Here is a 144179-nt window from a genome sequence, read left to right as displayed (position 1 = left end):
TTTAATTGCGATTTAAGATGTTTTCGTAGTTGGTTTATTAGCAAAAAGCGTACGCCACGCTCTCTAGAATACCTATTTCTTTATTACCCACGAGGGGCTAAACACAGAGAGGACAAACAAGGACAGACAAACGGATTAAGTCGATTACATCGACCCCATTGCGTAACTGGTACTTAATTTATCGACCCCGAAAGGATGAAAGGCAAAGTCGACCTCGGCGGAATTTGAACTCACAACGTAACGCAGACGAAATACCTATTTCTTTATTACCCACAAGGGGCTAAACACAGAGGGGACAAACAAGAACAGACATAGGTATTAAGTCGATTAAATCGACCCCGAAAGGATGAAAGGCAAAGTCGACCTCGGCGGAATTCGAACTCACAACGTAACGCAGACGAAATACCGCTGAGCATTTCGCCCGGCGTGCTAACGTTTCTGCCAACTCGTCGCTCTCTAGAATACCATTGTCATGTTATCATAAAAATAGCCGTGTTTGGTACAATATATTTACAGCCGTTAAAGCGGTGAGCTGGCAGAGTCGTTACCATGCTGGAAAAATTGCTTTGCGACATTTCTTCCGACCTTACATTCTGAATTTAAATATTGCCGAAGTCGACCCGGCCTTCCATCAATTCGAGGTCGCTAAAATAATTACCAGTCGAATACTGGAGTCAATGTCATCGATTTACTCCCTTCCCCGAAATTGCTGGCCTTGTGTCAGAATTTGAAATCAATATATTTACAACCATTCCACACAAAATGTATCCACCTCAAACTTTAGAACGGCTGCTCTTATTTCAATAATAATAACAATAATAAGTGTTTCAAATTAAAGTACAAGGCCAGCAATTTTAAGAGTAGTGGTTAAACGGTTAATCGACCTCAGTACTTTGATTTGTACTTTATCGTCTTCTGGAAGATTTAAGGTAAAGCTGACCTCGACAGGATTTGAACTCAGAATGCAAAAAGCTCGAACAAATAACTATTCTACCAATCCACCACTCTCAATAAGGTTCCCTGATTATAGAAAAAGGTCAGAAACTTTGAGAGGAGGGGCAAGTAAAATGTTTGAAGTAACTTCAAATACGATCTCTGAGGATCTCTTAGGGCGGCTTCGCTTTTAAAAAATTGATAAAACTGCAGCTCCAGGATCGGAAAACACTTCCTGTTAGATTAGTCACTGACGCTCTATAAAACTCAAGGAGAATATATATCATATTGGAGAACTGGTCAAGTATCTGGGACAAGTGTGGCTGTTACACACAAGCACATCTTACACTGCATTCAAAATAAAATCAATTGATTGATTGGTGAAGACTTATGACTAATGGTTGATGAATGCGACACCACCATCAGTACCCTCACCTTCCCAATCGTTTTACCAAACTACAACACTTTAATACTCTCGCAAATGCTATCACTGGAGGAAGACTTTAATGTACTCAGCACTCATTGATTGAAGACAAAAGAAATCGCATCATCACATCCCAATTAAATCCTCGTCACATTATACACCAGCGATTCACAACAGGAGTCCATATGACCCTTAAGTGTTCATATAAATATTTTGTTCTTAAAATTTATGTGCAATAAACTGATTATAATTCTATGATATACAAAATACTTTAACCTTTTTAATACAATTCTTAATTATATTTAATTATAAAAATATTATAGGATTTTTAAAGCATCAAATGGCTATGGGACCCATCCGAGTGAAGGAGAGATCAAAGGGGTCCATAGGTAAAAAAAAAAAATATTGAGAACTACTGTTCTAAGCAATCTACATTTTGTGTAGTAAACTTAATCCGTCGTCCGGTTTTAAAACACCACTACCTATTTCTTTATTACCCACAAGGGGTTAAACACAGAGGGGACAAACAAGGACAGACATAGGTATTAAGTCGATTATATCGACCCCAGTGCGTAACTGGTACTTAATTTATCGACCTCGAAAGGATGAAAGGCAAAGTCGACCTCGGCGGAATTTGAACTCAAAACGTAACGGCAGACGAAATACCGCTAAGCATTTCGCCCGGCACGCTAACGTTTCTGCCAGCTCGCCGCCTTAAAACACCACTACCTGACACCTTGAGAGCCATTAGCGGAGCCCAGTCCATTGCTGGTATTCGGCTCAAGTCTTAGATATGAAGTTACATTCCTCCTTTCCTCTCAGAAACATCAAGGCCCCCTGCGAATGTTCGTGACACTGCTTTCTCTCCTGGCTTAAAGACTTTAAAAAATACACCAACAAGCAAATATAACCCATTAAACCAGCTACACCAACTCTTCTCCAGATATTACATTTTGTTCTATACATCTATCAGGTCATCCCATAAGTTCTGTCCGATCTTACCTTTTTTTAAATTGAATGAAATTTAATAGTATTTTAGAACATCTAATGCAATTTAAAATTATTTTTATGCATTTGTGTACATTTAAACTAATTAAATATTATTTTATAGAGTAATAGAATAAAAATTTCTTTGATTAATACCCTTCTAACATGGAAGTATCCAAAGAGCGTTTGAGGCACATAATGCTTTATAAGTACAAAAAAGGAAACTCTGCAACCGAAGCGACTCGAAACATACACTCAGTTTATGGGAAAGAATGCTTGAATGAAAGAACTTGCAGAAGATGGTTTGCTCAACCACAACCGAGAAGGGAACTTCATGGGGAAAAGGTTCTTCTCTCTGTCTGGTGGGACTTCAAAAGAGTAATTCACTTTGAATTGTTACCACCTAATACAACAATCAATGCTCAAGTCTACTGTCAGCAATTAGAGTGTTTGAAACAAGCTTTGAAGAAAACAAGACCCGCTTTAGTGAATCGAAAAGGAGTGATGTTTCATCAGGACAATGCGCGACCCCACACTGCAAAGATCTCATCACAGAAGATCGAAGAGCTTGGTTGGGAAAAAATTTCTCTTCCACCTTATTCTCCCGACCTTGCTCCTTCCAACTACCATTTGTTTCGTAGTTTACAGAATCATTTGGGGGACATAACTTTCGCAAGCCAGGAGGAAGTCGAAACTGACAATTCAGAGTTCTTCGCTTTGAAACCAAAAGAGTTTTACATTGATGGGATTAAAAAGCTTGTAAATAGATGGAAGGAAGTCATAGATAGTCATGGAAAGTACATTGATGATTAAATTTCAATTAAATATAATATTTGATCACTTATTTTCTTTATTCAAAATTCGGACAAAACTTACGTTATGACTTGATAACTACGATAAGCACCAGGTAAATGACTTTTCAACAATCATCGGAGTACGTACGAATTATTACAGAATACTCTGTCATCAATGAAGAGAGCAGTAACAGTTTTACAAACTTCACAAAAGCACAATAAAGTGAGTTCCAACAAAGATAAATAAAATAATTTTAACTGGAGACATGCGAAAAAGTGTTGAAAGAGATATATGTGTATAGGATCATATTTAATACTTTTGTGTACAACCGGACGCGAAAAGATCATTCGCTGTGGAAACAGTCTCGAGGTGAGAAAACATTCTCTCCATAGAATGCTAAATATCATTGTAAACACATATTTCGTTCGTTGCTTCGTGCCCCTCTAATTAATTAATTCCAGTTTGACCAATCTTTGCGCACGTAGGTAAATCTAATATTTGCTGGTGTTATACATGTGTATGATTGTTCTTCAGGGCTGTGGAATTTGTAACTGATGAAGCGTAACCACACAAAAAACACATGCATCCTACGATCCGATGACGTCAATCCTAACTCGATGACGTAATTTCACACACCTTGTCTATAAAGAGGGCTTTCTCCCGAGACTATTTTTGCAGCGAAAGGTCTTCCCACACCCGAGTGTAGACGAACATGTTTAATAAGATTGTACACATATCGAATAACAGTTTTGTTTTTTTTTCAGAATTCAACACAATCTTTAATATAGATATTGCCGGATATATTTAACAAATCAGTTATAGATACATCTAAGAAAAAATCCCATGAAACAACCCAACAACCTTAGCCAACCTTATAAAAGCCACAGAGTCACCTTCAAGCATGGTACACCAACAACATACACTGCCGAAATAAACCTCAGAATAAGAAGTAACAAAAGTAACAAAAAAAAATTGAATCTAATATAATCACCCACCCCCACAAAAACGACATACAGAAAAATACTATATAAGGCAACAACAATACTACAGTCACATCACATCGCGTGTTACAATAAAAAAATTATACATATATTGCAACAGTAAACAAATAACTTTATCGGACATTTCTTGAAAATCAGCCAACAATAACATAGATAAGGCATGGGCACAAAACAAATAAAACGCACCTCCATCTATACCATGAGTTTGATTCCCTCCTTTCGCCAGGCATCTAAAAAGCTATAAACATAAATGTCTCAGGAGCAGATAAAAACTACAGCCATACAGCTAAAAGGCTTGGGGCCTTAAGGAATTCCTGCTTTCACCAATATCAGCTACTTCTTCCAGCGTTTTCGATTTCCATAACTAGACCCTGGCGAAATTATAATTCTAAAGCCTAACAAAAAACTCCGGTGAACTAACATCACACAGGCCCACCATCGAGACCTATTACTCAGGCCCGTCACCCTCAAAAGTTACAGAAAAGCTACATCTTAACACCACTAATTCCCTCTTCTTCTCCTCTCTCTCTCTCTGCCTCTCTCTTTCTCTGCGCCTCTCTCTCTCTCTCCAAATCAAAAGGTAAATACAGACCACTATACTAAACCAACATACCATACACAACCTAAAACAGCAAACATCAAAACCTAATAGAGAAAACAGCAAAAGCCATCACACACATAGCTTTAACGACCATCGACACCATCATAGCTTTTGATTCCATTCATTGCTACTCATTCACACAAAAATATTCAAATAAAAATGTGTTATGGTCGAAACAATGTGAAAAGAAATACAAAAGTGAAGACTGAACAACTGTTGAAGCCTTTGGGGCTAGGACTTCTTCATCAGGACAGGTGGAGAAAAGGGAGATGGAATAAGGCTATTGACGTTGCTCAGATATTTTGGAGAAGGTAGTGACATTCGCCGACCAATGTTATTATAATAGCCAGTCTGCTTGTTGTTTAATGTTGTATAAACCTTATTAATTACGATAGCGAAGAATCACCTCCACAAAATTAACGCCTACGGAATCCTTGTTTCTTTCTTATTAGCAGCACCAAAGACCAGCAAGTGCAATAAACCGTGATACTCAAAACATAAATATACTAGACATACAGAAGACAAAAGTACTTGGAATTATATAGATCACCCCCACAATATACACAAAACACATAGAAGACTTAATAAAGAAAGAGAAGCGACGCAGAAAAATACTTAAAACAATTACTGGAAGCACATTTGGTAGGGAAGAAAAATAGGGACAATAGCAATGGTGTAGAAACAATACATTAGATCAATTATGGATCGTATCTATCTTAGTTGCTACCCCTAATCTCTCCACAATAAGCTACAAAGTACTCAAAACAGCGGAATATATATTGGGAGTATATATATATATATATATATATATATATATATATATATATATATATACCCACACACAAAATAGCTTCACCCAGATGCACTACCACAGCAACATGTGCGTAAAAATGTAAACACTACAATATTACTACATGGAAACTGCAAACGTGAGTAAAATTTTAATTACATATACAGTACATCCATATTTATACATGACCTCTATATATGCACACACTGCAGGATAGCGATGCAATACTACTTAAAAAGTGAACCTAGAAGAAGGGGCTATAGAAAACAGATTTTAACATTTCGGGTAGAGAGGGGTACGTTTAAAGTGACTGAGCAGAGACTAGTAGATCATGCTAATGCTATTACGAGAAGAAAGTGGATGACAGAATTGGAGGTGGGAAGGATCACATGAGAACTGGGAAAGAAAGACCAGGCAGTAGGAAAGACAAACAACATAAGAGATACAGCTCAAACTAAAGAAAAACCTAAAGGAAAAAATACTGATAGCTCTACCAATAAGGAAGAGACAACTGGCATCAGTGATTTAAGTGATTTAAGTGAGGAAGATCAGAAGATTTTAGATGAGTAGCACGAAGTAATGAATAAAGACGAAAAAGATTGCAAGCATTAAAAGGTACCAACAAGGAAGCTGCTACATATGACTGGGAAAATAGATTCTGTTATCAGTAGGATATATATACTAAAAAGATCTGAGACACTAACTTATTGATCTATTCGGGAAGGGTAGTAGTTACTAGGAGATTAGATATTCTATAAGGAAAGATTAGAAAAGAGCAAATGTGGGAAAGGAGATTACAAAATAAAGTGAAGACTTTAAGGCAAGATCTGAGTAGAATAGAAGCCTGGAAATTGAACAAGTTAGGAAACAGAAGATTTAAGTCTTCTCTTGAAAAGAAATTCTTAGTCAAAGACAAAGGATTTGGGAGAGTCATAAAAGAGTTGAAGCAGTGTATCATAGCAGTACCAGGTAAGCTTTCCAGATATCAGAAAAGAGTAGATCAGAATAGATTATTTGAGACAGACCAGAGGAGATTTTACAACCAAATAAATAGTAGAGAAGAAAGTACTGAAGATAAGATACCTAATGCAAAAGAAGTTAGAAAGTTCAGGAGTAATATTTGGGATAAGCCAGTCAATCATAATGAAGATGCAGTATAGTTAAAGAAAGTGAAGAAAAAAGTAGTGTGGGAGAAGCAGCCAGATCTTAGTCTAACAAGTGCATTAATGAGTAAAGTCTTAGGGAAAATGCCGAACTGAAAGGGCTCTGGACGAGATTTAGTTCAAGGGTACTGGCTAGAAATTCAATGATTTACATGGGAGACTAAGGGAACAACTTCAAGATTGCCTTAATGGAGGAATAATACCAGATTAGATGACCGGAGGGAGAACAGTACTCCTTATGACAGATAAAAGCAAGGGTAATACAGCTAGCAATTATAGACCAATCACTTGCTTACCATTAGCATGGAAGCTGTTAGCAGGAATGTTTCAGAAAGCATTTACGAGCACCTTGAAAACCAGAATTTACTATCAGAAGAACAGAAAGGTTGCTGGAAGAAGGCAAGAGGAACGCAAGATCTATTATACATTGACAAAGCAATTCTAAATGAGGTAAAAGCTAGAAAGAAAAGTCTAACAATAGCATGAAATGATTATAAGAATGCCTATGATATGATCCCACACTCATGGATAAGTGAATGTTTGAGTATATTCAATACAGCAGACAACATAAGAGAATTAATTAGCTTTAGCATGAAGAAATGGAAAGTAGATCTATATTCAGGTGACACAGTCTTAGGAAAGGTTAATATTAAGAGAGGAATTTTCCAAGGAGACTCGTTATCACCTTTAATATTTGCTTTATGTTTGATCCCCCTCAGTTTAGTATCAAGGAAGACTAAGGCAGGATATCAGTTCAGAAATAGTAAGGGAAAAATTAACCATTTGCCCTACATGGATGATCTGAAGCTTTTTAGTAAGAATGAAAAAGGGATAGATTCCTTAATACAGACTGTAAGACTCTTCAGCAAAGATATAGGCATGGAATTTGGCATAGATAAGTGTACAACATTAGTCATGAGAAGGGTACAGATAGTCAACAGCGAAGGCATCCAATTACAAAATGGTCAGATATTAAAATCATTGAAAGGAGGCGAGAGTTATAAGTATCTGGGAATATTAGAATCTGATAGAGTACTAACTACAGAAATGAAAACGAAAATTGAGAAGGAGTACATCAGAAGGGTGAGGAAGCTGATGAAATCAAAGCTAAATGATCGAAATCTAGTGAAAGCTGCAAACACTTGGGCAGTATCTTTACTTAGATACTCAGCTACTTTTGTAGATTGGACCAAAACTGAATTACGAAGAACTAGGAAAGAATTCAATGTAATGTAAACGGAAAACTCCACCCAAGGGCAGGAGTAAAATGATCATGCTTACCTAGAAAGGAAGGTGAAAGAAGGTTAATATTAATGGAAGACTACGTGGAGTTAGCTAAAGTAGATATGGACTCCTATGTAGGTAATAGTGAATAAAGTTTATGAAAAGTTGCTATAGTCACAGCAAGACATAAGGAAACAAAAACACCAAACGAAGTTAAAAACCAGAAAAAAGAACAGAAATTATCCGACTGGCAGGAGAAATAGTTGTGAGACATGGTTATGGCTGCAGAAGGGAAATCTGAAGAGATAGATAAAATGTTTGTTAGTAGCTGCACAAGCTCAAGCATTAAGGACGAATTGGATAAAAGCCAAGGTGGAAAAAAACAAAGTAGATTCCCAATGAAGATTATGCAGATCAAAATATGAGTGCGTTACTCATATAGTAAGTGAATGTATCATGCTGGCACAGAAAGAATACAAGAAAATATATGACAAACTAGGGAGAGTAATCTACTGGGAACTTTGTAGAAAGCTAGGATTTGAACATACTGATAAATGGTATGAACGTCAACCTAAGTAAAGTACTAGAAAGTAAGAACTATAAGATGTTGTGGGACTTTAACATTCAGACTGACAGAGTAACCGAAACTAGAAAGCCTGATTTGGTTGTAGTAGATAAAGAGAATGGAAAGTGCCAGATAATTGGCTTACAAATGGTAAAAAAACCAATATGAGAGGTATAGAAAAAGTAGCAAAGTACCAGGACCTAGCCATTGAGCTACAGAGACTATAGAAAGTGCGGGTTAAATGTATCCCAGTAGTTGTAGGTGCATTGGCAACTATTCCTAAAGATCTGAACAGATGGATAGGAGAAATAGCATAAGACCCAGTTTAGTACAGCTGCAGAAAGTGGTGTTATTAGAGACAGCTAGGATACATAGACGGCTTCTTGACATCTGAGGTTACTTGTTGTAGCCCGGTGTTAGGATTTTTTTTTCTTTTCCGACAGGCTGATCTGTTGTTTGTATAATAATAATAATAATAATAATAATAATAATAATAATAATAATAATAATGATGATGATGATGATGATGATGATGATGATGATGATGATGATGATGATGATAATAATAATAATGATGATGATGATGATGATGATGATGATGATGATGATGATGATGATGATGATGATAATCCTTTCTACTATAGGCACAAGGCCTCAAATTTGGGAGGAGGGTTCCAGTCGATTAGATCGACCCCAGTACGCAACTGGTACTTAATTTATCGACATGGATGAAAGGCAATGTCGGCCTCTCGGAATTTGAATTCCGAACGTAGCAACGGGCGAAATACCACTAAGCATTTCGTCCAGCACTCCAACGATTCTGCCACCTCGACTTGATATATAATAACAACAACAACAACAACAACAATGCTTTCTACTATATGCACAAGGCTTGGAATTTTGTGGGAGTTAGCTAGTCGGTTACATCGACCCCAGTGATTAACTTTATCAGTGAGGTAGAACTTGTAATAACAATGGGTACTGTCTTTTTCAGATTAGATAAATAAAAGTGAGAAAAGCATATCTAACCACCTTGCAAATACATAACAAGATTGTTGGCAAGGAATTAGTTGCAGGTTATAGAATGGAGGTTCATTTATCGTTGTATCTATGCAATAACGACGAAAGGCCGAATGACGACAAAGATGAGCTCATTATTGAAGTAATTACGGCAATTAATTGTAGTTGTTCCATTTAACTACACAGGTAGAATTTTAGCATTATAACAATAACCGTACATTATACGCTCTGGCTTTTCTCGTTCCCACCATCACCACCACCACCACCACCACCACCACCACCACCGCCGCCGCCGCCGCCGCCACCGCCGCCACCACCACCACCGCCACCACCACCACCACCGCTGCCACCGCCGTCATTAACAGCAGCAGCTACATCTAAAATAGCTAATTTAAAGTGAAACTAGTGAAATTGAAATGATAGCCGGAGAAATAGATTTTATAGAAATAACCTTTTGTTCTTCAAAGATTTTCACTTTCTCTATAGCACCAGGCAGTAAAATCAGAATACTGCATGCAGCTGCTACTGCAACTACTTCTAATAATAATTTAAAATCTTGGTGCAAGGCCAGCCATTTTGTGGGAGGTTGTAAGTCGATTATATCAACCCCAATGTTCAACTGGTACTTATTTTATCGACCCCGAAAGGATGAAAGGGAAAGTCGACTTTAGCCGAATTTGAACTCAGAATAAAAAGATAGATGAAATACCGCAAAAAGAAGAAGAAGAAGAAGAAGAAGAAGAAGAAGAAGAAGAAAGAAGAAGAAGAAGAAGAAGAAGAAGAAGAAGAAGAAGAAGAAGAAGACAATACAAATAACTACAGTGGCTGTAAATGGAGCAAAAAGAGAAAATAACAAAAGAATATAAATAAAAATATGGGAATAGCAACAGAAATCTTCAATAATGAGGAAAAGTCGTCTTGTCACCCATAGATACTGCATAACTCTGATCAGCAAGGCCCCCTAAAGCACTGCCTCTCTCCTTTCTCTCATCTACTGCAGTGGAACAATATTTCCTCTCCACCTTCACACCTTCTCCAGATGAAACTTATAAAAGTCAATGAAGGTTTAACAGAAGAGCAAAGCGTCTGTTTACAATCCTTTCAGTCACGTCCACTATACAACTTCTTTCGCCATACCCTCAACAGTCAGAAGACTTTCTGCTCAGAGCAGGGAAAAGAAGAATGCGGAGCGATCCTCATAATGAACTTAACTGATTGCCGGATTCGATCTACACCTGGTAACAACTGTTCGACAAAACTTCACAGCTCAATAGTACTCGGACACAGCAAAGTGCGTACGAAACGGTTCTGTCTCCAGATGCATCTCAACTAACAACATTTCCGTATCTGAAGTTTGTTCCGAACCGGCAATGCCCCGTGGTAGTACTGCTAAATTGTATTTAAGGAAAATGTCCATAGTTCTTTGAGCGAAAGTCTACTGGAACAGTCTGGCTATTTCGTTCTTGTCATTTAGCGTTTCCTCGAGAAAGTCATCGCCCTTCTTCACCACTAGTCTTTATAGAAAGTCAAAATAAAATTTCACCACCAGCATTACCTAGTAGAGTGTTGTTGTGAGCACCTGACAACATTCCAGATGCCTTGCACACAGTCTCGGTGTTCGTTTGACCGAAAACTGCAGCTCGAGTAAAAAGATGAGCTGCGGGTAAGCTCGTCTAACAAAGAGCGACTATACTTGTTCACTGTCAAGAAATATTTGAGGGTGTTACAGCCTCAGCGCATAAATAGTGGTGGCGGTGGACGGATCACTTGGTCAGTAGAACGCATCCTTTTCACAAGAAATAAATGAGCTTTTGCTCTAATCTGGCGAGACGAAAACTGGAATAAGACACGATGGTCAGGTGTTAAAGCATAACTGAGGCGATGTACGCATTTGCCATCTTTGTACTATCTTTCAAAGATAAATCTCTCTCAGCCAGTACGTATCAACCTGGAAGTCCGAACCGAACCAGAACCCACGTAACTTTTTTTTTTTTTACTGGCCCTCTGTGTAGCACCCTAGGGCGCTGTCCGACGACATGGACCTGCCTCTACAGGTGGCGAGCTGCAAACCGACCAATTTGTCCGAGTTAATTTTGACTCCTGTCAATGACTTCACAAAGTGTCGTGTACTTCAATTTTCATATTCGTCACCAGACCAGACAATAACAAAACCTCGTCGTCGTCGTCGTCCTCCTCCTCCTCCTCATCATCATTATCATCATCAACAACAACAACAACAACATCAACAACAACGACAGCAACAGCAGCAGTAGCAGCAGCAACAACAACAATAGCCAAACTGTGTCGTTTCTATTTGAGGCAATAGTAAGTAATCATACAATTCAATTTTTTTTTGGTCGTTCTCTTACAAAACTGTGTTATCGTAAACTCTTGGAAATGAGAAGTAGACTTATGGCTTCTCTCAAATTAGAAAAAATCTTCCGAGAAGGAAGTGTACGGCTTGTGTGGCAATGTATCCATTTAATTTTGCTTGAGTTTATACTGTGCAAATTATTATAATGAAAAACAAATAGCATAACATCGCAGAGGAAGCATTTGGCTCGAAACTGCTTAGGTTGTATGATCGCTCGTTCATAAAATTTGAAAATGACCTTGCAAATGTCAACGACTAAATAAATATTTAAGCGATGGAAGAGAGAAAGAAATAAAGAGAAAAAAAACAGATGATGTCTAAAGATATTATTTTCTACTCTAGGCACAAGGCCCGAAATTTTGGCTGGCGGGGTGACCCCAGTACGCAACTTGTGCTTAATTTATCGACCCCGAAAGGATGTAAGGCAAAGTCGACCTCGGTGGAATTTGAACTCAGAACGTAAAGACAGACGAAACACCTATTTCTTTACTACCCACAAGGGTCTAAACACAGAGAGGACAAACAAGGACAGACAAACGGATTAAGTCGATTATATCGACCCCAGTGCGTAACTGGTACTTATTTAATCGACCCCGAAAGGATGAAAGGCAAAGTGGACCTCGGCGGAATTTGAACTCAGAACGTAGCGGCAGACGAAATACCGCTAAGCATTTCACCCGTCGTGCTAACGTTTCTGCCAGCTCGCCGCCTTATGATGTCTAAAGATAGCCTTTTCTATTCTAGGCACAAGGCCCGAAATTTTTGGGGGGGGAGGCCAGTCGATTAGATCGACCCCAGTACACAACTGGTACTTAATTTATCGACCTCGAAAGGATAAAAGGCAAAATCGACCTCGGTAGAATTTGAAGTCGGAACGCAAAGACAGGCGTGCTAACATTTCTGTCGGCTCGCCGCCTTATAATGTCTAAAGATATTGTTAGTCCAATGGTGATCAATGAAGTCAATGACTTCAGTTATATAGAACTTCAACAGGGCACACATCCATGCAAGGGGAGCAGAGGCTCACATCTGCCTCCGCCTATGGTACACTTTTCGTGTACCTGAAGTGGAGGAAGATGTGGTATTTCATTGTCGCTAATGTTTGGTACCTCAACTTCTGCAATGAGAAGTCCGCTGTTTGTGGGTCTAAGAAGTTTCAGCCATCAGTCGTTGACGCATTAAAACGTCGATATAGTATACAAACCACCAGACCAGAGAGGGAGAGGGCGGAGATACAGACAGACATACAAGCAGACAGACAGTCAAAGAGGAGAAGAGAGAGGGAGAGTGATCCCAGTACAAGAATGATACTTTATTTATCGACCCGCCCACCAAGAGAATGAAAGGCAAAGTTGACCGGTGAAATTTGAATTCAGATCGCAAAAAATCGGAACGATTAAACAGACATTTGTATTTGAAGGTACTCTATCTTATCTCACCCAGGTAAAATGAAAGGCGAAGGTGACCTCGAGAGGATTAGAACTCAGAGTGTAAAGGGGTCAAAATTGAATACTGCAACGCATTCTATCTTACACTCTAACGCTTCTGCTAATACACCCTCATCCGTTAACTATTGTTCAATCTGTTCATCACTGGTTTCCACTCATTAGAAGACACTCGCCAAGGGTGGGGGTGGATATTCTTGTACGGAATTATTCTATCGTGGAATAAGATGGCGAGCTGGCAGAATAGTTAGCACGCTGGACGAAATGCTTAGTGGTATTTTGTCTGTCTTTAAGTTCTGAGTTCAAATTCCGTTGTGGTCGACTTTGCCTTTCATCCTTTCGGGGTAGATAATTTAAATATCAGTGGGGTAGTGGAATGACTGAATACTGGGGTCGATTGACTAGCCCCCTCCCATCAAATTTCAGGCCTTGTGCCCTTAGCAGAAAGGATTATTTTATCATGGAATATATTTTTGCACCCATTGAACTAACAGTGCTGCAACCCACATACTGAGAATTGTCCTATATAGTGTTCTGCTAGTTCTGTTAATTCCACAAAACTTTGTAGTGAATCTTACATGCATGAAGTGGATTCGATTCACCATAGCCAAATTTAAATTAACGCTGCAACAGAAATGTTCCCATGGTGGAACAATGGTTTTTCTCTGACAGCAGTTTTACATTTTCCAGATGCCTTTAGCTCGGCCGAAATAATGTCTTCACCACTTGACTCTTTCTAACCTCTTCTACTTCACCAAAAGCTAGACCACCAACTAAATCTATTGTTCTCAGTGATATATCTATCCTTCTGGATCTTTAGAATTGGTGACCCTGACGTGATCCAATTGTAACGGTAGAAATTGGTTTGGTAAACATTATTATGAAATGTTGGTGGAGGCAGTGGCAACGATAACAAGTTTGTTGTTATTATTGCATGTTGTAAGATGTGAAAGATGATCAACTAAGTGATTTTTGTTTGGGATATGCTTGCTTATATAAAGATCTAGAAGGATAGATATATCATTGAGAACAATAGATTTAGTTGGTGGTCTAGCTTTTGGTGAAGTAGAAGAGGTTAGAAAGGGTCAAGTGGTGAAGACATTATTTCGGCCGAGCTAAAGGCATCTGGAAAATGTAAAACTGCTGTCAGAGAAAAACCATTGTTCCACCATGGGAACATTTCTGTTGCAGCGTTAATTTAAATTTGGCTATGGTGGATCGAATCCACTTCATGCATGCAAGATTCACTACACCTTATTATTTCATGCATGTTTCTCCTGGTAGCAGTTAACCCATTTTAACTCAGGTTAACCCTGTCGAAATTTTGAAGATAGTTATATGAATAGGAATAAGAAACATACGGAAGCGTTCAGTTGACCACTGTTGCAGTAAATAAACCAAATACAATGGTTTGCGTTCAATTAACCTTTATTGCAGTAAACAAACCAAATACAACTGTCCTCAAACGAGGACAGTGGGTTAAAATGGATTGATACCAGACTTCAAGAAAGTGGCGCGCTAGTAGAGTCGTTATCACGCTGGACAAAATGCTTAGCAGCATTTCGTTCGTCTTCACTTTTGAGTTCCAATTCTGCCGAGGTCGACTTTGCCTTTCATTCTTTCGGAGTCGATAAAATAAGTAACAGTTGCGTACTACGTTCGATATAATCGACTTACTTCCCACCACCGAAATTGCTGCCCCTGTGTTAAAATTTGAAACCAATAACAGGCTACATAGATTTATGTACTTTTCACGGATGTGTAACATTTACCTTTGACATTAAACAGGCACGAAGAATAAATATATAAAAATAAAAGAGGATTTACTCACAACATCCCATAATTCAATGCTTTTAATCGTACGTACTTTCCGTGACATGATAACATAATATGGGTTATTATTGTCCGGAAATTGAACAAAGATAAAGATGCTCACCGCAGCTGTATCTGTCTGTCTATCTGTCTGTCTGTCTGTCTGTCTCTTTTTCTCTCAGTCTTCTCTCTGTCCACACATACACATATATGCATCCATGCGCGCGTATATATATACTCACACATATGCATACATACATACATATATATATAATATATATATATATATATATATATATATATATATATATGTACACATACATATATATATATGTGTGTGTGTATGTGCGTGTGCACAAACACACATATATGTATGTATATATGCGTATGTATATGCATGTGCGCGCACACATACTGCTTTACTCCTAAAATTTTCCGATGTACAATTCTTCACTGTTTTTTTTTTTGTTTTTTTTTAAAGCTCTTTTGAATTTATCTGTTTTCATACATTGTCGACTGTTAGCAGCATTTCTTCTGGCTCCTTGCATTCCGAGTTCAAATACCACTGATGCCGATTTTCTCTTTCGTCGATGGAATAGATACCAGTTAAGTACTGGTGTCGATGCAATCAACAACTCCTCACCGAAATTACTAGCCTTGTCTCAAAATATGAAATCAGTATTTTGGAGGAAGACAAAGGCGGCGAGTTGGCAGAACCGTTACTTTGCCGGGAAAAGTGCTTAGCAGTATTTCATTCAGCTGTCAATTTACTCGACTAAAATCCTTTAAAGCGATACCCCAGTATGGGGGCGGTTCAGTTGAAAAAAATGGAAGGTCTTTACGCTCTAGGTTCAAATCCCACCAGGGCCAATTCTTTCTTTTTATTCCTCTGAGATCGATACAAGTGAGATTTGAGAGAACTCGTGTTCAGATTCCGTCGAAGTCGACTTTGCCTTTCATCCCCCGGGATCGATAAAATAAGTACCAGTGAAGTACTGTGTCGATCAGATTTCAACCTTGTGTCTGTCGTAGAAAGGCTCGATTCCATATTTTATCTGAAGATAAAGGTAGCGAGTTGGCAGAACCGTTACCATGTTGGGAAAAGCAATTTTTAGCGGCATTTCTTCCGGTTTCACGTTCTGATTTCAGGTTCCAGTAATTGAACCAATTAAAACATGGAAGGTCTTTACGCTTTAGGTTCAAATGCCGCCAGGGTCAATTCTTTCTTTTTATTCCTTTGAGATACAAAGTGAAATTTGAGAGAGAACTGGATTACAACGACCTCAGTACTTGACTTGTCTTTTATTTTGCATTACATTGCTGGCCTTTTATCCAAATCTGACACAATTATTACCGTTACTGAACCAGAAACACGTGTTTACGATCATCCTCTTATCTCCAGATAATAAACCTGTCCTCTTCATTAATGGCATGTCAACTTTGGAGGATCCTTGAGTCTCGAGATTATCTCCCTTATTAAACGCAGTTCTCCTTAATTTCCATTTGATAATTAAGACATCTAGAGATGTAGATAATTTTAATAAATCAAGAATTTATTATGTTCTGTAGTATTTGATATACCTGTCAGTAAACCATTGATTATGCTGTTCAAATACAAGTCTCTGGTCACTCAGAATTATTTCTGTTGGATCATTCTTGTTTGGATTATTCATATTACCAAGGCCATGACTTTGTTTTACACCTTTTTGTATAAGCTTAAGTCCTTTCCCTACTGGATATAAGGTGATACAACTGTCGTGCTGTTGATGTTGAACCAAAAATATGCGTCCACGACTCGTCTTCTTATCACCAGACAATAATTCTGTCCTTTTTCATAACGGCATGTCAAATTTGGCGGATTCTTCATTTTTAGTTGATCGCCCCTTCTCAAGTAGGGCTGATCATAATTACCATTTGATAATTAAGACACACCCTCTGGAAACGTAGATAATTTTGTAGTGATCCTATAACGGTGCGCGCGCGCGCACCGTCCATTTTCTATTTCGCGCGTGTGGTGTTGGTGCCTTCACCAAGAGAGAGGAAGGGCCCTCTCGCGCATGCGCGAAGCACCGGAAGAAGAACCCTATTGCCTACGTAGCAGTTAGCGAGGCAAGGGGGTCGTAGAACGTTTGACCACTAGCAGCAGTCAGCGGGGACTTGGGACGGCAGCGACGGACGTATATTTTCTAGCTGTCCAGCTCTGATAGCAGTCGGCCGAAGGTTTTCACCAAATGTTGCCGACCACATTCATCTTCCCTGTTCCGGACGCCATCTTTAACCCGTTCTGTTTTAGCTGCTAAACATTGTAAATATTACAATCGATTAACTTTCAGCCTTGCGCGCCCAGAACCAAGGACATCAGATAACCACTTATTGTTACTGTTACAACATCAGAGAATAAAGTAGTATATATATCTTTTACGTCTGCGTCTTGTTGTTTCTGACTGGTAGAATTCTGGATTATTAAAGCAACGGCTAGTGATTGCTTTCTTGTACCCCGAAAGTACAAGAGAAGATATATTCGCTCTCACTAAGTTCGTTACAGTGGTGACCCCGACGTGATTCTGGTCTAAAACCAGAGATCACTTAACAAAAAAAAAATCCAGTTTTTCTGCGAAGTCGGAACACGATTTAACTCTACGCAGTCATCATCTTTCGATGATTTGTTTCCGGCCACCACAAACAGTTGTAGAAGGAGCCTCTTTCTTATTCTACAGCAATGATGACGGGCGCCATCATATATTCGATGCCTTTTCTCCACCTTCGTCATCGCCATCGTCGTCTTTCTACTTCACGTCGTCGTTATCTTCGTCGCCATCATCACTAAGAACGATGTTGTCTCAAGTCCACTACAGTCGCCTTTCAACACCGTCGACCAAGATGTACATAGCAACTCGCGGAACTTTAGCGTGCACGCTGTATGTGCATATGCACACCAAGGAAAAACAGCACCGTCTATCTACGATATTCTTCTGTTCCAGTTAACATGTCACATCATCGAAGCTACAACCGCTACACATTGTGTTCAACCGGCATCTGCATTTTTGTGATTTCAACATTTCTGTTACAGAACGAACTGCTATTGTGCATCAGGCTATTACAGACTGGTAAATTAACCATTGTCTGAGATAGCCATGAGAGACATTTTTCTATGCGCTGTATTATTTTTTTGCTCGCATTCACCTTGTATGTATTTTTGTCGCACACACGTATACACACATAAATGCTATCTCTCTCACATACATACGTCACACATGCTTTTCTCGCTTGTTTGTTCCATGCTAAATTTGCCTTTTGTGGACACACCTCATTTCTATAGACCCTAGGGGTCACGTATACATAGAGAGGGTTGTTTGTCCATTATAACGCGCCGGCATGCCATACCTTTGTTCCTGTACGAACGAGGCATATGATCGCTCAACCACTGGCATGTTCATTTGCTGTCTTTCGGTCTGGCAAGCACTATTGCATTTCATGCACCTTTTGCTCCGCACGTGTGCTTGCCTTGTTTTTTGCAACACGTTTGCAGTAGCTTAGTTTTTCCCGACTCATAGGACGTCGGATGTTCACATGCGCTGCGCCATGGTTAGGCGTAATTATTTTTCCCTGTTAGACCACTGTTGGTCACGTAAATAAAAGAAAATTATCTGTGTCGCGCATCACACTAGCATGTTTGCACTTTTGCCTTTTGTGTTACTAGCGATCTATCTGTCAGTTCCATTTCCTCTCCTGCAGCAATTGATTTAACTGCTATTTCGCAGGATCAACTACCTTTAGAGAAGTTGGATTTAATTTCACCTAGGTTCATTAACTGTGAGTTTTGCTTTCCTTCCGCTGGTCAGCGGAAGGCTTTATACTTTGTGACGTATACACTTTCATGCATGCACTCTTGATTTTTGCTCATTGAGTATTTTTTCTCTTTTTCCTTTAGTAAATTTCTTGTGTATGTTATAAATTTTGCCATCTTATTATATTGTGTGCTATTTGGTTATCGGGTGTCCACCTTGAGTTTTAAAGTCACTACAAAGGATTTTGTGTCGTGCTACGCACTGGAGGGGAGCCTTGTAGTGATCCTATAACGGTGCGCGCGCGCGCACCGTCCATTTTCTATTTCGCGCGTGTGGTGTTGGTGCCTTCACCAAGAGAGAGGAAGGGCCCTCTCGCGCGTGCGCGAAGCACCGGAAGAAGAACCCTATTGCCTACGTAGCAGTTAGCGAGGCAAGGGGGTCGTAGAACGTTTGACCACTAGCAGCAGTCAGCGGGGACTTGGGACAGCAGCGACGGACGTATATTTTCTAGCTGTCCAGCTCTGATAGCAGTCGGCCGAAGGTTTTCACCAAATTGTTGCCGACCACATTCATCTTCCCTGTTCCGGACGCCATCTTTAACCCGTTCTGTTTTAGCTGCTAAACATTGTAAATATTACAATCGATTAACTTTCAGCCTTGCGCGCCCAGAACCAAGGACATCAGATAACCACTTATTGTTACTGTTACAACATCAGAGAATAAAGTAGTATATATATCTTTTACGTCTGCGTCTTGTTGTTTCTGACTGGTAGAATTCTGGATTATTAAAGCAACGGCTAGTGATTGCTTTCTTGTACCCCGAAAGTACAAGAGAAGATATATTCGCTCTCACTAAGTTCGTTACAATTTTAATAAATTGAGAATTTATGTTTTATAATTTTCGATACAACTGTATTTGTCTATAGTGTTCAAACACTACTTACGATTGGGTTATTTCTTATAGCTCGCTTTGTTTAAACAATATAAACTTTTCTTTATTGCATTCGCAGGTGATTGCCTAGCATAAGCTGAAAGCAAAAACATTGTCAGATAATACTCTTGTTTGTGACAGTCATTTGGTATTGTTTGTCTGTCTGCCGCAAAAATAGGATTGGTATTAGTTGACATATTCTAAGCTGATACCATAAAGAGATTTCAGAACTAACACTCATGAATCAAAAGATGAATTGAAATCAAACTATTCCCTTGAGAACCACTACTCTTAAAGAAATGTCAGTAAACCATTGATTCTCTGCAAGTATCGAATCAAAAAACAAACAAAACTTTTTATAAATTGTATTTATCCAATTCTACTGAAACTGAATATTCTGCGTAGTCAAAGGGGACTTTTGAAGAGATTGAACGAAATGGATATCTTATCGGGTTATTAACATGCATTGCATTATAATATCATTTGGCAAAAGACTATCCTATCTGCCTGATTTAACTTCCTAGACGTTAAGTATAGGAGTTCTTTTGAAGGAGTAGCTTTCTAGCTATGGGAGATATGAGAGCTTTCTATCTCTGTTGTTTCCTCTCTCTCTCTCTCTTTATATATATATATATATATATATATATATATATTTGTGATTTAAGACTACCATTGATTTCATGTAAAAAATAAGTAGGAAAATATCCTAGTGCTTTAAAATTTTCCAAGCCGATCACATGGAGAAAAATGCTCGCCTCCATTTTGGAAAATACAAACTCATTTAATTCGCGGAGACTCGAGTGAATTCTCGTGAATAAAACAATGAATCAAGGGACTTTACTTTTGTCTTTTAGGCAAACTGTTGTGTGGTCAATTTGTAATATTTTGTTTTTGTTCTGGGTGTGGTGTACTTAGACTTGTGCTCTAAGGTGGTTTGTCATTAGGGAACATTTCTTCTGTGCGTGAAGTTTGTGTGCTATGTGTGTTTAGATTTCACGTTCAGGAAAGGGTTATCTTGGTGGGATTACCCTCGCAGATGGTGGCTCTTTCAAGTGTTTGAGCGTAAAGTGTTGTTTGTGTATGCAGGGAGAGGTCTCATCCCTAATATTTATGATGTTATCTGTTGATTGCATAACGTTTAAATTCTTCAGTAAAACAGAGATTACATTTGGTACCCTGTCCTCTGTATTTTTTGGCCTTAGCAATAATTTTCCATTCTTCTTGTGGGTTGCTTATTTTACCTTCTTTCAATATCCATATCATATTTTACAGGGATGTAGCATGCTTTTATTGGCGCTGAATAACGCCAGGTGTTGTGTTTATCTCTCCTTGAACAAGTTGCCCATCATTCCGATATGCATATTTGTTACATTGTTGGGAGACATTGCAACTGTAGATCCCCAAACTACTATCCTCTAAATAACAACTATCTCGAGAAAGAACTCGTACACAAGGCCAAGATCATGGACCCCCATTGTAATGTCAGATTGACACTACAATTGTTTCCGTAGACGGACGATATTAATTATTCAATATCTCATAGAATGTTATGCAATTCATTTAATGTTGTGTAATACATGCCATAATATATGGACATATGTAACGACATTCCTAAGTCAAGATTTCTCAACGGAGTGAGAGTGTAGTATTGTGGCAGTTGACTTTCTGCCAAATGTTGAGAGACTAATGTAGGAAAATAGGACAGGAATTAGTGTCTTGCTGTAGAGGATCTATGTGGCTACCACCAGCAGGAAAGGGAGAAAGGAATGGTGGAGATGAAGTATCGGGGCATACCCTCAAGGTGTACAAGAAAATGGATAGCGAGAGAATAGGGCAGAAAAATCGAGGATGGCTTGGTGGGCAGGTAGGTGGGATGAGGTAAAGTGTGGAGAAGACAGGAGTCACACACACACACACACACACACACGACATTGTCTTGAGGAAAAGATTTATTTTAAAAATCAAGACTTCCAAATATCAACACATTTCATCTAATTTCCATAGCATCTTCAACATGAAGAGCAAATCTTCCATTCGAACAAAACATTAGCTAATCACAGTTAATGTCCCTAAAGAAGACTGATAACCATTCTTCATGGTTTGATGAATTCAGGCAAATTAATTTTTTTTAAAGGAGACTCAATGAAGTACCTGAATCAAAGAATTAACTCATAAACCAGTATTTTCCTGCTAAACTGCTGTTTCCCCATCTTTTCAACAAATCACATTTTCAAAGTTGTTTGCAACAAAGAAAAATAAATATTCTATCTTTTACTTGTTTCAGTCATTGGATTGCAGCCATGCTGGAGCACTGCTTTGAACAGTTTTAGTCAAACAAATTGACCCCAATACTTATACTCTCAGTCTCATTTGGCAAAATGCTAAGTTATAAACAAGTGTTGGTTTGTTTATATCCCCATAACTTAGTAGTTTGACAAAAGAGACCTATAATATAAGTACTAGGGTTAAAAAATACGTACTGGGGGTCAATTTGTTTGACTAAAACTGTTCAAAGCAGTGCTCCAGCATGTAAGATATTTCCTCCATAATTGCTTGAAACATGCATTAAATACACTCAAATTATCAACACATTAGGTTTTATTTACATTATCTACATTCGACAGATATTTGGTGTATGGCGTAGTGGTTAAGAGTGCGGGCTACTATCGCCAAGATTCCTAGTTCGATTCCAAGCAGTGACCGGAATAACAATAATAATAATAACATCGAAAAATACCTTAGGAATGAGAACCCAGGTTCAAAATTTCCCCAAGACACCTGAAGAAAGCTGGAGGGTATATCAGCCAAAACGTTGTGTTAACAACAAACAAGATGACAAATGTCCCTCGAATGTAAATAATGTACATAATTCCTCATCTCTTAAATATAGAACTACATTTGGTTTTGTCTTTATTCAGCATGGCCACATGAAAAAAAAGAATATATATATATATATATATATATATATATATTTAGGAGTGGCTGTGTGGTAAGAAGCTTGCTTCCCAACCACATGGTTCCAGATTCAGCTCGACTGTGTGGTACCTTGGGCAAATGTCTTCTATAGCCTTAGGCCGACGAAAGCCTTGTGAGTGGATTTGGAAGACGGAAACTGAAAGAAGCCCATTGTGTATATATATGTATATATGTATACATTTGCATGTGTGTTTGTCCCACCACTTTTGCTTGACAACCGATGTTGGTATGTTTACGTACCCATAACATAGCGGCTCAGTAAAAGAGGCAAAAGAATAAGTAATAGGCTTACAAAGAATAAGTCCCGAGGTTGATTTGTTTGACTAAATCTGCAGCCAAATGACTGAAACAAGATAATATATATATATATAACGTGATCAACTAGACTATCAGATGTTATACATCGCTGGTCACAATGCACTTCACATTATTTTAGCTTTCGAATGATGCTGCCCAGCTGGCTAAGTGAGCAGGCCAACATTCCCTCTGATTGGGAGGCTGGTCTGTTGCAAGGACACCCTATTTACACCTGAGTGGACTGGGGCAATGTGAAATGAAGGGTTTTGCTCAAGAACACATGCTGGCCAGTTTGAGAATCAAACCCATGATGTAGCAATCATGGGAGCAACACCCTAATCACTAGGCCACATACACATGCATGCATACATAATGATGGGCTTCCATGCAGTTTCTGTTTACCAAATTCACTCACAAGGCACTGCTTAAGCCAGGGCCATAGCAGAAGGTGCTTGCCCAAAGACCCACACACTGGGACCAGACACAAGATAATCTAATTGCAAAATGAACTTAACCATACAACCATACCAAACAAATAAATAATCCTTTCTACCAAAGGCACAAGGCCTGGAATTTTGGGGGAGGGGTCTAGTTGATTACATCTACCCCGGTTTTATCAACATTAAAAGGATGACGAGGAAAGTTGACCCCAGCAGAATTTGAACTCAGAACGTGACAATTGACGAAATACTGCTAAGCAATTTGCCCAGTCTGCTAACAATTCTGCCAGTCCACCACCTTCCCAAATAAATAAACAATCCTTTCTACTATAGGCACAAAGCCTGAAATTTGGGAGAAGGGGGATAGTTGATTATATCGACCCCAGCACTAAACTAGTACTTAATTTATTGACCTCGAAAGGACGAAAGGCAAAGTTGACCTCGGTGGAATTTGAACTTGGAATGTAGCGACAGGTGAAATACTGTTAAGCATTTTGTCCAGCATTCCAACGATTCTGCCAGCTCACCGCTTTAAACATTTGGATGAAAAGCATAAATTCTTTTCTACTCTAGGCACAAGGCCCAAAATTTTAGGGGAGGGGACCAGTCAATTAGACTGACTCCAGTACACAATTGGTACTTAATTTATTGACTCTGAAAGGTGAAAGGCAAAGTCGACCTCAGTGGAATTTGAGCTCAGAATGTAAAGACAGACGAAATACCGCTGAGCATTTCGTTTGGCATGCTAACATTTCTGCCAGCTCGCTGCTTTCAAATAAATAAATAATGAAAGAGTCAACACAACTATTTGACAGACATATAAAACTGTATTCAATAAATCGTCACCATCAACATATACAATAAACAATGTTAGTAGGTTTAAAAGTCAACAATAACAAAAGTACTTCATAACAATTTTAATTCTTGCAATAATTAATGAACACAACAAATTAGAAAACTAAATTATGAATATTAAATAGAAATTTTTAAAAAAACACAATGTGTAATGATGATAATAACTGTTTCTAACATAGGCATGAGGTCACAAATTTTGTAGGGGTGGAATTGGTCAATTTAAATGTCTCCAAGACCCTGAAGGGATAAAGGGAAAAGTTGACTTTGGTGTAATTTCAACTCAGAGTATAATGAACTGGAATTAAGCATTTCATCCAACACTAATAAATCTGGCAAATCAACTGCTTTCAATAATAATAATAATGGTTTCAAATTTTGCCACAGGGGCAGCAATTTTGGGGGAGGGGATGAGTTTTGTCCAGCACGCTAACGATTCCACCAACTCACTGTCTGAATAATTATCCTTTCTACTATAGGCACAAAGCCCGAAATTTTGCAGGAGGGTCTAGTCGATTAGATTGACCCCAGTATGCAATTGGTACTCATTTTATTGACCCTAGTGGAATTTGAACTCAGAATATAAAGATGGGCGAAATACCGCTAAGCATTTCATCCAGTGTACAACCATTCTGTCAGCTCACTGCCTTAATAATAATAATAATAATCCTTTCTACTATAAGCCTGAAATTTGGGCAGAGGGGCCAACCAATTACATTGATCCCAGTGTTCAACTGGCACTGATTTCATTGACCCTGAAAGAATGAAAGGCAAAGTTGACCTCAGTGCAATTTGAACTCAGAACAGAGATGGACAAAATGCTGCTAAGCATTTTTTGTCCAGCATGCTAATGATTCTGCCAGTTTACTGCCATAATAATCTATTCTATTATAGGCACAAGACTTAAAATTTTGGGGGACAAGGGTCATCGATTTCATTGATCCCCGATGCTTTATGGGTATTTGATTTATTGATCCCTGTAAAGATGAAAGTAAAGTCAACCTTGGTGGAATTTGGACCGTAATGCTGCTAAGTATTATGCCATGCATGTTAACGGTTCTGTTAGCTCACTGACTTGCTTACTTACTTAATAAAGATTTCAGGTTTTGGCACAAGACCAGCAATTATGGGGGAAGTTGTAAGTCGATCACATCAACCCCAGTGCATAACTGGTACTTATTTTACTGACCCTGAAAAGATGAAGGGCAATGTCAACCTGAGCAGAATTTGAACCCAGAACATAAAGACACACAAAATGCTGCTGAGCATTTTGCCCTGCATGTTAACGATTCTGCCAGCTCATTACCTTAACTATAATCATTTCTGATTTAGGCACAAGACCAGTAAATTTAATGGGATGGGTTAGCTGATATTTTCATCTCCAGTATTTCATCAACCCTCAGGATGTAGGGATTGAAAGCAAAGTTGATCTTGGTGGAATTTGAACTTAGAATGTAAAGAGTTGGAGCAAATACTGCAATACTGCAAGTTATTTTGTCTGATGCTCTAGCAATTCTCCCAGTTCACTGCCTCTGGTTTCTGATTTATGCACAAGGCCAGCAATTTTTAGGGAGTGGGGACACTTGGTAGTATAAGCCCCAGTATTTGACTGGTGCATTATTTCATTGACCCTGGGAGGATGAAAAGCAATGTTGACGTTGGCAGGATTTGAACTTAGAATGTATTGGAAGAAATCCACAAAGCAGTTTTTTTCTTTTTTCTTGGTGTTCTAATGACTGCCAATTTGCTGCCTTCAATAACAATGGAAAAAGAAACCCCAAAATAATAATAATAATGATGGTTTCAAATTTTGGCACAAGGCCAGAAATTTGGGGTGAGGGGCAAGTTGATTGCATTGACCCCCGTTACACAGTAGGTATTTATTTTATTGATCCCCCAAAATGAAGAAAAACAAAGTTGACTTCAGCAGAATTTGAACTCAGGATGAAATGCTGTTAAGCAATTTATAAGGTGTGCTAATGATTCTCCCAGCTCACTGCCATAATAATAATAACAATAATGATATCTTCAGCAGTAAAATATATGTATTGATAGAATGAACCCATCGATCTGCAAGCGTGGTATAAAAACAAAAAACTGTCAACAGCCATATCACTTTTGTCTTCCATGAATGTAAACTTTGATATGTAATAATAATACATGCAAGGAAATAAACTGCATAAATTAATTTAGGTGAGCAAGCAGTTTGAAAGTCTGTCAACCAGATTATATATTTGTCATCCCCATCCCCTATCCCTCACACACCCCTTTCATTTTGGTCCGGAAGTTTCATTCGTGATAAATATATACAGATAGAGTTTGCCATTTATTCCAGAACAAAACAAACTTGTTCATCCTAGCCACATTTACAACCCATTTTGTTTTCCATTTTTTTATCTTATTTTAGAAGAGAAAATATATATATATGTGTGTATATATAAATATATATCTATCATTAGAAGTCTTGGCCCCTTATTGTAACACAGACATTATCCCAACATACCCAGAAGTTCTAAACAATGTTGATAGAACTTAATAAGTTAACAAACTAGTTTGAAAAATAAAAATCAAAATAAATACAAAATCAACTACATACAACAATCATACATCACAATACATTATATATATATATATATATATATATATAATATATATATGCATGCATATATGTTTCATTGGATGGTACCAAATTTCCTAGGAGCACAACAGATGTAGTTTCTATTTCAAGGCAGCTTTATTCACACATGGATACCATTTTCTTTGCAGTACTCGTCACAACATGTGCACTAAGATCACAGCAGTCAAGGCACAACACTCAACACCTCCACTGCTACTAATATAGTCCTTTTAAGTTCACTGATGATGTAGAGCTTCCAAAGTAAGGTACTTGAAGGCTTCATCATAAAGGTTCAGCAAAATACTGAATTTTGGGGTCTTCCAACTCTCTCTTACACTGGATCAGCTTCAATTCCATATTTGCTGCCGAGTCTGAACGCCCCTGTGCGGTTTTAGCTGAAAAAGAACAGATGACGATATCAACAATAATACTAATAATGATGATTTCATATTTTGGCATAATGTCAGGAATTTCAGGGGAGGGGGTAAGTTGATTACATCAACCCCAGCACTCAACTGGTACTTATTCTATTGACCCCAAAAGGGTAGATGAAAAGCAAAGATGAGCTCAGCAGAATTTGGACTCAGAACGTAAAGATAGATGAAATGGCACTAAGCATTTCGCCTGGTGCAGTAATGATTCTGCCAGCTTCGCTACCTTAAATTATAATAGTTACAGCCTCAAGGTGATGTTTATATTGTTGTTGCTGTTATTGAGGCAAAACATATAACAGTTCTTTAGGACTTCCTTGTACATGCAAACAGAACCATTAAAGGTAATAAACCGGATATTGCCGAAAAAGACTAAAATAATAAAGTCTGTTTATTGGATGATATGAGTAAAAAGCACCATCTGAATGTGGTCGATGCCAGTGCCTCCCAGCTGGCTCCCATGCCGGTGACACGTAAAAAGCACCATCCAAATATGGTCGATGAGAGTGCCCCACCAACTGGCTCCCATACTAGTGGCATGTAAAAAGCACCATCCAAATGTGGTTGATACCAGTAACTCCTGACTGGCTCCTGTACCGGTGGTACCTAAAAAACACCATCTGAATGTAGTTGATTCCAGTGCTCCCTGATTGGCTCCCATGCTGGTGGCACATGAAAAGCACCCACTACACTCTCAGAGTGGTTGACATTAAGGAAGGGCATCCAGGTGCAGAAACATTGCCAGATCAGAATGGAACCTGATTCAGCCTCCTGGCTTGCAAGTCCTCAGTCAAACCGCCCTAACCCATGGAAAGCGAATGATGATGATGATGATGATGATGATGATTCCTTGTGATCATAATATTGTGGTTAGGGAATTTGATAAGCTCAGAAAATATTAAAATTTGCTCATTGAGATTGAAAAAATGTGGCATCTCAAGGCAGTTACAATACCAGTGATTGTACAAGCATTAGGAATGATCAAAAATAGAATTGAAAAGTATTTGAGAATGAACTGGAAGAAATTCTACTAAGCATCTTGTTCAGAGCATCAATGATTCTGATAATTGCGTCGACCCCGAAACTATGAAAAGCAAAGTCAACTTTGACAGCATTTGAACTCAATACAAGTGAAAGGCCACAAAACGTTTTGTTTGGCCTGCTTGCCACTGTCCCCACCCTCAGTAACAATCCTTTGTTCTGGATACACAAGGCCTCAATTTTGTGGGGAGGGGACTGTTCAATTACATCGACCCCTGTGTTTCACTGGTACTTAACAACAACAACAACATCAAAAAATACCTTAAGAATGAGAACCCTGGTTTGAAATTTCTCCAAGACACCTGATGAAGGCTGTAAGGTATAACAGCCGAAATGTGTTAACAACAAACAAGATGAGCACAAATATCCATCAATTGTAAATAATGTACATAATTCCTCATCTCTTAAATATAGAACTGTATTAATTTATCAACCCTGAAAGGATGAAAGGCAAAGTAGACCTTGTTGGAATTTGAACTCAGAATGTAGCGACAGGCAAAATACTGTTAAGCATTTCGTCCAGCGTGCTAATGATTCTGCCAGCTCATCACAAAACCACCAGCTTTTTGGTGGTGGCGGTGGTAGGGTAAGTTGATAACATCAACCTCAGTGCTTAATCAGTACTTATTTTATCAACCCCAAGAAGATGAAAAGGTGAAATTTGACTTCAGCAGTATTTGAACGTAGACTGTCCAGCCAGAAATAATGCTGCAAAAGCATTTTGCATGGCATGCTAATGATTCTGCCAGCTCTTTCTGATTTTAGCACAAAGCCTACAATTTGAGGGGGAGGGAATTAGTTGATTATATTAACCCCAGTATTTGGCTGATATAGCATACATAACACACAAATGAATAAGAATTTGAACCAGAGAAAGCCTGAATGAACAAGAAAGAAATGAAGCTGTTCAAATTAACAGCATCATGCCTAAAGAATATGGTTTCAAATTTTAATAAAAAAATTATAATCACAATATACAAACAGTTATAAAAGTTAATTGCCTGAATTTTGTAAATTGCCAACGCCTGATTAAATGCCTTCTGGTATTTTCAGGACACCAATGTGTGATTCAATTGTTATTTCTAGCATTACCAGCTCGAGCGGCTAGTAAACATGTTTTATGTCCTGGAAATACATCCACAATAAGGTCAGGGTGACTTTAGCTGGAATACCATTTAAGTGTTTAAATGTCAACCCAAACAAACCAGATATCTTTTACTAGAATATATAGATTACAGTGTCACGTCAGCTTAACCTCAACAAGAGGTGTCTGGACTTAATAATAATAATTATCCTTTCTATTATAAGCACATGGCCTGAAATTTGGGGGAGGGGGATAGTCAATTACATCAACCCTAGTACTCAACTGGTACTTAATTTATCAACCCCAAAAGGATGAAAGGTAAGGTCGGCCTCAGTGGAATTTGAACTTAGAATGTAAAGATGGAGAAAATGCCATTGAGCACTTTGTCCAGCCTGTTAATGACTGTCAGCTTGCTGCCTAATATAAAATAATAATAATAATAATAATAATAATAATAATAATAATAATATTCATAAAGATTGTTGTAACTCTTCACAAAGGTATATAGACAATAAGAAGAGTGCAATGCTATTTGTGTTAGAGTGTTAATGTACCTGTGACACGTAAAAAGCACCATTCGAGTGAGGTCAATGCTAGCGCCACCTGACTGGTCCCATGCCAGTGGAACATAAAAAGCACCATTCAAGCATGATTGATGCCAGTGCTGCCTGACTGGTCCTGTGCTGGTGACATGTAAAAAGCACCATTCGAGTTTGGTTGATGCCAGTGCTGCCTGACTGGCTCCCATGCTGGTGGCAAGTAAAAAGCACCATTCAAGGGTGGTCAATGCCAGTACCACCAGACTGGCCCTCGTGCCAGTGACACGTAAAAAGCATCCACTACACTCTTGGATTGTTTGGCATTAGGAAGGGCATCCAGCTGTAGAAACTTTGCCAGATCAGATTGAGGCCTGGTGCAGCCTTCTGGCTTTCCAGCCCTCAGTCAGACCATCCAACCCATGCCAGCACGGAAAGCAGACCTTAAACAATAATGATGATGATGATGCTTATTTAATGGTTCGAATGATATTGTGATAGATCATCTGTCTTCTTCAAGTTCAAAACATAAAATGAAAAGCAACTGTAGATACACAGAAATTCAAAATAAGAGGAAATCCTGCATTATTGTTCAAACTGCTAAATAAACAATCTATTACAAATCACATTGGGCACTTCTTATTGTCTGATGATGATTTTAAATGTTTGCACAAAGCTAAAATGATGATGATAATAATAATAATAATAATAATGATAATAAAATTCGATGACTGGCACCCATACCAGTGGAGTGCTAAGAGCACCATCCTAGCGTGATCGCTGCCAGAGCAGCTGACTGGCTTCCGTGCTGGTGACACATAAAAACTACCATTCAAATGGGATCATTACCAGCATCGCCTTACTGGCACTTGTGCCGCTGACACATGAAAAACATTCGAGCGAGGTTGTTACCAGTGCCGCTGGATGGCTCCTGTGCAGGTGGCATGTAAAAAACACCACTTGAGTGTAGCTGTTGCCAGTACCACCTGACTGGCCCTCGTGCTGGTGGCATGTAAAAGCACCCACTACACTCTCAGAGTGGTTGGCGTTAGGAAACGCATCCAGCTGTAGAAACTCTACTGGATCAGATTGGAGCCTGGTGCAGCCATCTGGTTCGCCAGTCCTCAGTCAAATCGTCCAAAGCATGCTAGCATGGAAAGCAGATGTTAAACGATGATAATGATGATGATGATGTTTAAAATTTTGCCATAAGGGCAGCAATTTTTGTGGAGAAAGGATGGGTTGATTACATCGACCCCAGTGTTTAACTGGTACGTATTTTATCAACGTCAGAAAGATGTAAGGTAAAGTCAAACTTAGTGGAATTTGAACTCAGAATGTAGCTAGTGCCCCGTGCAAGGCACCTAGTATGCTCTGTAAAGTGGTTGGCATTAGGAGGGTCATCCAGCCATAGAAATCATATCAAAACAATCAAAGCCTGTCAAACCCATGCCAGTATTGGAAGGTGAATGCGAAATGATGATGATGATATATTATCATCATCATCAACATTTAGCATCAATGTTCCAGGAGTGGGACGGATGATTTGACAAGATCCAATGGCTCCAAGAACTGCTTTGTTCTCCAGTGCTTTAGCATGCTTTTTACAGCTGAATGCCCTTCCTAACGTTAACCAATTTGCAACATGTAATGGGTGCTTTTGTCATGCCACAGAGAGGCTTCCATTCTGTTTCCAACTACCAATTTCATTCACAAAGAATTGGTTGACTCAGGGGAAAGTAGAAGACACTTGTCTAAGTTGCCATACAGTGAGATTGAACTTAAGACCATGCCATTGCAATATGAACTTCTTAACCACATGACCATGCATGTATCTAGATCAGTGGTTCCCAACCTTTTCACTACCGAGGACCCTTTTTATTTAAATGAGTTTTCCTATGGATCCCTTTTAATATCCTAGAATTGGTAGTATATCATAATATTGCCAGCTGTCTGGTAATTCTAAGGGTGAATGAGCTCTATTTTGTACTCTAATACATTCTTAAAGGAATACACCTCAACACACACACACAACTGGCTCCCATGCCAGTGGCATGTAAAAAGCACCATTCAAGTGTGGTTGATGCCAGTATTGCCTGACTGGCCCTCATACCAGTGGCACATAAAAAGCACCCACTACACTCTCAGGGTGGTTGGCGTTAAGGGCATCCAGCTGTAGAAACCTTACCAGATCAGATTGGAGCCTGGTACAGTCTTCTGGCTTGCCAGTCCTCAGTCAAACCGTCCAACCCATGCCAGCATGGAAAGTAGATATTAAGTGACGACGATGATGATGATATATATATATATGAAATTTTGAATTTAGTTTACAGACCCCCAGTACTACTTTTGCAGACTACCAGGGGTCTGCTGACCACAGGTTGGGAACCACCAATTTAGATGCATCTAATTTAATTAAAAATTAAGAAAAAATATATATAATTTAAGGAAAGATTAAAAATGATGTATTCATAGTCTCACTAAAGGGGGAACCTTGTTCTCTTAGTTATTCCTGATAAGGACAGCTTAATGAAAGAAGTTAGAATCAGTGAAACTCACATGCTGCTGCAATTGTTTTCTGAATGACAAACTGTATCACTGACACTGTTTTCTCAAGAGCAGTCTAAAACAATAAATAAATAAATAAATGAATAAATAAATAAAGGAATGAATATATTGAAAATGTAAAAATAAACGAGGAAAAAGAAGAAACAAAAAAAAACAATCCCCTAAAAACAAAAGTGTGCTAATTTATTTGTTAGCAGTTATATCATACTTTGCAAAGATCCCCTCTCTAACTCTTTAGGTGTCATGTCTATAGGCTTCCTTGATACCTGTAACCACCCAGGGTAAGAGATGACCTGAAAGCAGTGGTGACTAAGGAGTAACTCCATTTTCCCTATGAGCTCCTGAATGTCCAAGCTGGAGCCTCATCAATAGTTGTAGTTTGTCTTTGCTGAGGTCGATTGCCAAAATATTCAGGATCGTAATATGGATTATTTTTAATAGGCACACATCTGAACCAAAAGATCGCTCAATGAAAGTGATCCCTTAACCTCCTTGTTGTTATATTTCTGTTGAAACAGCCCTACTTTCATAGTAAATATTCATCATCATTTAGTGTTTGTTTTCCAAGGTGGCATTGGTGAGACGGTTTGACTGGAATAGGTAAGCCAGATAACAGCATCAAGTTCCAGTCTGATTCTGGTATGGTTCCTACAGCTGGATGCCTTTTCAAATGCCAACTACTCCAAGAGTGTAATGGGTGCCTTTTACATGCAGCTGGTACAAGTGCTTTTATGTGCTACCAGCATCAGCCACAACTACGATTTCACTTGACTCAATGAGTCTTTTCAAGCATGGCATATCACCAAAGGTTTTGGTCACTTGTCGTTGCTTCCATGAGGCCCAACATTTGAAGATCCTGTTTCAGCAATAGTCCCATGTCTTCCTGGGTCTATCCCTTCCACAGAGACCGGCACTTCTTCACGCAACTGTTGTCATCCATATCCATCACATGGCCATATCAGTGCAGTTGTCTCTCTTGGCAATTTGATGCGTATGGATTCGAAATTTGGCACAAGGCCGGCAATTTTGTGGGAGGGGATAAGTTGAAAACATTGACTCCAGTGCTCAACTGGTACTTATGTTATTGACCTTGAAAGGATTGCAGACAAAGTCAACCTCGGCAGAATTTGAACTCAGAACATAAGATCAGAAGATCAGAAGAGATGCTGCGAAACATTTTTTTAATGCATTAATGATTCAGCTAGCTCACCATCCTCACAATAATAATAAGAATAAAAATGATGATGATAAATAAAAATATACAGAGTGGCTGTGTGGTAAGTACCTTGCTTACCAACCACATGGCTCTGGGTTCAGTCCCACTGTGAGGTAACCTGTTTTAGTGTGTTTACATCCTTGTAACTCAGCAGTCCAACAAAAGAGATTGATAGAATAAGTACCAGGCTTAAAATGATTACATACTGGGGTTGATTTGTTCAAGTAAAATTCTTCAAGGCAGTGCCCCAGCATGACCAGTCTAATGACTGAAACAAGTAAAAGAATATAAGAAATACAATAATGCAAACCGAACTGATTGAAGTAACACTATTTACTTTTAAATTCTTGTCTTTATGTAACCAGATTAAGATGGTTGCAGAGAAGAGGTCACCAGTTCCAACAAAAATGGCATCAATATGTGGAAATTCAATTTTGTAGCGTTCAACACCAGTTTCTGGAAAAAAGAAAAGAATATAATTAGTTCCTGGTAATAATACATTTATAACATTAATAACAAATACTTTTTAACATTAGCATAAGGCTTTAAATGTTGTAGACGCCACAGTATATTACAGGTAGTTTTTGTTTCTTAGCCTGTCTTTGAAGAGCAGCTTCTGGAAATTTTCATTAGTTTCTAGTTATACACCACTAACAACAATGATTTCAAATTTTGGCACAAGACCAGCAATTTTGGAGAGGTGCTCAACTTGTAGTTATTTTATCAATCTTGGAAGGATGAAAGGTGAAGTCAACCTTGATGGAATTTGAACTTGGAATGTAAAGACAGATGAAATGTTGTTGAGTATTTTTCCCAAAATGTTAACAATTTTGCCACTTTGCTGCCAAGAATAAGAACAACAAATTATCAATGCAACAATTTTTAACTAGCACAAATCTTACAGGAGTCACAGTATATTACTGGTACTTTATATTTCATTGGCTTGCTTCCAAAGAGATAAAGTACACTGGGTAAAGTAGTTAATGTCAGGAAGGGCATCCAGTCATAAAAAATATGGCATAATAGACATTGGTACACAGCTCATCAGACCCAGTCAAACTGACCAACCCATGCCAAGATGAAAGCTGCACATTAAATGATTATGATGATACAGATACACACAAATATGAGACAAAAAGGCTATGCAGGAGACTCGACGAAGTTACTCGATCTGCTAGAAATAACAACCAAATTTCCTTTTATTATCTTTGAAATGAAAAGCAACACTCAGGATTGTAGTCCTGGATGCACCATGATTATAAAAATAAACAAAAAAAAAAAGAAACAGATAAGATAGTCATGGCTGAGACATCTCTGAAAATCTATAAACGCAAATGTGGCTAAGAAGTTTCCTTCTCAATCACATGGTTGTGGGTTCAGTCCCACTGTGTGATACTTTGGGCAAGTGTCTTCTTGTATAGTCTTGGTCCAACCACAATCATGTGAATGGATTTGGTAGATGGCAACTGAAAGAAGCTAAGAGAGAGAGAGAGAGAGTGTGTGTGTGTGTTCCCTCTCCATGCTTAACAACTGGTGTTTGGTTTGTTTACATCCAAGTAATTTAGCAGTTCTGCAAAACAGACCAACCAGAATAAGAGCCAAGCTTGAAAAAAAAAAAAGTACTGGGTTTAATTCATTCAGTTAATAACTCTTCAAAGCAGTGCCCCAGCATGGTCTAGTCTGATGACTAAAACAAATAAAAGATAAAAAATATGATACAAATGTAATCGTAATTTCAGCTTATTCTTCTAATGTAATTCTAGTGGTGACCTTTTACAAAAGAGTTGGAGAAATGCAAGACGACAGCTGTCTAATATGCTTATGTCTGAGACACTTGTATGGCAGACTAAATTATTTATGGTGTGTGTGTGTGTGTGTGTGTGTATATACACACACACACACACACACACACATGTTCATGTACTTCAGCCCTTTTCTGGCTTCAAGTAGCGGCTGGTTCAATTCTGACATTTTGTCTCTAAGGTTGTTGATGAAATAGCTATGAGCCACATTGCTACTCAAACTGTTACAAACAATGGCTAAAACCCTCATTAAATCACATCCTACCATCTTAAATGGAAAAAAAAAATTTAAGGGTGAGAAGGGAAGGTACATTTGATAATGTAATCCATGAAAAATAATAGGATGCTTCAGTCTGCATGATTGAAGCTTGCCTAGGGCTAGATAACAACAGTAAATACAGACAAACTGAATAAATTGCTTCCTTTCCTGTCCAAAAACACCCCAGAAAAATTTGATATTTTATCCCAAGAATATTTACCATGTATTTTTATTTATTACTTTGTGTGTGTGTGTGTGTGTGTGTGTGTGTGTGTGTGGTGGTTAAGACATTTTCTTTCCATGTCGTTTTGAGTTCAATCCCATAGTATAGCCCTTTGAATAAGTGTCTTCTGCTATAGCCTCCAGTTTGGGTGTTAAAGTAACATTTAAACCAATGGTTTCCAATTGTGGTCTATGTAAGATTTTGTTAAAATTTATCTACAATACACAAAATATTTCAACACCATTTTATACAATTTTTTAAACATTGAATGGCAAAAAGGGTCCATCTGAATAAAACAAGAACCAAAAGGGTCCACAAGAAAAAAAAAAAAACAGTTCAGAACCACTGATCTAAATTAACAAATGACAGAATGCAAACATTGATGCAAACATTGAAAAGTGGACATAAGAATGAGGATGATTTTGTTATTGCTACAACCTATGAGTCATGTGCTCTTCCTACCCATTCTCAGAGACTATGAAATATTCTTTTCTACTCTAGGCACAAAGCCCAAAATTTTGGGCGAGGAAGCCAGTCGATTAGATCGAACTTGGTATGCAACTAGTACTTAATTTACTAACCCCGAAAAGAGGAAAGGCAAAGTTGACTTCGGTGGGATTTGAACTCTGAAAGTAAAGACAGACGAAATACCGTTAAGCATTTCGCCTGGTGTGCTAACATTTCTGCCAGCTCACCGCCTTGTGTCTCAAGAGACACAGCATAAAAGTAATAAAAATTGTCCTTCCTTCTCTAAGCTGTAAATAAAAATAATGTTAAGTCAAGAGTGCATAATACCACAATGAGAGTTTCTCTATTAGGATCATTCATTCCTAATTGTTTGTTTAGTGAGTTTGTTAACTTGTGTACAAAATATCAAGTCCTGAGAGTTAACAAAGAAGTGTCTATGAGTTACTTGACCTCAAATCATACCTTTGTGTATATGTATGTAAATAAAAATGAACAAAAGGATAGGCAGAGGAGGAGGAGACACTGCTGCTGTTGAGAATTCAGTGTGGATGGGTGCAAGTTGATCGCATTCCGAAAATTCTTTTACATGGCCAACCGGTAGAGGGATTCCACAGTAAAAAAAAAAAAAAAAAAAGGACTTATCCTAGGGTATAAGGATAAGTTGAAACAATCATTAAAATTTCTACAACTTAATATAACATCTTGGTAAAGTTATTGCCAAGATCAGAGAAACAGAACAATGAAAGATTATCCTGCAATCAATAGACACATTTATTCAATCTCAGGCATAATCAAAATCCTCATTGTCCCGATTATGACTTCATAGTAAAATCCATCCAGGGACCCAAATTATATTCATGCATCCATCACAAATAGATGTAGCTCCTATTACTTTTAATTGTTTTTTTTTTTTAATTCTTTCCTTCAAATACTCATACATCAAAATCAACGGGAGACCATCATTATTATCATTATGGTTAAGGTAGTGAACTGGCAGAATATTTAGCACAAAGGTCAAAATATTTAGTAGTATTTCTGGTTCTTTATGTTCTGAATTTTAATTCTACCAAGGTCAACTTTACCTCTCATCCTTCCAGGTTCCAGGGTCAATAAAAAGAAAATGCCAGTTAAGAACTGGGGTTGATGTAATCAATTAAGACCCTCCCTGTAAAATTGCTGGCCCTGTACCAAAATATTGTGAAACCATTATTACAACTACAACACTGTGTATCCTAGTTTTTAGAATAGGCATTCTTTATTCCTGAATGTCGTAAGGGACAACTAAAAGGGGTTAGTATCATGAAGGACATCCAGGTGTAGAATACTGAAGTGACGAAAAAATCTTATCATCATCATCGTTTAACATCCGTTTTCCATGCTGGCATGGATTAGATGGTTTGACTGAGGACTGGCAAGTCAGCAAGCTGTGCCCGGTTCCAATCTGATCTAGCAATGTTTTTACAGCTGGATGCCCTTCCTAATGCCAACCATTCTGAGAGTGTAGTGGATGCTTTTTACATGCCACCAGCACAAGAGCCAGTCAGGCAGGCCAGGCATTGATCATGTTCAGATCTTCTTGGTCTAAACCAGAATAAAAAAATTAGACGTGAAAATGGTGATGATTTACTGGTTTTAGTCACTGGAATCCTGCAAGGCTGGGGCACTGCTTTCAAAACCATCTGGGACTTGCAATAAGCACCATTCATGCCTGGGTTGTTGCCAGTTCCACGTGACTGGCTCCCCATGCCGGTGGCACGTAAAAAGCACCATACAAACGTGGTTGATGCCAGCACCCCACTGACTAGCTCTTGTGCTGGTAGCATGTAAAAAGCACCATCTGAATATGGCCGATGCCAGTGCCGCCTGACTGGCTCCCATGATGCCAGTGGCACATAAAAAGCATCTACTACACTCTTGGAGTGGTTGGCATTAGGAAGGGCATCCTGCTGGAGAAACCTTGCCAGATCAGATTGGAGCCTGGTGCAATCTACCTCAATGTCATAGCAACTGCCCTCACACCATCTCTCCGTCTTGCCTGGTTTTGGGCATCCTCTTTTTTCAAACCAACCTTCCTAATCTCCTCCTCCACCTGTCCCCTCCACCTGTCCCCTCCACCTTTTCTTCACTCTACCTTGCTTTCGCGCTCCATTTACCACAAATGCAATCACCCTTCTCAGAACATGCTCTTCATCCCTACTCAACACATCCCCATACCAACCATTTCACCGATTCCTCAAACCCCAGCATTCCCATCAAATCCCCAGTCCTCCTCTTATCAAACAGCTTCACCCCTCCTGATGATATATATATATATATATATATATATATATATATGCACACACACACATACAGAGAGAGAGAGAGAGAGAGAGAGAGGGAGAGAGAGTTTCTTTTAAGTCAGATCAAATATGAATCTGTAGAATACTGAAATGTTTAAGCTTAACTTTTGATGGATAGCAAATAAAATGACAGGACAAAAGATTGACAAATGTCACAGACTGTAAGTCTCTGTAACAAGATTAAAAAAAAAACAGGTTTTAAATATCATTGATGATAGGAATGGTTTATATAAAACGGTTTTAGTTGAAGATCACAAAAGCTTTTTATCATTGATTAATAATGCTACTTCTACTTTTTCCTCTTCACACATCTATTCCTAGTCAGCATTTTAATGCTCTATGCATTAAATGTTAACAGTTAATTACTTAATTTCATGAATGTTTGAAAGCATCGGAAAGGCAAATCTTCTCAATCATTTGTGTGTTTCTATGTTTTCTCAGTGTCTCTTGACAGCCTCCAAATTCTCTTGAAAGTTTCAACACTCGGTGGCCTGTAAATTTCCCTCTCTGTCCTTCATCCTGTTGGTGTCCATTTTATTAGTACTTTTGCAAACCAGTTATTTGGCTACCATAGGAGAGGACCAGTCAATCCCCATTCTTTGTTTAATTACTAATCTCATGGCCTTTAAGATAATACTTTTCTTAAAACTTCATTAACATCAGCCTATACTGGTGCCACATTAAAAAGGCCACCCATGTCGGCACTACATTAAAAAGGGCACCCCTGCTAGCCCCCTTAGAAAAGCACTAGTGTTGGCACCACATAAAAAAGCACAAAGAACACTCTGTAAAGTGGTTGACCTTAGGAAGGGTATCAAGCTGTAGAAACCAAGCCAAAACAGACTACAGAACCTGGTGCAGCTCCTGGCCATGCCAGTTCCTGTCAAACTACCCAACCCTTGCCAGCATGGAAAATGGATGTTAAATGATGATGACGTTCATCATCATTTTAACATGTACTTTTCCATACTCATATAGGTCAGATGGGAGTAAGTTGGGAGAGAATTTATGGCCAGATGACCCTGCCATCAAATTTCACTTGTTTGCCCAAACAAGAAACAGCTCAGACATGTTTACATGAAGTGCTGGAAACAAATGACACCGTGTGAATGAGCCTCTTGTTTACAAAGTTTGTTCAACTTAACAAGAACCCTGGACATACTTTTGTAGTGGACTGCAAGCAAACACCACCACTAACAAAGCTATATTTTACAACCAGCAAGCACACAAAAGAAAGTATGAACTCACATCAGCACAAACACACACACACACATGATGAGCTTCTTTCAGCTGCCATCTACTAAATCTACAAGGATTTGATTGGACAGGGGACTACAAATGAAGATACTTGCTCAAAATCCTATAAATATGAATTTTATTGGATTATATATTTCAGACATGCGTTTGTAATCACACCTGATTCAGTTCATCTTTGACAAAAAGCAGGCCAGCTATCACCCTAATTTAATCCAGTATATTACTGGTAGCTATTTTATGAAATCAACAATTGAGATGTAAACCAAGATTTGAACTTAGAGTGACAGGGATTAGAACAATTATCATTACTATTTGCACTAACCCATTGCCCCTGTCTTCATCTACAAAATCATCATAGAAACTTTGAAATTGCTGCCACCATGTCAAAGTATACATAATGGGTGTAAGTTAGAGACCAACCTGTGTATCTGCTGGCTATGCATACAAGGGTATTGGTTCCTTTACCAAGTGTGCTGCTTGACATTATGACAGTTTGCACTCCTAATTTGTGAATACATTCTATAGCTTTAATGGAATCTGTTAGGTTATTAATCTTTATTCCTGTAAGACACCTAAAAAAAAAAAGCAAAAGAAAAAAAATGTTAGTAGAGAACAATATCAGAGCATACAATATGCTTGTGTATACATATGCAAAATGTGTATGCAAAAATATGCTCATGAAAATATTCTGGGAAAATGCGTGTGTGGTAACGTGCATAAAAATGTTGGTGACTGTGCTAGCAATTGCATATGGATGAGTGCATGCAACTGAGTGGTAGTATTGTGTACCTGGGAGTGACAGCACCTGCTGCCATGTACTTATAAGCGGCTGTGCCAGCTTGCATGCACTGGAAACAACTGCACCAGCCCTTCCCATTGCCAGCTCTCGACTGTTTGTTTCGAAGCAAGGTAATAATTCCCAACTATCATATGACAAACAGCTCAGACATGATTTTTACAGTTGGCTGCAAACAAAGAACACCGACTGCATTGATAGCAAGGATGTTGTTTACAGTTAGTGAACACATGTGAAAATGAGAGGGGGAATGCAAACTGACTCATACAACACACACACACACACATATATATATATATATATAGGACGACTGCACCGGTATGGTCATGTGATGCATATGGACAAGGACAACTGTGTAAAGAAGTGCCGATCTCTGTGGAGGGAACCCATGGTATACGTAGACCCAGGAAGACATGGGATGAGGTGGTGAACATGATCTTTGAAGTTTGAGCTTCACAGGGGCAATGACTGGTAACCGAGACCTTTGGCGATGTGCTGTGCTTGAGAGAACCCTGGTGGCATGTAAAGAACATTTTTTGAACCATGGAGGCAAAGTGGCTGAGTTCCTTTCAAGCATTGGACCACACAGAGGCAAAGTGGCTGAGTTCCGCTCGAGTGTTGGGCCACATGGAGGTGAGGTGGTCGAGTCCCTTTCAAGTGTTGGGTCTCATGGAGGCAATGATCAAGACCTTTGGCATTATGTCATGCTTGAGAAGAAGACCCATCAAGCTGAGCAATATCACATTCATTGCAGACACCAGTGTCATGCAAATTGGTGTCTGTGCCGGTGGCACGTAAACACATCCTGGTGTCACATAAAAGCACCCATTACACTCTTGGAGTGGTTGGCATTAAGAAGGGCATCCAGCTGTAGAAAACCATGCCAAATGAGATTGGAGTTTGGTGCAGCCTTCCAGCTCAGTCAAACCATTTAACTCATACCAGCATGGACAATGGACGTTAAGTGATGATGGTGATGATATACATGCACACATACACTACACGATGCACCAGTTCACTCACAAGACAATAGTCATCCTGTGGCTATAGTACAGAATGCCAGCAGATAACATATATTCAGCGGGACGGAACTACTAACCACAAGGTTCCAAAACAAACTCCTTAACTACATACCCATATCTGTGCCATTAATTAAATATAAACAACATAAATAGTCAATAAATATACATGTTGTATAATTAAATCCATGCATAATGCATAAACAAGTTACTTACTCAGCTTCGAATTGGTTAGGGACTGTAATATCAGAAAGTGGTACAAGTATATCTCGGTAGACAGGGAGCAGTTCTTCAGGAACATACTAAATGAAAAAAAAAAAAATTATATACATGTGTGCTGATGTGTACACATAAATACATATACATTATTAATATACTCTTCCCCAAGGCAGTGATCTGGCAGAAATGTTAGCATGCTGGGTGAAATGCTTAGTGGTATTTCATCTGTCTTTACATTCTGATTTCAATTTCCACCGAGGTCAACTTTGCCATTCATCCTTTCGGGGTCGATAAATTAAGTACTAGTTGTGTACCGGGGTTAATCTAATTGACTGACTCCCTCCCACAAAATTTCAAGCTTTGTGCCTAGAGTAGAAAAGAATATTCTCTTTCCCATATTATATTAACTTAGTCATATATAGTAAATAAGAATTAATTTGCTTGTTTTATAATAATTCTATCCATTTTCCCTACCTGGATTCCCAAGTGCAACCAACTAATACTATGGATATGATCCAACTGTTTCCTGCTGGTTGGCTTGGCTTGAAGAATTTGTTTTGTGATTCTTTCCGGCAACATTCTAATCACATGTAAATAGCAGCAGAGTTGTGACCTCTCAATGTAGAGAAATAGCAGCTAAATTTGGAGAGATTCCCTGATCTCTGAGCTATGTATCCTGTTAGTAGTGTTACTCCAGATCCTTCAGAGTAATCCCATTTCAGTAACTTATATGAAATTGTACTCTTTGTCGTCACCCAATGTTCCAGATTATAGGTGAGGATAGGAAGGAAAATGGAATTGAAAAAAGCAAGTTTGGCATTTTTACCAGCCTCTCCTCTTCTGAGGATTTAATGTTAGAGCTGGTGCACTACTCTGCTGCTACTTGCGATTCTAGCATCCAATTTAGCCTCATACTCATACTCATCACTCATTAATATGGCCCCAAGATACTTAAACATCTCTGCTTGCCTCAGTGATGTTCCATTAACGTGCACTGGGAAAACTTTCCTGAGTGGACCACTGTCTTGATCTGTGCACACTTACTTTCATGCTTGCCTTACAACACTCAGCAGTGAATCCATTCAGTGCATGTAGGCAATCACTGTCTAATAACCAAGTGTTTAAAATAGACAGTGCTCCAGCATGGCCTTAATCGTGTTGACTAAAAGTAATTAAAATAATACGATATCAAAGTTTATAAATATATTTAATGAAATGAATGGAAAAGAAAACAATGTAAGAACTTACCATTTCTCCATTATCACCCATGACAGGATCACACACTGCAAAACATTAAGGAACAAGTATTATATTTTGATTTAACCTGTCCATTTTCCCATTCTAGTTTGGGATGGAAAAATATATATTACTGGGAGGTATTATTTTACAGATGCATGGATGCTCTTTCTCTCACTAACTTACCTGTTCAAGTAAGGGATTTTCTTTATTCATTCCACTTGATTTTGAAAGCACAGAACCAGATGAAGATTGTTGGCAGGGAAATGACAACAAACGTCATTGATTTAGCTCAATGCTTTGATGTACAAAATGATGTAAATATTCATGAACGCATATACACACAGATACGGCTGTAGATGCAGGTGTGGCAACATGGTTTAGAAGTTTGCTTCCTAACCAGAGGATTTTGAATTCAGTCCCACAGTGTGCCACTTAGGGAAAGTGTCTTCTATTATAGCTCTTGTTGGACCAAAAGCTTTGTAGGTAGACTTGGAAACTAAAAGAAGCCCATCAGGTGTGCGTGCGTATTTTAACCTTGAACTCAAAACACAAGGAGTTGGAAGAAATATTGCTAAGCATTTTGTCCAATATGCTAATGATTCAGTCAGCTTACTACATGAATAATAATAAAAATAAGATAGAGAATAGGAAACCAGACCGTGTTAATTGAGAAAGAAAGCAAACGATGCTGAATCATAGATATAGTGTACCCAGCTGACAAGGTATGCGATAAGGAAGAAAGAAAAGGCGATGGATATGACAGATTAGCTTGGGAGGTTAGGCAGTTGTGATTGTGAGTAAAAATCTCAAGAAGTACATAGAAGAAATAGGGGCTGCAATAAGGGTGGAGCACTTGCAGAAAACAGCACTGTTTGGAACCATTCAAATACTCTGGATGGTGCTCGAAAAATAAGGGGTGCTACCTTAGTTTACTGGTGAACAGCTGACACCATAGTATATCTGCAGTGTTAGAAGCTGTGCAAAGACAATAAAATAATAATAATAATCCTTTCTCCAAAAGACAGAAAGCCTAAAATTTTGTTCATTACTCCATTACTCATCTGGTACTTATTTTATCAACCCTAGGGCTCAGCTGACACTATTTCATCAACCCTGATGGGCTGAAAGGCAATGTCAACCATGGTGGAATTTGAACTGATATTGTAAAAACTGACAAAATGCTGTGAAGCATTTTGCCTGCTGTGCTAATGACTCTACCAGCTTGCCACTTTAATAGTAGTAATTATAGTTTTTGGACAATGTCAGCAATTTTAAGGGAATGGGATTAGTCAATTACACTGACACCAGTACTTGACTGGTCCTTTATTCTATCAATCCCAGAGGTGGTGGGGATGAAAGAGTAAGTTGATCTCAGTAGGACTTGAACTCAGAATGTGAAGTCCAAGAATAAATACTGCAAGACAATTTTTCCAGCACTCTAATGATTCCTCCAGTTTGAATAATAAAGGTTTATTTAGATACAAGGCCAACAATTTTAGAGTGAAAGGGTCTGTTGATACCATTATGCCTTTTGACTAGCACTGGTGCTGTATTCTTATTGGCCCCCTGGAGGGATGAAAAGCAAAGATGACCTCAGCAGGATTTGAAATCAGAATGTCAAGTCCAGGAACAAATACTGCAAATCAGTGACTCCACCAGTTTAAAGAACAATGGTATCTTATTTAGATACAAGAACAGCAGTTTTGAGGGAAGGGGCTAGTTGATACCATCACCTCATCTACTACTTACCAAACACTGGCACTTTATTCTTTTCAGACCTCTGGAGGGATGAAAGGTAAAAATGCCCTTAGGAGGATTTGAAATCAAAAAATAAAAAGCCGAAAGAAATACAGCAATGCATTTTCTCCAATGTTCTAATGGTTCTATCCATCCATTATCCTGCCTCTCAATCTTTTTTTCTTCCCCCACTAACATAAACAAAAAGCCTGAAGTATCTTAGATTGTAGTAAGATGGAGAAAAGAAATTCACTGTTTAGCATTAAATCAAAATAGTTTTCCTCCAACAAAAAGCAGTTTCATGCAACTTGTTTTCTGTAAGTCATTCACATAAATATACATACGTATACATTAGAACCATTCAATAAACAGATGGACACACACACACACACATATACATGAATAGGTTTACTCTTCAAATAATTTACTATGCTAACATTACATGAAAGAGGAAAAGTGAGCTTATTGTGGTTCGTTCATTTTCATACAGCTGGATGGCATTTCTAGCAATTAAACATCAAAAATGAAACATAGCTAAGGCAAATAGAGTTATGTACCTTGCACACAACTACAAATCGAACAGGAGACTACACTGGACTTGCCATGCTAGGTATAACATCCAGATCTCACCCTAACATACAGGGTGGCCCAAAAGTAGGTTTACAGTTATCACGTTGGCACTTTAAATTTCTTTTAAAACATTTTATTACATTTAAATTTCTATCTTAAAAAGTGGGAAGAGAGCTTGACAAGATTACCTAAATTAGCATAATTTTTTTTTTATATTTAAGATCTAAACTGTTAATATATGAATGCAGAAGAGATAGTTGAATAACTGTAAACCTACTTTTGGGCCGACCTGTATATACCTACATGCATATACATGAATACATTATCATTTAATGTCCAGCTCTCATGCTGGATGGTCTGACAGGATCCAACAGATCTGATGACTGCATTGTGTTCTAGTCTCTGTTTTGACATGATTTCTATGACAAGATGCTCTTCCTAATGCCAATTGCTTTACAGAGTGTACCAAGCACTTTTTGTGACACCAGCATTACTAGGGAGGCCACCAAACCGTTTGCAAGACTAAGATCCCCTTTGACTGAGTTGGACTACAGCAGAGGAAGTCAGCTGCATGCTATGAGGTGAGGGGTTCAAGTTAGAAAGATAAGTGCCAGAACAGAACAGATTTCATGCTGTAGGAAACCTACAAGGCCAGTCACATTATAGAAAAGAAAGCGGGAGTAAACAGGAAGAGGCTAGAATGACAGATTGTCGGTGAAATGCCAGGGTGGCATAGGTTGGATAGTTTGTCATGGAGTTGGCCAACTTATGGTTGGATGCTCTTCCTATTGCCAACCACTATATAGCATGAGCTGAGTGCTTATAAGAACCCATTTTAGAATTGGATGGTCACAGTTGGAGCATCTTTGATCATAGATCTGCTTCAACTATTCAACTAAACTAAGCTGGAATTAAACAACAACAACAGTTCATTAATTTCAGTCTTGATTCACTGCTGTACTATATTTAAGAGATGAGGAATTATGTACATTATTACATTTGAAGGATATTTGTCCTCATCTTGTTTGTTAACACAACGTTTGGGCTGATATACCCTCCAGCCTTCTTCAGGTGTCTTGGGGAAAATTCGAACCTGGGTTCTCATTCCAAAGGTATTTTTCGATGTTATTATTATTATTTTTATTATTGTTCAGGTCACTGCTTGGAATCGAACTTGGAATCTTGGGTTTAGAAGCCTGCACTTTTAACCACTATGCCATATGCCTGTGGGCAATTATGGAGTGAATTTTAGGGCTATTAAATCTAATATTTTTCTATCCTTCCTTAATACTGGTTCCCATATGCTGCTCATATCTGCACTCGGTCTGCTTAGGAGGTTGTTGTGTCCTAGCTATGTGCTGCTTCTTTTAGTTTTCGTATTTTCCAGTGGTGTTCTCTGTCTATTATTTTAACTTCATCCCACAGGGGGAGGTGGTCTCCATTTTTCCATACATGATCAGCTATACCTGATTTATCAATATCTCCTCGTGTCACAGCTTTGCGATGTTTGTCTACCCTTATTTTGAGGGGGCGGCATGTTTCGCCTTTGTATCACCAACCACAGCTGCATGGGATGATTACATGCAATCTTTGGCCATATTCTCTTCTATTGTTGGTTTTACTTGAAGGAGATATTTGTGAAGTGCTGTATTACTCTTGAATACTATCCTGATGTCATATGGGCTGTATATCTTTTGTATCTTTTCAGAGAGGCCTTTCACATAGGATAGACAGACTGTGGACAGTTTATTAGCCTCATCCTCTCTCTTCTTCATAATTTGAGTGGATAGTATACTTTTGGGGTAGCTGTTGCTTAACAGATCATTTCTTCGTGGTGTGTATCACGATCACTACTTATATTATTTGCACAATGTTTTAAGCACTGAGCAATCCTTCTCTTTACACTGTATGGAAGGTGGGAATTGAAGTTGGGGCATTGTCCAGTAAAGGTTGGCTTGCGGTACATGGATGTCCTGAATCCATACTTGGTGCATGTTATTAATACATCCAGGAATGCCAGCTGATTGTTTTTTTCCTTTTCCATTGTGAACCATATGGATGGCTTTATTGAGTTCACATGATCTCACAGCACTTGGACATCTTCCTAGTGGGGCCAGAGTATAAAGGTGTCATCAACATATCGTAGCCATCATGTTGGTTTTAGTGGTATTGATCCTAAAGCCAAATTCTCAAAGTATTCCGTGTATATATTGGCTATTAACAGTGATAATGTCGAACCCATAGCCAAACCCTCTTCTTGTTGATATATATCAGTGTCCATACTGAAGTGGGTAGTTTCTACACAGAAGGTCAACATTTCCATCAAGTATCTTATTGGTATACTAGTGCATCCTTTTAGATGGGTGTCTGTCACTAGTTTTTCCTGTATCAACGTTGGGACTTTGGCGAACAGGCTTATCACATCTAGATTCACCATTTGGTTAGATTCAATGGGAGTATCCTTGATCAATTCTGTGAAGTGGGTGGAATTCTTTATGTATGATGTTGACTTTCCTGCTAATGGACTGATTATATCCACAAGGAAGCGGCTCAGTAGATGACATGCTGAACCTCTACAGCTCACTATAGTTCTTAATGGAATACCATCCTTGTGAATCTTAGGGAGATTGTACATGTGTGGTAGTTTACTGTAAGTGTTGAGTCAGTTGTCTGTACTTCATTGGTGTAAAGTGATCCTTGTTCTTGATCAAGATCTGTGACAACTTCCTCTCTGTTTTCAGAGTTGGGACTTTCTTTTCTTTTCTGTTGGTGCTGTTATTGATAGCCAGCATCAAAGAACATCTTGTTGCCTTCTGTTGGTTTATTTACAATTCCCTGCACTAATCTCCTGCTCTCTCATGTTTATTCTTGAAGAACAGGTCCTAAGTAATTGTCAGGCTGGATGACTGATTCACTTGACATCAGTGCATGTCCATCAATGGTGGGCCTAAGTGAAACATGTCTAAGGACCAACCCCAAGGCACTTGACTGAATTCTGCTGTTTAACCCATAACTAGGATCCAGGTCAGAGCAGACATGGGAATAATGGTGAATCAGGGTAAGTCCGTACTTATAACTGCGCTTCTGAAGTAGTAATTCAACTAAGGTTGCAATTTAATGCTAAATTGATCACATCTGTTTTAAGATGAAGTTCTGTTGTTAATATCATTTTTGAAGGACCATCCAAGAAAGAAGAAGTGCATTTTATTTATTTACTAGCTGGCCCTGTACCGTCAAAAATGACGGCTAATTGTAGTATTTTTATATATAAACATGGATGGTAAATCAAATTAATATACTTGTGAATGTTATGTAATGGTTGTCTTTTGAGGTGTGACATCGATCATCATTCATTACTGAAAGAACACTGGTTCACACATACAAACATTCACACACTCCCTTGTACATGCACACACATACACACATATACTCACACAGAGTTAAAACGCTGTTTGATATTTCTTTTCAGTGTTGAATGTTCACCATCCCACTTCCATTGCACACACACACATTCACATACTTTCCTTTTACATACACACACATATACTCACATATAGTTGAAACACTCCCACTACCACTTTGCCGTCACCCCTTCCTTCCTTATTCATCTATCACCCTTTCCTTTCTCATTCATATGTTGTGACAGAGAAAAACACAAGAGCATTATTATAGTAGATGTTATCCGGCTTAACTCTGTCATTCAACATTTAGAAATACAATGAATGGAGGTTTAAGTTTTATTCTATACATGAAATTGTAACAAGCTGCATGTTATTCTCTCAAACCGACAACCCTCACCCAGTTTCAGTAGAGCAACCATGAAGATAAAACTATTTATATCGTTTTTTTTTAAAGCAAGGATAAAAATATTTAATCTGTAAGCATTGAAAACTGGATACAAAATATTTTTTTTTAAATGGCAATTAATAGGACACACACCCTCTTTTTATAGGTTTTCAATTCAGCAAAAAAGTTAATTAGCATGAACTTAGAGACCTTCCATTGTTGGGCAGGTGTTTTTATATTATCATATCTTCAGCTGGGACTTAAAGAAGAAACAAATGAAAAGAGAAAACAGAGTCTTACAATATATTGTGTTAGGATTTTCTTGTTTCATTTCTCGTATTGCTTCACCCACTTTTTCCAGAAAAGATTTTGAGGCCATGTAACCTGTATATAACATACCAAGTAGAAAATAATAAACCATAAAGAAATGTAAGGGATAAGAAAAAAAAATGAAAGAAAAGGCTAAGTAAAACAGGTTTTATCAACTCCCATGTCTAAATTAATTCCAGAAATGACATAGAATAGACAAAGGTAAATGGTCAGGTAGAGTTTAAATACAGTAGCAGACGCTTTATAATGCAATATTTGTGAATCAAGACAGTCACCAAAATAAAACTAAATAAAACGATTATAAATTACTAAAGAACTTAAATAAAATATTAACAGCTCCAATTTATAGCATTTATATACTGAGAAATGTTAAAATCAAGTGATGCCTTGTCTAAAGGTGAAAAATGTCTTGCACAGGGCCTATCCTACCCTCTAAGAAGTGTATGCATTTGCCCAAAAGGAAGATATAGTCTACATCATTGGATGTAAATGACGTTGCAGGAGTTAGTTACATTAGGGTTTTCCTTCTCCTAGGGAGATATCTAAAAGACTAAGGACCTCGCAATCCCGGTTGTTGGATGGTCATTGACCCTGAGTTCATCCACTCTTTGACATATATATATGTATGTATGTATGTATAGGCATGGCTTTGTAGTTAAAAGTTTTGTTTTGGAACCATGTACTTTGAGGTTCTGTCCCACAGTATAGTGCCTTGGGCAAGTGTTCGCTTATAACCTTGGGCCAACCAAAGTCTTATGAGTGGATTTGGTGAGAGAGAGTGTGAGTGAGTACATGAATGTGTGCATGTATGTAATTGTCTTGATACAGTGTGATAACTGTAAACGAGTGTCATTGTCATAAAAGCAGTGTCATTTGTTTCCAATCTTCCACGAAAGTATGTTCATCCAAGGGGAAATATTAACTTGCTTGAATACAAGAGAGAGTTGGTGATAGGAAGAGCATTTGGCCCAATGAATTTTATCTGACCCAGGCAGGTCTGGAAAAGTGGACATTAAAATGATATTGTTGTTGTTTATATATATTTGCCAAGAAGGAAGCAAGTGAGCATGATTCTTTACAGAGCTTCCAACAAGTGGTGTTGTTTATTTCCAATCTTTTGCGAAAACATGTTTGGCCATGAGGAAAGAATACCTTACTTAGAAATAGATGAAGATTGGTGACAGGAAGGGCATCTGGCCATAGAAAATCTCTCTCAACAAATTCCATCTGATTGATGCATGCATGGAAAAGCAGAGTTACAACAAGCATGTGATGTCAAGACAAGGAGATACAAACACAAACACAATTTCCCTCACACACAAACATATATAAATATATCGAAGGACTTCTTTCAGTTTCTGTCAGTCAAATCTTCTTACAAGGTGTTGGCCGGTCTGAGGCTATAGCAGAAGACGCCCACCGATTGTGTCACCCAATGGGACAGAAACAGAAACCATGTGGTTGGGAAACAAATTTCTTAACCACACAATGATGTCTTTATATACAAGCATGTGTGTGTGTGTGTGTGTGTGTGTGTGTGTGTGTGTGTGTGCATGCATACACACAAATAGATATAGACAAAATTAAAATAGGTATACATTGGATACAAAAAACATGACTAACCAGTTAGTGTAGATAGATTCTTAGCAATTAAAAAAAAAAACAGCCCCCCAAAAGACAGGTTTTCTAAGGGCACATACAATGCATAAAATGATATCAGATCAATCCCAGATTGACTATATTTGTGACATTAATACATAAAGAAGTAAATGATAGAAGTTAAGAAAACAACAACAAAAACAAAACTAGAATAGAAAGCTTGATATGTAAAATAGCATAGTAAGCCAATGACATGAAACTGTCAGTGAAGACACATAAATAAGAACTCGTGCCAGTGCAACATAATAAACATGTATTTTATGAAGTGTTAACCAGAAGCATTGAATTTAGACATTCAGGTACATTTTAATTGAAAAAAAACCTCTCTCATAACGTAAAATTTTATTATCAAATATAGACAATTTTAGTATTTGAAAGAAAGATTTCATTGCATTTTTTTAGTTTCTGACACTCTTTAATGACAGAGGTAATGTGGATTTCATTCAGAAAATATAAAAAAAGAATATAAACAATAAGTCAACCTTAGTACTGAGAAATTTCAACGGTCAACCTGAACCATAAAACAGTAACTATACAGAGGAATAAAAATTGTTGAACAAAAAGAAATTCACTCATTCATTTAAGCACAGCTTTGATGTGATTGAGGGAGGTATTTCAGGCATGATTTTTATAGTCAGAAGCTTTTCCTGTTGTCAAACATAACCAACTTTTCAAGTAAGGGATTTTTCATTGTTTTTGTGACCCTGCTGGTACTGGTGCCACATAAAAAGGCACCTGTTCTGGCTCCATGTAAAAAGGCACCTGTTCTGGTGCCATGTAAAAAGGCACCTGTTCTGGTCCCACGTAAAAAAATCATCTGTTCAGACACCTTGTTTTAAATAAAGCACCTATGCCGGTATCATGTAAAAGGCACCCAGTATATTCTGTAAAGTGGTTGGCAGTCAGAAAGGCATTGCACCCGTAGAAACCATGTCAAAACACGCTTGGTGTAACCCTCTGGCTTGCTAGCTCCTGCCAAACTATCTGACCCAAGTCAGTATGGAAAGCAATGTTAAATGATGATGATGAGGAATTCAGAAGTTCAGGACTAGAACACAGCAAATATCAACAAATGTCACCAGTTTCAGTTAAGTCACAAATAAGGATGTCACCGTTCATAATTGTAGCTTGGTGTAGATTGTAAACATTTAAATTCCTTTACTGGACATTGGCTAGCCTGGGGGCTATCGTATAAGACACTTGCCAAAGGTGCTTTACAGTGGGATTGAACCTGAAGCCATATGGATGAGAATCAAACATCTTAACTACACATCCAATGTCTGAGTTACAAAAAGATATATTTAACACACACACAATTGGGGGGGGGGGAAGAACACATCAAATATCAGACTTCCTTAATCTATAATACATATAAAATGAGTGACAACTATATAGTGAACTTATAATGAGAAATAATTTATAACATATATAGTTTATTCATAATATGTCCATATTGGTGATGTGATAATAGAATTGGTTAAAACATACAGTGGCAACATTGTCGCCACACACATTGAACTGATAATTTACAATGTTCCACCAATCCTACAGTAAGGACCTGTTACACCATCAAACATGTTTACAACTAAATGGACTGAACCAGTGTTTTTTATCATTATTATTATTTTACTATTACTAATAATAAGGTGGTAAGCTGGCAGAACAGCATGTTGGGAAAATGCTTAGCAGCATTCCTTCTGGTTTTTAATACTTAGATGTCAATTTTGTTGTCCATCCTTTTCAGGTTAATAAATAAGTACCAGTTGAGCACTGGGGTTGATGTAATTGACTAGCTCCCTCTCACAAGATTTCATGTCTTGTGCATATAGTAATAAGAATTATTATTATTACTTTCCAAAGGTGGTGAGCTGGCAGAATCGTTAGCACGCTGGGTGAAATGCTTAATGGCATTCCGTCTACTGCTACAGTCTGAGTTCAAATTCCACTGAGGTCGACTTTGCCTTTCATCCTTTCAGGGTCAATAAAATAAGTACCAGTTGAACACTGGGGTCAATGTAATCAACTTCATCCCTTCCCCAAAATTGCTGCCCTTGTGGCAAAATTTGAAACCATTATTATTATTTTCAAGGTGTAACTGCTTTGTCTGCTGTTCTCTCTATTTGTTATTTCTCTACTCGTACATCTTGCTTGAAGCATCATCTGATTCTACATTCCCTCTGCAATTACTAGCTTCCCCCTTTTTTGTTCACCTCCCACCTTAGGTTTCTCTCATGCTGTCACTTTACCCCTTCACTTCAGTTATTTACCCACGTAATTACAGGCCTAGTAGCAATATCACTGCTACTCAACTCTTTACGCTTAGTTGAAAGCATGTATGGCTAAGAAATTTGCTTTCCAACCATGTGGTCTTGAGTTCTGTCCCACTGCACAATATTTAGAGCAAGTCCTTTGTACTATAGCCCTGGGCCAACTAAAGTCTTATGAGTGGATATGGTAGACAGAAAATAAAACCTGTGTGTGTGTGTGTACTCCTTGTAAATGAGCCTCACCATCATATAAGTGAGATCATTAATTTCTAGTCTTAAAAAATGTCTGGCCATGAGAATATTTTTTTGCTGGGAAACAGGAAGGGCACCCAGTAGTAGAAAGTCTGTTAGAATAAATTCTGTCTGACCCATACAACCATGGCAAAGTGGACGTTAAATAATGATGAGGATCAAGATGTCCCCTTACAACAATTAAACTATTATTTTCAAGGTGTTACTGCTTTGTCTGTTGTTCTCTCTGTTTGTTATTTCTCTACTTTTACCTCTTACTTGAAGTATCATCTGATTCTACATTCCCTCTGCAACACAGACCAACACCAGTTTCTTCAGACTCCAGAATTCACTCCATCCAAGCCAGCTAGAGTTATGTACCTTGGTTTGGCAAGCCATAGCACAGCACTGGGCTCCAATTGTATTTTGGTATGGCTTCTAAGCCAAGATGCCCTTCCAAATGCCAACCACCTTACAGAGTGTACTGGGTACTTTTTACATGGGACCAACACTAGCACTTTATATGTGGCACCAGCCTCAATGAGCTTGCAAGACAAGGATCTCATATATATATATATATATATATATATATATATGAAAATAGTAATGCAATACGAGAGTATTGCTTTCCAGTAAAGCAATTTTTAAACCTTTTTAACTGGTTGAAATCCTTCATCCTCAGCCGAAAGGAGGTAGTCACAGTTCTAGGACAGCACTCTACACCATATGAGATGTCATCGGGTGTACCACAGGGATCTGTCCTTGGTCCCCTCTTGTTTGTGGCATACATTAACGACATAGATGCCAATTTAAAGAATGCCACAGTATTGAAATATGCAGACGACATCAAGCTGTACCTTGAAATCAAGAGGACAGATCCTGATGTCTACAACTCTTTCCTGCAATCAGACCTAGACACAATGCAGCAATGGATCACAGACTGGCAACTGAAACTGGCTGTGGACAAGTGTACCACCATGCATTTTGGGAGAAAAAACCCTGCGTTCACATACTCCCTCCACAACACTGATATCAAGAAATCCTCTTGCGAGCGTGACCTAGGCATCACTGTCAGCAGTGATTTGCGTTGGTCAAAGCATATCTCTAAGATTGTCAGGAAGGCCGAGGGTGTCTTGGCATCACTCAGCAGGTCTTTTGTTAGCCGCTCTCCAGCCATCTATTTAAAACTGTATACAGCTATGGTACGACCACACTTGGAATTCGCATCATCAGTTTGGAACCCCTATCTTGCACAGAACATTGACCTCCTGGAATCTGTCCAGAGACGTGCAACCAAACGCATACCCTCCATCAGACACCTACCATATTCTGAGCGCCTTGTTTCCCTGGGCATGGATTCACTGAAGCTCCGGCATTTGGCGACGGACTTGGTAAACACCCACAAAGTTATCAACCACCTCACCAACAACAACACTGAACACCTTTTTGATCTCCATGTGTCTAACACACGTGGACATGCCTACAAAGTCAGAAAACATACAGCTCCCATGACTTTCGGAAACATTTTTTCACGCTCAGAGTTGCTGAAGCATGGAATAAACTGCCTGTGTCAGTTGTTGACTGCCATGACACTGCATCTTTTAAGGCCTCATGCTTTCCGAAATCCGCCGAAACTACACCTGATTATATATACACTTTAGATGAGTTGTAGTGCACCTGAGCACTGTACACAATTATTATTATTATTATTATTATTATTATAGCCCGTAAGGGTAAAATTATACATATAAAAGTAAATAAATGGCACAACGAAGCACCGATATTTACTGGAAAATAGCGAACGTAATAAATACGACGCTAATTTATAGCTTCACTGCGTATGTACTAGTAAAGACGCGTGTGTGCAACAAACATGAAAAAATGTTTGTTGCACACACGCATCTTTACTAGTACATACGCAGTGAAGCTATACATTAGCGTCGTATTTATTACGTTCGCTATTTTCCAGTAAGTATCGGTGCTTCGTTGTGCCATTTATTTACTTTTATATGTATATATATATATATATATATAAATTTCTGAGATTTATTTTTGTTTCAATTTAAATATTTTGTACTACCAACTTCAACTTTTGTGCCTTTCTTCTGAACATGCTTTTGATTTGTCCAGTCTGTTTCCAGAGATTCTATCTCAGGTTAGCAAAGACAAAACCAAAAATTCAAAAATTTTCACAAACTGTTAGAAAGAACATAATTGCTGAAAGATAATGAGTCACATAATGGCTCATAAGCCCTGAGGGGATGGGAGTTTTTGAGTCTGTGCTAAGCCCTGGTTTTATAAATATATATAAGCAAAAGAGAGAATTTATATATGGATAAGGCACACACACACATATACATGTATGATAGATAACATTCCCAGGTGCTTTCAACAGATGAGCATGCTAGGATTATTGTTGAATTAAGTGAATTACTCACATTCACAACAAAAGAATCTTTGAAATGTATTTGAACCAAAAACATTCCAGTAGGTAATCCAACATTAAAATAGAACAGAGTCACCAGTCCAAATAGCTAGAGAATGGTGACTTGATCATTGACACATCATAGCTGTACAGGAAGCCTGTTCACCTTGGTATTGTCTGACCCACTCCTGTAAACAATTCAACTTTCATTCTTTAATATGCAATAAAAATTTTAGGAAAATTTGCTTTTGTTTTAGATTTACACTTACCTGTCAGAATGAAAGAGAAACTGTTTAATTTGTTCAGCTTGAGCCCTTCATATAACTCGTCAATCTCTTTAGCACCAAGTACTTGACCCTTGAAATATTGATAACCTGTAGAAATTAAGGAAATAGACGTGTGTGTTTATAACAAAGCAGCACTAGAACAGCTCTTTCACCTTTTACTCAGGCTAGCTGAAGTGATAAATCCATACATATCGGTCAGTTTTTCATAGGTCACAAAAATATTTTAAGCAGCAATATGTTACTTTCTGACCAGCCAAAACAAATGACTACATTAAATATATTATATATGGACGGTTTGACTGAAGACTGGCAAGCCAGAAGGCTGCACCAGGCTCCAATCCGATCTAGCAAAGTTTCTACAGCTGGGTGCTCTTCCTAATGCCAACCACTCTGAGAGTGTAGTGAGTGCCTTTTATGTGTCGCAGGCACAAGGGCCAGTCAGGTGGTACTGGCATCAACCATGCTTCAATGGTACTTTTTACAAGCAATCGGCACGGGAGCCAGTCAGGTGGCACTGGCAATGACCACACTCGAATGGTGCATTTTAAGTGCCACCAGCATGGGACCAGTCAGCTGGCACTGGCATCGACCACGCTCGAATAGTGCTTTTTATGTGCCACTCAGGCAGTACTGTCATCGACCACTAGAATATTTGTTGTTATCCATGAATGATATTAGTCAGATCAATGCCAGCATGGAAAAGTGAATATCAAAATAATGATATGACCTACCTGTATGATTTGAGAGTTGAACAGAGTTAATGGCACTTGTCTCAAATCCATGGAGCTGATGTAGGGAAAAGAAACAAAAGTGATTTCAGTAAGTAACAAATACGTTAACATCAAACATAATAGTCAATGATAACTTTATTTTCAATGAATCATAACTATGAAATCTGAACTTTACCAATGGAATAAAAAATGGTTTGAAATTTTAACACAAGGCCAGCAGGTTTGAGGGAAGGACAAAATTGATTAAAATAATCCCAGCACTCAACTAGTTATCTTATTGACCCTGAAAGGACAAAATGCAGAGTCAATCTCAGTGGAATTTGAACTCAGAATATAAAGACAGAGGAAATACTGTTAAGCATTTCACCTGGCATGCTAATAATTCCTTTCTACTCTAGGCACAAGGCCCAAAATTTGGGGGGACAGGGTAGGGTGGGGGCAGTCACTTAGATTGGCTCCAGTACGCAACTGGTACTTAATATTTATTGACCCTGAAAGGATGAAAGGCAAAGTCAACCTCAGCGGAATTTGAACTTGGAATGTAGCGCCAGACGAAATACCGCCAAGCATTTTGCCCGGTGTGCTAATGATTCTGCCAGCTTGCTGCCTTCAATGGAATAAAATTTGATAAAGTAAATTAATTCTTCTCTGAAATACATTAATCAAGTGATAATATGAGCTGGCAGAAAATGCTTAGTGGTATTATTTCTGGTATTCTACATTCTGAGTTCAAATCCCATGGAAGTTGACTTTGCCTTTCATTACTTTAGGGTTGATGAAATAAAACACCAGTCAACTATTTGGGTTGAATGTAATTGACTTGCCCCCTCTTCTTGAAATTGTAGACTTTGAACCCTGCAATGAACTGGGGTCCCATTCACTTATATGCCATAGATACTGGAGAACCAACCCTATGAATTCTAAGAGCTTGGAAGAAGAAAAAAAATTTAGGTAAGTCTGGATGTTCTGATGTCCACCAATAGATTAAGTGCCAAAGTTAAAAAAGAATAAGTACTGTTTGATTAAACTTTTCAAGGTGGTGCCCCAGCATGGCCACAGTCTAATGATTGAAACAAGCCAGAAGATAGTAAAATAGGAAAAGTTTTACTTTATTGCTTTAAATGATAATAGCACTTGAAGTGGGTTTATGGCTGAGGGTACTTGATCATTGATTACAGAATAAACAACACACACACACACACACACAAAAAAAAACGAAAAGTCTGAACAGAATTTACAATCAAATTTGAAACTAATTCAAGGTCCTAGAACAAACTAGCTCCAGAGAAATTATATTCTGAATTCCGACTCTAATATTGCTTCCCCATTATTAAATAACCTCATTTCATACAAAACAGCTGTACATAAATTTGCATTTATAACTTCAGATAAACATGTTTCTGTGAGCAAAACCATTGACTTTTTATGGTAGCTAAAACTGAATATGAAGCTTCTTGTTTGATTTCATTCTATTTTACATTTATATTTCTCAATTTCTCATTGTCACTGTAGGTAAGTGTTTAATGTATTTCAGGGCAGAATTAATTTACTTTATTAAATTTTATTCCATTTATTATTGTATTTATATGCAATAGTAAATTTTCTCTCATTGTTTCTAAGCTATTCCCCTGAAGAAGCTTCAAATCCAATTTTAGATATAAAAATGAGATTTTACTTGCAGAAAGTTAGAGCCACAAACATAAATATGGATATTCAGCATCAAATGAAAAGAGCAATTTTAACAAGTAAGCAGTGTTAGCATTGATTCCACATGTATTTTATGTATAGTGCATGTCATTTAAAACTGTATATTTTGTTAGCATATCTGTAAATGCTTGTATGTTGTGTGTAACTCATCTATGTATGAATGTACCTCCATATATGAATGCATATAACTGTGAGACATGAAATGCTACTAACACCACACACCAACTGTTCTTCACCCACAAACACATTCAACCACAAGCAAGTTGCTCATCAATTCCTATACAAATTTGCTAATCATAGGTGCAGGCATGGCTGTGTGGTAAGAAGCTTGCTTCCCAACCACATGGTTCTGGGTTCAGTCCCACTGCATCGCACTTTGGGCCAGTGCCTTCTGCTATAGCCTCGGACTGACCAAAGCCTTGTGAGTGAATTTGGTAGAGGGAAACTGGAAGAAGCTTGTCTTATATATATATACGAGGGACGTTCAATAAGTAATGCCTCTGACCCACTTGCAGTTGTTTGATCTAGCTGAAATTTTGCATGTGCAATCATTTATATCTCTATAGATTAAGTGGCAAATTACAGCACTGAATTAATTGTGGTTTCTGATTTACAGGTGTTTGAACCGAGTCAAGTGTGAAATGGAGCCTGTTGAGTGTCGAGCAGTGATCCGATTTTTGTATTTGAAAGGACGCACACCACGGGAGACTTTTGATGAAATGAAAGTAACTTATGGTGATGATGCCCCATCATATGACCTTGTAAAACGCTGGCATCGTGAATTCAAACATGGTCGGAACTCTGTGGAAACAGCTCCCAGATCTGGTCGCCTCCTTCTACCATTGATGAGGCATCTGTCCGTCAAGTTGAGGCTGCCATTTTGGAAGATCGACGCATAATTATTCGCCAAATAGCCCATGAGGTCAAGATTAGTACCGGGTCTGTGGAAACTATCATTCATGACCATTTGCATATGCAAAAGGTGTCTGCCAGATGGATTCCCAGGTTGCTCATGCCTTTCCAGAAGCAAGAATGCGTCGAGTGCTCGAGGGTGAATTTGGAGATGTGCCAAGAAGATGAGTCAAAATTTTTCAAAAGACTGATTACACAGGATGAAACCGGAGTCCATCACGATGATCCAGAGACCAAAGCCCAGTCAATGCAGTGGAAGCACCGTGACTCACCCCCTCCAAAGAAGGCAAGGGTGCAGCCCTCCGCTGGCAATGTCATGCTCACAGTCTTCTGGGACCAGGACGGAGTAGTGATGACAGATTTCCTGGCAAAGGGTACCACAATTGCAGGAGCCTATTATGCTTCACTTTTGAGGAAATTAAGAGAAGTTATCAAAATCAAGAGGCGAGGCAAGATCAGCAAAGGCATCCTCCTCCTGCAGGACAACGCTCCGGTCCACAACTCGCTTGTCGCCAGATCAGAAGCACAGGCGTATGGCTATGAACTCCTCCCCATCCCCCCCTACTTTCCTGACCTTGCACCCTCTGATTTTCACCTCTTCCCAATCATGAAGTTGTTTTTGAAAGGAAAGCGTTTCCCAGATGATGCAGCCTTGATTTCTGAAGTCACGTTGAGGTTGGAGGACCAAGCTGGGTTCTTCTACAAAAACGGTCTCCAGAGCCACATCAAACGATGGGAGAAATGCGTAACTCTGGGTGGTTCCTATGTAGAAAAAGACTAATAACTGTGCCAAGTTTCGTTGCTCTACTGCTATGGGAAGTGGGTCAGGGGCATTACTTATTGAACGCCCCTCGTATATGTGTGTATATATTTGTGCATGTGTGTCTGTGTTTTCCCCCCTGCTATCACTTGACAACCCCACCTGACATCGCTAGTGGTTCGGCAAAAGAGACTGATGGAATAAGCACCAAGCTTACAAAGAATAAGCCCTGGGGTTGATTTCTTCGACTAACATCCTTTAAGGCGGTACTCCAGCATGGCCACAGTCAAATGACTAAAACAAGTAACAGAATAAAGGAGTATCATGCTATTCTGTTCCACCAGGCCAAGCAACATCTCACCACATTGTGGACCAACTTGAAGACACCTGTCTCTTCATACACTTTTAGCCCCCAATTAACCTAATTAGATCTGCTCTACAAAGCCAAGAGAAAACACCTTCACAAAACAAAGTCATAACACATGACTTCCTGCAGTGATCTTCACAGACAAACAAACGATGCTCCACATTTTGAACCAATAAAGTCAATCAACAAGGACACCCTTGCTCCTTCTCCACACACACCAGCAATTTGAAAAGATTATAATCACAAAATCCCTTCCACAAACGAACTAAAAGCAGTTGCTGTCAATTTCTACTTTTCAGGAGGGAGGGGGTAGAATAGACAGATAGGTAGAATAGATAAGCAGAGGCAAGCAGGTAGAGGTGTAACTTGATAAGTAGACACACATACTTGGGCATGAATACAAATAAATACATCATGGTATGTGACCATGTAATTAATTAATTAAAAAATATTCAAAAACATCATAAAATCACGATTTCATTGAAAGATTGTAATGGCCTTAGACAAAAAAAAAAGGTCTAAGTATTTACTCTTTACTCGTTTCAGTCATTTGACTGTGGCCATGCTGGAGCACCGCCTTTAATCAAGAAAATCGACCCCAGGACTTATTCTTTGTAAGCCTAGTACTTATTCTATCTGTCTCTTTTGCCGAACAGCTAAGTTACAGAGATGTAAACACATCACCATCGGTTGTCAAGCGATGTTGGGGGCACAAACACAGACACACACATACATACACATATATATATATATATATATATATATATACATATATACAATGGGCTTCTTTCAGTTTCCGTCTACCAAGTCCACTCACAAGGCTTTGGTCGGCCCGAGGCTATAGTGGAAGACACTTGCCCAAGGTGTCACGCAGTGGGACTGAACCCAGAACCATGTAGTTGGTGAGCAAGCTACTTACCACACAGCCACTCCTACGCTCTTATATCTTTTATTTTGTGTCTTTTCATCTCACTCATATTTATCAATAAATTTCTTTATATTTTTAAACTTGTTTGATTTTCCCATGCTGAAATCAATATTTACAGTTGTGGTATCTTATTGCAACTAATGAGAAAATATTATCCCATTGGCACAACACAGAAAGACTTCAATCATTATGTAAATGATACGAGAGTAAATACACACATAAGTGACATCCTGCTGTTTTCTCCTCAGTGAGTGGCAAAAGAGGACTTAAGTGGAAAACAAGCTGATGAAACAATATCATTGGAAAACAAATGAGTGCAAGCATAGATGTGTGGCAAAACGTTTGCTACCCAACCACATGGTCCTAGGTTCAATGTCTTAGATTATAGCAATAGGCCATGTGAGTGGATTTGGCAGACAGAAACTGAAAGAAGCGAGTCATGTGTGTGTATACATATACACATGTATGTGTGTGTACATACATATAGACATGTGTGTATATACATACATATAGACATGTGTGTATATACATACATATACATGTGTGTGTGTATGTGCATATACATACATACGTGTGTGTGTGTGTGTACGTACATATACATGTGTGCGAGTGTGTATACATATACATGTGTGTGTGTATATACATACATATACATGTGTGTGTATATATACATACATATACATGTGTGTGTATATATACATACATATACATGTGTGTGTATATATACATACATATACATGTGTGTGTGTGTATACATACATATACATGTGTGTGTATATATACATATACATGTGTGTGTATATATACATATACATGTGTGTGTATATATACATATATGTGTGTGTATACATACATATATGTGTGTGTATACATACATATATGTGTGTGTATACATACATATATGTGTGTGGGTATACACACATACATATATATGTGTATACACACACATGATGGGCGTCTTTCCTCTAAGTTTTCAAAACCACTTACAGGGCTTTGGTCAGCCTGAGGCTATAGTAGAAGACACTTGTTCCAGATGCCATGCAGTGGGACTTGAACTCAGAACCGTGTGGTTGGGAAACAATTACCTTTTACTTATGTCTGTCATTAGATTGTGGCCATGTTAGGGCACTGCCCTGAAAGGTTTTAGACAAACAAATCAACCAAAATACTAATGTATTTTTAAGCCTGGTGCTTTTTCTGTTGATCTCTTTTATTGAACTACTAAGTCAAGAAATATAAACAAACCAAAGGTGGTTGTTAGCCCTTTCGCTACCAACCCAGCTGAAACCAGCTCTGGCTCTGTAGTACAAATGTCTTGCTTTCATAAGTTTTGAATTAAAATCTTCCACCAAACCTTAGTCACAATTTGTTTCTAACACTAGCTTAATGATAACTAAATTATTTTACTAAATTCTTTGTTATATTTAAAATTGATTGAAAGAAACACAGCATCTCAAAATAAATACAGTAATGAAAGGGTTAAACAGTGGTAAGTGGGTGACAAACAGACATATATAGACACACACACACACACAACAGGTTTCTACACAGTTCCTGTACCATACTGATACAAAAGGCATTGGTCAACCCAGAGATAGAGTAGAAGATACTTACTCAAGGTTCTGCACAGTGGGACTGAACCCAAAGCCAAGCAATCCCAAAGCAAACAAATTTGAAGAATGAAGTATAATTAATTGGATTAACCATAATGTAATATTTAGTACTTACTTTTATTAATTAATAGAGTAATATTTACCTCCGCCTTAGCAAAGGCGGAGGTATTGTTTTCAGTTGTGTTTGTTGGGTTCTTTTTGTCTGTGGACAAGATATCTCAAGAACTGCTGGATGGATTTGAATGAAACTTTCAGGGATGTTTGGCCTCATGGTTGGCACAAACTGATTAGATTTGGGGATTGATCCAGTTCTGGACAAGGATTCTGGATTATTTTTCCTGTTTTTTTTTACTTAATTTTTGAGAGTGGTCAGGTTAATTTTTAGTATTCTCGTTTGTGAGAGCAGTTGTGTTTATTTCAGATATTCTCATTTTAAAAATCATCTCTGGCTAATCACTGAGAGGACGGTGTTACCTTGGTGGAAGTTTGCACTCTCTGAGTGCTCTTGTTAGTACTTACTTTTATTATCAAAAATAAAATTTTATTTTTACCAATTTGTGTTGCGAGATTCCTGATGTGAAATCGTGTGTTGAAACAGATATTGTTGTATTTTGTGATGGCCTTTTGTTTTTCTTTTTGCTAATAAACACATGCACTATATATTTGTTCTTCACTTGTTTGTTACTGCTATTTTTTTAAAATTTTAACTCATGTCCATTGTCCAGAAATTTTTCATTACACATCTGTGACCTCTTCAGTGACAAAAGCACACACAAAATCGAAAAGTGTCGCTGAAGAGGTCATATAGATGTGTGACGAAAGATTTCTGGACAATGGTCATGAGTTAAAATTTAAAAAATTAAAAAAAAAACAGTAATGAACGAGTGAAGAACAAATATATAAGTGCATGTGTTTATTTGGCAAAACAAAAAAAAATGACAGTTCTGAAATGCAACAAAATTTATTTTCACACACAGAATTGCTGAAGCAGGGAATAAACTACCTGCATCAGTTGTTAACTGTTGAGACACTACATCCTTCAAAACTTCCCTGCTTCCTGAAATTTGCCAACAACACACCTGATGTCCCAGCCCCACATTTTCTTTTAAACAACTTGTTAACTGTTTATTTTCTGTGCATCATTCTATGTACTATTCATACACTTTTAGCCACTTTTTCTGATGAGCATTGTATACAGTAAATTCATTATTATAGATGTATATTATATAAAAGGTGGAAAATGATCCCAATGAGGTTTGAACTCACAATAGTGAGATGCCTAACGATATTTGTTGAAGCATTCTATTCTCTGTCAAATTTAATACTTTTTGTATTTACAATGGAAACAGAATCTTCACATAAGCACAGCACACACCCACACATAGATTTACTGGAAGTTTCCTTGTCACCAGTGACTTTCACATACCAAAAACGATGAAGGTAATGGTGGGGGTGCATGTTTGTGACCTAATTTGAGTAACTTACATGAGCAAAGTGGTCAGATGTACTATTTATCTAAGGGTTTTGTAATACAGATAGTAGAAATAGAACAGAAAATGTGTGTAAGTGGGTGTGTGTGTGTGTGTACATACATATACACATACAAGCTTGATAACTGCTAGGCATTAAACTCTTGGCCCTTGAGTCACTGTAAATTCTGCTGATCAAAAATAATACACACACACATGAATGAATAAATTATCTCTTTATAATCTCTGATTAAAAATAACACACACACACATACATATATACATATCATCATCATTGTTCGACCATGGTCGAGACAATGGAATTTACCATGCTAAGCCAGACTTCACGGTCCATCATGGCATTACGGAGGTCCTGTTGCTGGATGCCTGTATCCCTGGAGATTACATCAGGGTAGGAGAGTGTGCGCCCTCTGGTATTGCGAGTAGATGGCTTCCAGAGGAGAAGAGTAGAAATTGCCTCGTTTTCAGCTCTACAACAATGTCCAGCAAACTGGACTCTCCTACCTTTCACCTACATATGCAGGTGTAGACATGGCGAAGTGGGCAAGAAGCTTGCTTCCCAACCATATAGTTTGGGAGTCAGTCCCATTGCATGGTACCTTGGGCAAGTGTCTTCTGCTTTAGCCTCGTGTCAACCAAAGCAGTGAGTAAATTTGGTAGACAGAAGTTCTGTTGTGTGCATACATGTGTGTGAAAGAGCTTGCTCCTCCTTTCATAGACAGAAGGGAACACACACACACACATGTATATATTCCTTTGTCATCTCTTTTCTTATTACTGCTCTATACTCAACTAATGCTTCATTCTGAGACATACATATATTAAGTTCTACACTAGGTTGTTAGTGTCACAATGCCTAAGTGAAATATTTACACACACATACACACACACACAAACAAGTGTATCTGTATCAATGAGTGAATTGGTACATTCATTGTTCAAGCAACTCATTCTGAGATTTTGTTCCACCAGGGTTTGCAGGAAGTCCTCGTCAAGCTCTACAGATCTTCCAGGATGAGGCTCATCTAGGCTGTAGTTTCTGAAACCAAAGTTGATACTGGTTTACACTTATTGTCTGATCCCCATATACAGCATTAATATTCCGCACACTTTCCGTTGTGTTGTTGCCTTCATTGAACTCATAAAGCGAAATAAGCTAAATATGCTCCTTTGTCACTTCAAACCTCAAGGGTATGCCCTGGCACATACCACCATCTATATCTCTCCCTCCCTTTACTCAAACATCCCATTTATATTCTGATCCTGTCCCATGTGAGTATGCTTAGCCCTTTGCCAACATCTCTATTTTGATGTCTCCCACTCACTCTCTCCTTCTCCTCTCTCAGGTTGGGTAACCATGTATCCCCTTTACAGCAGCACACTTGTTCCTGTCCTTATTCCTGATCTCACTCTCTCTTAGGCTGGGTAACCTTGTACCTTCTCTACAGCAAGACACCTGTTTCTGTCTCTCTGTCTCACTATAACCATTCATCAGCTGACACAAGATCACTTCCTCCAATGTCCCCACCCCTCTCAAAAGACTTTTGTCTTGCAAAGTTACTTGGTGACCCTGTCAGTGCAGGTGCTACATAAAAAGCATCCAGCTGTAAAAACCTTGCCTGTGATTGTGCCACGTAAAAAGCACTCAGTCCACTCTGCTGGTTCGTTGGTGTTAGGAAGGGCATTGAGCTGTAAAATTTCTGCCAAAACAGACATAGAAGTCTGGTGCAGGCTTCTGCCTGGCCGGCGCCTTTCAGACCGTCCCACCCATGCCAGCATGGAAGGCGAACGTTAAATGATGATGATGTGTGTGTGTCCACCATCGCTTGACAACCGGTGTTGCCGTGTTTACGTCCGCGCGACTAGCGGTTCGATGAAATAAATACCAGACTTAACAAAATAAAATAAGCACTGGAGTCGATTAATTCGACTAAAATTCCTCAAGGTAGTGCCCCATCATGGCCGCAGTCTAATAAATGAAACAAAAAAAAAATTATATATCACTAGGACTTGACAGCTTATTTATCGGAATCAATAAGCTGTCAGGTGAAATCTAAAGCTCTATTTAAATCGAAATTTAGGATAAATGTCGTTACATTTAGTACTAAGTTGCTCCCCTAGTAAATGTTCCGTTGTTCTTTTTAAAAAAATGCTATCAAAACAACGAAATTACTCAGTTATTTTACTACTAACCACTTCAAATATATTCGAGTATTGTTTATGTACAGGCCTGCACAAATGTATTATAGCCGGCATGAGATGGCCGACTGGCAAGAAATCATATTCAAATCTCCCTCTAAGTCCTACAAGTCTTTCAAAACAATGCCAGACGCATTGAATAATATAATCATTGATACACAGTGTCGAAAAATAAGAGTAGCGATGACCACGAGTGGAACCTTTTTAATCAGCTGTCTCTTCGAGCAGGGCTTATGTGAGACTAGACGGTATATAAACGTTAGGACTACGTAGTTATTCGAACCACTAGAAATAGCAGCCAAATAACACTCGAATCATAACCCTACTGTTATCTTAAAAAGGACACGGACAAATGGTCAACAATAACAACCTTCGAGCTGAAAATAAACATCCTTTGTTTTGCCGTACCTTTAGTTCGTTAAAATACAATTAAACCCGTAAACAAATTAATAAACAGGACTATCTTATCTGAGACAAACGACTGTTAAAGATTAGAGGAAATCTAAGACTTGCTAATCTATAAGAAGAACCGTAGTTTAAAAATATGTCCCGGCTTTCGAGCCTCGATATATGACTCGTACGATTAGGCTGATGTATAGATCCGTTATCTAATGGACTATAATAGTTATCTTAACTTCAAAGAAGAAATAATGGATTAATACACGAAAGTACGTAGTCTGGAGTTCATTCTAAGGAATATAATACAAGGGAGGGGATATTGGTATGTTTACATGGAGAAGATCAAACAATTTGCGTCCCGCAAGTTCTGTTTTATAAGAATGCATAATCAATCAAATAAATATTGAAGTACAACATTAGCACAAGACTATCGACACCGGGGCGATAAAGTCAAGATTGGTGGGATTTGCACGCACAACCTAAAAGGGCGTAACTATATACCACATGATGGTCTTTCAGGCACTTTACCGTTTCGATAATCCACTGACCTTGGAGATTAAATTTATGAAAGTAACTTTTATAAATCTAACGATAAATTATACATATATAAGTAACGATAAATTAGAAATATTTTTCATCTGATAAACAAAAAAACAACAACAAAAACCCGGGGGGAAATAAGAAAGACTAAAGAGTGGCGGTGATGCCCTCACCTGCAAATAAATAAATAAATATATATATATATATATATTTGTTATAGCAAAAATATGACCATGGAAATAAATTACTATTTACCTGTAGAGGGAACAGTGCCACTTTGTTACCCACATAGCCTGATACAACAGTACTTTGGATGGTTAGAACACGCGGCATTTCGAGATCATCAAGCATTGTACAGAAGACGGCAGGGGTAAAAAAAAAAACCCTCAAATAACTGTTACTGTACAACGACGGTTCGTTCAGTCGATACAAAGAGAACGGACGAATATCTTGTATTTATAATAAGCTTTGTTGTGAACTGTTGCCGTTAAGATTGTAAATCTGATTGCAATCCAGTAAATGAATAATAAATGCTGCTTCCGCACTCCGCCAACAGATGTCGTAAGAAACAGACTATTTGAATGGAAAAGGACACGAGTTTTTAAAGGAGGGGAAACTACTCTAGTGAACAAATTGCATAATCAACTTATTTGTTTATGATTGTTAATAGGTCTCTCTAGCTAGCATGTAGTCACACACACACACACACACATATATACATACATACTTATACACACATATATTATATAAAGAAAAGCAACAGGTTTTAAGGACATAAAAATAATCCATAAAATTTTCGAGTGGATAGAATCATCACCAAGGCTGGTTACACATACAAAAAGAAAAAAACTCAAAATTTTTCTCTCTCTTAATCGTTGGTATTTTGTATTGCAGATTTGGTCATTTGTATCCAAGTTAATACAGCTGTCTCGTTACTGGCATCTTCCTGTGCCGCTATCAACGACATATCTTGGTGGCTCAATAAATGATGCCTTTACGGTATCGTCCCACTTGCTAGAAACTGCAGCCAATTTTTCTCAAATCACACCTTATCCTACGATAAGGAAAGGACATATCGGGTACTGTATTTCGTGTTATAAAAATAAGAAATAAAAACGTGTTTTTGTTTTTTCCTTTCGTGATTAGGGTATTTTATTCACGTCATCTCCGTCAGAGTTGACCTAAGGCTAAATGCAAAACTAGTTTGGCGTTCCACCCTTGACTTTATTTCCTATAAAATTCTCATAAATATAGTTTATATATATATGTGTATATATATATATATATATATAATATATATATATATATATATATATATATATATAACGATCCTCACCTGGGAACAAAAAAAAAGTTAATCAGCCTGGTGAGTGTTAACAAGTATGTGGAAAACGAATATGAAAAAAAATGCGCGCTGACGACCCTGGTGGGTGGGGAGGGGACTTTCGGAAAATTCGATTTTTCTGTCATAACCTCCAGTAAAATGGATATATATTGGTTTTTGTTTCTCGTTTTTTTTTTTTTTGTTGTTGTAGAGTCCCGCGTTTTTGGTTATGGAGGATCCGATTCTGAAAACAAATTTTTTTTTTAAATCACTTTTTCAAAATTTCAATGACCCCTCCTTCCTTCTTATTTTTCACTTTTCCCGGAAATTTTTCTGGGTTTTTTTTGCGAAATACGTAGTAAAATATGAAGATTACGATTCTGAAAAAAATTGGTTAGTAAAATTTCAATTTTTCAGAATATCTATATATATATAAAACTGTAGTTGTGTGAGTGTCTGTCCCCTTCGATTTAGATTCCTAACCACTCCCACATTTTGCGGTGCAGTTTAACCAAATTCGGGTATCTTATAGTCGTGATTCATATCGAGCCCGTCTGGCTATTAGCGCGCGTCTACGATGAGTCTACGATTTTAAAAATATTTTAACATCATTTTTTATTCCATTTTAATGCATATTTTTTCGTGTGTCGATGGCGGCGGAGTTGGCGTCCACGCTCACGCCTGCACCTGTGTTGCTTCTCCACCTTCTTCCCTCCCTCGTGAAGCTGTGGGGAAGGGAGTGTAAGGAAATCAACGTCGTAATGCGTTGTCAAGGAGACCAGCGTTCTTTTAGAACAACGATTTCATGGCTTGAAGTCGCCAAAACAGAAATCGCTAAAAAAGCTGAAACAGATCCACAAAAACGGCAAAAATCGCCACACAGGGCAGGTTTCCTGTGCAAACAATTTGCACAACCGAATGTTTTAGTTGTTGCACAAATCTTTATATATAAGAGTGAAGTTGTGTGTCTGTCTCCTACGATTTAGATTCCTAACTACTCTCACATTTTGCGGTGCAGTTTAACCAAAACCGGGTATCTTATAGTCGTGATTCATATCGAGCCCTTCTGGGTATTAGCGCGCGTCTACGATGAGTCTACGATTTAAAAAAAAATTACCATCATGTTTTATTCCATTTTAATGCATTTTTCGCTATTATATAAGGGAAGTAACTCTCTAAAAATGTCTACGATGAGTCAACGATTAAAAAAAAATTACCATAATTTTTTATTCCATTTTAATGCATTTTTCGCTATTATATAAGGGAAGTAACTCTCTAAAAATGTCTACGATGAGTCAACGATTTAAAAAAAAATTACCATCATTTTTTATTCCATTTTAATGCATTTTTTTGCTATAACTCTCTAAAAATGCTTATATAGTTATTTCCCTTACAAACCCGAGCAACGCCGGGCGATACTGCTAGTTTTATATATATATATATATATATATATATCCTTAGGCCTTCAAGCAGGCTATCCACATGTTAGAAATAACAGCCAAATCTCACAAGATTGCGAGATAACATAATGTAATCAATCTACTTACCTTTCTGCAAAGATTTTTTCAGAGTAATTTCCTGCAGTAATATGACAAAGTTATTTTATTTTATTTTTTTCTTCAAACTTTCTTAAAAAAATTTTTTCGAACTTTTTATATCCATTTTACCGGAAGTTATGACGGAAAAATCGGGTCTTGTGAATTTTCCGAAAGTCCCTGGGTCGTCAGCGCGCACTTTTCTTTTCATATTTGTTTTCAACATACTTGTTAACACACTACAGGTTGGTTATTTTTATTTTTTGTTCTCGGGTGAGGATCTTTATATTGACCGGAAAATTTTCAGAGATATGTTTTCGAGGCTGTAGATTACGATTATATTGATATCAATGAAATAAATTCAGATCGTTCTCTCCACTCACTCCGAATTTGCCTCTTTGTAACTCTAAAATTCGTCTACTCTTTTACTTGTTTCAGTCATTGAATTATGGCTATACTGGTGCCCTGCCTTGAAGGGTTTAATCGAACAGGTCGCCCCTGCGTACTTACCAGTGTGGTACTTATTCTATTTGTGTCTTTTGCCAAACGTAAACTAACCAATAATGTCCTTAAAGCCTGTTGCTTTTGTTTATATGCTCAATGCACACACATCTCTTGCACAGTTTTCATCTTCCAAGTTCATTTGCTGAATACAATTGTATAAGATGTACGCAATGGGACTGAAACCGAAACCAAGTAGGTGCAAAAGGAGCTTCTTAATCACACAGCTATTCCTGTACCTATAATACCATGGGGAACTAACATATGATCCACCTACCCCTCAAAATTTTAGAGTCTCGCGCTCTACCGACTAAGTTAGCTGGAAATATTTTTAAATGACATTTTGCTTAAATAACTTTTTGAACGAGTTTTTTTTTTTTTTACCAAGGCCTATTCACCACAGGAGAGGGTAACCACAACAAGACACACACCAGGCATTCCAGTCGTTTCCCAGCTGAAAGAGGCGAGCCCCATCCTATTTTCGGATCAAGGCATAGAAAGTAACCCCCCGATATCAGCAGCGGGGCCTGACAGAGAATGCTGGTTTACCCCCGCCATATCATATTGGTTCTGTACCCTTTTGAGCAATATCAGTTCACTCATCCGTCCGCAAACACTCTCCAAGCTTCCATATCATTTATAAACTCTCTTGCCTCTCTCACTCCAACACCTCTAACCACCAAAACTTTCCTCACTCCATCCATCCACACAAACTGAGCTCTGCCTCCGGTTCTGCTGCCTACCACTTCTGCCTTCATTATCATCCTTACCATCTGCTCCTCATCTATCTTCTCCGTGTGGCGAAACCACCTCAACATTCGTTTATCCATCCTGGTACATAGATCTTCTCTCATTCCTGCTCGTTTTCGCATCTCCTCATTTCTCATTCTGTCCATCCGTGTCACACCAACCATAGCCCTCAAACATCTTATCTCAAACACATCAAGTCTCCTCCTTTCCGCCTCTCTCAGACTCACGTCTCTGCACCATATAACATTGTCAGCACAATCACGCCCTCATACACACCTCTTTTCGCTTTCATATTCAACCTTTTATCTCTCAGCATACCTTTCACAGCTCCAAGTATCTTATTCCCCTCCTTCACTCTGTATCCCACTTCCTCAGCCAATCCTCCATCCGCCGTCGCATGTGATCCCAGATACATAAAAACACTCACCTCCTATAATATCTCACCATTTATACTCACATCCATCCTATCAACCATTCCATCTCTCGGATATCTCATCACCTTACTCTTAACTACATTCATTTTCAGTTTCCTCCTCTCACACACTCTTCCAAACTCTACCACCAGTCTCTTCAGTTGCTCTTCCGAATCCGCCACCAGTGCTGTATCATTAGCAAACAGCAACTTCTGCCATTTCTCTCCATTTTCTCCCACCATTTGGGTTCTCTTACCAAAGGTTCTAGCGTTCACCTCTCTCACCACACCATCCATATATAAATCAAACAGCCACGGAGACATCACACAACCCTGTATTACCCCACCTTCACATCAAACCACTCACTTACTTCACCATCCACCCTTACACACGCCCTACTTTCTCTATAGAAACTCTGTACAGCTCTCAACAATTCGCCATCTACTCCGTACAACCGTAACATCTTCCACATTGCATCCCTATACACAAGGTTATATGCCTTCTCTAGATCCATAAAGGCCCAATATACATCCCTCCCTTTTGCTAAAAACTTCTCACACAAACTTCTACAAATATCTGATCTGCGCACCCGCTTCCACTCCTAAAACCGCACTGCTTTTTCTCTAGTACACTCTCTTCTGGTTCCTCACACAATCAAAATTCTCCCATAGAGTTCACCAACCACACACAACAGACTTATACCCCTAAAATTTCTACACTCACATTTATCCCCTTTCCCCTTCTACAGTGGCACTATGCAGGCACTCCGCCAACCTTTGGTACTCTTCCAGCCATATAGCAAACATTCATAAGCCTCACTAACCATTCAATCACTGTTTCTCCTCCTTTCTTTAGGCATTCCCCTGTACACCCATCTATACCTGGTGCCTTCCGGTTTGCTATCTTCCGTGAGGATTCCCTCACCTCTTCCCTTCTAATTGAACCGTAGTTCCATTCCCCAACAGGCATTCTCCTCTCTCCTCCTACAGCCACCATACTGGCCTCTGTATTATCTTCCACATTTAAGAGCTCACTAAAATACTCAATCCATCTCCTTTCACTTCCTTTCAACAAATTTCCATTTACCTCCTTCACTCTTCAAACATATAAATCTGAAGGCAAAAATGAAAAAGCCGGGAGAGAATGTTAAATTCACAGGAATACGTGATAATAAAGTTGGGATAGGGAAAATGACTCGAAATCCTCTCAACGTTTTTCATTTGTATTTAATTTTTTATCACCATAATTATAATATACACTCTGAAAATATATCTCTGTAAACTGTTATTTTTCTGGGGTGGTGTGGAGGAAAGCGTATTTTTTAAAGCGTTAAGAAAAAATAAAGTCGAGGTGGGGCACAAAACTGTAGATGTTATCATGCTAAATAACTCTATAGGCAATGTTATTTAGCATGATACAACTACAGTTTACAAGATACAATACAGTTTACTGCTGTGTGCTTCAAAGACATGAATTCGTTTGCTTGCTTATACTGTCAAGTTCCGGGTCTCTTGTTAATTTGGAATTAATCATCGAGGAATGTACAGTTGAAAATGTAGAAAGTTTAAAGTCGTCAAAAAAGTTATTATCAATTCTAATGACCAAATTTACATATATTTAGCTTTTTTTCGACGGTCATCAGATAACATCTGAAATCTGTCTTTTTTCTTTTGCATATGTATATCTTTAACCATTACTAGTTAATTCATCAACTCCAGATTTACATTTCTTGCCTTTAGAAATTTTATTATTAGGTGAGCTGACATTATTGTGAGACTGTAGAACAAAATACTTAGTGGAATTTTTTCCGGCTCTTTACGTTTTCAGTTCAAAATCCGCCGAGGTCAAGTCTTTCATCCTTTCGGGATCAATAAGATAAAATAACAGCTAAACACTAAAGTCGATATAATTGACTGGCACGCTCCTTCCAGAATGGCTAGCTTTGTGCTAAAATTTGACACAGGAAGACAATGAGTTAGCAGGATCGTTTGCGTGCCGGACAAAATGCTTTGCGACATTTCTTCTGGTTTTACGTTATGTGTTCAAACTCCACCGAAGCCGATTTTGCCTTTAATCCTTCCAGGGGACGATAAAATAAATACCAGTTGAACACTGGAGTCGATGTGATCGACTTCCCGCAAAATTCCTGCAAGTTTGTATCATAATTCGAAACCATTACTAAAAAGACTTAAGTGGGGATTTTTGAAAAACAAGGGGAAATTCGCGGCTGTGTTCAGTGAACAAATTAAACACACTACCCAGCAGTGGCTAAAATACGAACCGATCAAGTTTATATTACTCTTTTACTCTTACTACTTATTTCAGTCATTTGATTGCGGCCATGCTGGAGTACCACCTTTAGTCGAGCAAATCGACCCCAGGACTTATTCTTTGTAACCCCAGTACTTATTCTATCGGTCTCTTTTGCCGAACCGTTAAATTACGGGGACGTAAACACACCAACATCGGTTGTCAAGCGATGTTGGGCGGGGGGGGACAAACGCAGGCACACACACACACACACACACACACATACATACACACACACACACACACACACACACACATACACACACACACACACACACACACACATATATATATATATATATATAATATATATATATATATATATATATTAATAAATGAAATAAAACATATGCATATATATAAACATATATGTACGTACCTACCTCTACATGTACATATACACACATATATGAGTACAGGACACCAAAGGGACGTCGAACACAAAGAGAAATGAAAACATAGACACAAACCAAAGGAACAGGACATTTTTTTAAAAACAACAAAAAATGGAGTACAGGACAATTAACACAACGAAAAAACCCCTTCTTCAGTCGCTAAGGTTTCATCTACTCTACGACGGGCTTCTTTCAGTTTCCGTCTACCAAATCCACTCGCAAGGCTTTGGTCGGCCCGAAGCTAAAGTAGAACACACTTGCAGTGGGAGTGAACCCGGAACCATGTGGTTGGTAAGCAAGCTACTTACCACACAGCCACTCCTGCGCCTATATATAAATTTTCTGTATACATGACGCACACACAGGCACACATGTTAACATATCAATAAATATTCTCTTAATCGTTCTCACGCGGTTTTGCCTCCTTTTTACTTTGGCACTTATTTGTACCATCCAATTTCTCTTTATTGTATCGGCCGTGTAATGTGGTACTAAAGAGCCATTCTCGTCATCTCACATCGCACAGCTCCTTACAGGAAAAAGGTCTAGGGAATAAGCTGGGTGGGGAAGAACTTCATAGCCAAGTTCCCTCAACTTCTGGAGCGTCAAAAGTGGAACGTGTGATCGAGCATTGACATGAAAAATGGTTGAACCTCTTCTGTTGACCAGTCTCGGACGGAGGAATAGCAGTTTTTCGTTCATTTTGGGAATTTCATGGCAATATGTTTCTGCAGTAATAGTTTTTTCTGGGTTTTAAAAATTTATAGTTGATGAGTCCAGCAGCACACCACCAAACAGTCACCATAACCTTTTTTTTGAAGAGCTCAGGTTTAGGGAAGGTTTTCGGTGCTTCATTTTGGTTCAACCACTGCGAAGAACGTTTTTTATTATTGTGCAGAATCTACTTTTCATCACAAGTTACAATACGGTCGAGAAATGGATTGGTCTGGTTACGGAGAAGTGACAAGCAAATTTCATATCTGCACATTTTCTGATTTTCATTCAAATCATTTGTCGAGCTAGTTTGATTTTCCGATTGCATGCAAATAGTTGCAGGCAGTTTTCTGACTAACTTGAAGTTCTTTTGCCAGTTTTAGAGTGGTTTTACGTGGTTCTTTCTCAATGACAGTCTTTAATTGACCGTCATCGATGACAGGTGGGCGTCCACTACGCTCACAATCTTCAAGGTTCAGGGTCTCCACTGCGTAATCGTTTAAACCATTTTCGAGCTGACCACTCACTGGTAATTTCCTCACCAAACATTTTAAAAATAGACAATAATAATAATGAAATTATTGTATACAGTGCTCAGGTGCACTACAACTTGTCAAAAGTGCGTATAAAGCATATGCAGTAATGTACAAATGTTTGGAAAGTGAACAGTGTATGAATCAGATACATGCTTGCGTGTGTATGGAGGGGAGAAAATCAGGTGTAGTGTTGGCGAATCTCAGGAAGCATGGAAGTTTTGAAGGATGCAGTGCTCGGACAACTAACAACTGATGCCGGCAGTTTGTACCATACTTCAGCAACTCTTAGCGTGAAAAAATGTTTCCGAAAATCATGGGAGCTGTGTTGTTTTCTGACTTTGTAAACATGTCCACGGGTGTTAGACAGGTGGAGTTTGAAAAGGTGCTCAGAGTTAGTGTTAGTAAGTTGGTTAATAATTTTATGGGTGTCTGCCAAGTCAGTTGCCAGACGTCGGAGTTTCAATGTATCCATGCCCAGAGAAGTAAGGCGTTCAAAATATGGCAAATGCCTGATGTAGGGTATTAATATATGCAACAAATAAAAGGGGACCAAGAACAGATCCCTGTGGTACACCAGATGTCATCTCATAAGTTGAAGAGTGCTGTCCTAGAAATGTGACACCCTCTTTTCGGCCGATAATGAAGGACATCAACCAGTTATAGAGATCATCTCTTACACCCACTGCAGAGAGTTTCACCATAAGTCTTTTGTATGGCACAGAATTAAAAGCCTTAGCAAAGTCCAGGTAAACAACATCCACACAGGAGATGTCATTAGTGATTCGGGGAATGTCCTCGAGAAATTCGATGAGTTGATTACAGCAGCTGGAGTTAGGAATAAATCCAAATTGTGACATCCACCAACTATTCTGTCAATATGTCTGTGAAAACCTTTCAATGCAATGTATGCCAGAAGGTCTGCAAATCTAACGGAGGCCTCAAAAAACATTTTAAGACCCACAAAGATCAGAACTTATCTGCAGCTCTTATTGGTCCAAATCTGATTTGGAATTTATGTGGGTGTCTCTTCAAAACATTATCTGGTTTAAAAAGCCACATCAGATGCTTTGATGGTTCTAATGTGTAGGTACAGAAGGTGGTCAAACTCTGCATAAGGAGTGGACAACCATGTACATATGTATGCACAAACCAAGAAAAAGATACAAAGATTGCATAAAAAAACAACCTTAAAGATCTTCAGCGTAAAGATCAGGACTGGGAAGTGCTAGCTTTAAAGAGGAGTAAATGGAGGGGATACGTAAAGGAAGGCTACAGAATGTTTGAAGAAAGACGCCTCAATTATGAAAAATTGAAACGCCAGCTTCGAAAAGGCCTCGGTATGAACATCAGTAAGAACATAGTGAGCTGGATTTGTGACGTGTGTGGTCGTTTACTACTCTCTAAATCTGGATACATCTCTCATTAAAAATCACATAACAAGCCAACTACATGCAGCGTTATCCCTCTAATGCTGGGTGAGACAACAAGTTTAGTGTGCAAAAAGATTTGCAAATTAATACCTGGTCTTAAAAGAGATATGAGGATACATAAGGATGACAGCCCACAAGCTGACCCAATAAATCCAATAGAGGGCACATGTTTTCTGTCACGTTTGCTGCAGACCGTGCCAATCTAATGCTGAACTTAAAAGCCACCTAAGGGATCATGGACAAAGGAAGTTTTATATATATATATATATATATATATATATATATGTGTGTGTGTGTGTGTGTGTGTGTGTGTGTGTGGTGTGTGTGTGTGTGTGTGGAGGCGCAATGGCCCAGTGGTTAGGGCAGCGGACTCGCGGTTATTCCCAACCGGGCGTTGTGAGTGTTTATTGATCGAAAAAAACCAAAAGCTCCACGAGGCTCCGGCAGGGGGTGGTGACGGACCCTGCTGTACTCTTTCGCCACAACTTTCTCTCACTCTTTCTTCTGTTGGCCTGCTCGCTTAGCCAGCGGGGTGGCGTCATTTGAAGGCTAAAACATTGCGAAGTGCATTGTGACTAGTTCAGCAAGTAGCTTCTAAGTGGAAGTGAAGGCAGCATGTTCTTTGTCTATCTCCTTAACTTCTTGCAGATTTTAGGTAAAATTATACTAATGTGTCCATCTGTTTTAATTTAATTAAATTCTATGTCTCTGAGCAACTGAGGATTGCTCTGCATTTAAATTGATGTAATGGTTGCATTGTTCACTTAAAGGGAGTTGCGTAAAACGATCGTACTGCATTACCTCTGGATATCCTTGTTGCTTATTTTGACATATATATATATATATATATATATATATATATATATATATAAAGGATCCGTGGAAAACACATTTAAATAAAAATGGTCCTTGGAGGTGAAAATGTTGGGAACCTCTGTTCTAGTGTTATTATTCCTTGTGGCTGTCATTGGATAACCTTAATGGCATTTTATGTCCCTAATTCCTGATAAAGAGAAAATGCCAATTCACAGTTACAAGTACATTTGCAGCCACCACCAGCACCACATTAATCTCCACCACTGCAACCAATATCATCATCATCATCATCCTCATCATCAACATCATCATCGCCACAAACGTCCCATCTGTTATTCTCAACAGCCATGAATACATCATCACCTTATGACGAAATCAATCCTGTTGTTGACTAATAAAAATATTTCTATGTGATAAAAATAACATACTAACAACCTACCAATATTTTGGTGGAATGTGGTATTTGTTTATTTGGCAACTTCTGACGTGGCCTTGGGTTCTTTTAACGGAGTTTTGCCGCAAGCATTCGAAACAAGATCCCGATTTGAGTATAATTTCTCCCGTTTATCGTACCAAAACTTATAGGCGCCGAATGGATGGAAAAAAGACTAGCAGTGACAATGACAAAGATTGTAGGCACAAGGCCTGAAAAGTTGTAGGAGGGATAGTCGATTACATTGACCCCAGTGCATAACTGGTACTTATTTCATCAACTCCGAAAGAATGAAAGGCAAAGTCGACCTCAGCGGAATTTGAACCCAGAACGTAATGCCGCTAAGCATTTGATGAAACCATAACCATTAAGCACTGAACAGAGGGGACCTTGGTGGAATACACAGGTGCAGCATGAGTCCTCAGTGCGTGAGTAGGAATGGGGGTTTTGCTCAAGGCCTCTCAGACATGAAGACGAAAATATTCATTCAATCAGTCATCCAAAGGAATATGGACTCTGTTATCTCTCTTCTGACTAAACGGCTGAAAATGAAATAGAAATATAATGCACTACGTATAATTACACCTTTTGAGTTCAAATCGGGTTTAAGTCGGCTCTACCTTTATCATACTTCTGGTCGATAAAATAAGTGACACTTGATTCAATCGACTGATAATAATTGAATAAAATAGTTTGTTTTAATATAATTAATCAAAATTAATTTTCATTCAATAATAGGAAACAAAAACCCTAGTGACAATTATTGGCAAGTTTTAAAGAGAAGGAAAAATAATTTTCAAGCATTTATCATTTTTAGCTCAACATTTTCTACATCACCCTTTAACTTAGAAAAAGGATTCTTCTTGCGCAACGGCAAAAGACACTTTTAGCACCCCATCTTTTAATTCACGCCGCTTTTCTTAATTAATTAACAAATTTGCTAAGTTAGAGGAAATTTGAGAATTCCTTCACAAATTCGACCGATAGGATGATGTGGTGGTAAGCATCTCTTCCTTCTTCACTATGCCGTTGACCTTACTGAAATGATAAGAAGAGAGGGAACAGAAATGATAGCGCACTAAATTTTAAATACATTATAGTATTTAGTTTCGGTCGTGTATTATGTGAATTTACATCATCGTGGCGTCTATTTTGCCGCCCATCTCTCTAGCGTTAATTACAGAAATCGACGCAATTGCTGGCGCACCCCTCCCATCAACCATAAACTGACCTTGTATCTTCTCAAAGTAAGCGCCAAGTCAATAACCAGCTGCATCACCGTTAAGGATGTTAGAGTCATCTCCCTTAGTATTTTTAGAAACATTTCATTTTTGTTGTAGGTACTCATCTTCAGAGTAAGTTTTGTCTATTAATTGCAAGGATATATAACCCCAGAAGTTTTTCAAGCTATATGAGACATAATCGTGTGTGTATTTAGTATGCAGAACGCTACCCTGTTGTTGATATTGTCAGAAGTACTTGATCCATGTTACTAAATCTGGTGACAATGATATTAAATTAGTGTAAATAAATCCCATATACTGTACTACTGTTGTAGGTTTGTCTCTGCCCACTAAGCTACTTGGGTTTTGTTGTATCCTGATAAGTTTATCGACCCCGAAAGGATGAAAAGCAAAATCGACCTCGGTGGAATTTGATTTCAGAACGTGAAGACGGATGAACTACTGCTGTGCGTTTTATTCGAAAGGCTAACGATTCTGTCAAAATATGTTCCGAAGGGACATAACTGTGAAAGTAAAAGAAGAAAAAAATGTTAACGACCTGGCTGTCCACTCCGGTAACTGAAGGTGATGTATTTTGATACCAATTTACAAATATGTATCTAGTTGAGTAAAACGTAAGCAACGTTTTGAACAATGAAGAATTTGTACCGGATTTTTGCAGAGTTTAATTTTTTTTAATGCATTTTTTTGCAATTGTCTGATAATATAGAGTTGCACTTGCCAAATTGCATCAATAAATTAACATTGATATTTTTATCACCGTTGTTACAATCATCTGAAATGGAGCTGTCAAAGCGCAATATTCGAGCAATTTTGCTATTCAACTTCAAAAAAGGATGTAAAGCAGCTGGAACTGCTCGCGAGAGACCTCACTCTCCAGTTGGTCCACTTGGCAATCCCCACACAGACCAGATTACTGAGAATCCCAAAGAATGTGCAGAAATCATTGCTGGATGCTATGCAGGCATCTTTACTGTTAAAGATCAAAATGTTCCATTTCCATCACCTCTGACACCGGACTCTATATCTACTATGAAATTTACACCAGCAATGCTACAACGCCACCTTAAGAATAAACGCAACTATGCCTCTCCTGGTCTCGATGGTGTTACATGCCTAATTTTAGTGAATCTTGCAAGCATGCATTGTCCATTTTTCACATCCTACAGTATGCAATTATGACGACAAATTTTTATCGTTACAACTGCTGATTCAGACATTTCATAATATTGTTTACTAATTAATCTTAACCGCCACAATTGGTGACCCTCGACTTCAACAAAAACTTTATCGTTACAACTGGTGACCCCGAACAAGAGCATTGCAGCCTTCCCAAGAATTAACCGCAACAACTGTCGACTCCGTGAAAAAAAGAATCGCTGCCTTCTAAAGATACATCATCGATAAACTGGCGACCCCGACGTTGCACCATAACAGGCATCGCTACAAAAATTAAACTTCATCGCTTACAATTGGTGAACCCGTGTAAAGAGAATTGATACCTTCCAATGCTACATGCCGCTGCATTTTTTACTGATTCGAACTAAAGAACTAGAATATCTAGTTCGCTAAACCAAAGAAAAAGAATGACAACCTTCGTAACCACCAGGATGCACTCTCCATCGACCTGCTACAGAAAGTACTATACTGCGATGCAATCAACGATGCACTTCACCACAATGCAACACTGCACAAGGAAATCGGCGACCATGAAAGCCTATAAACGCAACATTTTGACAGCTACATGCCCAGAAACTAACTGGAAGAAAATACGGAAGCCCGCACATGCAACCTTTTCGGCACACATACGCTTTTCGTCTCGTCCCGACGTACAAACCCTGCATTGTCTATGAACTTTTGCACGTACATAAGACTCACATAGACTTTCAACAACTCTTTTTCTTAGCATGCACATCTTTTCACTTTCAGCTGTAGACTTTTAACAAAGGACACTATTTTCAGCTAAGTTTGTTATTTCGCTTATTTTATTGTTCTGTTTGCACTGCACACTTTCAATTGTTTACGAGTTACACATATTCCTCGATGGACACATCACATTCCGTGAAGCACAAATACCGCGATACACATATTCCGCGAGGCACATATTCCGTAATGCACATTCCGCGATACACAGATTCCGCGATGCACACATTCCGCGATGCATAAATTCTGCGATGACTCGTTCACTAAAACTGCTAAATTCCTGTGCATATCTTTTTGAATGTTCTTTATTATTATTCATATTTTGCATGTACTTTTTTTTATTCGCTTTGAAAATGTTTGTATTGTTGCATACACACACATACACCTTTCCTCAGCGCCTGGCCTTGCGCACGCATCTGCACACATGGTTAATACACACACAAATGCTATCTCTGTCACATTCATACGCCACACATGCCTTTCTCGATTGTTTTCCATGCTCAATGCGCCCTTGTAGACACAACTCATCTCTGTAAGATCCTAGGTCGGTCACGCATACATAGAGAAAGTTGTTTGTCCTTTACAACGCTCCAGCATGCCAAACTTTAGTTCCTGCACGATCGAGGCATATAATAGCTCAAGTACTGGTTGGCAGCCTCAGCCTTACTACATTAATCACTGGCATATTCAATACTGTACACTGTATTTCAGCCTAGCAAGCACTCATGCACATGCACTTCTGTTCTGCACGTCTACTCCCTTGTTTTGCAACACGTCTGCGTCAGCTCAATTCTTCTCCCGACTCAAAGCACGTCGGATGTTCACATGCGCTGCGCTCATGTTTAGGCATAATTTCCCCCTGTTAGACCCCCGTTTGGTCACGTAATTAACAGAGAAAATTATCTGTCTCGCGCATCACTCCAGCATGCTTACACAGTCGCCCTTGCTAACTCAGCAATTAATCACGACAACAGCACCAGACGCATTTCACTGCTGAAAAACATTTACCATGCATTTCTTTCTCTCTTTCGATCGTTCGTTTCCTTTCCCGGAACCTCACTGGCGAGGGGAGTGATGTAGTGAATCTTGCAAGCATGAAGTGGATTCCATCGACCATAGCCAAATTTAAATTAACACTGCAACAGAACTTTTCCCACGGTGGAACAATGGTTTTTCTCTGACAGCAGCTTTACATTTTCCAGATGCCTTTAGCTAGGCTGAAATAATGTCTTCACCACTTGACCCTTTCTAACCTCTTCTACTTCACCAAAAGCTACAATAGAGATAACAAGACCACCAACTAAATCTATTGTTCTCAATGATATGTCTATCCTTCTGGATAGTTATAAAAGCAAGAAACACCCCAAGCAAAAATCAGTCGGTGACGACTCAACCAGCTAGAACCTTGGTCAGAGGGAGAAATGAAGTTTACTATCAGCAACTATGAGACAACGTCCCACACCCTACAACTCTCACTAGCCCTAATTCTGTTCTCTTAACACATCATTCTATCTCTCTCGGTAATTACTACTAAACAATGAAGAGGACACAAACACAAACTTTACTTCACATGCTTTTGGATTTATCATAACCTGCCAGTCGAGGCAGGGTATTGTAATGTAACGGTAAATAAATATTTCCTTAAAACTTCATGCATTGCCCATCTTTCACATTCTACCGTATGCAATTATAACAACAAATTTTTATCCTTACATACTTTTTAAACGCGGTGGGTACTTTCTTCTGAACCAACTTTTACTATTCTTTCAATTCTGTCTTGACAATGGTGCTACTCCAGAGCAGTGGAAAACTGCCAGTGTTATCCCTCTGTTCAAAAAACGTGATCGCACATCGCATGTCAACTATCGCCCCGTCAGTCTTACTAGCTGCATCGCCAAATGAATGGAATCCTGTGTCAGAGAAACCATCTGGAACTTCTGGAAATCTCAAAGCCTCATCCGGCCGTCACAATTTAGATTTATTTCTAACTCCAGCTGCTGTAATCAACTCATCGAATTTCTCGAGGACATTCCCCGAATCACTAATGGCATCTCCTGTGTAGATGTTGTTTACCTGGACTTTGCTAAGGCTTTTAATTCTGTGCCATACAAAAGACTTATGGTGAAACTCTCTGCAGTGGGTGTAAGAGATGATCTCTATAACTGGTTGATGTCCTTCATTATCGGCCGAAAAGAGGCTGTCACATTTCTAGGACAGCACTCTTCAACCTATGAGATGACATCTGGTGTACCACAGGGATCTGTTCTTGGTCCCCTTTTATTTGTTGCATATATTAATGACATATATGCCAACTTAAAGAATGCGACAGTGCTGAAATATGCAGATGACATCAAGCTTTACTTTGAATAAAGAGGACAGATCCTGTACACTATAGATCTTTATTACAAACAGACCTGGACACAATGCAGCAATGGATCATGGACTGGCAACTCAAGCTGGCTGTGGATATATGTACCACCATGCATTTTGGGAGGAAAAACCCAAAGTCTACTTACTCCCTCCACAACACTAATCTCAAAAAGTCTTCTTGTGAACGTGACCTTGGTATTATTGTCGACGGCGATTTGTATTGGACAAAACACATTGCTAAAATTGCCAAGACGGCTGAGGGTGTCTTGGCATCACTTACCACTCCGGCTATCTATCTGAGGCTTTATATAGCTATGGTGCGGCCTCGCCTGCAATTTGCATCACCGGTCTGGAATCCCTATCTTGCCCAGGATATTAATCGTCTGGAAACTGTTCAGCGACGTTCAACCAAGAGATAGATAGATAGATAGATAGATAGATAGATAGATAGATAGATAGATACATACATACATACATACATACATACATACATACATACATACATACATACATACATACATACATACATATCAACGGCACCTAACATTGGATCCATTATAGCAGCGTCAAATGCATTCAGAATGAACAGATATAACTCACACACCACAAATCAATAAATAAATAGATACATAAAGAAATAGATAGGTAAATAGATAGATAGATAGATAGATAGATAGATAGATAGATAGATAGATAGATAGATAGATAGATAGATAAAAAATAATAACAATGATAATAAGAAAACTAGTACAACACCGCAAATACTCTGGAATATAACATATGTGAGGGAGATGAAACTGACAGACCTAGTTTAACTCCAGATAGGTATCTTAGTAATAATACTAACAATAAGCAGAATGCAAATGAATCTAACAGGGACGGATGCAACTTCAAAATACGTTGTAAATGTCCAATATAAGGCAACAACTGCAGATTTAACGTTGTTTATAAATGTATGATCCTTAACAAAGAACAAAATTCTATCAAGATATACACTGGTTCCACCGTCAACTTTAAACGCCGATACATAGTCCACTTAAACTCTTTTAAATCTGCTAAAAATAATGAATCTACCACACTAGCTAACCACATTGTGCCACATGATATTACTTTGTCATCGATACTTGAGTACCATAGCAAGACACAAAGGTTAGCTGTGCTCAAAAAATCTATACAGATTCTGTTACATAACCCACCTTAATCACTGAACAAAATGATGCGTTTACTACGCGTGTTCACATATTCCGATTTCATTACAAACCTAAGAGTTCTGAATCTCTCTACACAGTTCTCACAAAAACTAGATGTACATCATATGCCTATTTAATTTAATCTGCAGTTCACCATTTTAGTCCTCATCTTTTGCCATGGTTATCCTTTTATAAACTTCTCTGAAATCCTTAGTTGCTTCCCCTATCCTAAATTCACCACTTACTCGAACTGCATGACTTCATATTCCATAATTCATTTTATTTTTATCTACATTCTGCTCGTATTTTCAACACAATGATTTTACTAAATATTATTTCCTAGCAAACATATTATATTTTACCAACTACTTATAGGTATTCTCAGCTAATGTATAAATTTTTCCTATACCAACATTTAATCATATTCATACTTTTCATTGAACTTACATTTCTAAATATTAATTGCTTGTCATTACAATGAGTAAGTTCTTTATTCTGGTTACTATCAACAGACGCATACATCTAAAGCACATTCAGAACGCCCGTTCGGTATTCTATAGGTTATAAACTTATGAACTTGAATCTTGTTAGCTGATTTATAACCGTATTTTTAGCCGAATGAAACAACCCTAGTACTTTTTTTAAAGTCTGATGCGTATTCTATCGGTATCGTTTGCCGAACCACTAAGTTACGGGATATACACAAACCAACACCGGTTGTCAAGCGCTGGTAGTGGATAAATTCATACACACACACGCAGAGAATATCTATCTATCTATCTATCTATCTATCTATCTATCTATCTATCTGTCTGTCTGTCTGTCTGTCTGTCTATGTATGTCTGTATGTATGTATGTATGTATGTATGTATGTATGTATATATATACATATATATACAGACCCTATAGGGTTCAAGAAGTCTTTGGACAGATTCCTTCAAGAAATCCCGGATAAACCTCCTACACCCGGATATGTCTCTGTAAACAATAACTCTCTACTTGAGTGGGCCATAGTGCCCAAATTCTGACTTGAAAGACTTCAACCAGGTGGTGCTATTAAGTTAGACATGGCCTGGGCCAATAATGGCCGAAACCTATCAAAGTATCAAAGTATATATATATATATATATATATATATATATATATATATATATATATATATATATGTATGTATGTATGTATGTATGTATGTTATATATATATGTATGTATGTACACACACACACATATATATATATATATACGTAAAGTATACTAGCCATCTCAATATGGCTAACCACAAAGGGTGGGTGTTACTGTAGCTTTTAGCCCCAGGAGATCATCGTCTCCAGCTGGCTTTAGGCACACTTTTTGTGCTCTTATGATATTTGCAAAGGGAGGTCATCTCTCTCTCGTAAACCTAAGTGATACGCACGGACTGCAGTTTCGAGGTATTTGCCTCATGTCAACGTACGGTAATCACCGGTTTTCGATGAAGAGAGACCTGATTGCGAATATCTATATAATGCTTTTCCCAGTCCGTGCGTATCACTTAGGTTTACGAGAGAGGGATGACCTCCCTTTGCAAATATCATAAGGGCACAGAAAGTGTGCCTAAAGCCAGCTGGACACGGTGATCTCCGGGGGATAAAAGCTACAGTAACACCCACCCTTAGTGGTTAGCCATATTGAGACGGCTAGTATACTTTACGTTGTCGAGCGGTTACTGTTTACATCTCGTTCAGAGATTTATTATTGCTTATATATATATATATATATATATATATATATATGAAGGACTTTTGTCAGTTTCCGTCTACCTAATCCATAACATTATCTCGCGATCCTCTTGCTTCTCCCTTTCCTCCCCACTCACATTGCACTGACCACCATAGTACTCAGATAGTGGCTAGTAGGTATATTTTATCTCGTGCGTCACTCTACACTCTGAAACCCTAGACCCATTCTTCACATAATGACCCCTCCTCGGTAGCTAGTCTAGCTAATTGATAATTCTAATTTACTTGTCTCATATGCTGTTGCTATTTTACACAGGATCTCCTTCACACCATCCCACCTAGCATTCCCCCTACCTACCCACGTCTTTCTATATATCTTACTCTTAAACGTCGTATATCAACTCCCTTGTCATGTTTGTTAGCTTCTATTTATCTTATTATTATTATTATGACATTGTATTCTCTGCCGCTCTTCCTTTAATTCCATCCCTGTACATCGCTCACTACTAGTAGATCATTACTTCCTGTTAAGGGCTCTATCTCGTTCTTCCTCCGAAGATGGAATATGTCGCAAATTGGCTGACGATCGTTTGTAGAGAAATGCAGCATCTGCACACCTATTCTCGAAACAGCTGTAAGTAATTATCTGCTCCCCTTCTGCCTTTTCTTCTTTCTGCTCATCCATCTTTCGACTTTACGTACGATAACCAGTTTTACCTAATATCAATAATTCGAACATACCGGGTTGCTGTTACGTGAGAATACTAGCATATACCATGACCATTCAGAATATTCTTCAGTTTATCTTTTATCGACCTCTTGTGATCCACACTCCTGTAACAATTCAACCCCCACGTTTAAATATATGTCATAATCCTGCTGCTTTTCGTATGTATGCGCTTGCAACGAACATCTCGATGTAGTTGCTTGTCAAGATTACTAGAAGTTACATAGCCCTCAAATCACATTCTACTGTTTTGAGCTTGTTTATATGTGTGATGCATCGAGTGATATTTCTAGAACGTAGATAGACGTGTTATAAATAGCAACCAAATCGCTCATGTTGCATGCAACCTTCGTCGAACAGAACACTTTGGATAATGTAGTTTGGGTTCCCAAGACTTCAGGTCTGATGCTGGTTTTTGTTTCATTTTTAGCATTTTGGGCCACTTTTTTCATCAGTTGTTTCTCTGACTTGGCCACATCATGATGAGCTCCTTCCCCGTTTATTTTAAATTTATTTCTTTTTATTGTTTCAGCCATTGGACTGCAACCATGTTGGGACACCACTTTGAGCAAATCGATCGCCATACTAATTTTAAATTCTGGTACTTATTTTGTCATAGTGTTATTGCCGAAATGCTAAGTTACGGAGATATAAACAAACCAACACCGGGTGTCACGTGGTGAGGTGGAGGTGAACAAAGACACACACACACACACACACGTATACGTCAGTTTTCCATACAGTTTCTGTCCACCAAATTTGACCCGGAGCTATAATAGAAAACCACTTGCCGCACAGTAGGACTGAACTCGAAACCACGGGTTTACAAAGAGAACTACTTAACCATACAGCCATGCCTGCGCTCCTTCTTTTAAATCTAAAAATTTTAGTTCTTAAATTCGCTTACTGTTATTTTCCTTTGTCGTTTACTCAATGTTTCTTCTGTTATATTAACACTTGTACTGTTCAGAACATAAAGAATTCCTTGTGCTCATTCAAGTCCTAAGTGACTACACTTGCTGCATACGATAGAAAATGAAGAACTCGTATTCTATTTTTAACTGAAGTCTGAATGATCGCATCTTTTCAATAGCCTTTGAAATATCAATTATGCGTGCAGCATGAATGAAATCAACATTTTCAAGTAATTTAACTCTCTCTCCCTCCCACTCTCTTCGTGGAGCAAATGTTCTCACTATTGTGTATTTCTCCATCGAGTTGTCTTTCAAAAATACCCCAGTGAACTGTTAGCGTGGGAAGTCGCTAATAAAACTTCAACACTTTAATAACTGGACTGAATTAATCCACTATGAAATATTACCTCTGTACAGTAAAAGACAATAACACTGATCTTGTGTGAATAGCTTTATGTTCAAGGTTTTATTCCCACATGTGATAAATGAACACGTACAAGGAGTATACAATGTTGAATAAAGATTTCTGGGAAGAAGAAAGGTTTTGAACATCTTGCCATGTTCCATGATGACTTTAAGGAAATAGAAATAAATCAAGCTTCGAGATTTACTTTCTACAGGCACTAGACAGACTACCAAGATGAGCTATTGGTAGGAAATCAGAAATCGAATTCATGTGCCTGGCTCTCTCTAGGTCGCGGTGGACTACTGTCATATCTCGAAGAAGCAGTAGAGAGGCTGATTTATGCGGGAATGCCGCTTAAATAGGCGATTTGCTACTAGCGACCTCCTACGTAGTATTTTGAAGTTATGCGTAGTATATTAGCAAAAGAGAAGTTAATCATGTTCGCCTAGAATTTTCTGGAATCTTCAAGAATGTTCGATCAGGAGAGATAACTGTCATTGACTCCCAACGAATATTTTGTGGGCATGCGAATCTGTCTCAATTAGCGTTGCCTACACACCCATTTTCACTGGGTTATAACAATATAAAATGCATCTTTACAGGGTTATAACAATATAAAATTCATAGATATTCCACACATGTTCTCTGTATGTAACAAAACTATGAAATATATTTTTCTAGTTTTGCACTGATGCTTAATTAGACCATCAACAATAAAATATTCATCACTCACGATTTAGATTGGGAAAATTATAGCGATACTATTTCGTTTTCTTTCTGTTTGTTCTAACCTAACTCAGTCAGACATGAATTAAATTATATATCGGCGTGCCTCACACAGCCCTAGCACAGCAATTTCGAAAGGAGATGTAAGACCTCGTATAAATGCTAAACTAAATTTACAGCAAGTTAAATTTCTAATGGATAAAAGATGTCTCCCAACAATGGCTAAGTTAGCCAGCTACAGTATTCAAGTTTATTTAAGTTATATATATATTGTCTTTTGTTTTTCTGTAAATTTCATGTGTGTGTGTGTGTGTGTGTGTGTGTGTGTAACGTTATGGTTAAGGTGGAATCAGTGGTCACCAGTGTAACGGTTGTTGCAGATGTACAAGATGGAAGAAGAACAGCAATCGCAGTTGTAAAGAAATATTTATTTACCGTTTCTTTGAATAATGCCATGCCTCGACGGGCAGGTGTGTGTATTATGTAAAAACAATAGAGTTACCTTTTCTTGTATGTGGTTGCAGTTTATGTTTGGTCAACTGCTAGCTGCCCAACTAGGAATTAGAGGAAGATAGAGTGAATATTAAGTGTAGGAGGTAGATAAAATGAAACCTTCATTATGCCTGACATTTAAACAGCAGTGGTGTTGTGATAAGACACTGTATCATAGTTGACATTCTCACTGTAAGCCTTCTCTCAGTTAAATTATCTCACTAACTGGATTTTGCCTTTGGTCGCCTCTGCGTCATCTCCTTTTTGCCAACTCACTTTTTCCTATGGTGTTTTAGTATTTATAATTATCCAAACTAGTTAGAAAGAGAGAGACATATTATTGAGAACAATGAATTTCGTTGGCAGTCTGTTATCTCTTTTCTAGCTTTTGGTGAAATAGAAGAGGTTAGAAGGGTCAAGAGGCAAGGACATTAATCTGCTTAACGAAGGCATCTAACTACTGTCACTCACAGAAAAAAAACTATCGTTTTACTGTGAGAAAAATGCTGTTGAATTATTAAGGGAAATTTGGCGATCAAGGATCGAATCTATGCCATGCCTGCATGAAGCTACTACATATAAATATACATATATTCAATGTCGACCTCACTCGGGAAGACACATAGCCCGGGTTGGTGACAATGTTAATTATGTAATTATGAATTACGTGGCATGCATAGCAAAGCGTTCAGTGTGAGTTCAACTCACTCTGAACAGTTTAGATAAAAGCTATTGCCACAGTTATAATATGTAAAACAGCTTTTGGTGTGTACTCATATGTGTGTGTATGAGAGTGTGTGACTAGTCACGCGAACTTGTTAGTTCTTAATGTATCCTAAATCCGCAAAAGTACTATATTATAGTACTATAATATGCATTTTCATACCCAACAGATTAAAGAAGTTCATGGACCTCGCGTTAATATATGAATCTAATATTCACAACGTTTCTTTCGATTTATTGTTTTCAAATTTTGGCACAAAGTCAGCAGATTTAGAGCAGGAGCTAAGGCGATTAAACGGACCCCTGTGCTCAACTCGTACTTATTTTATTGATCCACAGAAGATAAAAGGTAACGGACGAAATATCTCTAAGCATTTCGCCCAGCGTACTAACAACTCTATCAGTTCGCCGCCTTCTTTTTTCGATTTAGTAAGATCTAAGCTAAAAGCTCATGCACATAGGCAACCCTGTAGCCCTTTTCACAGACTCATTATTTATAACCACAAAGATCTGTAGGAGCACTAATTCCCTAAGATTGAACTATTATCCATCTATGCGTGAAAATTTTAATCAGTCCCAGCTAAGCCTCCAAGAAAGTCAAACGTAATTTGTCATGTTGCTGTCGGAGCTCAACTCCACCATGTGGACAATATCGAAAGAAGACACACTCTAGAATTAAATAACTATTTATGGACTGTTCGAGCATTTATCCTGTTCACATTTTACAATATACAGTAACAGTGGTACATGTTATTTATGCAGCATACACCTTCTTCTGGAATTGTGACCCTATAACGAGTAGCTCAAACTTTTCTTTCGTTCATTAGGACACTGTTATACCACACCTCTGAATGCTATTACCTTGTATGCTGTCAAGCAAACCTTGGTTTAATGCTATTGTCATTTCCTCTTATAGTAAATTACTATGTTCTACTAAACCTTCTGAACGTTAAATATTGCATTACAAGGTATTATACTATCGCTTTTATAAAAAGTCAGATGTTATTTTAGTGCCTGTTACTAAAGATAAAGTCTACCGCTATTTAAAACGATACGTGGATGGGGTATTACAAGGATGACAATTACTTCTTGAGAGAGAGAAAGATGGTTCGATGTTACCAGTATCATTGTATCTTTTTGTTTCATCTTTTACTAGTTTCAGTCATTGGACTGCGGCCATGCTGGGGCACCGCCTTGAAGGGTTTTAGCCGAACAAATCAAACACGATGATTACGTTCTATTTTTTTTTTGTATTAAGATTGATACTTATTCTATTGACCTGTGTGACCGAACCGCTAAGTTACGTGGACGTAAACAAACCACCGCCAGTTGCCAAGCGGCGGCATGATGTGAATGTATGACAAATAACACAGAAAGAAAATACACACACACACACACACAATGAGATCCCACCCAGTTTCCATCTACTAAATTCACTCGCAAGGATAAATCGATCTCGTGCTAGAGTAGAAGACGCTTGCCCATGTACCGCGCAGTGGGATTGAACCTGAAACCACGTGGTTGCAAAGTGAGCTTCTTAACCACGCAGCCATACCTATAGAGAGAAATATGCAAGCCGATAATCGCAGTTTCTTCGGATTAAAGTAGAACAATTAAAGATGTAGGAGATAATACTTCACCTGTCTTGTCCCATCCACTCTTATTGGATCTTTTCTATTTGGCTGCCATGGTCAATTTCTGTTCGAATTGATTTCATATTCAGATACACTTTTATAGGCTAATCTATGCTATGAAAATCATTTTCTCTATAAATAAAAAAGTAAATAAATAAAGAGTTATTAGCTATAAAAGTTTGAAAATTTTGGGTAATGTTAGCCAATTGTAATCACAGACACATTCATGCTTGTAACAAGCGGAACATGAGAACTCTTTTGTTTGCGAGAAAGCACCTGTTGACAAATATATTGAAACCACTTGTGTTCTGCTGTTTTACTTAACTGGAAATTTTATCGATCTGTTTGATTTTGTTTTTAGATAACCAGCAATTCAGCTTGGAAAACTACATTAAGGCACCAAATTTTAAAATTTTAGATAAACTTTAATTTTTGAAATCTTGGCAGCCAAGCAGAAAAGATCCTTCTCCTTAGTTAATACATAATTGATATCGGTGTTGCATCACGTTTTAATCAGGTTACAGCTAGAAATGAGGTCATAGGTCATGCAACACTGTAGTTGCTTCTTTAATATTTCATGCTTCTAAGAAACGTTAGCACGCCGGGCGAGATGCTTCGTGGTATTACGTCTGTTTTTACGTTCTGAGTTCAAATTCCGCCGAGCTCGACATTACCTTTCATCCTTCCGGGGTCGATTAAATAAGTACCAGTTACGCACACTGGGGTCGATGTAATCGATTTAATCCCTTTGTCCCCTCTATGTTTAGCCCCCTGTGGGCAATAAAGAAATAAATATTTTATGCTTCTAAGGCGGCGAGCTGGCGGAAACGTTAGCATACCGGGCGAAATGCTTAGCGGTATTTTGTCTGCCGTTACGTTCTGAGTTCAAATTCCGCCGAGGTTGACTTTGCCTTTCATCCTTTCGGGATCGATTAAATAAATACTAGTTACGCACTGGGGTCGATATAATCGACTTAATCCGTTTGTCTGTCCTTGTTTGTCCTCTCTGTGGGTAGTAAAGAAATCGGTATTTCATCTGTCTGTATGTTCTGAGTTCAAATTCCGCCGAGCTCGACTTTGCCTTTCATCCTTTCGGGGTCAATATATTAAGTACCAGTTGCGTACTGGGATCGATCTAATCAACTGCCCCCTCCCCCAAAATTTCAGGCCTTGTGCCTAGAGTAGAAAAGAATATTTTATGTTTCTTCTGCGTTTCCTGACAATCGAAATAGATTTCAGTATTGCTAATGGACGATTTGTATTTCGATACCTAACATGTCAAATTATACAAAATATGTCAAACTAGATTTTACGATAATAATATATAGTAAAAAATGACCACGCCACTAATCACTCTTCCTAGAGGAAAAGTCACGGCCCACGAACATAGTCGCAATAGACTTGGTCTTATACATTATCTTCGCTCGTCCTTCACAAAAACCACCCGGTAGTCACTCAACACCTTTAACTACCAATGGTCGAACCAGAATACTAACTCACTAGTATTGTATAGTATACAATAAATTAATGTATATTACATCTTTAATCAGGGGATCTGATTAAAATATGTAAACAGGTGCAGGAGTAGCTGTCTGGTAAGTAGCTTGGTTACCAACCACATCGTTCCAGGTTCAGTCCCAGTGCGTGGCACCTCGGGCAAGTGTCTTCTACAATAGCCGCGGGTCGATCAAAGCCTTGTGAGTGGATTTGGTAGACGGAAACTGAAAGAATCCCGTCGTATATATGTATATATATGTATGTGTGTATATGTTTGTGTGTCTAGTTGTCCCCCCCCCCAACATCGCTTGACAACCGATGCTGGTGGGTTTACGTCCCCGTAACTTAGCGGTTCGCAAAAGAGACCGATAGAATAAGTACTAGGCTTACAAAGAATAAGTCCTGGGGTCGATTTGCTCGAATAAAGGCGGTGCCCCAGCATGGCCGCGGTCAAATGACTGAAACAAATAAAAGAGTAAAAGAATATATCATATTTCATGACATAAAAGACGCATAGGCGTATTAGAGGAACCCCAATTTCAGAAACACACATTCAGGAAAAAAATTTTAGTGTATTAAAGCATGTGGCTCTGATTTGTAATGATCGGGTGTACGATAATGCATTTCTATGTGAAGACATTACAAAGCTTATCAATATATTTAACCTTGAGAAGAAAGAACTGCCTTTTATGGAAATACAGTTAATTTCTTATGGATTGTCTTACATGTTATTGAAATACAGTTAAGCCGTTGTTCTAAACTAAGAATCTGAGTGAGGTGGTTCGAAGCTGTACAAACTTCTCTGATATGGCAATGATGTATAAGTTTAAACAAAGCCCAACTTCGCATATAAGGCTCGGGGTGACTTTTTGAGGCATAGTTTTGGAAAAATAAAGTGCGTCTTAGAATGTTGTCAACTTAATGAGATAGTCCCATAAAAGGGAAGAATGCTACTGTTATTTAGCCCTAGGAAACACCGTTTCCTGTTGGACTTGACACATTTCCTGTGTCCTTATGTTTTCAAAGTGGAGACAAGCACCTTAACCCAGCAAAGCCAGCATGCAGAGACTAGTTTCAGAGTCATTGCTCATCATCAGTCCGGACTAGCATGGCTTGCTAGCTGTCGATGACTATCCGCTTTTGAAAACATATATTTCAAGTGAAATACATTCACTGATTTTTGAAAATAGAAATAATATATTTCTAAATCTCTCTGAGAGATTTAGAAATATATTATTTCCAAAGTGCCTCTTATTTGCCACCAAATACGGTAATTATGAAAATCAAATACAACCCCCACCACCAAAAAAAAACAAAAAACAATCGATTTTTATTAACAGAAGCTAGGCAAAGAATAACTCATAGTAAATGTCCAAATTACAAGACACTGAACAAAGAAAAACTATCGTTAGATATAAATCTAGCTTTTGAAAATTAATCTCACATGTTGTAATGGGATACATCTAGATGTTGAAATTATTTTGTCGCAGTAAGGTATCTAACATGCAATATCTAATACAGCACATAATTAAGCGTAGTTAGTCGTTCATTCAGTTTATCATGAGAAAATGAGCATCAATCATTTCAAATTAACATTATTTTTTTTACTGACTGCGATATCATTCTTTATTGTTGTTGTTGTTGTTATTGTTGTTTTTGTTATACTCCATCTCCCAGAACTACTAAAGAACATGAACAGCGTCTGTAATCTCTATACAATAATAGTTTCTTTTCTTTTTTATGCACAACGCCAGCAATTTCGGCGAATAGTGTAAGTCGATTGCAGTGCTCAGCTGGCACTAATTTTATCGACCCCAAAAGTACTAGCGTAGATGGGGTGGGGCTGCAGGGTCGGTCCGTTCCGAGTGGCACTTTTAAAGGGGTGGCACTTTTGGGTCTGCTGTAGGCAATATGTGTTTTTTGTGGGGTCCTGGGGCGGAAAACAGAAGGACCACCCCAGGCGGCACACACTCTAGCTAAGCTAGTGCCCGAAAGGGATGAAAGGGCAAGTCGACCTCGGCAGAACTTGAACTCAGAACGTAAAGACGGACGAATACCACTAAGTATAACCATCTCGACGCTCTCAATCTCTATATGTTAATAAACGATGGAAATAGTTGGTTTGTTGGTTGATTTTCCAGTCACGCTTTACATCGTAAAGCATTTTTTAATACTCGCAAAAGACTGAAGAGTTGTCTTGGCAAAGCTATGGAACAAGATCGGTTAAATAATTTGGCTTTGATTTGTAGTGATCAGATGTACGCTAATGTATTTCTATGTGAAGGTGTTACAAAAATTATCAGTATATTTAAGCCGTGAGTAGAATGAGCTGAGTCCCTGTTTAAACTTTTCTGGGATCTGTTCAGTTTGGCTGCCAGCATCAATTCTGTTCGAATTGATTTCATATTCAGTGTAATGATACACTTTTATAGGCTAATGAATGACTTGATAATCATTTTCCCTATAAATCAATAACTAAAGAGTTATTAGCAATTAAAATTTGAAAATTTTAGGTAATTTTAACCAATCGTAAGTCACAGACACATTCATGCCTGTTTCCATAGTAACAAGCGGAACATGAGAACTTTTTTGTCTGCGAGAAAACACGTATTAAGAAATATATTGAAACCACTTGTTTTACCTATCTGTTGACAACTGAGCAGGTGAAATTATGAACTGGTCAACAAAATGCTTGTTTTTTTTTTAATATTTAATTTGTAGTGTGCTATTTTTGTTTTTAAATAATTTTTTTAAGTTCGTGCTATTGTAATGCTTAAAACTACAAAAGACGTGTTGTTTACTCTTTCTTGACAACACGTGCTCTTTTCAGAATGTTGAAAAAAATGTACAGCCACGCACATAATGACAACTTTCAAATCATGTTTCCCTACTGGATGAAAATGATCAAACTTTGAACCTCTAACTTTTTAAAAACATTTTTCTAGAAAAGGTGAAATAACTCCAGCAATTCAGTTTAAAAAAGTATATTAATGTGCCATATTTTAAAATTTTCGATACACTTTAATTTTTGAAATGCTGGCAACCAATCAAATAGATCCCTTTTCTAATATGACACTAATGTTATTTAGTGCTGTTAATGTCCGCTCAATTCTCTTTGATGTAATCTTCTAAATATGTTGAGTATACAGAAGTCAGCCAAATCCAATTCCTTGGTTCTAGTTGTTGTCCCTCTGTCGGCCACTCATAATAAACAAAATATAGCTGATATTTTAAACTGGATTAAACTTTTAAGTGGTGTTTTAAAACGGGGAAAATAAGATAACCTAGTACTAAAAATAATATTAATTTATTTAGTGATGTAATATTAACGTTTTTACATATGTCATATGAATTAATTGAACTGAAAGACATACATAATCGTGCATATGATAGTCTAAAGTTTACACTGAGTAAAATAGAAGTAATATTTTAATCAATTACATAATTGTTCATAGTTATTACAGGCAGAACAAGTAGAAAAAAGTGGGAAAACCTATCATGGAACCGAATGACAGAGTTCCGTGGAGAACCTAAGAGAGTTCTGTCTTGGAGTTCAATATCTCAGTTTTTATATAACTTTTAGCAAAGTTTCTAGAACCTACGGCAAAACTATTTGGCCGGAATTTTCACACAACTTTTCTTCAAGTACACTGTTTTATTAGTTAAATATCAGATTATACTGATTTGTCGAACTGTGTTCACGTAGGCGTTTATGCCTTTTATGGAAATACAGTTAATTTCTTATGGATAGTCTTACATTTTATTGAAATACAGTTAAGCCGTTGTTCTAAACTAAGAATCTGAGCGAGGTGGTTCGAAACTAGTTAGAAGTCTTGCTACAATAGTCAGCTCTCACACATTTTCCTTGACTAGATAGTATCACTGGTTTCTGACCCCATACTGGTGGATACACAAGAATTCTAACTTTACAGAATAACCTTGACAATATATATTGCTAATGCTCCTGTTGACTGCAAAAACAACAACAAAAAATGATAAAGAAAAAGGAAAAGAAAAATGGTGTAAATCTTATCTCCCAAACTATTGACCTCCAACGATTACATCAATCGCTTCTAAAATAGTAGAACACATCTCTGCAAGCAACAGCAGGAACCGCAAAGTTGTTAAAATATGTTCGTTTATCTCAGCATAGTTTAGTTAAGCGGTTAGAGCGTCGGACACACATTGATGAAGTGATGAGTTCGATTCCTGGACCGGATTGTGTTCTTGAGCAACACACTTTATTTCACGTTGCTCCAGTTCATTCAGAGGAAAACTTCTGCCCGTCACCGCCCCATTTTCTCCCAAATTTGTTTATTTAAAAAAAACTTTTTGCCAAAAACCCCCGTTTTCGGATACGGAGGTTCCCGAAAATTGCCAAAAATCGGCATTGTTAAATTCCCCCCTTCCCCCACCAAATTCTTCTTTTTTCCTCCAACACTAACCCTAACCTTAAACCCAAACCCTACTCCTAACCCTAACCCTCAAACTCTAACCCAAAAACCCTAACCCTAAAATCCTAGCCCTAGCCCTAACCCTAAAACCCTAACCCTAACCGTAACTACAGAAATGTTTTGAAATTTTTGTCCGAATCATAATGTCCGTATTTTCCCGCAAATTTAAAAAAAAAATTCTTAAAAAAAAATTCACAAAAATTTTGGGTAATTTTTTCAGAATCATAATCTCCGTATTTTTCCGCATATTTTTTTTTTTGGGGGGGGGGGGGGGGATTCTGACAAAAGTAAAAAATGAAGGAAATGGGGGTGAGAGTAATTTTAAAATGCCGATTTTTGCCAGTTCTTTTCAGATTCGTATTCTCCGCAGCCCAAAAGGGGAGCTTGTATCGAAAAAAAAAAATTTTAAGAAGGGTGGTTGTGGTGACGGGCGGAAATCTTGCTCCTTCAGCTGTAGAAATAAATTGCGACGTCACTAATGCGAAGCTGCATCGGCCTTTGTCTTTCCCTTGGATAACATCAGAGGGAGAAGGGTGGGGGCTGGCATGCATGGGCAACTACTGGTCTTCCATAAACAACCTTGCTCGGACTTGTGCCTCAGAGGGGAACTTTCGAAATGCAATCCCATGGACAGAAGGGGTTCTTTACCATGTAAAAATTAACACTTCCTTCTCCAAGTCTAGATTCGAAACCGAATCTAAGAATTCTTGGTCGTCTAAACCGCCACGATTAACAGGCGCGAAAAAAGGTTTTCTTTGGTCTGTCAAAGTGATTGATCGCCTCCCTTTGACGTACGACCTCAGCCATGTCAGGCGAAGTTCAAATGGACAGGAGCTGACCTATCTAGGTAGAAACTCTACTGCAATATGTCTGTCCTTCTAGCTGCCACGATTATTATAAATACGGTGATCAACAGACAGACAAAAAGAAAGCAAGGCCTAGCAGGCAAACGAGAAAGGTCTACGACACGACAGGTTTTGAATGACCGCAGAGACCCGAGAGAAATGTTCGAAGTTCCACGGTAGACTACTGATCTCAGATGAACTACGCACACACACACACACAGAGACAAGCATATTCATTTCTGACACATCACTTCCACAGATGTACCCTGTTTCTATTTCTAGTAACTCATAGCAGTTGTCAACATTTTACATGTAGTGAAGAATTATGTGTACCAACGACAAATTAAATCCAGTCAATAAATTATTTTTAACTATGAATCGATTCACTCATTTGTTTACTTCAAAGGCATACACATTCCTTTTGCATCTGTTCATCTGATGCACACACATTAACCACTACATTTGGTGACTCCGTCAACGTATTGCGGCCTTCCCTTGAACCAGCTTTACCAACCGAACTGCATTTGAAAAATGAAGACATTTTTGTACTGCGGTTGAATTTTTCCATTTCAGCACTACGCTCCGTGATCCCGTCGAAGAATCACAGCTTGCACATCATCTGACAACGAAACAGTACTGAGAGTTCCTGCGAACACAATGGCTCTCCCAGAACATAACCCAGCGGAAAATACATCCTCGGTCGACATGGCATTCCAGGCAGCGATTCCTGCCACCAACCCTTTCCTTTCGTTGTCTAGTGTTTCGGAAATTTCCGACTTGCGTGCATTGGTCACTCAGCGGGCTTCACAGATACAGGCTCTGACAGACCAGATACAAGCCCTATCCCGTGGTATCCAGCATCAAAGCAGCAGCCGATCACGTCGATATGGTAGACGGTCCCGAAGTCCCAGTGCTACCCACAATTCACGTGAAACGTGTTGGTACCATCGAAAATTCGTAACACGGGCGCAAAAATGCACGATCCCATGCTCATTTTCAGCACCTAGTTTGGGAAACGACACCGCCAGGAATTGAACGCGATGGAAGTTCCTGGCTCGCACCCACAAAGTCGCCTGTTTTTTGTTTGCGATCGTGTAACAGGCACGCGTTTCCTGGTTGACACCGGCGCGGAAGTCAGCATCATTCCTGTTTCCAACACTTCAGGAAAAAGAAAAGAGACACTAGTCTGTCTTCAGGCAGTTAACCACTCACCCATTCCAACCTTCGGTGAACAGTCCCTAACGCTGAACTTAGGACTACGCCGCACCCTTCAGTGGGTATTTGTCATTGCTAAACTGCCGACCCCTATCTTAGGAGCCGATTTCCTGCATCATTTCGGTCTCCTTGTAGACATTAAAAACAAACGACTTGTCGACAGCATCGCACAGCTTACTGTGCGCGGTATAGCCGCTCGTATGGCCACAGTCAGCCTAACTATATTGCTCACAACGATGACTCGTCACAGTGCTATCCTGAAAGAATATCTGGACGTCGCTCGACCAGTATTCCACAACCAGCCGATCAAGCACGAAGTCACCCATCACATCAAAACCAGCGGTCCACCTGTTGCTGCAAGACCCAGAAGGTTACCACCTGATCGTCTCAAGGCTGTCACGCGGAAATTTCAGCACATGCTCGACCTTGGAATCATCCACCCGTCTAGCAGCAACTGGTCCTCGCCGATACACTGCATCCCAAAAAAATCATCGACCGATTGGCAGGTTTGCGGTGATTATCGATCGCTGAATAAAAGTACTGTCAGTGATGCATATTCAGCACCTATTAGTAGGATTTTTCTAGCTCGCATCTTTTCCAAGATCGACCTTGTGCGAGCATACAACCAAATCCCAGTGGAACCTGCGGACATCCCGAAGATAGCAGTTACTACACCCTTCGGAATGTTTGAATTCCTGCGTATGCCTTTCGGTTTACGCAACGCGGCACAGGCATTCCAAATGTTTATCGACATGGTTACTAGAGGTTTGCCTTTCGTCTATGCCTACATAGACGACATAGTCGTGGCCAGTAGCTCGGACGAAGAACATGACCAACACTTGTACTTGCTATTCGAACGCTTGCGCAAATACAGTGTTGTTATCAACCCCAGTAATAAAGGGAAGCAACTCCGAACGTACCAAAGTACGTTTGGAGTTACTTCCCTTCAAGTCCTCAGGCACATCATCGATAAGGATGGCATTCGTTCCCTTCCTGAGAAAGTCAAGGCCATCGTTATTTTTCCACCACCCACATCTCTCCGCAAATTAAGGGAGTATCTCGGTTGAATGAATTTCTATCGAAGGTTCGTACCCCACCTCGCTAAGATAGCGAAACCGCTCACGGATTTGCTACGTCAGCGAACTTGCAAAAATACGGAAATTGCCCTGAATGAAGATCAACTCGCTTCTTTTGCTGCCCTGAAAAAAAGCGTTATCCAACGCTACAATGTTTGTTTATCCAAAACCAGACGCCCCACTGTGTTTACCCGTTGATGTATCCGATTCCGGAGTTGGAGGTGTACTACAGCATCTTGTTGACGGCATATGGCAACCGTTGTCCTTCTTTTCTAAGCCGTTGAAACCCGCTGAAACAAAATGAAGCACATTCAGTCGGGAATTATTAGCGGCATACCTGGCCGTTAAGCATTTCTGTCACATGCTAGAAGGTGCCAATTTTGCCATATACACAAACAACAGACCACTGGTATATGCATTTAACACCAAGCCGGATCGCCACACGCCGAGAGAAATCCGCCACCTCGACTTCATATCGCTGTATACGACGGATATACGCCACATCAAAGGGACGACCAACTTAGCAGCCGATGCACTTTCACGCACGCAGATCAATGCTATCCACACCACGGCTACAATTGATCTGGCACGTATAGCAGCTGACCAGGAGAATGACGAAGAACTTCTAAAGCTCCGGGATTCGTCATCTCTGAAATTTCAGCATGTTCCGCTACCATCGTCCACAGCCCATATTTGGTGTGATATCTCCAACGGTCACCAACACCCTTATGTACCACAGAAACATTGTCGAGAAGTTTTTTCTCTGCTCTGCATTCTCTGTCACATCCTGGTATTCGCTCCACTCAAAAGTTGATATCGACCCGTTTTGTGTGGACCAGTATCAACAAAGATATCAGAGAATGGATCAACTGCTGTGTCGTGTGCCAAAAAGCGAAAATCTACCGGCACATAAAATCACCAATCGGTTCCTTTTCGCAACCCTATGCACGATTTCAGCACGTTCACATTGACATCGTGGGACCTCTGCCACCTTCGCAGAATTATACACATTTGCTTACCTGCGTGGATCGTTTTTCGCGGTAGCCCGAAGCTTGGCCCTTATCTGAAACTCCACCTGTCTAACACCCGTGGATATGTTTACAAAGTCAGGAAACAGCACAGCTCCCATGACTTTAGGAAACATTTTTTTCACGCTAAGAGTTGCTGAACCATGGAACAGTCTGTCGGCATCAGTTGTTAGTTGTCGGAGCACTGCATCCTTCAAAACTTCCATGCTTCCTGAGATTCGCCAACACTACACCTGATTTTCTCCCCTCCATACACACGCAAGCATGTATCTGACTCATACACTGTTCGCTTTCCAGACATTTGTACATTACTACCTATACTTTATACGCACTTTTTGACAAGTTGTGGTGCACCTGAGCACTGTATACAATAATTTCATTATTATTTATTATATATACATCAGTAGAAGAGGTAGCCAAAACTTTGATATCACAATGGGTTTCGCGTTTTGGCACACTCGCAACAATCACCACCGACAGAGGATGTCAGTTCGATTCCCACCTCTTCACCAAGCTAACTCGTCTCCTCGGGTGTAGACACACCGGTACTGCATCTTACCACCCTGCAGCAAATGGCATGGTCGAACGTTTTCACCGCCAACTCAAGGCATCTATTAAAGCATCTTCAGGTAGTTCTCACTGGCTGGAACATCTCCCTCTCACCCTCCTTGGTATTCGATCCACGGTTAAGAAGGAAGTTGGATATACTTTGGCTGAACTCGTCTATGGCACAGCACTCACCTTACCTGGGCAGATGATCAAACCTGTTTCATCACAAGACTTTCATGACCCAGCACAATATGTGCACCGATTACAGACATCCATGTTGCATTTGTCACCTGCAGGCCCCAGACAACAGAACGTCGTTTCACATGTCCCAAAAGACATCAACACTTGGACTCATGTTTTCGTGAGGAATGATGGAATACCATCTCAACTTCGGCCACCATATTCCGGGCCCTACAAAGTTATCAAAAGAGAACAGAAGTATTTCGTTCTCGATATTGGAGGTAAACGAAATACGGTATCGATTGACCGTTTGAAAAAAGCCTTCATTGAGGAGGACTTACGTTCAGTTCCCTCTGTTCCTCGAACGGACTCACCAACTCCAGCAAACACAACAGATTCTGCACAAGCCCGGCACACCAAATCGGGAAGAACAGTTCGATGGCCAGCAAGGTTTGTGCAAGTTTTTCGGGTAAGTCCCAACTCTTAACCTACCCATATTCTTAAATGAAATACATACATCAATACATAACTCACATGACTGCTTCACCCACATACAAACCCAAAGAAATCAACGAACATTTGTATACATAAAGAAAAAAGGAAAACAAAAAAACGTTGTTCCACATCAACGAAAAACTCTGTATGAACATTTACTGAACATTTCACAAACGAACTTTTTTCGATGAACATTTCTTTCATTTTTCGTATGTACATATTTTTTGCTTTCTTTTTAAAATGCTTTGCCTTCTTGTAAAAATATTTAACTACCCGTGTGCTTACACACACAATTCCACAGTCACATTCTCATGTGTGCTACCATTTGATCTTTTGCGCCAATGAAAGACACATTGCCTCTATTAGACCTCTAGTGGGTTGAGTAATCAATAGACGCACATCTCTTTCAACGCGCCAACTTGTTTCTGCTTGGGTGCATATATGTATTGCCCACCATATGGCACACACCAACAGTAAATCTTTGCTTCATATTTTTATATCCCATGTTTTTAACATATATTCATTTGTCTGTTACAGTGTAGCAGTTGTCAACATTTTGCATGTAGTGAAGAATTACACAACGTAACAACTTTCAAAAAAAAAAAATTGTTTATTGTATTTTTTTTTATTGTTTATCAATCCATTTTTTCTGCTGATTCCAAAAATGAAATTATTTTTTGTGTATCATCAACAGTTAAAAAAATATGTCGACTTTCAATGTTATTATATAACGTTCCGCTACTAAATGTATGTCTAATTTTCTCTTTCAGACCAATTACTAAGTTGTGCTACTTTCAGGATGGCTACTAGAGTATGTAAAAATTCTCCAGATACATTTTGCTATGTGTGTGGTTATTATATTGGAAAAAAGCAGGTATTACATAAGATCGTGAAAGGTGCTAAATTGTGGACAGCGTACAGACTATTTCGGAATGCCCATGGGGGACCAGGACAAACCATGGGCCCCAACATGTGATATGTGGAAGCTGTCAGTCTACTTTAGAATGATGGTTAAGAGGTACAGGAAGGTCAATGCCTTTTGCCATTCCAAGGGTATAGAGAGAGCCAAAGAACCATCACGATGACTGTTACTTTTGTATGATCGATGTGACAAAGTACAGAAAAGTGAAAAGAAGACAAGCTCTTCAGTATCCAGACATACCATCATCTAGAGCACCTGACAGTTTGCGAGTACCATTACCACCAGAAAATATTTCATCTGAAGAGTCGGCAAATAGCAGCAGCAAGAAATGGAGGAAATTTCGTACCATGAACGACTTCAGAGCCTCACTTTCCAAATCAGAGTGAGCTAGATGATTTAATCAGGGATCTGGGTCTTTCTAAGTCAGGAGCTGAACTTTCATGAAAGTTGAAGGAATGGAATCTACTGGGGGAAGACTGCAAGACATCTGTGTACAGGAAACGCCATGAAGTGAGTATCATGGTGAGAGATTTCATCAGGATGTCGCAACAATGGAAAGAAAGTACCAAGGACGATGGAATACTGCTATGATGGGGGATTATATATGGTCTTGTAGTGATCCTATACAACAGCGTGCGCGCGCAACGCCCTCTCGCGAATACACGAAGTCCGGAAGAGGGAATTTTGCTGACGTGGCCTTAGCTTATAGAGGCAAGGGAGCGCGAGCCTTAACAAAGAGGCAAGGGAGCGTGAGCCTTAACAAAGAGGCAAGGGGGCGTAAAGCGTTGACCATTAGCGTCCGGCAGACAGCGGCAGGCTTTTCATAGAAGCAGACGTTTAATTCGCTCTCTCTCCGGTTTTGATAGCAGCAGTCTTTTGGCCGAAGACTTTTAACCTGAATTGTTGCAGTCAACATCATCTTCTTCCTCCGGACGCCATTTTTGACCCGTTCTGTTTTTAGCGGCTGAACATTGTAAATATTACAATCGATTAACTTTCAGCCTTGCGCGCCCAGAACCAAGGACATCAGATATACCACTGATCTCTCACCATAAAACAATAAAGTATATCTATTTTTTTACGTCTGCGTTTTGTGTTTCTTTGACTGGTAGAGTCTGGATATAAAAGCAACGGAAAGTGATTGCTTCTCGCATCCCCCCAAAAGGTCCGGAGAAGATATTCACATTTCCTTACAGTGGTGACCCCGAAGTTCCAGAGAACACTCAACAAAAAGAAAAAAATCCAGTTTTTCTGCCAAGTCTGAAACACGACCAACCTGTTTTCCAGTCCCTTTCAACAGTTTGTTTCTTCATCTGCACTCACGCACGGAAGAAAAAAAAAAAGAGAAGAAATTTTTTTTTCTCGATTAAAACGCGACGAAGGTTGGTAAAAAACAAAAAAAGAAAAGAATTTTTTTTCTATTCTCTGTGCACACAGTACAAACAAAAAAAAAACAAAAAAAACATTTTTTTTTGTAAATTGCACATTCAAAATTTATTGGTTCAATTGTTGGTCTTTCTTTCTTTCTTCCTTTCTTTTTTCCCTTTGTTTTTCCTTGTTGCGTCTGTTCAGCGTTGGTTCGTTGTCAGTTTTCTTTTTTCCATTTGACAGAGTCATCTAGTGAATAAAAGGCTACAAAATGTTTATGGGTTCGTTACCTACTTTTACAGGTGATGCCACATTGTGGTTTTCACAGTTAGAGGCACAATTTCGTGCACAAAGTATTACTCCCGAGCAGCAGTTGCAAATCCTTTATGGTTGCATGCCGCCGCAACTGGCATCTTCAGCAAGGGACCTTATCACAGACCCTAGTCCAGGCGCTACTTATGCGTCTGTTAAATTAGAGGTTGAAAAAAGAAATACACGAAGCGAGGAAAGTCGTTTCAACGAGTTAATGGCAGATGAGCAACTAGGGGATAGAACTCCGTCAGAATTTTTACGAAGACTGAGGGAGTTAAGTGATAATGCATCAGACGCCCCCCTCCTTCGGAAGATTTTTTTTTTCGAGGTTGCCCGCCTATATACAGACCGTTTTGGCAACCGGCTTAGAGACAAATACAGTGGACCAAATAGCAACGATGGCTGATAAGATGGTTGAATTTGCCGTTCAACCATCGTCACGGTCTGCTTGTGCCTGTTCACAAACCTCTTCGGCCTCAATTGAGGGGCTTTCTAAACTAATAGAAACCCTCACTAAAAGGATGGACGCGATGTGTCGCGATGGTAAGCGATCTTCAAAATCGCGGAGTCGCAGTCGTTCATCCTCGAGATCAACACTGTCTAAGTCTGGACTGTGTTGGTACCACTCCAAGTATAGAGAGAATGCACATAGGTGCACACAGCCATGCACTTATAAGTCTTTAAACTAGATTCGGAGAATTTGAGCACGTCAACTTCCTCCACAACATTTTCTGGTTATCGTGCATTCTTTGTTAAAGATCTAGTGTCGAAGAAAAACTTCATGGTGGACACTGGTTCTTGTTGCAGTATTTGGCCTCTGCGTTGCACAACCGACAGGCCAAAGCGATCTAACGTCATCTTGCACGCTATTGACTCGTCACCAATAGCCACATTCGGTCAGATCTCGTTGCGCCTTGATATTGGTCTTCGACGAGACTTTCAATGGGTTTTTGTCATTGCCGACATTCCGCATCCTATTTTAGGTGCGGATTTTCTGGATAAATTTGATTTGTTGGTAGATGTCAGACGTCGGAGGTTGGTCGATAGTTCGACTACACTCTCCACGCCGACCGGAGAATCTACCAATTTAGCTCTTAGCCCGACATTTTTTGTCGGTACATCTGGAGATGTTTTTCACTCTCTTTTAGCTTCTTTTCCAGAGCTATATGATGTTACCTTTAGGGTGGCTAAGCCATTGCATTCGACACGACACTTTATAACAACAACTGGACCTCCTGTTTTTTCACGTCCAAGGCGTCTTGCACCTGATCGACTTAAAACTGCTAGGGCTGAGTTTGAGCATATGCTCCAGCTCGGTCTGATACGCCCCTCCACCAGTCCATGGGCATCTCCCCTTCATTTAGTAAGAAAAGGGGATACAGATTTTCGCCCGGTGGGAGATTATCGGCGTCTAAATTCGGTGACGATTCCGGACAAATATCCCATAAGGATTTTAAACGATTTTTCGGCAAATTTACATGGCTGTACTATTTTTTCTAAGGTTGACCTGATACGTGCCTACCATCAAATACCGGTCAACTCAGACGATATTCCTAAAACAGCAATTACTACTCCTTTTGGCTGTTTCGAATTTTTATTTATGAGTTTTGGTTTGAGGAATGCCACTAGTACTTTCCAACGGTTTATAGATGAAGTTGTTCGCGGACTTGATTTTGTGTTCGCGTATGTCGATGATATTCTAATCGCAAGTGATACGCATGAAAATCATCTCCTGCACTTGTCTCAGCTTTTTCAGCGTCTTCGCGACTATGGTGTTCGCATTAATCCAGACAAGTGTGTTTTTGGGCAACCATCTCTTAATTTTCTCGGTCATTATATTGACTCGAGAGGAATCAAACCACTCTCATCCAAAGTCGATGCTATTCAGCGCATCGCACCACCTTCTTCTTTGCGTCAACTTCGCCATTTTTTAGGCATAGTAAATTTCTATAGACGTTTCATAGATCGGTGTGCGGACAAGTTGTTACCTTTAACACAAATGCTAAAGGGCAATTCCAAGAAGGACGCCCGTCTTACTCTTTCGGCTGAAGCACTGTCTGCCTTTGAGTTGGTTAAAAAGGAACTAGCTTCAGTCCCTATTTTGGCACATCCGGCTCCTAATGCTCCACTTACTTTATCTGTGGACGCATCAGAGTCTGCAATTGGCGCTGTTTTGCAGCACACCGTAGAGAGTGAAGTTAAACCTTTAGCTTTCTTTTCTTGTCAGCTAAAGCCAGCTGAACGCAGATATAGTACCTTTGATCGAGAGTTACTAGCGATCTATCTGTCAGTTCGGCATTTTCAACACCAGCTCGAGGGACGAGAGTTTGTGATTTATACTGATCACAAGCCCCTTACTTTTGCATTATCTTCTAAAACGGATAAACTCTCTCCTCGTGCTTTCCGTCACCTGGACTATATTTCTCAATTTACAAGTGACATTAGGCATGTGCCAGGCAGTGAGAACGTCCCTGCAGATGCTCTCTCTAGACTCCCTGTCAATTCCATTTCCTCTCCTGCAGCAATTGATTTAACTGCTATTTCGCAGGATCAACCACCTTTAGAGGAGTTGGATTTAACTTCGCCTAAGTTTATTAACTGTAAGTTTGACTACCTTCCGCTCCCTACAGCGGAAGGCTCTATTCTTTGTGACGTTTCTACCGGTTCACCTAGACCATTAGTACCTGAGAAACATCAACGTTCTGTGTTTGATGCTCTTCATTCACTGTCACATCCAGGTATCTCTGCCACAGTAAAGCTTGTTACTGCTCGGTTCTTCTGGCCCAATATGCGACGATCAATTACCTCTTGGGCACGCTCTTGTTTGAGGTGCCAGAGTGCTAAAGTCCATAGACACGTTCGTGCTCCACTTGGACAATTTTCCTCTCCTGAAGCCCGTTTTCGCCATATCCACCTTGATTTGGTTGGACCATGGCCTGTGAGTCGCGGGTTCTCATACATTTTAACTTGTATTGATCGTTTTTCACGCTGGCCGGAAGCTATTCCTATAGTAGACATGTCAGCTGAAACTGTTGCGAGGGCTTTCGTATCTAATTGGATTTCGAGGTATGGTGTACCGTACAGTTTAACCACAGATCGTGGTCGACAATTCGAGTCTGCATTGTTTCGTGAGTTATCACGAATCCTGGGGATGCATCATATACGCACCACAAGTTACCACCCCGCTTCTAATGGGATGGTGGAGCGTTTCCATAGGCAACTTAAGGCCGCTTTGCGTGCCTCGCCGAATCCACAGTCATGGACTGAATTTCTACCGATCGTCCTGCTTGGATGTCGGACTGCGATTAAAGCAGACCTTGGTTTTTCGTCTGCCGAGCTCTTGTATAGTACCACACTGGCATTGCCTGGTACGATGTTGGTGCCAGACAAGTCACAGTCTCTTAATTTAGAGTCTTATGTTGCTCGATTACGCAGATATTTTTCTGCCCTTCCTCCTATGGACCCTCGACACCAAAATCCTCCTTCTAGTGTGCCATCAGACCTTAATTCTTGGACGCATGTTTTTATTCGTGATGATTCTGTCAAAGGACCTCTTGTTTCTCCTTATAAAGGACCTTTTCGTGTGATTTCTCGCACGCCGAAGGTATTCAAACTTGAAATTAACGGTCGTTCGGAGACCGTCTCCGTAGATCGTCTTAAAAGGGCATATTTTGAGGTGTCCACATCTTTTAATGACCCCACTGCCACAACCATCGTTGAACCTTCACATGCACCTTTGACAACACCACTATTTACACATGCACCATTATCAACACCAACATCGACAACACCACCTTCGTCGTCGCAGCCTGCCTCGAACAGACCTTATGTTACGAGGTCAGGCAGAACTGTTCACTGGCCGAAAAAACTTTCCAAAACTATTTATATTTGACATTTTCAATTGACTTCCCAGTGACAGTTCAATATTCATTGAACTTTGCTCATTTTGAGTATTTTTCTCTTTTTACCTTTAAGGTGATTTTTTTTTTTGCTGTTTAATGTGTTATATTGTGTGCTATTTTTGGTTATCTGGTGTCCACCTTGAGTTTTATGGTCACTACAAGGAATTGTTGTTCGTGCTTAGGCACTGGAGGGGAGCTTTGTAGTGATCCTGTACAACAGCGTGCGCGCGCAACGCCCTCTCGCGAATACACGAAGTCCGGAAGAGGGAATTTTGCTGACGTGGCCTTAGCTTATAGAGGCAAGGGAGCGCGAGCCTTAACAAAGAGGCAAGGGAGCGTGAGCCTTAACAAAGAGGCAAGGGAGCGTAAATGTTGACCATTAGCGTCCGGCAGACAGCGGCAGGCTTTTCATAGAAGCAGACGTTTAATTCGCTCTCTCTCCGGTTTTGATAGCAGCAGTCTTTTGGCCGAAGACTTTTAACCTGAATTGTTGCAGTCAACATCATCTTCTTCCTCCGGACGCCATTTTTGACCCGTTCTGTTTTTAGCGGCTGAACATTGTAAATATTACAATCGATTAACTTTCAGCCTTGCGCGCCCAGAACCAAGGACATCAGATATACCACTGATCTCTCACCATAAAACAATAAAGTATATCTATTTTTTTACGTCTGCGTTTTGTGTTTCTTTGACTGGTAGAGTCTGGATATAAAAGCAACGGAAAGTGATTGCTTCTCGCATCCCCCCAAAAGGTCCGGAGAAGATATTCACATTTCCTTACAGTCTCTAGTCAGAAGAGATGAAGGTAAACACTCCAGAAAATCTCGATCGTCAAAGCACTTCTCATCTTAAGAAAAGAGTTATCAAGGCATTTACAGTGCAGAGTTTTATTGTTTCTTTTTGTTCTAATATTATACTTCATAAATACCTTTCAATATATGAAAAAGTACTAAATGTTGTGTAATTATCCTTACAATACAGAATAGATTGAACCAACAAAGTGCTGTAGAGAAAATTTACAAATAGAACGAGCAAATATGAAATTAGGAATAAATATATAACTATCGATGTTACGTCAAAACGAATGTGATTTTTGAATTTAGTGGCAAAAAATGCATGTATGAACATTAAAAAATACAAATAAACTATACATGTGTTACATTGTGTTATGTGTACCAACGACAAATTAAGTCCAGTGAATAAATTATTTTTAACTATGAATGTGCGTACATATTTCTTTTGCATCTGTTCACCTGATGCACACGCATTAACCACTACAACCCTTTAGGTTAATAACGTGATATAACGGTGAATTCAAAGTTTTAACAACAGTGATCCCCAGAAAACCGTGACAAAATGTTCGTAATAATTCTAGATGTTTACAAAAGATTTCGATGCTAGGTTTTTGTATATTAATACAGGAATGTAAATATTCTTTTTTTTTCTACTCTAGGCACAAAGCCCAAAATTATTAGAGAGGGGGCCAGTCGATTTGATCGACCTCAGGACGCAACTGGTACTTAATTTATCAACCCCCCAAAAGATGAAAAGCAAAGTCGGTCTCGGCAGAATTTGAACTCAGAATGTAAAGACAGACGAAATACTGCTAATCATTTTGCCCGGCGTGCTAACGCTTCTTTTCTACTCTAGGCACAAGGCCCGAAATTTGGTGGTAGGAGCCCAGACGATTAGATCGACCCCAGTACGCAAATGGTACTTAATTTATCGATCCCGAAAGGATGAAAGGCAAAGTTGACCTCGGGATTGTGAACTTTTATAGAAATTCACAATCCCATTCTTCTCAATATGACTTTTCGCGGACGACGCCTTTCTCTACAAAGCAATATAAATATATCGATATATCTTTGTTAAGCTACACGCAAAGAAACTAGTGGAGATGAGAATACATTTATCAAATGTTTATCACTTTGCGTACACCAGGGCTTAAGTCGCCAGTTATTTCTGTTTAGCTCATTCAGATTCGTTTAACTCTCCCGGAAGTCCCTTTCGCTGCTGATCAACTTCCTAGTTAGCCCGCAGCGCAGTTCCTGTTGTAGCGTGACTGATATCCTCACTTTTGAAAGACGCATTAAGAATAATCTTGTATGAGATTACAACCATCTTTGGCTAGTTTAACCCTGTTGTGTCCACTACTCTGATTGGTTGGCATTTGGCGCGGTTTGTCTCTCTCGACTTATTTCGCGCCAGTGTGTAAGCCAACCAATCACGGCCTTCGGATAAGGTCTCGTGACACGGTTTTTCTGATCCTTCATTTGAGCCACCTAAACACTATAAAAAGCCCAGCATTCATTATTTCGGGTCTTTGGCTCTAGACCTTCTAAGGTCTAGTCACTGACCACCGAGCTACTCAGCCGTGTTCCAGTTCCAGCGACAGTCGACCAGTCAGTCATGCTCCTGATCCAGCCATGAAGACGCTATTATACACCAGCGACAGACAGGACGTTCTCCGTCGCCTTCGTCTCGACGTTGCCTTCCTCTGTCGCCGCCATCACCATCGTCGTCCTTCAACTCTGCGTCGTTTCCATCTCCGTCGACTTCAGCAATATGTACACATCAACATCGTCCAGGTCTAAACTACACCCTGTTTGTGAATATTTCACCGAGGTAAAACAGTTGCAGTCTACCTGAAAAAACTTTCTGTATCAAGAGACTCGGCACGGCATTGAAGTCCCAACCGCTGCACGACATGTGCCCAACCGGCCTCTGCCTCGTGTCCACAACATCTTGTTATAGAACTTGCTATCGTGTACCTCACTTACGAACTGGTAAACAAATTCCATCTTAACTCAATATGCTGAGACATTCATCTTATGTTCTATATTCTGTTCTATACGCATACACTTTCTGTCGCACACACGAACACACAAACACAAACACTTGTCGCACGCTTTCAGAAACTACACCTTACTAGCACTCACACACTCGCTCTTTGTACACTTTGTAAATAAAGTCTTCTCTCTCAAACAGTTGAACGGTTGTTGTCCTTCATTCATTCCTTTTAGTACTGTATTCTATATTATGTATTTGGCTTCTTATTTTGTTAGGGGCGACCGTGCGGCGTTCAAAAGGAGACATTTGTCACCAACTCCTTACGTACGTTCGTATTCCCTACACTGTAATGAATCCTGCCCTACACCAACACCGATTTGCATTCTCTATTGCAAAATCTATCACATTTAATCTTGGTTGATACAATTGATCCTTCGCTCAGTCTTCTACGTAGCATCTTAGGTGACTTTAAAGGAGTCATCTCTGTTGCAAGCATTAGGGTTGGGTCTTTAGTCTGAAGATACCTTTTCCCCTTTCTGCCCCTGCAATCTGGGAAACTCTGTAAGCGGTCATGGCCACAATCGTCCCTCCTGACTAAAAGATAACATAAAAAAAGCTTCGTTCAGAAGGCAAATGAAATTTAAAAATACCAAACTGTGTAATAATGACAGTTAGCTTCCTAACTCAACCGAAGTTTCGGCAAACATATCACTCAATCATAATAATCCTTTCTGTTATAGGAACAAGGCCTGGAGTTTAACGGGAGGGGATTAGTTGATTACATCAACCCCAGGATTTCACTGGTACTTAATTTATCGACCCCGAAAGGATCAGAGGTAAATCGACCTTGGCGGAATTCGAACTCAGAATGTAGCGACGGGTGAAATACATATTTCTTGACTACCCACAAGGGGCTAAACACAGAGAGGACAAACCAAGGACAGACAAACGGATTAAGTCGATTATATCGACCCCAGTGTCTAACTGGTATTTATTTAATCGACCGTGAAAGGATGAAAGGCAAAGTCGACCTCGGCGGAATTGGAACTCAGAACGTAGCGGCAGACGAAATACCGCTAAGCATTTCGTCTATCGTGCTAATGACTGGCGGCTTGCCACTTTAATAATAATGATGATGATGATAACAACAACAGCAACAACAATAATAAGGCTCCTGGCTTAAAATCTGAAACAGAAGGATTTATCGTAGCAGCCTAAGATCAATACCTACCTACAAAGAACTTCCAAGCCAACATATTAAAAAACGGCAGCTTCCCAACATGCCGTGTATGTCAACAACAAAAACCATTGATCATATTGTCTCCATGTGCAGTCTTCTTGCGCCTACAGAGTATCTCAACAAGCATGATAGAGCTGCATAATTTGCAAAAACCTGGACTTACCCCATTATAAAAACTGGTGGGAACACAAACCACCTCCAGTACTTGAAAATGATCACATCCCACTCCTCTGGAACTTCACCATTCGAACTGACAGAAAGATAGATGCAAATAGGCCAGACATAATATTGAATGACTTCAGGAAAAAGTCATGCCTCCTCATTGATATGACTGTCCCAATCGATATAAACGTATCTGTCAAGACCTACCAAAAACTGAACAAGTATAAAGATCTTGAAATAGAAATTAGCAAAATGTGGAACCTGAAGACGAAAACAATACCTGTTGTCATAGGTGCCTTAGGAATGATAGCAAAAGGAGCTGATTGCTACCTAGCTCAGATACCAGGAAACCCTAAAATGGCAGAAATTCAAAAGATAGTGCTCGGAACTGCCCATATCCTACACTAGACACTTTCTATGTTGTGGTGTTTGTGGTGTTATGGGCTGTGATGAGATGTGGTGTTGGTGGAGAGGATTGCAGATGAGGTAAACGGAAGTGAAAACTGCAGGGGCCGGCGGAAGATCCACGGGGGAATGCGTGGGCAAAAAGTGCTAGTTGGCAATTCGAAGAGAGACGGCAGCTTGCAAGGACGTTTTTTTCTTGACAGTGATTGCTTATCCCGCCTTGGTCAGCAGGTAACCTCTCTGTATTTCTTTCTCCCTTTTGCTTCTTTTTCCTCTATCACACTACAAGCTATTTCGGCCCATAACTAAAAAGAAAAAGAAAAAAAACGAATGATGAGTGTAGTCCGTATTTCGAACGATGTGGTCAAACTGTTTTGCGGTGACACGGATGTAGTCGCTCGGTTGAAGAAGATAAAGTTGGTTGCGAAACACCACGGTGTAAACGACTTAGCGAGTTTTATACCGCTGTACCTAGATGGTTCGGCGTTGGCGCTATACCTAGAAATGGAAGAAAGGGACTAGCTTAGCGCGGAAAAAATAGCAATCTGTTTGATGGAGGCCTTTGCAGAAGGGATGTTCGAAGCGTACGCTCGTCTGAGGAAAGCAAGTGAACTGGCGAACAGGTCGACGTATTTACGAATGAGCTCAGAAGATTGGCTAAACTGGCGGGATATGAAGGCGAATCACTGGACCGAACGGTTAAGTTAGCGTTTGTGACTGGCTTTTCTGACCACATGTCGGTCGAGTTGCAAAAGCTGCCGAACATTAACTCTATGGCGATGGCAGACATTATATCTCGGGCTCGCGTGCTAGTTTCGTATTGCAGGACAACGCCGGTAGTAGCGACTGCAACAACGAAAAGTGGCCGAGCAAGGAGCAGCGGAGAGGGGTCAAACAAGAAACGTGTACGACCATTCAAAGGACAGTGTTTCCAGTGTCAGGGCCCGCCTATGGTACGAGACTGCAAGTCACTCAAGCCTGATGCCGTTTGGTACCGGTGTCGAGAAGCGGGACATATAGCCAGCGAATGTCTGCCGGGAAACGGTCTAAGGGAGACTACTGCGCCGGTAGTTATCCCTTCGGATCAATAGAAGCGCGTTTATCGTTACCTGTAGTCGACATTCTGGTGGAGGGGAAGATCTTGCGAGCCCTTGTGGACACGGGCTGTATGACGACCCTGATAACTCCAGAAGTGGCAGAGACATGGAGTGGAGAAAGCAGTATAAGGGCAGTCGACGGAAGAGAGGTACACTGTGAAGGCATTACAGATGCGCAGATTGTGGTGCAGAGAACAAAGCTAACGCTGCGAGTAATTGTGGTTGGCCACTTGGTGGACGAGATTGCCGTGGTGATGGGGATGGATGCAATCACCCGTTTAGGAGGTGTCACTATCAACAAGGCCGGTATAATGTTCGGGTTTGCGGGGAAACCGTGTATGGCGAGACCGTGCATTGGTGAGAACCGCGAAGAAAAGTATGCTGCATACACCATTGAAGACCGGGTCTTTCGTGCTGTCTTCAATGGCCAGAGGTGGACAGTGGAGTGGCACTGGAAGGGAGAGCCCTCGACGTTAAAAAATAAAGTGGGTGCTATCAGCATACTCTGAAAGGAGATGGCAGAAGTGAGTTCGAGGGGGAGGTGGAGCGGTGGATTAAGGAGGGCATATTGATCCCTTGGGAAGAAGAAGTAGAGAGCGGAGTCCTGCCGCTGATGGCGGTGATACAGCCCACAAAGCATAAGGTCAGGCCAGTGCTTGACTTCCGAGAGCTGAATACAGGCGGCGAGGCCACATATGTCTGCGGGGACACCTTGCGAGAGTGGAGGCAAATGACAGAGGCCTCCACGATCGTCGATTTGAGGTCGGCATACCTGCAGGTGCATGTGGCTGAGAGACTGTGGAAGTATCAGCTTGTCAGGTATAAGGGCCGGACATACTGTCTGACCAGGCTGGGGTTCGGGCTAAATTCAGCGCCAAAGATTATGGCAACAATTCTCAAGGCCATCATGGGAAAGGTTAAAAAGGGCCACCAATTTGTACATTGATGACATCCTGGTGGATGACGTAATGCCAGCAACGGAGGTCATAGGCCACCTGAAGAGTTTTGGACTCATCGCCAAGCCACCAGAAGCGATGGAGGGAGGTGCTGCGCTGGGCCTCAAGCTATGGAGAGACAAGGCCGGCGCGTTGGTGTTCCGGCGAGGGAACGAAATCCCCGAACTGGGCACCAGCATGAGTAGACGGGAACTGTTCTCAGTGTATGGGAAGCTGGTGGGACACTATTCGATTGCAGGGTGGCTCTGAATAGCATGTAGCTTCATCAAGAGACGAGCCGAAGGAGCGAAGTGGAACGATAGAGTGGGGGAGAAGACGACCGACATGATACAGGAAGTCTTGGTCAAAGTGAGAGCAGAGGATCCAGTGAGGGACAATTGGTATGTTCCCAAATCAAAGAGCGAGATCGTATGGTGTGACACCAGTAGCATCACAATAGGGGTTGTCTTGGAAGTGGGAGGCGTCGTGGTGGAAGATGCAGTCTGGCTCAGGAAGACGGATAACTGCAACCATATAAATGTGGCGGAGCTGGATGCCGTGTCGAAGGGAGTGAATCTAGATTTGAAGTGAGGGCTGCGCACCATAGAAATTAGGACCGATTCGGTCACTGTACTTTGTTGAGTGACAGCAGTCATCATCAATGAGCGGGGTGTATGAACCAAAGGACCTGCTGAGATGTTGGTAAAGCGTCGATTGGGGATACTGCGTGAACTAACCGCTGAGTTCGATCTGAAGCTGAGCGTGATCTTTGTGCCTTCTGAGAACAGGGCAGACGTCCAGACCAGGGTAAAGCGAGCCTGGTTGCAGGTGCCAGAGGATGCAGAGCAGGCTGTGGCTGCAGTATGCCGTCTGGGTGACTCGGAGTTGAGAAGATTGCATACCATACATCACATGGGGGTGGACAGGGCATTGTTCCTAGTCAGAAGAGTTGACTCCGATGTAACAAGACGGAGCGTGCAGAGAGTGGTTAGCAGCTGTGAAGGTGTCAGTCCATCGACCCTGCTCCGGACGTACATGAGGCGGGAAGTATTCCAGTGGATCACAACTGAAAACGATTGGCAGTTGTCATAACACACTACCGGCAGGGGACATACCTCTCAATGGTTGATTGCGGACCGGGACGGTTGGCCATATGGAGGGAGATGAAGACGAGGACCGCAGAGGAAATCGTGTTAATACTAAATGAGATATTCCTGGAACGAGGCCCCGTGGATGAGCTGCTTCTGGATAATGAAACCTCATTTCGCTCGGAGGTGCTGAAAGACATGCGTGATGGGTGGTAGGTCAACCGCTTCTTCAGGCGGCATACCGGCCAAGTGGAAATGGAGTGGTGGAAAGGCATCATCGTACAATCAAGACTATGGCAGAGAGGGGCCACATTTTACCAATCGAGACCGTCCTTTGGTACAATATATCACCCAGGACAGGACAGGCTGAGGAGTCGGTGTGACAATATTCAGGTACGAGTGAAGGCATCCATGTACTGCATCAATGCGACCCGGGACAAAGGAAGATCACGCCGTCGTGCAGGTCGGGGAAGAATTCTTTGATAAAATCCCCAAACGCACGGTGTACATCACGATGGGGAAAGGGAACAATAACCTCCATCAATTCGAAGAACAACGTCTCTGTCGATGGTATGCCACGCCATGTTTTGTGTGTGCGGAAGACTGTCAATGCCTCAGAGGATGGAACCAGCAGTGGCGGGCAAGAAGATGAAGACAGCAGCAGTAGGCAAGATGATGAAGCCAGCAGCAGCATGCCAGGAACTCAGGCCAGTAGCTGGGTCACACGGCGACCACAGAGGGAGCGACACCCTCCTCCCTGGTTGACTGATTATGAAACCAGTTAAGGTGTGAGTTCGAGAGCGAGGAATGAGTGAGAAAGCCGGTTGAATGATCTGTAGATCGGGGGGTGGGATTGTGGTGTTATGGGCTGTGATGAGCTATATAGTGTTGGTGGAGAGGATTGCAGATGAGGTAAACGGAAGTGAAGACTGCAGGGGCCGGCAGAAGAGCCACGGGAGCATGCGTGGGCCGGCAGCATGTGTGGATAGTTCGATGAGAGACGGCAGCGTGCAAGGACGTGTTTTTTCTTGACAGTGATCGCTCATCCCGCCTAGGTCAACAGGTAAAGTCTCTGTATTTCTTTGTCCTTTTTGCTTCTTTTTCTGTTGTCTTTTTTCTCCATCACAGTACATATGTAATCTCAAATTTTAAAACAAACACATAATTTTCTTATGGTTTCTTAAACATTCTCTAGAACAACACTATGTACAAAACCAAGTATATGGCACCCTAAGCACAACACAAACATCAACGTCTAACTTGTCTCTTGAAATCTCTGGGTGAGACTTGGAGCCAACTTGTACAAATGTAAAGCGAAAGTTAAACATAAAATAATAATAACAATAATAATAATAATAATAATAACAATAATAATAATAATAATAATAATAATAATAATAATAATTGTTTCAAATTTTGGCACTGGGCTAGCAATTTTGAGGGGAGGGTTATGTCAATACCATCAAGTCGAATATTGAGTGGTACTTTATTTTGTCGTTCCCGAAAGGATGAAAAGCAATGTTGACCTCGGCGTGATTTGAACGCTCAAGAATAATGATTATATTAAAAAAAGATTTAATAACATTTTAGACAGGTTAAAGAGCCCCACCACCACCACCACCACCACACGTAAACACAAGAACAGCAACAGTTTCCACTAGCAAGTTCCCTTAGAAAGCAATGGTCGGCCCAGGACTAAAGAAGACACTTGCTTAGGATGTCTGTGGGGATGAGATGAAGCGGAAGGAAAGGGCTGTGACGTCAACGGCCGAAGGGCTCCACCGGAACAGGAAGGGCGAGAGAGAAAGTGAAAGAAGCAAGACTAGAGTTGTGCTATTTCGAGTTGGGGTAGAGGTGGTGAACGGACGCGAGTGGACCAGCTGCTAACGCTAGGTGAGACGGGAAGAGCACGTGTTTGAACTTAACACAGTTAGACAGCTGTCAACGAGAGGTAGGTGAATCATATTCTATCCCCGCAGTACAGTTCCCTCATACCACAAGCTATTTCGGCTCTCGTATATGAATATATTTTTCTGTTGTTGTCCTCTTCCAGGAGATGACAGCGAAGATAAGAATCGGCAACGATGCGGTCAGACCTTTCTGTAGCAAACGAGATGTGATCGCCTGGATCCGTAAGATCATGGTGGTGGCCAGACTACAAGTCATCAGCGATGTAGCAGGTCTCATGGCCATGTATCTGAAGGGAAGCGCGTTGGCGCTGAACTTCGAGGTGGATGAGGAAGACCAACTGAACTCGGCGAAGATCGAGCAGTGCTTCAAAGAAGCCAATACGGAAGGAATGTACGTCGCGTTTGTTAAGCTGGGAACGGTCAGGTGCGCAGGGAACAGACGAAAAGTATGCTGCAGAGGTTCGGAGACTGGTCATGCTATCTGGTTTTACCGGAGAGGGCCTAGAGAAGGTGGCAAGATTGGCTTTTGCAAATGGTTTTCCCGACGACAAATGGCGACTCAAAACATCGGGCAGAAGGCACTGGCAATGACAGTTGGGGAATCCTGCGACGGAATGCGACGATCAGTAAAGAATGAGGAGAGAAAACTGCCGTGGAGCGATAGAGACCGTTCATGGGCCGGTGTTTCAAGTGTTAGGGACCGCACATGACAAGGGACTGCGAGGAGACAAAGCCTGGACCTGTTTGCTACCGGTACAGGCAGACTGGGCATATCGCTCGAAACTGCAGCCAAGGAAAAGGCCACAAGAAAGTTTCTGCTTCTGAAACCTCCCCCACTAAAGTTTTGGTTGGGGGAAAGGCGTTCAAAGCCCTCGTGGATACGGACTGTATGACGTCTCTCGTGACCCCGAGGGTAACAAAAAAAAGTGGGGCGGACAAGTAGTGTTCGGGCGGTCGACGGCAACGAAACTGGATGTAAGGGTAGCAGTGAAGTGGAGATAGCAGTGCGGGGCACAACGCTGAGGTTTCAGGCGATTGTGATCGACCATGTGATAGACGGAATTGACGTGGTGAACGCAATCAACCGCCTTGGAGGTATCAGTGTCAGTGGAAACGTGGTTTCGTTTGGTGGTGCAGGGGCATCATGCTCTGTGAGTCTGCAACATGAAAGGGGGAAGAGCTCCGTGGGGGATTGTGCGGCTTACACCACCGACCGAGGACAAAGATTTTCGGGTGGTGCGATACAAGGGCTAGACATACTGTTTTACTAGGCTGGATTACGAGCTAAATTCTGCGCCAAAGATCATGGTGACAGTGCTCAAATCTATCCTGGGGATGGTGGACAAGATTTAAAAGGCCACCAATTCCTATATAGACAACATACAACATCTTGGTAGACGAGACTGTAGTGTCTGCCGCAGAGATTGTAAATCATCTAAAGAAGTTCGGGCTGACTGCGAAGCAACCGGAGCCAATGGGTGGAAGAACTGCACTGAGGTTCAAGCTTCAAAGAAGAAAAAAAAAACAGGTGTATTGGTGTTTCGGAGGGAGAATGAGATCCCGGAGCTGGGTACCAGCGTCAACAGGCGAGAACTATTCTCGATGTGTGGGAGAGCAGTGGGTCACTATCCAATCGTAGGGTGGCTACGAACATCGAGCAGACGGAACAAAGTGGGAGAGGAAACGGTGGTGATGATGCAGGAGATCCTAAAGAGGGCAAGATCAGAAAACCCAGTAAGAGGAAACTGGTACGTGCCCAAACTGGAGAATGGGACCGTATGGTGCGGAGCTAGCTGCATAGCGATAGGGGTTGTTCTAGAAATCGGAGGCGTCGAAGTAGCTTCGAAAAGCAGATGATTACAACCATATCAACGTGGCTGAGTTGGACGGAGTGCTGAAGGGAGTGAATCTGGCCCTGAAATGGGGGCTGCATTCCACCGAAATCCGAACCGATTCGGCTACCGTGTTCACCGATGAAAAGAGGGTTTGAACCAAAGGGGATGCAGAGAGATTAGTAAAGCGCCGCCTAGGGTTCTAGGAGAGCTAGCTGCCGAATTTGGTTTGAAGCTGAGCGTAGTCTTTATGCCTTCAGAAAGGAACAAGGCAGATATTCCAACCAGGGTGAAAAATATCTGGTTGGCGGAGCCGAGAGATTCGAAATGGGATAGTTGTAGTGTGTCGGCTAAGTGACTCGGAACTAAGGAGAGTGCATGCCATGCATCATATGAGCGTAGATAGAACCCTGTATCTTGCCAGAAGGGTTGACTCCTACGTTATTAGACAGAACATTCAAAAAGTGGTCGGGAACTATAATAGGTGTCAATCCATCGACCCTGCTCCGGGTGTGCACGAGCAGGGAAACATCTCGGTAGAGCACAACTGGAGACGATTGGCAGTGGATGTGACACACTACCGGCAGGGGACGTATCTCTCGATGATCGACTGGACCGGGTCGATTGGCCATATGGATGGAAATGAAGACAGGCACTGCAGATGAGATTGCACGTATCCTGAATTAGATTTCGTGGCGCGGGGCCCTGTGGATGAATTGCTGATGGACAACGGCACTGCATTTCGTTCGAAGATACTGAAAGAGATGCTTGATAAGTAGAATGTGCACCGCTTCTTCAGAGCAGCATGCAGGCCGAGTGGAAATGATATCGTGGAAAGGCACCATGGTGAAGACGGGACACTAGAAGTGGTATTCTGGTACAATATGTTGCTCCGACCAGGACAGGCCAAAGAGTCCGTTCCACACAGAGTGATATTCAGATATGAATGGTGGCATCTGAGTAAACCATCAAAATGCCCTGCGGAAGAGAGAGAGAAAGAGAGAGAGAGAGAGAGAGAGAGAGAGAGAGAGAGAGAGAGAGAGAAAGAGAGAGAGAGAGAGAGAGAGAGAGAGAGAGAGAGAGAGAGAGAGAGCCTATCTTAGTGTAGGTAGGGGATGAAGTCTGGGTTAAGACCCTGAAGATACACTGCACATCTCAGTAGAACAGAGGAACAGTAACGGCTGTTAATTCCAAAAATAACGTTTCTGTGGATGGAATGCCGCGTCACATCTTGGATGTTCGCAGAATTGTCGCTTCGTCGGACGACGAAGGTGGAGAAGGGGAAGAGAACTAGGATCCATTCCTGCGGAGATCATAGTGCGCGAGGCATCCAACCGAGTGGATAGCAGATCTCAACACGGAGTGAAGTGAAGAGGTGATCTTTGAGATCAGGCCAGTGTGTGGGGATGAGATGAACCAGAAGGAAAGGGCTGTAGCGTCAACGGCCGAGAAGCCCCAGCGGAACAGGAAGGGCGAGAGATGAAGTGAGGGGAACAAGACTAGGATCGTACTCTTTCGGCCTGGGGCAGTGGTGGTGAACGAGCGAGCGATTGGTACTAGTAGCTGCTAACGTTAGGTAAGATGGGAATGGTACGTGTTTAGACTTAACAGAGCCGGACAACCAACAACGAGAGGTAGGTGAACCGTATTTTGTTCCCCGCATTACAGTGCCCTCATACCACAGTGTCACGTAGCGGGATTGAACTCAGAAGCAAGGGGTTGCAAAGCGAGCTGCCAAATCACAAAGCTACCCCAATATAATAATAGTAATAATAATAATAATAATAATAATAATAATAATAATAATAATAACAATAATAATAATAAAATGACAGAAACTACCGAAATAAACAAAAATAAAGCAAGAAAGATAGAATAAATTACTATACTGAAACTTCAGCTTCATCGTGGTATAAACGTAGTTTCCCAAAATAAACGCGTGTGTTTAAAATAAGAAAAACTGCAAATATTTTTGCATCAGCTTAATACTTTAGATACTACGGTAAATTTTCAGATTTCAGGTTAACACCCGCACAATTTTCACCCCGCAAAAATCAGATTTTTTGCGTGGAATCAAGTACCCTGACCTCCTAATATGCTGCAAATCTGAAAATTTACCAAAATGTATACACACCCAAGTTTAGTCTCTCCAATTACTTCTACGAACGGTATATATATATATGTATATGTATGTGTGTGTGTGTGTGTAGTATATTTTATTCCGTTCGTAGTGATCAAAATATTGGGTTATCGTTGCACTCCACTACACAAAATACGAGATTAAAGACGACATAAGAGTAAAGCACATACTAACAACACCGACAAATAACAATTACAGCATCAATAACAACTTGACAATTACAGACAATTAACAAAATAAGAAGAAAAAAAACTTTAAAATAACTTTAAAATGATTTAAATAAATAACGGCGCGGTTGTTTAGTTAGTGTTGTAGGAAGACACCAGGGGGCGCCGCGTGTCCCATGCGAAGAGCAACAATAAAGAGGAGGCGGAGGAAGAGGAGGGTGTGGAGTGACGGTTGAAATGTATATTGCTAGCTTTGTTGCTACTCCTTCTTACTAGTCAGTGCGTGTTTAATTCATACAACCATCACATTAACATCTTCTCATCCGATCGGATATAAATACAGAAATTGCTGGCCGAACAAGAGACGGAATCATTTATTTAACAAAGAAAACTTGCGGTAAAACTGGTGAGGTTTACCAAAAGAAGGCAGCTTAGATTGTTATTTGTTATTTTGTTTTGTTCAATTCCACCCCTAAAAATATTTGCGAAAAATTTATAAACAATCAAACATGAGCGAAGCTGGAACATCGTCATCGCCTGATGTTGAAGATGAAAACAGGAATAGGTGTGTATAGATTTATATATAAATGTTTTACTGTTTGGATGTTGATATTGTTGTCATGCATGTCCAATATCGAGATTGCATATTTACCACTTCGCTGGAAGAATGTTATGTATTTCTCTGCGAGCAAAACAAAGACGAAAATCAATTTTAGTTCTATTATGTTATCACGTTATATGTATGTTTGTATGTACTGTATCAGCTAAATATATATATGTACTCTTTGTTTTTGTGTAAAGTTAGATATAAAAACAGATGAACATTAAATTGGGAAATTACTCGGTGCCTTTTTAGTTGAGTACCGTGTTCATTAATTTTTTATAAAGGAAAGGTCGACTGTGACTGCGAAGTTTCGGTTGTCTAACTAACACTTAGCAGACAATCTGCCGACGGTTAATAAACCGGGACTTCGAAGTTATTGTCAACGTTTACCTTGTAAAAATCAACTGTTACGTATGTGCAGGTGTAAATGTATGCATGCATATGTGTTTATGTGTGTGTGTATGTGTATAATATATATCCATATGTAAATATACGTACACACACACACACACAGCATATGTATAATATACTTGTTTCATTATATGAGGTACATATGTATGTATATCTCTATACATATATGTCTATAATGTATGGGCATGCATTTATTTGTATATATGTTTGTATTACTACTTAAGTCTTTCACTCCCTATAAAACATACGCTAAGGATAACTTGTTCTCACCTCTGGGCTGTCTTTTCTTCTGCCTAATTGGATCCCCGCTCTTTCAGCTCTGTCTCAAGATCCCATTCCTAGTTATTTCCTTCCGCTTCCCTTGTTGGTTAATTTTGGGATTTTCTACTGGTGGTCAGAACGGGAGTCGGTCCTGTAGCTTCCTTTCAGATTATGCTACACCTCATTTCTCTTAGGAAAGGCCTTCCTCTCCTATTTTTTTTTTTTGTGGTTTTTAATTGTCATCAATGTTTCGTTAACTACCTCTATTTCTAGATGGGGGTGTTGGCCCTATGCAATCCCATTTTTATCTCTAAGAAGAAGTGGTCCATATTAGTCTAGCCTCTATCCTTTGTCCTTTCAGCATGCGTGGTCCTACCTGGAGCTTGCATTCCGCCAGTATGTAGCTCTCAGTAGCATTAACGTACACAAGCCAGCACACTGCAATAAGGACTGGACATTGCGGTGTGTTTGTGAGTGTGGGTGCATACACGCATGTCTGTATGTATGTATGGAAGATCATCTTCCATGCTGCCATAGGTTGGTGAGCTTATCCAACGAATCAAAGGACCGCTATGCTCCAATGCCTGGTTTCAGCAGCTGGATGGCCTTCCAGATGCCAGCCACTTTACATAGCTTACAGGGTGCTTTTTGCTTGGCACCTGCGCAAGTGAGGCTGGTTGTTTTGCAAGACGAAGAGAGTAAAGTTTTCCCTATAGCTGAAAGAGAATAGGAAAAAGAGGCTGCAATAATTCTAGGCACGGTGATGAGATAAGATAATGTAATGTGAGAGGAATAGATTTATAGTTGTGAGAGGGTAGTTGTGGAGAGTAACAGAGTAGACACGTTTGAGGGAGGGAGTATTGCAGGGAACAGAGGAAGGATGGAGTTGTAAGGTGATGAGGTGAGTTGTGGAGAGAAGGATCCAGAGTTATTCTATGTTATAAGGGTGGAAGATGTGAGGAACAGCTGCACAAGAAAGAGAGACAGAGATGACAGTGAAGTCACGTCCTGAAAGTGACCTGCAGGGATGGGCCAGAGTGGGGTTTTGAAGTGGCAAACAAGCTGTGGGGAGTTGCCAATAGGAGAAAATGAGGTAGACACTCAGCTTATCACTACTATCTTTATCTTTTTCTAGCTCCACCTTGATCACCCCACCCACCCTTTCTTCTAAAATATGAGTAGTAATGTCACTCCTCCACAGCAGGAAACCTCTTCTTCTCTGGCCCCTTCTTTCATACTTTAACCCTTCATCTCCTTGCATAAAGCCACCTCCCTTGGGGTTCATGGTCTTGCTAGTTGCATTGTGATTTCACTGGTGCTGGTGGCATGAAAAGAAGCACCCAGTACATGGTGTAAAGAGACTGGTATTAGAAATGGTATCCAGCTGTAGAAACTATTGAAGTACGATGCAATCTTGAGATTTTGTCAAACCATTCAAATGATGACAGCATGGAACAGGGACATGAAATGGTGGTTTTAGCTTTTATTTGTTTGTCATTAGACTGTGGCCATGCTGGGGCACTGCCTTGATGGATTTTAGAATGAATTGACCCCAGTACAAACTTTTTAAGCCTGATACTTATTCTATCAGTTTCTTTCACATATAAAGAAAATTTAAACACTATATATTTTAACTCAGAAGACACCTGGCAAAGCCCAAAAAATATGAATAAAAAATTTGGCAGTTAATGGATTAATGACTATAACATTTACAGAACAAATGGCTCAACATACGTAGCATAGAGTCAAATGTTTATTTAGAAAAAAAAAAAAGATGAATTGATTGTGTTATTGAATTTTTACCATTTCATAAAACTCTTTGGTGAATGTAAATGTGTGAGGTGTAAGTGTGTGGTCCAACTCAGGCCAGTAAGGAGCTTAGATGTTGAAATGATGTATGGCCAACAAGTGGTAAAATTCTATTGTAAAGGAAGACTCATCATTAGGTATAAGGATAAGTTGAAACAATCATTAAAATCCTTACAGCTAAATTTGGAGAAGTTATTTCCTAGATCAATTTCAGTGATATAAAATGTGTTATGATGCAATTTAACAACTTTAGTTGAAGAAACAGAAAATTAAGAGAATTGGCCGTCAACAGCCATATTTGTTCAATCCTAAACAAAATCAAAACCATCATTGTCCCCATTGTGACTTAATAGTCATACAGGGGCCCAAATTATGTTCATGCATCCATTGCAAATAGATTCAGGTTTTTTTATTTTTAATCCCTTTTTTTAAAAATCCTTTTCTTCAAACACTCCTATGTCAAAATCGACCAGAGTCACCATTATATGTGTTTGTGTGTGTTGGTGTTGTGTGTATTTATCATTGAGTGTGTGTGTGTGTATGTAATTTAATCACTGAAATTGAATATTCATTAAGCTTTTTCAGAATTAAACATGTTTGAATGATTAAGTGTTTTTTTCCCCTCATAACAACTTCAAATTAATGGAATTTAGCTTGTAGAATAATTTGGCTTTGTTCCTTGCTCTCTCTCTCTCTCTCTCTACCCCATGTTACCCTTTATACAGGGTGCTGCCAAAAAAAACAAAAGAACAAACAAACACCTCCCACATTTTAGAAGTTGACAAACATGAAATATAAGGAGGCTATTTTGCTGCACCTTGTCCACATCTTTCTCCATAACAGTCTACTGGTGTTGTTAGTCTCTTGATTTTGAGTAAGTTCAACATCTTGCTTGTGATAATCACCCTCATACTAACACACAAGAAGACAAAAATAAAATACTAGTTAAGCACAAGCATAGCTGTGTGGTTAGGAAGCTTGCTTCCCAGCCACATGGTTTCGGGTTCAGACCCATTGCATGGCACCTTGGGCAAGTGTGTTCTGTTATAGCCTTGGGCTGACTGAAATCTTGTCATTTTGTAGGCAGAAGTTCCTGTCATGTGTGTACATGTGTGTGTAAGTGCTTGTGCCTTCTAACAGAGAAAGAAAGGAAAAAAAATAAAAAGGCCTGTTTTCAGAATGTATGCTTAGATCTTTGCTGATGTTTAGAGCAATTTGAATCCATTTAAGTTACTTGGCAGAAACCTATGCTATTCAGGTTCAAATATAACATTTGTGTTGACCTGTCAAACCAAGTGAGACCATAGTTGTGGCCGATGCCAGTGTCAGGTTAATGGCACCTGTACCAGTGATACATAAAAAGCACCCACTACACTCTTGGAGTGGTTGGCATTAGGAAGGGCGTCCAGCTGTAAAAACTTTGCGAAATCAGACTGGAACCTGGTGCAGCCCCCCTAGCTTACCAGTTTTCAGTCAAACTTTCCAACCCATGCCAGCATGGAAAGTAGATGTTAAACGATGATGATGTGATACTTTATTTTTAGAATTACACAGTTACATTTTTGGATAGATGTGAGAAGACTGATCTGGCTGGTTTGAACATAAAACAGGTAGAATATTTGGGTTGGATGTGACCAGTTTAAATGCTGGCGGGTTAACTCAGGAAAGCTGTAAATTTACCAAGATACCACTAAAGATTCATTAGATACATCTTAGTTTACAAATGACATGCAACTAAACAGCTAACAATGCTTATCCATTTAAGATAAACATTGAAACTGTTTATAAAATAGCTGTAGTTAAAAATAACAAATCATGCTGATAAATAAACCAAAGAGATTTCTTTCTTTTGTAGACACTTCACAGACTTTAAATCCAATCTTTGATTCCCGGAAATAGTCTGATCTGTTTAGTATCTTCGTTTGACCTGTCATTAATTCATCATTTCAGAATCTATTGTTGCAAATCTTCTCAAACAATCATCCTATCCTTATCTGATTTTTCCATCTTGTAACAAAAATGGCCATTCACATTTTCATAAGAATAATTGCCTGTTCTAAGTAGATTTATCCCTATCGATACTAACCCAGCTGAAACCACCTCTAGCTCTGTAGTACAAATGTTTTGTTTCCATAAGTTTTGAATTAAAATCTTCCACCAAACCTTAGTCGCAATTTATGTTCCTAACACTAGCTGAATGAAGTTATTTTACTAAATTCTTTGTTATATTTAAAATTAATTGAAAGAAACACAGAGCATCTCAAAATAAATACAGTAACGAAAGGGTTAACCCTTTCATTACCGTATTTATTTAAACTGGTTAAACTAACAATATTTTCTTAATTCTTGTTCTCAGCATGTAACTTATTCCTGCCAATTATTGCTGTTTCATAGACTACTTTGCATTGTACATAGGTGAAGATGTAGCCATGTAGTTAAGAAATTTGCTTCCTTGTCATGTAGTTTTGAGTTCAGTCCTACTGCGCAGCATCTTGGGCAAATTTCTTTTACTATAGTCCTGCGCCAAGCATGACCTTGTGAGTTGATTAGGTAGACAGAAACTGAAAGAATCTTGTCTTACACACACACATACACCATATATATGTATGTCTGTCTTGATATCAGTTGGCAGTTGTAATTCAGTTTCACTGTCACTATCCTGTAAGAAATATCATTCATTTCTAATCTTCTATGAAAACATGTCTGGTGAAGGGGAAATATTACCTTGCTTGGAAATGAGAGACGGTTAGCAACAGGAAAGGCATTCTGGTCATAGAAAATCTGCCTCAATAAACTCCATCTGACACATGCAAGCATGAGTGGACCTTAAAAAGATGGTATTAATTGGTTGGTTGTACATGAACTTAGCTGTTGTTGTTATTTAACCCCAGGTCAACCCTGATTGAGAATACCTATGATCAAAGGTATTAAAGTTGTGACTAACCTGATCATTTTCATACCACCAACTGAAATGGACTATGTTGTTCAGTATGTCTTATTTTAAAAATTGTAAGAAGGTGGTTTGAAAGGTTTCTAGCTGGTCTATCTTTGTAAACCACTTGTATTAGGAAGTCTTTATAAGGAATTGTTGCGAAACATGTATGAAACTGTAGAATGATTCATTTAGAAGGCAAATAACAGCACAGCTGGTTTAGAGAAAGATTACAAGATTTCATGAAATCTAGATTCCCACATTTACTCTTGATTTCAGGAAGAGGAACATTATGTGGCCTCACCACCACCACCACCTTTAGAGTATATGTGTGTATATGTGTGTGTGTGTAAGATAAAGGATTAACCCTTTAGCTTTCAGATTACTTTGTCAAATATATGGTTTATTTATTCCTATTGTTTTGAATTAATCAAACATTACTGTGTAGCTTTGAGATTTTCATAATCTTATTGCTTATTTTTAGGACATTGTAGGGCAGGTGTGAGAGGCTTGATCTAGCTGGTTTGAATAGAAAACAGGTAGAATATTTGGCCTGGATCCGGCTGATCTGAATTTTAGTGAGCATTGGAGTGATATCAGATTTATCAGTTCTAGGTGGGGGAGGGGGAATCTGAAAGGGTTCTCAGTAGTGTTGGTAGAGGGGCTCCGAAAGGGGTCTCAGAAAATAGCATAGGTAGGGTGGGCTCTGAAAAGAGTCTCAGGAAGTAGCGTATGTAGAGGGGCTCCAAAAATGGTCTCAGGGCGTCGTATAGGTAGAGGGGCTCCAAAAGGGGTCTCAGGGAGTAGCGTAGGTAGGGGAGCTCCAAAAGGGATCTCAGGGAGTAGCGTAGGTGGTGGGGGGCTATGAAAGGGGTCTTAGGGAGTAGCGTCCCTGCCTTCCTGAGCTAGTTTTCCACCACATTTCTTAAAAATCGTGGTAGAGGCTTTGGTCTCGGGACCACTGATGTCCAGAAACATGATAGGCGAAAGTCCGCAAAGTAGAAACAGTACTGTATATTTTTTGACTGTTGTTTTTATAATTTGTATGTATTTATTTTATTATAAATGCAAAACAACACCACAGAGGAATTGAAGTAAGCTTAAATAATAAATTGCCATAGGTGAACTGCGATATGGTGAGTGATTACTTTGTATATATATGTGTGTGTGTATATATATACATATACATTTATATGTTGTGGGGTCCTGTCCCAATGTTAGTAAACATTATTTAATCAAAAAGCAGGAGAAGCCATGACCTTTGTAGTGGGCCTTGTTGCACATGTTGATAGGGGAAAGAGGGTGCTCTTCACTTTTGTAACAGGTCTTCTCGGACAGGTTGATACAACAGATGAGGGTGAGGTGACCTTTACTGAGTAGGAAGTAGCAGCATGTTAGCAGGGGAGATGTTTAAAATGCCCCAAGGGACTTCTTGAAGGTTAATTAGTCCTTAGCCTTGATTTTTATGGCTAAGTTGAGAATCAGTCTCAGAACAAAGAAGGAATGTGTATCTATTGAAGCAGTGGTTCTCAAATCAACAAATACCAAGTCCTCCCTTCAAACATTAATGAAAGGTTTGCCCTTCACCCTTGTCTTCACTTTATTAATGTGGAAAGTAAATAGTTTCCCTCTCTTTATCTTACACTCTAACTCATTCTCCCTTCCCTCCCAACTGGGGAATTCATGTATCTGCTGCAAGATTCCTATCTCTGTTCCTCTATACCTTTAATCTCTCAACTGGCACGAAGCCTTCCCCCATACTACCCCTCAATCCCATTTGAGGGAGTCTTTGCCCTTTTATTTTCCTTTTGCAAGGTATTTAGTAACCCAGTCAATGCTGGTGCTGCATAAAAAGCATCCAGTACACTTTGTAAAGTGGTTGGCATCAGGAAGGGCATCCAGCTGTAGAAACGATGCCAAAACAGACAATGGAGCCTGGTATGGCTCTCAGCCTCACCAGCTCCTGTCAAACTTTCCAACCCATGCCAACATGGAAAACAGGTGTTAAGTCATAAAGATGATGATCTGTATGAGTGCTCTTTCTTGACTGTGATGTTTGGACAAGTTTAAAACATCAAACCCTGTTAATTTTAGCAACTCTTTTGTTTCAGTATTTCTGATGAAATAATTATCTTAGTTTCATTTAATTTTGAAATTATTGAAGGATTTATTGAAATAACTTTGTCATTTTTAAGCTGGTGTTTAGAACATAAATCATGAAATTTTGATGGAAGGTTTTATTTTGATCCCTTTAACCCTTTTTGATACCAACCCAGCTGGCTCTGTAGTACAAATGTCTTGTTTACAAAAGTTCTGAATTAAAATCTTCCACCAAACCCTAGTCATAATTTATGTTCCTAACACTAGCTTAATAATAACAAAGTTATTTTCTTAACTTTATTATATTTAAAATTAATTGAAGGAAACACACAACATCTTCAACAGAAATATGGTATCAAAAGGGTTAAAACAGGAAGTTTGTATCATAGAACTTGGGGTAGTCTCAGGTGAGTTAATGATGTTAATTTCTCTGTCCTCACTTCTCCCTCTCCTCCTCACACATAGGAAACACTGTATTAAAGTCCAGTGCTTCACTAGTACATTATTTTATCAATTCCAGAAAGATGAAAGTCATAGTTGACCACATTTACCTACATAGCTCAGTAGGTGGAACATCAGGTATTTATGGTCAGGCTTGTATATAGATAAACAATATCTTGTATAAAGCCATTGTGCTGTTAAAATGTCTCATAATCACACAGGGGAGTTTTAATAGTCAATGATTATCTCTGGTTTCATTGCTTGAAATGTGACATAGTTTATTGGATACAGTGTCATTCCGTACAAGTACCTACTCCCATGGGATTTGGGGCCTGTTCACATCATCTAAATAAACAGAGGTGTGTATAGTGAAGTGTTATTGACTAAATGTATGTAACAAAGCTCTTGGTAAGGGTTTGAATTAAAGAGCTTCGTACTCATTCATTCCGGAATCTGCAATAAAGTGGTGATGGTCATGGTGATTGATAGTTTTGATAAGTCTATGGTGCTAATAAGTCTATCATGGTCCAAATTCTCAGAAATATTTCATTTGCTACTTGCCATTACCTAGGTGATCTAACTAGTAATGTGAGCCAATGAAGGAGCCTCTGTTCTCTTGCTAGATATAGCAGTCCATACTTATCTTGAAGCAGACATTTCTTAAATGCATTGTCTGAGAAAAAGTTGGGATAGTCATGGTTGCAGCACTTTTGATTCCAGGCCTGCTGGATCAGAGTCAACCTAGTGCTGAACAACAATTTGAGCTGAAAGTGATTGTACTGGGCGCGAAATGCTTAAAGAGCTGTTAGCAACAAACGGTTTCTTTCTCTCTCTCTCTCTCTCTCTCTCTCTCTCTGCAGAACATAGACTGTGTGAACCATGTGTATAGAATGTAATGCTGTATGGTAGTGAGGCATGCAGCATTGAATGAGGGAAAATCTGTCTAGGCTAGAGAGAAGAGTTGTGTGTGTGAATCACTGGGCATGTAACATTAGCCAATATGGAAGATTGAACAGAAATGAGTTTAGAGAATAGTTTTGATGAAAAATATTGGTCAATATATATACTACAAGAAGGAAAGGCAGAATTGTTAACATACTTTGTTGCATTTCATCCACTGAGTTCAAATTCCATCGAGGGTGACTTTGTCTTTTATCCTTTCAAGGTCAATAAATAAATATCGATCGAGCACTGGGGTCGATGTAATTGACTTACCCCTCCCCCAAAATTGCTGGCCTTGTGCCAAAATTTGAGACCGGTATATATGGAAGAGACTTGGATGATGAATGCTGGGTGAAAACTTTGCTGTGTTCACGGCAGAGTAAGACATGGAAAGTAGAACCTCAAAAATGAGATTGAGGATTAGATGAGTGTCCACATAGTGTACAGCAGACAAGTCCACTCTGTAAAACAAAAAAAAAAACTTGCACTCTGTCAGTTATGATGACAAGGGATTCAGTTGGACTGATCAATGGAACAACCTACTTGTGGAATTAATGTGCAAGTGGCTGAGCTCTCCACAGACAGATGTACCTTTGATGTAGTTCCCAGGTAGATTCAGCATGACACAAAATATGACAAGGTTGGCCCCTTTGAATTACAGGTACAACATATTTTTGCCAGCTGAGTGGACTGGAGCAACATGAAATAAAACATCTTGCTCAAGGATACAAAGTGCTGCCAGGAATTGATATTGTGATCTTATGATAATGAGTTGGATATCCTAACCACTAAGTCACATGCCTTCACTCCAAGCTGTAACAGCATTGAGAAGACCTCATAGTCATCATCGTTTTAATGTCCACTTTTCCATGCTTGCATGGGTCAGATGGAATTTGTTGAGGCAGATTTTCTTTGCTAGATGCCCTTACTGTTGCTAACCCTTACTTTCTCCAAGCAAGGTAATATTTCCCCATGGCCAGACATGTTTTTATGGAAGATTGGAACTGAAGGACATTTCTTACAACTATCACGTGATATCAAAGTATGGAGACAATAAGACACACACACACACACATAGGGTGGCTCAAAAGTAGGTTTACAGTTATTCAACTATCTCTTTCGCCACATTCATATGTTAACAGTTTAGATCTTAATTATAAAAAAAATATGAAACGATTATTCTATGCTAATTTAGTTAATTGTAAGATGGAAATTTAAATGTAATAAAATGTTTTAAAAGAAATTTAAAGTGCTTACATGATAACTGTAACCCTACTTTTAGGCCATCCTTTATATATAATGTGTGTGTGATTATACATATATATATTATATAAGATTGCTATTGAGAGCTATTGGTAACATGTAACCCAGTACAACTTGTCACATGGTCAGGTTGTCAGCGACAAAATTGGTAACCATACTAAGCTTGCTTGTTAAAGAGGGTAATTTATTGGACACCCTGTGGGATGAAAAACAGAACCCATCAAAGGGCAGAGGAACTTGAGAGGGTGAACAGCCAGCCAATAATGTGAGTATATGTATTCGAGGCAGGTATGCGCCAGGACATAGAAATACTCAGTTGGTATCTGAGAGTGCAGTAAGCCCACTGAGAATGAGGACTCCTGGTCTTTTTCAAGGCATCCCTCATCATTTTTAAAGTCCACTTTTCCATGCTTGCATGGTCAGATGGAATTGTTGAGGCAGATTTTCTTTGCTAGATGCCCTTACTGTTGCTAACCCTTACTTTCTCCAAGCAAGGTAATATTTCCCCATGGCCAGACATGTTTTTATGGAAGATTGGAACTGAAGGACATTTCTTACAACTATCACGTGATATCAAAGTATGGAGACAATAAGACACACACACACACACACATAGGGTGGCTCAAAAGTAGGTTTACAGTTATTCAACTATCTCTTTCACGACATTCATATGTTAACAGTTTAGATCTTAATTATAAAAAAAATATGAAACGATTATTCTATGCTAATTTAGTTAATTGTAAGATGGAAATTTAAATGTAATAAAATGTTTTAAAAGAAATTTAAGTGCTTACATGATAACTGTAACCCTACTTTTAGGCCATCCTTTATATATAATGTGTGTGTGATTATACATATATATATTATATAAGATTGCTATTGAGAGCTATTGGTAACATGTAACCCAGTACAACTTGTCACATGGTCAGGTTGTCAGCGACAAAATTGGTAACCATACTAAGCTTGCTTGTTAAAGAGGGTAATTTATTGGACACCCTGTGGGATGAAAAACAGAACCCATCAAAGGGCAGAGGAACTTGAGAGGGTGAACAGCCAGCCAATAATGTGAGTATATGTATTCGAGGCAGGTATGCGCCAGGACATAGAAATACTCAGGTTGGTATCTGAGAGTGCAGTAAGCCCACTGAGAATGAGGACTCCTGGTCTTTTTCAAGGCATCCCTCATCATTTTTAAAGTCCACTTTTCCATGCTTGCATGGGTCAGATGGAATTTGTTGAGGCAGATTTTCTTTGCCAGATGCCCTTAGTGTTGCTAACCCTTACTTTCTCCAAGCAAGGTAATATTTCCTCATGGCTAACTTATATATATAAACCTGCTACTCTACTGAGTGGGATATTTCTTACTTTGCTTGTCTCTAGGTTTCTTGGTATTGATGGCAAGGGTCATTGTGGTGTTGGGCAAGCCACACTCAGCTGCAAACCCTTGCATGGAGCATTATTGACACATCTGTTAGTGATGATCATGCTCATCTAATTAGTAGACAGCCATCCCTCAATCTTGGTCATTCCTCTCTCTCTCTCTCTCTCTCTCTCTCTCTGGGTAACCATGTATTTCATATGCAGCATGACACCTGTTTCTGTCTCTCTGTCATGCTCTAACCTCATCTGGAACAAGATCATCACCTCCAATGCCACATCCCACCTCAAAGGGTCTTTGTCTTGCAAGTTGCTTAGTGACTCTGCCAGTGCTGGTGCCATGTAAAATGCATCCAGTCCACACTGTTAAGTGGTTGGTTTTAGGAAGGGCATCTAGCTGTAAAAACCAAGCCAAAAGATCAAAGAATGGTGCAGTTTTCTGCCAGCTCCTATCAATATATATATATCATCATCATCATCATCATTTAACGTCCACTTTCCATGCTAGCATATATATGTATATGTGTGTGTGTGTGTTTGTCCCCACACCATTGCTTGACAACTGATGTTAGTGTATTTATGTATCCGTAATTTAGCAGTTTGGTTAAAAAGCCCAATAGAATAAGTACTGGGCTTAAGCAGAATAAGTTCTAGGGTTGATTTATTGAGCTAAAGGCGGTGCCCCAGCATGGCCACAGTCAAATGATTGAAACAAATAAAAGAAAAAAGAATATATCTACTATATACTTGTGAAAAGGGCGGACATTGTCTCACAATCACTTGTGCAGGCAAAAGTGTTAGTAAATGTGGTTGGATTGAATTGAAAATTTGCACACCTATATTAAAAGTGCTGGGGAGTTTGCATGGCAACTTTGAGTTTGCTCAATTGAAAGGTGTGGCCTCTAGGGCAGAATTCCTCATCTTTAAAATGTGGCCTGAGTAGACTTGAATGAAATTGGGTTAGTTAGTTAGTTAATTTGGCTCAAAAGCAAATAGCAAGGCCATGTAGGGGGACATGGAGTTAAGTACAGGGTGGTGTTCATGTGAAGAGTTCAGGTCACTTGAGGTCAAGGGAGGCTTTGAACAAAGCGGTCGTCGGCATCTTCACCATCTCGTCTGGCAGCTTGTTCCACGGATCCGCAACCCGGACGGAGAAAGCTCCTCTCCTTCGATTGAGATGAAATCGTCGCAGGTAGAGCTTTTCGGAATGACCCCGCAGCCGACGTACTGGAGCAGGAGTGAAGAACAGCTCTTCCGAGAGGTTACACTTTCCGCTTATGATGTTGTGGGCGAGAATGAGATCACCACGGCGGCGGCGTTTTTCAAGAGAATAAAGGTCGAGCGTCCTCAGCCTTTCTTCATAGGACAAATTTTTGAGACCATGAACCATGCGGGTAGCCAGCTTCTGGACTCTTTCGAGATGCTGTATGTCTTTGAGGAGATAAGGAGAGGAGGCTTGAATCCCGTACTCCAATATGGGTCTCACCAGCGTGACATAGAGTGGTAGGAATATGGCTGCTGTGAGCATTCCGAATGACCGTTGAATCAAGAACAGAATTCCGCGTGCTTTGTTGGCAGCATGGACGCACTGGGCTGAAGGCGAAAAGGAGGAATCCACCAAGATACCCAGGTCCTTTACCTGATCGGTCCTCTCCAGCAGCAGACGACCCGGCTCGAAATCAAGTTGAGTTGCAGGAGGAGAGCCAACAGGCAGATGACAGCACTTTGACACGTTCAGACACAGGTCCCATTCGTTAGACCACTTCCAAATTTGGTGGAGGCATCGACGAAGATCCTCTATAATACTAGTTATAATACTAGTATTACTAGTATTACTAGTATTACTAGTATTACTAGTAATACTAGTATTACTAGTATTACTAGTATTACTAGTATTACTAGTAATACTAGTATTACTAGTAATACTAGTATTACTAGTAATACTAGTATTATAGTATTATAATACTAGTATTATACTAGTATTATAGTATTATAATACTAGTATTATAGTATTATAATACTAGTATTATACTAGTATTATAGTATTATAACTAGGGTTATAATACTAGTATATATATATATATTGCCGTGATCACCGTGACCAACCAGGCTATCAGATGTTGCTACACATCGCTGGTCACAATGCGCTTCGCATTGTTTTAGCCTTCAAATGACGCCACCCCACTGGCTAAGCAAGCAGACCAACAGAAGAAAGAGTGAGAGAAAGTTGCGGCGAAAGAGTACAGCAGGGATCGCCACCATCCCCTGCCGGAGCCTTGTGGAGCTTTAGGTGTTTTTGCTCAATAAACACTCATAATGCCCGGTCTGGGAATCGAAACCGCAATCCTACAACCGCAAGTCCACTGCATTAACCACCGGGCCATTGCGCCTCCACATATGTATATATATATATATGTTCCATCTACTGAACTCACTTGCAAGGCTTTGGTTAGTCTGGGGCTATATTTCAAGAAAGAAGCCCAAGGTACCACGCTGTGGGATTGAACCTGAAACCATGTGGTTAAGAAGCAAACTTCTGACTTCACAACCTTGAGGCCTTGAGATGAGAATGATGTACTTTGGGATCTGCTATCTGATCATTACCATTTAACTCTACTCATATTAAAGTTCTGCATCACTGGTGGCAAGTCATTGGGGATACCTGTGGGCAGTCCCTGACATGCTAGAAATGGAAGCCAGATTTCCTGTAAATCAGCACAGCCTATTGTCTTAGAAAAAGACAGTGTAGTCATGGTCGGAACACCTTTGATCAGAAGTCTGCTGGATCAGAGCTGACCTGGGGCTAAACAACAACTGCTGTTGCTACTCTTGCTTCTGTTACTACTGCTACCATCACCATTACTAACATCAATTCCAGTGCTGCTGCTGCTACTACTACTACTACTACTACTACTATTACTACTACTACTACTACCCTCACCCCCACACCACTATTTCTAGATTTCTGGTAGATATCTTTAGAAATGCCTCAAATAGCTGTATAGGTCACTGATGTTTAACCCTGGGTCAACCCTAACTGAGCAGATATTTGATCAAAGGCATTCCAGTTGTAACTGTCCTGTTGTATGGGTAGTATTTAGGACTATATTTTTTTCTAATGTGTTCTTTCCTCTTCTTTAAATTTCTCTAAGAGGAATTTCGCTGCTATTTCTAACAGATTCAGCAACCACGTTGAGGTCAGCTTGTTTGCATATATTGAAGATTCAAGGCCAGAAGTGCATTGTGCAGATATCAAAAGACAACTTCTTTCTTTCTTTTTTTCTTTCTTTCTTCTTTCTTTCTTTCTTTCTACGCACACACACATAAATACACATACACACACACACACACATATATATATATATATATATACATACATGTGTGTGTGTGTGTGTGTGTAGATATACACACTCATGTATATATATATAAACAGTGTGAAAATATATTTACAAGCACATACCTTGATAATAGGTATAGTTATTTAACCACGCACCTGCACACACCCTCCCCCTCACGTTCCTTTCATGCTTTCAGTCATTCATATCTTTACACCCCACTCTCTCACTCTCACTTTCTCTGTTTGTTTATGCAGGCAAACGTGTATGATTTGGCATACATACCAGTAGTTATTGCAAATATTTTCTAGGCATACATATCTCCCTCATGCACCAAATGTCAACTTCTAAAGAGAATTAGTGAAGTAAAATTAAGTAGCAACAATGAATGGCAGTGCACCAGTATGGCCACAGCTCATGAGCTGAAACTAAATCAAATCAAATCAAATCATACACACTCACTGCTTTATAGAAACGTTTTCAACTATACACTTTACATTCTCAGAATCAATGACAATAGTTGACCATATTCTCTCTCTTTTTCTCTTTCATATATATGTATACATATATACATATATATATCATCATCATCATCGTTTAACGTCCGTTCTCCATGCTAGCATGGGTTGGACGGTTCGACCGGGGATCTGGGAAGCCAGAAGGCTGCACCAGGCTCCAGTCTTATCAATGTTTCTACAGCTTGATGCCCTTCCTAACGCCAACCACTCCGTGAGTGTAGTGGGTGCTTTTTACGTGCCACCTGCACAGGTGCCAGGCAAGGCTGGCAACGGCCACGGTCGGATTGGTGTATTTTATGTGCCACCGGCACGGAAGCCAGTCGAGGCGGTGCTGGCATCGGCCACGAGTCGGATAGTGCTTTTTACGTACCACCAGACCAGGGATCCTGGCTAGTTCAATTCGATTTCGATTTCGCTTGCCCCAACATGTCTTCGCAAGCAAAGGGGGTTGGCATGGGTGCCTGTCGTACGGTCGGATTGGTGTATTTTACGTGCCACCGGCACGGAAGCCAGTGGAGGCGGCGCTGGCATCGGCCACGAGTCGGATAGTGCTTTTTACGTACCACCAGACCAGGGATCCTGGCTGGTTCAATTCGATTTCGATATATATATATACATATATATATATATATATGTGTGTGTGTGTGTTTGTGTATGTGTGTGTGTGTGTGTGTGTTTATGCGTGTGTGTGTGTGTGTGTTTATGCATGTTTATGTGTGTGTATGTGTGTATGTGTTTATATATGTGTGTGTGTGTATTTATGTGGGTGTGTGCATGTGTTTTTACATATATGGGTGTGTGTGTGTGTATTTATATATATATATGGGCATGTATGAGTGTGTGTTTATGTATATATGGGCATATGCATGTGTGTGTTTATATATATATGTGTATTTATGTGTGTGTTTTTCTCCTCATATTTCAGTGTGCATTTAGTAATTTATTTCAATGTATGAATTGACTACTACTACTACTCTAAAAGCTAAATTTATTATCTCTTGTCATGTAAACCTATGTAAAGATTTCTCTCCCTACATAACAAAGCCTATTTATTGTTAGTTCTGTACATATATATATATATATATATATATATATATATTAGCCCTTTGTGGGTAGTAAAGAAATAGGTATTAGGTGGTCCAGGGTTATAGTAGAAGATACTTGCCCAATGTGTCATGCATTGAGACTGAATCTGACACCATGTGGTTCCAAAGCAAGCATCTTAACCACACAACCATGCCTGCGACTATACACAGTTGTAGTGTTACTTTCCTCCCATATATATATATATATATATATATATATATATATGCATGTTTGTGTGTGCACACATAGTTCTCTCTCCCTATACCTACCACCATCTACCTATTTATCCATCTTTCTGCCTTGCTTTCATATATATACATGTGTGTGTTTATATATATATATATATAATATATATATATATATATGTGTGGTGTGTGTGTGTGTGTGTGTGTGTGTGTGTGTGTGTGTGTGTGTGTGTGGTGTGTGTGTTGTGTGTGTGTGTGGTGTGTGTGTGTGTGTGTATTTTAGAGTGAGAGAGAGAGAGTACAATTGTCACAACAACCATCAATCCACTACTACCTATTTTTCAGTTTTAGATCGAACAAGAAAAAAATCAAAAAAAGAAAAAAGAAAGAAAAATCACTCTGAGTTACATTAAGTAATTCTTCCATAGATGAAGTGAAGTCAATAAAAGTCAAGTGACAAAAGACAACACTTAACTTACACAAATCTAAGTGATTACAACAATATTGACCTTCTTTTCTTGCTGTCTAAAAAATATCACCTCATCCAGGTTTGTCTGCCTTATACCTTTTATTTATTATTGAGGAAGACACTACATGGTTGCTTGCTTTGCTAGAAGTAGCAGCTGAATCTTCCTCATATCCCATCTTGTCACCTTCAATCTATAGGGGTCAATAAATAAAAATTCAGTTGCTACAGTGTTTTTCTTGAGATAGCATTTCTTATGTAATTGTTGTGTTAAAAGCACAATAAATATAAGAGAGAGAGATGGAAATCCACTCCAATAGCTACCACTGAGAACACTCAATGCATTTCAGACCTTTTGGGCCTTTTCAGTGGCATGTACTCACAGCCAGACATGTGTTCAGAAAGGAATTTGTTGCTTCTGAGGTACGAAAAAGGAAATAAAACCTTCACTGATGTTGCAAATATCTGTTTGGCTGAGCAGAAATCCAGTATATGCAATGGAAGCAATATTAAATTAAAATAACCATTTATGTCCATTAAAAAAGGACAAAATGCATCTGGCACCCGTGCTGGCTCCTGTTGGCAGGAATTTTCATCTCTCTTTGGTATTTATTCTGTTTTCGTCAGAGCAAGCCCATAAAAGATGCTATCTCTGGACAAACACTGCAGTAACTGGCTTATAAACAGTGTGTATATATTAAGTACGATGCACAGATGGCTGTAGATAAATATGTTTGGTTTTCATGACCCTGAATGGCAGAACCTATGATCTTTTAAAGAGCATTATACATTGGTAGGAGAGAGATAGAGGAAAGTATTCTTAATCTCAAAAACTAGAGATCTGGCTTTTAGTAGAATAGTGTCTGCTAAAGGTACCCAAGGCACAAGGAATTGTGTTAAATCAGGCAACTTGTTAAGTTTTCCACCCAGATACTCAGAATATTTTATCTTTTACTTATTTCCCTTCTTATTTTTTTCAAGTCTGGTGTCTATTCTTTGATATGTTTTGCCAAAAGTCCATGGTTTTCATAGGCTCTCTGGGGCTTGTGAGATCAACATGGCTGAAGTTTTTCTTGAGCTCCAGTCGGGTGACAATCTGGCATTGGAAAACGATTGATAATTATGGTTAGCACAGTCGCTGCTTGGA

General features: G+C 39.5%; 3 protein-coding genes and 2 long non-coding RNA genes across 5 annotated transcripts in view; 2 read left to right on the top strand and 3 right to left on the bottom strand.

Moving 5' to 3' along the window:
* Positions 1-26819: 26819 nt before the first annotated feature.
* On the bottom strand, positions 26820-69073 carry LOC115231685 (pyridoxal kinase). The gene is made up of 10 exons (XM_029801659.2): positions 68726-69073; positions 57556-57610; positions 56807-56911; positions 49926-50009; positions 43542-43576; positions 42291-42376; positions 40680-40831; positions 34249-34367; positions 32687-32750; positions 26820-27430 (listed from the first exon to the last, which is right to left on the bottom strand). The coding sequence occupies exons 1-10, from the start codon at positions 68819-68821 to the stop codon at positions 27318-27320; spliced, it is 909 nt and encodes a 302-aa protein (XP_029657519.1). The 5' UTR covers positions 68822-69073; the 3' UTR covers positions 26820-27317.
* Positions 69074-72804: 3731 nt separating this feature from the next.
* On the bottom strand, positions 72805-91356 carry LOC118768407. Its single transcript, XR_005004224.1, has 3 exons — positions 91347-91356; positions 83180-83184; positions 72805-72888 (listed from the first exon to the last, which is right to left on the bottom strand). It is a non-coding gene; the product is annotated as an uncharacterized LOC118768407 (long non-coding RNA).
* A 13029-nt stretch (positions 91357-104385) lies between these two features.
* LOC115225074 lies at positions 104386-105618 on the top strand. Its single transcript, XM_029795999.1, has 2 exons — positions 104386-104987; positions 105570-105618. The coding sequence occupies exons 1-2, from the start codon at positions 104386-104388 to the stop codon at positions 105616-105618; spliced, it is 651 nt and encodes a 216-aa protein (XP_029651859.1).
* A 19777-nt stretch (positions 105619-125395) lies between these two features.
* LOC118768408 lies at positions 125396-127038 on the bottom strand. Its single transcript, XR_005004225.1, has 2 exons — positions 126588-127038; positions 125396-125984 (listed from the first exon to the last, which is right to left on the bottom strand). It is a non-coding gene; the product is annotated as an uncharacterized LOC118768408 (long non-coding RNA).
* The window catches only part of LOC115228168 (ankyrin-1), a 72282-nt gene continuing 53574 nt past the window's right edge, over positions 125472-144179 (top strand). Inside the window, exon 1 of the mRNA XM_029798815.2 lies at positions 125472-125867. Coding sequence (XP_029654675.1) covers positions 125812-125867 — 56 coding nt within the window. The 5' untranslated portion in view covers positions 125472-125811. The remainder of the gene's footprint in view (positions 125868-144179) is intronic.

Source organism: Octopus sinensis, linkage group LG2 (assembly GCF_006345805.1).
Source record: "Octopus sinensis linkage group LG2, ASM634580v1, whole genome shotgun sequence".
NCBI classification, from domain to species: domain Eukaryota; kingdom Metazoa; phylum Mollusca; class Cephalopoda; order Octopoda; family Octopodidae; genus Octopus; species Octopus sinensis.
This window is presented reverse-complemented; position numbering and strand designations above follow the sequence as displayed.

What these genes read in the sequence shown, in the direction of transcription:
- LOC115231685 (XM_029801659.2), bottom strand. Translation starts at nt 68,821, where the DNA reads ATGCTTGATGATCTCGAAATGCCGCGTGTTCTAACCATCCAAAGTACT. An exon ending in TCAACTCTCAAATCATACAG is followed by an intron (nt 56,912 to 57,555) that starts GTAGGTCATATC and finishes TAATTTCTACAG; the next exon opens with GTTATCAATATTTCAAGGGT. An exon ending in CCTAACCAATTCGAAGCTGA is followed by an intron (nt 40,832 to 42,290) that starts GTAAGTAACTTG and finishes TTTTTTTTTTAG; the next exon opens with GTGTCTTACAGGAATAAAGA.
- LOC115225074 (XM_029795999.1), top strand. Translation starts at nt 104,386, where the DNA reads ATGGTCGAACGTTTTCACCGCCAACTCAAGGCATCTATTAAAGCATCT. An exon ending in ACAGTTCGATGGCCAGCAAG is followed by an intron (nt 104,988 to 105,569) that starts GTTTGTGCAAGT and finishes TGTCTGTTACAG; the next exon opens with TGTAGCAGTTGTCAACATTT.